This window comes from Salvia hispanica, chromosome 4 (assembly GCF_029641045.1).
Source record: "Salvia hispanica isolate PSC_SH4W2 chromosome 4, Shi_PSC_v1, whole genome shotgun sequence".
Classification (NCBI taxonomy): domain Eukaryota; kingdom Viridiplantae; phylum Streptophyta; class Magnoliopsida; order Lamiales; family Lamiaceae; genus Salvia; species Salvia hispanica.
In genome coordinates this window covers 15999644-16140312 of record NC_142695.1, presented here as the reverse complement: position 1 = coordinate 16140312, position 140669 = coordinate 15999644, and the positions used below count along the sequence as shown (strand labels likewise).

At 37.3% G+C, this 140669-nt stretch overlaps 17 protein-coding genes, 1 long non-coding RNA gene and 4 pseudogenes across 24 annotated transcripts; 11 read left to right on the top strand and 11 right to left on the bottom strand.

Moving 5' to 3' along the window:
- Positions 1–10750: 10750 nt before the first annotated feature.
- Positions 10751–11738, bottom strand: LOC148927353 (uncharacterized; annotated as a pseudogene).
- Positions 11739–18120: 6382 nt separating this feature from the next.
- On the top strand, positions 18121–21340 carry LOC125195806 (elongation factor 1-gamma 2-like). The gene is made up of 8 exons (XM_048094041.2): positions 18121–18250; positions 18387–18417; positions 19185–19334; positions 19414–19474; positions 19555–19607; positions 19742–19843; positions 19963–20452; positions 20785–21340. Exons 2-8 carry the CDS (start codon positions 18409–18411, stop codon positions 21162–21164), a joined length of 1245 nt encoding a protein of 414 aa, XP_047949998.2. The 5' UTR covers positions 18121–18250; positions 18387–18408; the 3' UTR covers positions 21165–21340.
- Positions 21341–22166: 826 nt separating this feature from the next.
- On the bottom strand, positions 22167–23779 carry LOC125193372 (GDSL esterase/lipase At1g33811). The gene is made up of 5 exons (XM_048091145.2): positions 23519–23779; positions 23317–23441; positions 22991–23239; positions 22652–22910; positions 22167–22552 (listed from the first exon to the last, which is right to left on the bottom strand). The coding sequence occupies exons 1-5, from the start codon at positions 23742–23744 to the stop codon at positions 22329–22331; spliced, it is 1083 nt and encodes a 360-aa protein (XP_047947102.1). The 5' UTR covers positions 23745–23779; the 3' UTR covers positions 22167–22328.
- Positions 23780–24242: 463 nt separating this feature from the next.
- On the bottom strand, positions 24243–25396 carry LOC125191634 (glucuronoxylan 4-O-methyltransferase 2 pseudogene; annotated as a pseudogene).
- A 564-nt stretch (positions 25397–25960) lies between these two features.
- On the bottom strand, positions 25961–35875 carry LOC125194411 (dynamin-2A-like). The gene is made up of 22 exons (XM_048092605.2): positions 35507–35875; positions 33084–33134; positions 32874–32994; positions 32633–32722; positions 32450–32511; positions 32233–32347; positions 31757–32099; positions 30876–31023; positions 30499–30600; positions 30299–30418; positions 29953–30036; positions 29731–29858; positions 29339–29423; positions 29052–29199; positions 28556–28632; positions 28055–28111; positions 27815–27965; positions 27579–27727; positions 27216–27329; positions 27069–27136; positions 26786–26955; positions 25961–26514 (listed from the first exon to the last, which is right to left on the bottom strand). Exons 1-22 carry the CDS (start codon positions 35654–35656, stop codon positions 26276–26278), a joined length of 2772 nt encoding a protein of 923 aa, XP_047948562.2. The 5' UTR covers positions 35657–35875; the 3' UTR covers positions 25961–26275.
- A 9160-nt stretch (positions 35876–45035) lies between these two features.
- LOC125193013 (uncharacterized) lies at positions 45036–48082 on the top strand. The gene is made up of 3 exons (XM_048090713.2): positions 45036–45439; positions 46833–46981; positions 47164–48082. The coding sequence occupies exons 1-3, from the start codon at positions 45202–45204 to the stop codon at positions 47827–47829; spliced, it is 1053 nt and encodes a 350-aa protein (XP_047946670.2). The 5' UTR covers positions 45036–45201; the 3' UTR covers positions 47830–48082.
- On the bottom strand, positions 47920–50929 carry LOC125193011 (putative serine/threonine-protein kinase At1g09600). The gene is made up of 9 exons (XM_048090709.2): positions 50643–50929; positions 50161–50542; positions 49783–50067; positions 49375–49692; positions 49059–49286; positions 48870–48970; positions 48673–48712; positions 48459–48596; positions 47920–48387 (listed from the first exon to the last, which is right to left on the bottom strand). The coding sequence occupies exons 2-9, from the start codon at positions 50473–50475 to the stop codon at positions 48208–48210; spliced, it is 1605 nt and encodes a 534-aa protein (XP_047946666.1). The 5' UTR covers positions 50476–50542; positions 50643–50929; the 3' UTR covers positions 47920–48207.
- Positions 50930–51653: 724 nt separating this feature from the next.
- Positions 51654–54239, top strand: LOC125193012 (11-beta-hydroxysteroid dehydrogenase B-like). The gene is made up of 7 exons (XM_048090710.2): positions 51654–51799; positions 51869–52043; positions 52632–52824; positions 53175–53260; positions 53334–53465; positions 53556–53720; positions 53807–54239. The coding sequence occupies exons 1-7, from the start codon at positions 51702–51704 to the stop codon at positions 54077–54079; spliced, it is 1122 nt and encodes a 373-aa protein (XP_047946667.1). The 5' UTR covers positions 51654–51701; the 3' UTR covers positions 54080–54239.
- A 2072-nt stretch (positions 54240–56311) lies between these two features.
- Positions 56312–56954, top strand: LOC125191747 (ethylene-responsive transcription factor ERF022-like). The gene has a single exon (XM_048089158.2). The coding sequence runs from the start codon at positions 56331–56333 to the stop codon at positions 56823–56825; it is 495 nt and encodes a 164-aa protein (XP_047945115.1). The 5' UTR covers positions 56312–56330; the 3' UTR covers positions 56826–56954.
- Positions 56955–61221: 4267 nt separating this feature from the next.
- On the top strand, positions 61222–64144 carry LOC125194459 (uncharacterized). The gene is made up of 2 exons (XM_048092684.2): positions 61222–61988; positions 63605–64144. The coding sequence occupies exons 1-2, from the start codon at positions 61317–61319 to the stop codon at positions 63734–63736; spliced, it is 804 nt and encodes a 267-aa protein (XP_047948641.1). The 5' UTR covers positions 61222–61316; the 3' UTR covers positions 63737–64144.
- An 812-nt stretch (positions 64145–64956) lies between these two features.
- Positions 64957–75401, top strand: LOC125196093 (vacuolar protein sorting-associated protein 52 A-like). Its single transcript, XM_048094462.2, has 20 exons — positions 64957–65246; positions 65326–65408; positions 65513–65570; positions 65657–65752; positions 66009–66110; positions 66392–66475; positions 66630–66710; positions 66943–67086; positions 67961–68052; positions 70545–70626; positions 71259–71441; positions 71756–71871; positions 71958–72016; positions 72106–72206; positions 73160–73210; positions 73893–74072; positions 74167–74301; positions 74462–74536; positions 74755–74812; positions 74911–75401. The coding sequence occupies exons 1-20, from the start codon at positions 65214–65216 to the stop codon at positions 75213–75215; spliced, it is 2118 nt and encodes a 705-aa protein (XP_047950419.1). The 5' UTR covers positions 64957–65213; the 3' UTR covers positions 75216–75401.
- Positions 75402–81288: 5887 nt separating this feature from the next.
- Positions 81289–81923, bottom strand: LOC148927352 (uncharacterized). The gene is made up of 2 exons (XR_016128793.1): positions 81606–81923; positions 81289–81533 (listed from the first exon to the last, which is right to left on the bottom strand). It is a non-coding gene; the product is annotated as an uncharacterized LOC148927352 (long non-coding RNA).
- Positions 81924–83434: 1511 nt separating this feature from the next.
- LOC125196976 (BEL1-like homeodomain protein 2) lies at positions 83435–89488 on the top strand. 4 transcript variants are annotated; one of them, XM_048095653.2, is made up of 6 exons: positions 83436–83622; positions 83751–84070; positions 84137–84679; positions 85646–86031; positions 86098–86158; positions 89052–89488. In XM_048095653.2, the coding sequence occupies exons 2-6, from the start codon at positions 83828–83830 to the stop codon at positions 89301–89303; spliced, it is 1485 nt and encodes a 494-aa protein (XP_047951610.1). In that variant the 5' UTR covers positions 83436–83622; positions 83751–83827; the 3' UTR covers positions 89304–89488. The 4 variants fall into 4 exon arrangements, 3 of the variants coding, with proteins under 3 accessions (XP_047951610.1, XP_047951612.1, XP_047951609.1); XM_048095655.2 differs by having other exon boundaries at positions 83747–84070; positions 84224–84679; XM_048095652.2 differs by having other exon boundaries at positions 83747–84070.
- Positions 89489–91231: 1743 nt separating this feature from the next.
- Positions 91232–93508, top strand: RPS9 (ribosomal protein S9). Of its 2 annotated transcripts, XM_048094160.2 has the most exons (3): positions 91232–91665; positions 92127–92415; positions 93173–93508. In XM_048094160.2, exons 1-2 carry the CDS (start codon positions 91336–91338, stop codon positions 92412–92414), a joined length of 618 nt encoding a protein of 205 aa, XP_047950117.1. In that variant the 5' UTR covers positions 91232–91335; the 3' UTR covers position 92415; positions 93173–93508. The 2 variants fall into 2 exon arrangements, with proteins under 2 accessions (XP_047950117.1, XP_088913774.1); XM_089057648.1 differs by lacking the exon at positions 93173–93508 and having other exon boundaries at positions 91233–91665; positions 92127–92689.
- Positions 93509–94233: 725 nt separating this feature from the next.
- Positions 94234–96022, bottom strand: LOC125194738 (uncharacterized). The gene has a single exon (XM_048092969.2). The coding sequence runs from the start codon at positions 96007–96009 to the stop codon at positions 94234–94236; it is 1776 nt and encodes a 591-aa protein (XP_047948926.2). The 5' UTR covers positions 96010–96022.
- Positions 96023–98887: 2865 nt separating this feature from the next.
- LOC125194736 (uncharacterized) lies at positions 98888–101046 on the bottom strand. The gene has a single exon (XM_048092968.2). It carries the CDS (start codon positions 100961–100963, stop codon positions 99080–99082), a length of 1884 nt encoding a protein of 627 aa, XP_047948925.2. The 5' UTR covers positions 100964–101046; the 3' UTR covers positions 98888–99079.
- Positions 101047–103288: 2242 nt separating this feature from the next.
- On the bottom strand, positions 103289–105254 carry LOC148927351 (uncharacterized). The gene has a single exon (XM_089069610.1). The coding sequence runs from the start codon at positions 105249–105251 to the stop codon at positions 103473–103475; it is 1779 nt and encodes a 592-aa protein (XP_088925736.1). The 5' UTR covers positions 105252–105254; the 3' UTR covers positions 103289–103472.
- Positions 105255–110137: 4883 nt separating this feature from the next.
- On the top strand, positions 110138–113590 carry LOC125197406 (uncharacterized; annotated as a pseudogene). The gene is made up of 2 exons (XR_016128682.1): positions 110138–112857; positions 113112–113590. The product of XR_016128682.1 is annotated as an uncharacterized LOC125197406 (transcript).
- A 973-nt stretch (positions 113591–114563) lies between these two features.
- LOC125194734 (uncharacterized) lies at positions 114564–117066 on the bottom strand (annotated as a pseudogene). The gene is made up of 2 exons (XR_016137562.1): positions 114903–117066; positions 114564–114735 (listed from the first exon to the last, which is right to left on the bottom strand). The product of XR_016137562.1 is annotated as an uncharacterized LOC125194734 (transcript).
- A 2760-nt stretch (positions 117067–119826) lies between these two features.
- On the top strand, positions 119827–121981 carry LOC125194735 (uncharacterized). The gene has a single exon (XM_048092967.2). It carries the CDS (start codon positions 119858–119860, stop codon positions 121850–121852), a length of 1995 nt encoding a protein of 664 aa, XP_047948924.2. The 5' UTR covers positions 119827–119857; the 3' UTR covers positions 121853–121981.
- A 940-nt stretch (positions 121982–122921) lies between these two features.
- LOC125194733 (exocyst complex component SEC3A-like) lies at positions 122922–133867 on the top strand. The gene is made up of 25 exons (XM_089069568.1): positions 122922–123157; positions 123709–123779; positions 124054–124134; positions 124259–124326; positions 124418–124520; positions 124948–125105; positions 126384–126501; positions 126691–126795; positions 127130–127231; positions 127375–127512; positions 127918–128046; positions 128132–128212; positions 128342–128416; positions 129029–129202; positions 129307–129454; positions 129541–129605; positions 129714–129884; positions 130414–130493; positions 131256–131337; positions 131854–131951; positions 132080–132188; positions 132732–132800; positions 133183–133248; positions 133333–133422; positions 133580–133867. The coding sequence occupies exons 1-25, from the start codon at positions 122980–122982 to the stop codon at positions 133688–133690; spliced, it is 2670 nt and encodes an 889-aa protein (XP_088925694.1). The 5' UTR covers positions 122922–122979; the 3' UTR covers positions 133691–133867.
- A 50-nt stretch (positions 133868–133917) lies between these two features.
- Positions 133918–135320, bottom strand: LOC125193167 (uncharacterized). The gene is made up of 5 exons (XM_048090917.2): positions 134936–135320; positions 134781–134858; positions 134617–134707; positions 134376–134479; positions 133918–134242 (listed from the first exon to the last, which is right to left on the bottom strand). The coding sequence occupies exons 1-5, from the start codon at positions 135263–135265 to the stop codon at positions 134027–134029; spliced, it is 819 nt and encodes a 272-aa protein (XP_047946874.1). The 5' UTR covers positions 135266–135320; the 3' UTR covers positions 133918–134026.
- Between the last annotated feature and the right edge of the window lie 5349 nt (positions 135321–140669).

Genomic DNA, 140669 nt, shown 5'->3' with positions numbered 1-140669 from the left:
CACATTATTGATTGAGTGGTCAAGAGTATGGATACAATTAGGTGTACACAAATTAATTAATTTCACTTGCATTAACCAACCCACCGCTTTTAAGAAATTGATTGGATGCCTATGAACATACGTATGGGAGGTCTCCACTATTGGTGGTGAAGTATGATGATGGTGATGGAGCTGGCAGCGGAAGCGGGTGCATAAAACAAATCACATAATTATCAGATCTATTTAGCAGATTATTTAGACAAAAGCTATTCGCGCAAATTTCACATGTATCATGCTCATAACTTGAATCAATCATGTTTTAGAATATAGAAACCTAAAACATGCTTTTCTACGGAGCAGGAAAAATACCTTGTTTAATTCTCCAAAGAATTGAAGATGGCTAGCGACTTCTCCACGTGATGCTTTGAGTACTAGACCACAAATCTTCTCTCTGGTTCCCGAACTGTACTCTAATATCAGTGTGGGCTGATCTTACTAGAATACTAGGACTTAAATAAAGAAGACAGAAGAAATCCTTTTTGAAACAGGAGAGGAATTCGAAAATTCCTACAGCTTGTGAGAGCTGAAATTTTCGAAAATTTTAGCAAATAAAATTGTGTTATTTCTGTCTCCTTTATTCTCCTATTTATATTAAGTTCCTTTTGGGCCCAGACAGGGATCTATGGAAGGCTTTGGATATGGGCTCATCCAATTTACTTTTACTAATTAAATTGAACCCACAATTTAATATAAGTTATAATTGGAATATTACGAGCAGCCACTACAGAAGTAATATTGAACTCTCCCCATCCAAATCCGAAATTACAAGTAATCCGGGTTTCCGTTTATCTTTCATTTCCCGCGCTTAAGATTAAAATGTCCATTAATTAATTAATGTCTGCTATTGACTTAATTAATTAACTTCTTATTAATTCCAAGAGTGGACTCAGCATGAAACACTTATTTATTATTCATAGAGTAATCAAACTCCAACTAGCTAGGTTCCGAATAATAAAACCTTGTTTCGCGCTCCTCTTGAGGACATTATCAAACGAGACTCAGCTCGTGCACGATTCAATATAATAGCAATCCTAGCACCGCTAGATATCGATCACCACTGCCCAATATATCAGGATAATTGGGTTACGAAAAACCCGCACCATTTGATAAGTCAAAGCAATGCATAATCAATACCGTATGCTCAATGCTAACCTACATTGATTAAGAAATAAATATTTATCAAGACCTCGCCTTTCAGTAGATAGCCCAAGGCAAGTCTTGCTGTTAGATCCGTTCAGTGCTATACCACACCAATGTCATCTTATTTCAGTAAGGCTTAGAAATATACGGACTGACATTGCAACCTTTCTCGATGGGTAGTCTAATTCCATCTAGGTTGTGAAATTCATATTTTTCTTTGTTTAGAACTGACCGTATTACCTTAAAGTGGACGACGCCCACAACCGGTCTACTAAAACAAAGACTTAGACTTTGTTAAGTTAACTTATACATTTAAACATGCATTAACATCCATTAAATGTAAAACATAACAACATTATGACAAAAATAATCTGTTTTATTCATTGGAAAATAAAATAAGAGTTTTACAGTATTCAATCACTCGAAACGTGATTTCTAGTATACAAACTCTAACAATCTCCCACTTATACTCAAAACACTTTCGAGTATACAAAAAAATGTGCTAACGTCTAATATTCTCCCACTTATACTGAAAGCGGATTGAGGTCTTGAATTAGTCGAACTCCCATTCCTTCAACATGGCTTTCATACGGCTTTACCGCTAATGCCTTCGTGAAAGGATCTGCCAGGTTGTTCTCTGACTCAATCTTGACCACTTGTATGTCTCCTCTCTGCACTATATCTCGAATGATATGATACTTCCTCTCTATGTGCTTGCTCGCCTTATGAGCCCGTGGTTCCCTCGAATTTGCCACAGCACCGGAATTGTCACAATAAACGGTGATGCTCTTGGGCATATTCGAAACCACACCTAAGTCCAGAAGGAAATTCTTAAGCCAAACAGCCTCTTTTGCAGCCTCCGAAGCGGCCACATATTCGGCTTCCATGGTAGAGTCTGCAATGCATTTCTGCTTTACACTCTTCCAAACTATAGCTCCACCTCCTAAGGTAAACACATATCCGGAAGTTGATTTTCTCGAATCCAGATCAGCCTGAAAGTCTGAATCTGTATATCCTAAAGGACAGAGCTCGGCTGCATTGTAAACTAGAACATAGTCCTTAGTCCGATTAAGGTACTTGAGTATGTTCTTTACGGCAGTCCAATGTCCTTGGCCGGGATTTGATTGATATCTTGCTACCATGCCAACAGCAAAGCAGATATCGGGTCTAGTACAAAGCATAGCATACATGAGACTACCAACTGCCGAGGCATATGGTATTCTTCTCATCTCTGCTATCTCAGATGCTGTCTTAGGACACATCTCTTGAGACAACTGGATGCCATGTCTAAAAGGTAGGAAACCTTTCTTGGCATCTTGCATGCTAAAGCGTCTAAGTACCGTTTCGATGTAAGATTCTTGGGATAAGCACAACATTTTCTTACCTCGGTTCCTAAGAACCTTGATACCGAGAATGTGTCCCGCATCACCCATATCTTTCATCTCGAACTGGCTGGACAACCAAGTTCGCACTGATGACAACATCTTTTTATTGTTTCCAATTAGAAGAATGTCATCTACATACAAAACTAAGAACACAACATTTCCTTTTTCAACCTTCTTATACACGCAGCTTTCATTAGGGCATTTTTCGAATCCAAACTTTTGAACAGTTTGATCGAAACACTGGTTCCATGATCTAGATGCTTGCTTGAGACCATAAATGGCCTTCTTAAGCTTCCAAACCATGTGTTCCTTGCCCTTCACTACATAGCCTTCGGGTTGTTCCATGTAGATGGTCTCCTCAAGACTCCCGTTTAGAAACGCAGTCTTAACGTCCATCTGCCATACTTCCCAATCCATGTAAGCTGCTATAGACAAAAGTATACGGATCGATTTGAGCATGGCCACTGGGGAGAAGGTCTCATCGTAATCGATACCTTCCTTTTGGGTATACCCCTTAGCCACTAGTCTTGCCTTGAAGACTTTAACTCGTCCATCGGGTCCACGTTTACGTTTGTATATCCACTTGCTCCCAATGGCAGTACAGCCTTCGGGTAGGACAGACAAATCGTAGACGTCTTTGTCTAACATAGATTGTAGTTCCGAATCCATTGCTTTCACCCATTCGCAATGATCGACATCAGCCTGCGCCTCTGCAAAATTCCAGGGATCCAGTACATTGCTGTCCGAGGAGTGATCCATACACTCACCCAAACCAATGTATCTATCGGGCTCATGAGAGACCCTCCCACTGCGGCGCGGCACTACAATATCTGGAGTATTAGTTGAAGTTTCTGGAATTGTTGTTACACTTGGTAATTGTTCTTGGTTAATGGAAGTTGAAACTTGAGTTAGCTCTTCTAGAGCAATCTCACTGCTGGACTTATGATTCATTACATAGTCTTCCTCTAAGAATGTGGCATGAGTGCTCACAATCACTTTCTGATCTCTGAGACTATAGAATTCATAAGCTTTCGTTCCTCTAGGGTATCCTATAAACACGCAAACCTCAGTCCTAGATTCCAGCTTAGTTGGATCCTTTTCCAATACATGAGCCGGACACCCCCATACTCTGAGATGTTCTAGATTGGGCTTACGCCCATTCCACAACTCATATGGGGTAGTAGGAACAGATTTAGAAGGTAAGACGTCTAAGAGATAGTTTGCAGAAAGCAAAGCATGACCCCAAAACGAAACAGGTAACCGTGCATAACTCATCATCGATCTGACCATATTTAATAAGGTCCTATTCCTTCTTTCAGCCACGCCATTCTGCTGGGGTGTGCCCGGCGCAGTCGTTTGGGATTCAATCCCAGCTACCGATAAATAGTCCAAAAACTCGGCACTTAGGTATTCGCCTCCGCGATCAGATCGCAGGCATTTGATACTCTTACCATGTTGCGTCTCTACTTTAGCCTTAAACTCCTTGAACTTGTCAAAAGTTTCAGACTTGTAGCGCATCAAATAGATGTATCCGATTTTCGAGTAGTCATCTGTAAAGGTGACGAAATATCGAAAACCGCCCCTTGCCTCGGTTGACATTGGTCCACACACATCAGTATGAATGAGCTCAAGTACTTCTTTGGCCCTATTCCCCTTTGATCTAAAAGATCTCTTAGTCATCTTGCCTTCGAGACAGGACTCACACTTCGAAAACGGTTCCTTCTCAAGACCTTTAATAAGATCTTGATCAACCATCGCATGAATCCTTCTTTCGTTGGCATGACCAAGTCTAAGGTGCCATAAGTACGTTTCATTCATTGAAGTTGAAGGTTCTTTTCTTTTCTTAGAAATTTTCGATGTAGCATTGAGTTCTGGTTTACGTTGATTAAATTGTGTAGAAGTGATCGTGTACAGATTGTTTTCCATGATACCGCGACAGATATAAGAACCATCTTTCTTAATAACGCAATTGTCATTAAAAGAAATCGAATATCCATCATAAGACAATTTAGAAACTGAAATTAAATTTCTTCTAAAAGAGGGTATCAACAAAACATTCTTCAAAATCAAAAATCTATCACTAGAAAAACGTAAATAAACGTCTCCCACTGCAACGGCCGCCACTTTCGTAGCGTCGCCCAGCTGGACTTCGATCTCACGATCATGTAGCCGTCTTGTCACCTGCATTAAGTCAGGATCAAAACATATATGATCAGTTGCTCCAGTATCAATAACCCAAGTATGAGTAGATGTCGAAGCCAAACATGACTCGACTACTAGAGCATGGTGCATACCTGTAGCCTTGCCCTTTTTAGGACAGTCTGGCTTCCAATGACCTTTCTCTCCACATTTGAAACACTTTCCAGTTTGCTTCTTGTCACCCCGCTGTTTCTTCTTTCCCTTAGCATTCTTAGCTGCCACTGGGTTCGGTGCCTTTTTCTTTCCTCTTCTAGCCTTAGAGCCAGAGGAATTAGGCGCGATACTCATCATAGCTACTTTAGCTTGAACCATAAGGTCCTCCGCCGACTGAAGTTCAGTCAGCAACTCTGCTAAAGTATAATTCCGTTTGTTCATCTCAAAGTTGAGCTTGAACTGCTGGAAGCTAGGGGGAAGACTCTGAAGGATTATAGTAACCTGGGACTCGGGATCGATCGTCCCTCCCAATACCTCAATCTGGTTGAGGTGACTCATCATCTCGAGGACGTGTTGCCTCACAGACGAGCCTTCCTTCATAGACTTCGTCATGATACTCCGAAAGGCTTGAGACTTAGCCGTTCGATTCTGAGTACCAAAAAGATTTGCGAGATTTGTCATGATCTCGGCGGCAGTTTCCATGGCAGAATGCTGATGCTTGAGTACTGATGACATAGAAGCCAACATGTAGCACTTAGCCATCTCATTCGCCTTATGCCACCGTCTATGCGCATCTCGCAATGCTTGGCTGGCACTAGCAGCCGGGACAGCTGGGCGTGGAGTAGTGAGTACGAACTTGTACTCTTCTGCTGTGAGAACGATATCCAAGTTTTGTTTCCATTCGATGTAATTTTGGCCTTCGAGTTTGTTTTCTTTGAGAATGGCAGAAAGAGGATTAAAAGACATCTTGACGAATTTTATTGCACTGCAAACAGAAGATTTTACTATTTGTCATAAACTTATGTAAGGAAATTGAGTAGATTAACCATAAAACTTTTCAAAATCTTACAACAGCCAAATTAATAAATTGTACCCTCCTCTGGAGGTAAATACGCATTAAAATTTTGACAATTTTACTGGTCACAGCACCGACGCATCAATATCTTCCTCCTCTGGAGGTCAACACGCCTAATGTTGCCTAAGCATGACCATCAGATTTAGCATTACAGAATTTTATTTCTACAACACACTCCCATAACAATGTTTATGTGCTGATAATAAAACCAAGCTATCTCATAAATTCTGATTGAACCCTGAAACTTGTAATTCCTTAGGATTATTGTCCCTACTCTGTAGGTGGCGATAATATTAGGAATCACTTTCTAGTTCATTCTATTTATTATTTGAGAAGTCCGCCCTTATGAACTTACTGTTTTCGTAGGATTATTGTCCCTACTCTGTAGGTGGCGATAATATTAGAAAATCAGCTTCACAAAATTTGGCAGTCCAACCGATGGAGACCATATATAAACATTTAGTTCATAATTATCGCTTAGATATTTTAGTTATGGTTTTTCATTAATTATCCTTTAGCCTTAAGGCAGATTAAGACTAATTAAATTCTGTTGGCATTTAATTGACTGGATAATTAAATCTTTCATTATCTTTAGTATCTTAGTTTAGGAATTATTATTCTAGAATTTAATTCTTATTCATGTCATACTATAAGATATATCTAAAATAAAGTACATTATTTATAATCTTAATTAGACATGAAAAATTAAATTCATATAATTTCCAAGTTCAAGATTAGGAAGATGATTAATTATATTATTTAATGTAATCTTACATATATCTTATCTTATTATAGATTCAAGATATATTATATATTTAGGAAACTATTAAATTATTCTTATCTATATCATCTAGGATATAAAATATTCATAGATATAGAAAATAATCCAAATATTCCTAAAATCTAGGGAAATCTTCCCAAAATATTTTATTTCATTAAATAATATTATTTTTAATGATATCTATTAATTAATAAATTAAATAATCATTAAAATAATCTTTCGTCGATATCTAGTGATTCGAGGTTCGCACGAATCAACACGACGAAGATTTGAAGACTCCCACCGGAGACGCTCGCCGGAGCGGCAAGTTCGCCGCCCGACCGCCGCCGGCAGGCCGCGCCCGAAGGCGCGCGCTTCCTCCTTCCCTCGCGGCGAGCGTATGCCGCGACTCCCTCCGTCTTGCCGAGCATCCCGCGGCCACTGACCGCCATGCTCCGGCGAGCTCCCACTCAACCGACGGCCTCGCGCGAACCAGCAGCTGCGGCGCTAGGCGCAGCTGCTCTCGGTCGTGCATCGCCGGTGACGGGCGACTAGGGTTAGGGATTCTAGGGTTAGGGTTTATCCGGTAGAGCTTCGGCACCTCGGTGGTTCTCGGACGAGCCACCGTGCCTCATCTCCTCTCCAGCGACGAAGTCGATTCCGGCCTGGGCATGCGGTCGAGACCGGCGGCGCGCACGAGCCCTTGCTCGTCAGCGCGTCGCCGCTTGATCGTATCCCTTCGGCTCCTTTTTCTGTCGCGTCGAGTTCAATCGGGGCCGGCTAGGGTTTGCACGGGTTTCGCCGGCGGCGCGCGCGAGCCCTTGCTCGCCGGCGCGTCGCCCGATGCCCGACTCCCTCGGCTCCCACTCAATTCGACAACCCTACTTCGATTGCACGTAGTGCGATTCGTCCCGGCGCAAGCGCCGACGAATCGCACATCTCGTACGTTCGAATAATTCAAGTTCTATGATTCGAATGTTCTTGAGTTCAACATGCATAAACATAAATAATAAAACAAGAACACGCTTCGTAATCAAATAAGACATGCATACATGAATTTCGCGAAATTTAAATCCAAATAATCAGAGCCAAAGACTGGCTCTGATACCAATTGATGGAGCTGGCAGCGGAAGCGGGTGCATAAAACAAATCACATAATTATCAGATCTATTTAGCAGATTATTTAGACAAAAGCTATTCGCGCAAATTTCACATGTATCATGCTCATAACTTGAATCAATCATGTTTTAGAATATAGAAACCTAAAACATGCTTTTCTACGGAGCAGGAAAAATACCTTGTTTAATTCTCCAAAGAATTGAAGATGGCTAGCGACTTCTCCACGTGATGCTTTGAGTACTAGACCACAAATCTTCTCTCTGGTTCCCGAACTGTACTCTAATATCAGTGTGGGCTGATCTTACTAGAATACTAGGACTTAAATAAAGAAGACAGAAGAAATCCTTTTTGAAACAGGAGAGGAATTCGAAAATTCCTACAGCTTGTGAGAGCTGAAATTTTCGAAAATTTTAGCAAATAAAATTGTGTTATTTCTGTCTCCTTTATTCTCCTATTTATATTAAGTTCCTTTTGGGCCCAGACAGGGATCTATGGAAGGCTTTGGATATGGGCTCATCCAATTTACTTTTACTAATTAAATTGAACCCACAATTTAATATAAGTTATAATTGGAATATTACGAGCAGCCACTACAGAAGTAATATTGAACTCTCCCCATCCAAATCCGAAATTACAAGTAATCCGGGTTTCCGTTTATCTTTCATTTCCCGCGCTTAAGATTAAAATGTCCATTAATTAATTAATGTCTGCTATTGACTTAATTAATTAACTTCTTATTAATTCCAAGAGTGGACTCAGCATGAAACACTTATTTATTATTCATAGAGTAATCAAACTCCAACTAGCTAGGTTCCGAATAATAAAACCTTGTTTCGCGCTCCTCTTGAGGACATTATCAAACGAGACTCAGCTCGTGCACGATTCAATATAATAGCAATCCTAGCACCGCTAGATATCGATCACCACTGCCCAATATATCAGGATAATTGGGTTACGAAAAACCCGCACCATTTGATAAGTCAAAGCAATGCATAATCAATACCGTATGCTCAATGCTAACCTACATTGATTAAGAAATAAATATTTATCAAGACCTCGCCTTTCAGTAGATAGCCCAAGGCAAGTCTTGCTGTTAGATCCGTTCAGTGCTATACCACACCAATGTCATCTTATTTCAGTAAGGCTTAGAAATATACGGACTGACATTGCAACCTTTCTCGATGGGTAGTCTAATTCCATCTAGGTTGTGAAATTCATATTTTTCTTTGTTTAGAACTGACCGTATTACCTTAAAGTGGACGACGCCCACAACCGGTCTACTAAAACAAAGACTTAGACTTTGTTAAGTTAACTTATACATTTAAACATGCATTAACATCCATTAAATGTAAAACATAACAACATTATGACAAAAATAATCTGTTTTATTCATTGGAAAATAAAATAAGAGTTTTACAGTATTCAATCACTCGAAACGTGATTTCTAGTATACAAACTCTAACAGATGGTAGTCTGCAACTCACCTTGTTAGAGGTATTTATTACACACGTTTTTGGCGTTAGATGTTCCATCACCATCACAGCCGGCCAGTTTATTTAAGCCTCTTCGTCCCATATCATACCACACCATATTCGCTTCCTAAACATACACCAACTTCACACCATGAACATCCCTCCACAGTCAATGTTCTTGTACAAAGGGGGTTGGTCTGCAACTTTAGACACCATACTTGTTGACTGTTTGCTCTACTTGAAGAGAGGAACACAATGGTCGCAGCCCGATTTCCTAAGTTGGTTCTTAACTACGGCTTCTGCCGATCTAAAAAACAACGCCGGTGTTGTCTTCTCGGAGAAAGAATTGAAAGTCCGCATTGAGCTCCTTCGAGATCGATACTACACCTTCAAGACTGTGTGTAAGCAGCGCGGCGCGACTTGGGAGATGCCTACCAAGTCTGTCATCGCACCTGGCGATGGTTGGGTGCAGTTATTGAAGGTATGTATGTGCGTAATGTAGTAACGACTAAGTTATGGTTTTAATGTATATAATTTTCTACATATTCGACCTCAAGTTGAGACTCATGTGCTGTTGTGTTACTTTCTGTTTGTTGCCTCAGGTAGTTCCATTAGCAGGGGCGTACTACCATGATGAGGAGCCACTCTACTCTAAGCTGGCCTGCCTCTTTGGGATGGACGACATCAAGATTGAGGAGGCGACCATCATTGTCATCTCTGACAACACTGAAAAAGTCAAAGGGAAAGATCTGAGCTTCTATGATTTTGGCGAGGAAGAAGTGAACTCCCCTGCTGGTCTCCCACCAAGAAGTGTGTGCTGCAAGCTGTTCGATGATGACACGTTGGTGGAGGATAGGGAGTCGACTACAAAGACACAGATTTCTTTCATTGACCTTACATCGGACAATCAAGTGCGTACCATATGTGACAAAGGAAAAGCACTTCAAAAACCACCACCTAAAGTTCAGGACATCGGTGGACCATCGACAAGATCGCCGCTCGGCAGCTCTTGTGGATCTAATTCGCCGAAGGTGTGGTGGCCCCATATATGTAGGCACCCGTGAAGTGCCGATGTCTTTTGGGAGATGAAGTCCTACTAACACAATATAATATGGTTATGGTGTGTCTGAAATATTTGTGGACTTCATTTTTGTGATCTCCCCTAAATTATTGTTATAGTGTGTATGAATATTTTTATCGTTTTGGGGTGCTGGCTGTTTGGATGTTGGTAAGCCTATGTTAATGTGCATCCGATGCAATGCAGTTATTATGTTATATTTTAAGTGACTCAGAATTGTTGTGGTTCTTCCTTTCAGCACAAAGTAAATAAGTATGCAGCCATCATTAAAGAGAGAAACATGAAATGCAAGCTTACATATTTTTGCTACTAATAAAACTGCATCCATAATCAGTTCATATACATAGCCTACTCAGGTTCATATGGCCTTCACAGTTGAGCACGTTAAGCTTAAGCGGACCACCAAAATAGACCATAGCATCAAAAACAACACCCACAAACATACTAGTTATAATACACTACACAAAATAGTTATGAACCTAGTGGGCAAAATACCAAGCATAGTTAGAACAACACTACTAGATGACATCAAGCTTCATTCCAGATGGGTTAAAGGAAGCGCAGAAGATACCCAAGCCTGGCATTAGCAGGCATGCCAATGAAGACCTCAAGACGTTGAGGTTTGTCACTCAAAATATCGCATAAGTCGTAACGCTGACTCAGTGTTAGACCATCGACAGTGCCGAGCTTGTCGAACACCTCCTGTCTCGCTTTCCCCATGTCAAATTTTCATATCCGATTCTAGTTGAGATCATCTCCAGACGGGCATTTGTATCTTTATGTAGGTCGCGCAGGAATTCCATAAGAAGCGCATCAGGTGAATCTTTTTTGCGCTTGGATGGACTTTGGTTGGACATGGACGTCTGTTGACCGGTATTCCCAGAGCTGTTGTCGTTAAACTGGGAGGTGTCAGGCATAGGAGTATTCTCCTCAAAGGGAAAATCCTCAAACGACGGATGGTAGTCGTTTTCATTGCACTGACTAGAACAGACTGGTTGTTGTGCACGCACACGGTTGGCTGCGACTTCGAGCTGCTCTGCTCCACGGCCACAAGCGCGGTCCTTGCCGAATATCAGTTTCCATGTCTCCCACAATGGCCAAGATTTGGTGCGCATAAACTTTGCGTCTTTATTAGCCTACAAAGTTAAGCAATGACATCAAAAATCATTAGATTAATGTATTGGTGGTTGGGGGAAAAGGTGGTGACATTTGAGTATGAAAAACATTAATGTTATACCGCAACGATCTGTTCCCATTGCTCATCAGAGCAATCGATCTTGTAGTCACCGTGTGGATTAAAACCGACCCCAGATCTGGCCAAGATATTACGAAGACACCCGTAGCTCTTTTTTCATGCTTGGATCTGAGATGTTATGTGTGGATTCCCTTTCAGGTCGGTGTGCGGGAACTCTTCACGTAGATTGCCTTCAATCCTGGTTAGGTAACCAGCACGAAACCCGTTGTCAGCTTTCCATCCCCGAGCAACAAGCTCCAACAGTGACGCGGCTAATATCTCCCCCTCCCGCGGCACCCACATCCGCCGTGTCCTGTCTCCCTTGCGGTATTTCTGACGTGGGGAATTGTTGAGCCCTGGGATACAAAAATCTCCGACGAAGTCAGAAAATAATTATAATTATCAGCCACTAAAATTTATTTTTATTGGTATAAATTTATATATATGAAAATATAATTTTACCTAAGATTTAATATTATATAATACTATTAATATAGTTTATTACTCCATATTTACTAAATATTACTCCGAACTTACTAATAATTCCAGTTTAATTTTATGTATTAACTAATACTAATACTATTGTAGTATATATTTATCCAAATTAACTAAAACTTCATGTGCGTTAGTTGAGCTCCAGCCTCTGTGGGATAGTATGTGCTCCTTTCGCATGCTTTATCCAGATTCTCCATGGATGATTGGGGGCGACTTTAATGCCATATGTTGTTTGGACGAGTATTCGGGTAGAAGTACGCCCAATCCAGGTTCAATGGAAGATTTTAATTGTTGCATTGAACAATGTGCCTTAGTTGAGCTCCAAACGGTTGGCGGAGAATTCACTTGGGGAGGTACCAGAAATACATGATGGGTCAGTAAAAAATTGGACAGGCGCCTGTTCTCAACCGAGTGGATGCAATTATTTCCTGTTTCCTCAGTCCACTTGCTCAATAAAACTAGTTCTGATCATTGTCCCTTATTGCACCAATTTGAAAAAATGGTGGAACCCAAGCCTAAAATGTTTAGGTTCCAAAACATGTGGCTGAGAAGGGAGAACTTTATTCCTTTTGTTCATTCAAGTTGGAACAAACCAGTAGACTATGATGGTATGTTTGGTTTTTCTATAAATTAAGGCGTTTGAAGCAAGATTTGAAAAGTTGGAACCGAAATGAGTTTGGGAATGTCCACGATAATCTAAAGTGTGCAGAAGAGTTGGTAAGAGACTTGGAGCTGCAATATGACAACAATTCTTCTGAGGGGACTCGAGAACGATTGCACCTAAGTAGGGCAAAATTGCTTGCAGCCTTAAAGGAAAGAGATGACTTCTACCGTAAAAATTGAAGTTAAAATGGCTAAAAGACGGCGACACTAACACTAGTTTCTTTCATGCGTCTTTGTCCGAAAGAAAAAGCAAACTCAGCATTCACAAAATACAAAATGATGAGAATGAATGGCTATCTCGACCTATTGATATTGAGAATGAAGCGACTGACTTCTTCCGCAATCTGCTAAGCTGTGAAATTGGACAAGAGAACGTTGCAAAACAGAACCTCTTTTTACAGCACATCCCTCGGCTAATTTCTCAAGAAGCCGCAACAAGCCTGACTCGGGAGATTAATTTTGATGAAGTCAAGGAGGCGGTCTTCAACCTTGATGCGGGTAGTGCTCCGGGTCCGGATGGTTTTAGTGGCATTTTTTTCAGGAAGTGTTGGGACATTATTTCATTGGATCTCCTCTCAGCATGTAGAGAATTTATGTGTCTGGGGTCCCAATTCCAAGGGCAGTGGCTAGTATCATTCCTAAGAAGACTTCTTACATTACTTTTTCTGATTTCAGGCCAATTAGCTTATGCAATTTTCTCAACAAAGTCTTCACCAAGATTTTGACAGAACGTCTGAAGGGTGTTCTTCCTATCTTAATTTCTGATGAACAGTCGGCTTTTCTTACATGAAGAGATATCATAGACAACATTCTTTTGACTCAAGACCTCTGTCAATTCTTAAAACATAAGTCTGTTGGGGACAATGTCATTATAAAATTGGATATGATGAAGGCTTTTGACAGAGTCTCCTGGTCCTTCTTGTTTTGCACTATTGTCAGCCTTTGGGTTTCCATCGAGATTTATTGCTCCAATCACGTCAAATTTGCAGAGCAGCTGGTTCTCAATTTTGATTAATGGATCTCCTTCCAGATTTTTTAAGGCATCAAGGGGCTTAAAACAAGGAGACCCACTATCTCCATATCTCTTTATTTTACTCTCTGGAGCATTTTCTCGTCGCTTAAATGCTTTGGTAATGGAAAATAAAATTTGCAGATTTGGCACCCCGACAGGATCATTACCTCCTTTTCATCTGGGTTTTGCTGACGATGTGGTTATTTTTAGTCGCGCGACGGGAAGGTCTTTATCTGCTTTGTCTGAACTTCTCATCGACTACGAGATTTCCACGGGCCAAAAGTTTAGTAGGCGTGCTAGAGAAATTATTAAAATTATGGGAATGCAGCCTGGATCTTTTCCTTTCGTTTATCTTGGTGGCCGAATTTTTTTGGGAAGGAAAACGTGTCCTACTTCCAATTTATCATTGATTCCATGATGAAAAGGTTAAGTAATTGGAAAAATCGCTTATTATCCCAACGTGGTAGATTACTTTTGATCGGCTATTCCGATACATGTTTGGGCTGCAATTGAACCTCCAAAAACTACCATCCGAGCGATAATCTGCCAGGACTTCTTTTGGTCAAACTTTGAAAGAGAAAAAAGGAAGAATTGGATGTCATGGGATCATATCTCCAAACATGTCAAAGAAAATGGTCTGGGAATTAGAAAATTCGAGGATACCTTAAAATCTTTTTCTATGAAGTTGTGGTGGAAGATTAAACTGAATAAGGGTTTGTGATCAAACCTTTTGCTTTCTTTGTCATCAAACTGTCGTAAGAAAACCTCATGGTCTCGCATTTTGAAGGTGGATCTAGAGGCTTCAAGGTTATCTAAGGTTCTTGTCAGACGCGGTGATCGCTCCTTTTGGTTTGACAACTGGTCTTGCCTTGGTGTTTTATGGGATTTACCTTATGACATACATCCTCCTCAATCACATATTTCGATTAGGGATTTTTTCGAGGATAGGGAGGGGTATGCAGAAGTGTTCGAAAATTTTCTCTCGCAAGAGACTATGTGGACTTTGATGCATATGGAGATGAACTTTAGAGACGACCTTGATTTGCTTGTTTGGGCTCCTACCACAACTGGGACTTTGTCAGTTAAATCAGCTTATGAAGCCATCAGGAATTCTCATGAAGAGGTTTCTCTAGTGCCACATTTATGGAATAAGTATGTCCCTTTGCATATTTCAATTTTCAACTGGAGATTGTTTAACTGCCTTTATCCTTTTCCTGAGGTTCTTCAAAGATATGGGTATATTCTACAACCCTCGATTTGTTGCTTCTGCCAAGGTGCTTACGGCAGTATTGGGCATGTTTTTTTCTCTTGTGCAAAATCACGTGGCATTTGCACATATTTTGCAGGAATCTTGGATATCAATTTTCACAACGACATTGGCTTATGGAATTTTGTTCAATCATGGGCCTCCAAAGGGGGTTCATTCTCAACTTGGAAAATCATTATTAAAGTGATTCCTTTGTTTATAACATGAGAGCTTTGGAAGGCTAGAAACAAATACCTCTTTGATTTGGAGAAGTTTTCTCAAGATCGAATAGCAAAAGAAGTACATATGCATGTTTGGAATATGCTTAAAGCTTGGGACTTAGGTGTATCTTCTCGGAGGGAAAGGAACAAAATTGACATAGCGTTTGGGTTGAAGTTGAACATTACCAGGATTAATCAAGTTATTTTGGTTTGTTGGAAGCCTTCAAGCTCTTATACCTTAAACACAGATGGTTCTTGTTTTAGCTCTCCAGGAGCGGCAGGATGTGCATATGTGATCAGGGATCAACATGGTCACTTTATTCTGGCAGAATCAGTGTTCCTGGGGCCTGTTGATAGTTTTACAGCTGAAATTATCGGAATTTTGATGGGGATGAGGAAGCGTGCTAGTATTGGTTTATTGAATGTGAGAATCCAAACGGACAACAAACCACTAGCACAAATGTTGGATAAAGGTGAAGGCTTCCCATGGAGAATTACGATGAGTTGTGTGAAATTTATAAAATCATGGACACATATACATACAAGGTGGAGCATATTTACCGTGAAGTGAATGTCGTCGCAGATTTCTTGGCGAAACAAGCTTCCTCAGGTCTCTCAATCGAATTCAATTGTGCTTCAATGCTTCCCCGTACTGCAAGAGGTTTGCTACGTCTCGATCGTATTTCCTACCCATACTTACGAGAAAAAAAGGGCAATAGCTCCAAGGAGACCTTCCAACTCAGAAGATAATGGTGCGAAAATGCTTGGGTTGGTTTTTATGCAAATAGAGATTGGAGATTGTTAGTTTTAAAGAGGGAAGGCTTGAAGCAAGTTGAAAATTTGTATTGCTATCTTTATATTTGAAGCTATCAATGAAAATGGACTCTTGAGACAAAAAAAAAAAAAAAAAAAACTAAAAATTCATTTTTAGTTTTATATATTGTCTATAATATTATTCCACCACATAAATGTTTTTGAGATAATATGAATTTTATCTATTTATATATGTAAAATATGTACTTTTTTGGCTACACTAATTAAAAATTTATATATTTAATAATTATTTAAATTTTACCATTCACTTATTTTAAATACTCTTAATATTTAAATTACTTAAAATGTTTAATATATGTTTTTGTTATATATTACTATTAATTACTATAATTTATTATTCACTAAATTTAATATATTTTGTAAGAGTATATTTTATTTTATATTTATAAGATAAAACGGTTCGACCAATGATTGAATCGGTCGGACCGGTTGAACCATGAACCAGTAGCCTCGCCGGTTCACTGGCCGGTCCGGTTTTTAAAACATTGATTTGAACTGATTTTCCTCTATTTCTATATAATACTCCCTCCGTCCCACAATAAGAGTCCTGTTTTGCCACTTCGGCCTATCCCAAAATAAAAGTCATATTTCACTTTTATCATAAATGGTAAGTAGGTCTCATATTCCACTAATTTATTTCATTCATTTTGTTATATAATTAATGTATATAAGTGGAACTTATATTCTCATTTTTTTTTATATTTCTTAAAACTCGTGCTACAACTAAATAATTTATGACGGGAAGTATAATTTTACTATGTATAAGGCGAAATGAGTGGGTACATGTTTAAAATCCAAATAATCAGTATAGCCCAAAATTATACTCCTACTATTGGTTAATTTAATTTTCAAATTGTACCCACCTCAATCGGAAGCGATATAAGACTACTTTTATGAATTTTCAAACATTAGCCTTTGTGGTGCAATGGCAGAATATGACATTGTCTCAATTCCAGACCGAGGTTTCTCATTTGCTACGTTTTATTTTAGTTTCTATTTTATAAGTAGTATATTCCTATGTATATAAGAAGTATTTTATCTATAACATATTTATTATATTGGTTCTTTTATATTTTTAAAATAAATTGAAAATTTACTCAAATCATTTATACTAATTGCAGTATTATATTCTTATTTATACAAAATAATCAAGTATTTTATCTAGTATAGTTATTACTATATATTTTTATTTTCTATTTAAAAAAATAACTCAAATTTTGTTCAAATAACTTATACTGCCTACCTCATGTTACTCACATTTTTCTTTTTTGACTTGTCTAAAACTACTTATACTATTTATATTTTAAGTAAGAATTATGGAGTATCTAATTATGGTTTATAATTAATTAACTATTCTCTTATTACACTTAAAATACTAATTATTTGATTCTAAATTTATGACATAAAATGAAAAGGGCAAGTAGTATGAGACAAAGAAAGTACTCCATTAAATAATATTCCTACATTTATGTTTCATCCGCCATCAATAATCGTCCAATTTTTGCTATTTTTGTTAGTTTACCAATTTATGTTCCATTTGCTTTTTTACTGTTTTTTTATAATGGATCTTACATTTATTAGCATTACCTCGTTTACATTTATATTTTATTATAAAATTAATGTATAAAAGTAAGACTAATCTTCAATTATCTTTTTCCATTCACTTTTCATTATATTTCTTAAAATCTGTGTTCTGACCAACCTGGCCTTGTATTGGTGGACAAAAGTAGTAGCCTTTAACATTTTTTTTTATCTATTTCACTATTTGCATAGTTATATTTTTCGTTTTTTGCTTTTAGAATAATTGGAAATTTGACTGAATAGTATATGTTCATAAAGAGTTACTTTCAAAGATTGTGTAACTATTAATAAAATAAAATATTTGTGGACATTCACAAGTAATAAAATGGAAAGACAAAATTATCAGTGAAATATATAAACTCCAAATCAAGAGATATACACCACTGGTGGAGATTGAATGCCACAATGCCGAATCAAAAAAGATGAAGTGGAATAAAAGAGAGAGTAATGATTATACGAGTTTCGATAAATTTAATGTTTGACTTTAATATTGTTGTCTTTGATAGTAATTTTTTTTATTTACCTAATTAATTAATTTAAAATGGATTTATCATGTTTAAATAAATAAATTAAATGTTAAATGCATTATTTATAATCAACTTTTAAATTTTAGACCTAGTGTAACTGTCCCCTAAATCCTAGTAGCACCGACGTCGCAAATTAGCTAACAGTATAAATAGAAGCTTCGAGAGAACCCTAAACCTCTCTTTGCTTATCTACACCTCACTCTCACTCAGAGTCGACCGGTTCCGTTACTCTACAGGTGAATTTTCTGCAATTTTGCGTTTCCGTTTCTTTCTCTTCGCTATTTCAGTGCGCATTATCATTTTCGTCATTTCCAGTTGTTAATTTTTTTGTTGTTTTTAAGTTGTATTTATTATTTGCTGCTGTTTTTGTAGATTCCTTTAATCGCGCGGAGCCATGCCTCTGGTGAGTTTTATTTCTTATTTCTTGTGTCAGATTTAGTTATATGTGTTGTATTGCTGCAGATCTATGAAGTATTGGATCATTGGTTGAAAACTAGATCGATTATTTTGAGTTTGAGTTTGTGATATGTTAGGGATTGTTCTTTTTCCGGAATTTGATTTTGGTGATTGCAAAATTGAATTTGTATGATCGGTTATTGACATTTCTCTTAAGAACTGGTTCTTTGTTTGAGAAATGATTGATAAAATAACCTAAATAAAAAGTTCCAAAAATATCATTGCAAAAATTAGTAATTTGTCCCCAATATTATGCATTTTTTTATGATTATAGAAAATGAATCATTTGTTTACATTTTAGGCATAGTGCTTCTATTTTTCCTACACCACAATTGTCAACCTAAATAATCCAATCATATTTTATCATCTCAAATATCAATATTTTTTATGCCAAATGCCCCCTTAGAATTTTGTGCAACTTCCCATTTTAGTCGATTAATGAAGAATATATCAATGTATCTGTGAGTCGATACTGTTGCATGCATTGCCATCTTGTAGAGACACAGCATTTTTAAAACGTTTCTTTCTTACCTGTGAGTTGTTGGCTTGTATTGAGAGAGTAGCCTTAGTGTCCCACAGGATGTTAATTAGTGTGCTAGAGGAATATACACTAAGTTAAGAATATTTGTTGTCACTCTATACTGCTGAATCTAGGTTGGTGTGTGCTCTTTATGGTTGATTCAACCTGGTGACCTTATACCTTCTTCTGTACAGGTTTTGCATTCCGGGAGTGGGAACAAAAATGCCCTTAAGGCACTTGTTACTGCAGAATACAGCGGTGTGAAGGTTGAACTGGCAAAGAATTTTGAGATGGGTGTGTCAAACAAGACCCCAGAATTTCTCAAGATGAATCCTATTGGAAAGGTATGATATAGTGTAAAGAAGAACCCTACTTATCAAGCTGAACCTATTCTGCTTACTGATTTTCATTTTCTCGGTATAGATTCCTGTGCTTGAAACACCTGATGGCCCGATACATGAAAGCAATGCTATTGCACGTTATGGTACTTGCACTCTTGTTCGTTCTATTTGCTTTAATTGTGGATTTCTGGTCTATGCTGACCTATTTCTTGCTTATGTACAGTGGCTCGATTGAAGTCTGATACCACCTTATATGGCTCTTCGTTGATTGATTACGTAAGTGATTGTTTTTTGGTTGTAGAGTAGAGTCGAAAAGTATATATAATTGGTTTGCACAAATGTGTTCATTTTATAATTGAAGTTGGGGATCTGATTACTATATTTGTGTTTTTGTTTACTTGATCTTTTAGGGGCACATCGAGCAATGGATTGATTTTTCTGCTACTGAAATTGATGCTAATCTAGGGCGTTGGTTGTACCCCCGACTTGGTTACGGTCTCTATCTTCCTCCAGTATGTCATTTTAATGGCTATCTTTCTGTACCTTGTGCATTTATCCACCACGAAAAAAGTTTTCATTTGGATGAATCATGATGGATTATTGACATAATTGTTTCCCCTGTTGTGCACAGGCTGAGGAGGTTGCAGTTTCCACGCTGAAGAGAGCTCTTGAAGCACTGAACATTCATCTTGCCTCCAATACATACTTGGTTGGACATGGAGTGACACTTGCTGATATTGTCATGATATGTAATCTCAGCGTCGGATTTAAGGCAATCATGACTAAGAGCTTTACATCACAATTCCCACACGTGGAAAGATACTTCTGGACCTTGGTTAATCAACCAATTTTCAAGAAGATTTTGGGTGATACTAAACAAGCGGAATCTATTCCCCCAGTTGCATCAAAAAAACCCACTCAGCCAAACGAGCCTGCAAAGCCCAAGCCAAAGGAGGTTAAGAAAGAGGAAGTGAAGCCGCAAGAAGTAGCAGAGGAAGAAGCACCCAAGCCTAAGGCAAAGAATCCATTGGATCTTTTGCCCCCTAGTAAGATGATACTAGATGACTGGAAGAGGCTGTACTCTAACACAAAGACCAATTTCCGTGAGGTTGCCATTAAAGGTAATCACTCTAACCAACCAAGCATATGTTTACTTTGCTTTCTGTGCTTAACTAGTCTTTGGTGATTTGTAATTGTAAAGTATGTTTGAGTAATCTGTGTACCCTAGAATTTCTTTCTTCTGTTTTTTGTGATGTTAGGAGCCTCAGTGTGTTTGTGTCATATTGTCTGTGTGCGCCCATGCATGTTTGTCTAGTTTATCTGTGACTGGACGAGTACAAGCAAGCATATTGTAAATTTGTACCCTCTAAATATTGCGTCTTATATGCGTAATTGCAGTTTGACAATCAGACTGCAATCATTGTTTAATCATGAAAGCTCATTTCTTGCGCAGGGTTCTGGGACATGTATGATCCAGAAGGATACTCACTTTGGTTCTGTGATTACAAATACAATGATGAGAACACTGTCTCTTTTGTTACCATGAACAAGGTCGGTGGTTTTCTGCAGAGAATGGATTTGGCACGCAAGTATGCATTCGGGAAGATGCTGATTATTGGTAACGAGGCACCATTTAAGGTGAAGGGGCTGTGGCTTTTCCGAGGGACGGAAATCCCTAAATTTGTTGTTGATGAATGTTACGATATGGAGCTGTATGATTGGGTCAAGGTAGATATCAATGACGAAGCCCAAAAAGAACGCGTCAGTCAGATGATTGAAGATGCTGAGCCTTTTGAAGGTGAAGCACTCTTGGATGCCAAGTGCTTCAAGTGAAGAAGATAATGCTTGGACTCCTATGGTTCCCTGATTTTGTCGTCCCGATTTCTAGACTATCATCGACTTTATTCTGCAAAATAGGTTATTGAAACAGGATTTTTTGTGATCTAGCCTTTGCTAAATCTTTTTGATCCGGATATTTCATCAACGTACGTACCCTTGTTTTTACTCAATTATCTTTGTCAAAATGGCATTATGATTGTGAGTTGATAAACATTAGTGGGCCATTTGTTTCTCTTATAATCCATGTCTAATATTATGTGAGGATTCATTAATCGTTATTCTAGAAAGAGAGAAGAGAAGCGTAGGAGTGTAGTAAGTGTTTGGCATGCGATGTACTCCATGTTTGAATAAATGATGCCGCCATAACCACCCCTATGACATTATCTCACCTGTACCTCCCAACTTGTTATTCTCATTTGTTGTGTTTGGTTTTTCAGATAAAACAATACTAAAATATATTCTAAGATTGAGTTGTGGTTGGAGGGATTGACTATGACTAATTATCATATGATTATCCTTTGAGTTGTTATAATCCAAATATACTATATTTAATTCCAAGATACAATCTAGTAATCCGAACAGCTCATGGAGTATTTAAGTTGATCTCTCCCTTTCTTGATGTGTGACAACTAACATATGTTTATTCCAACGTAATGATATTCATTATTTTGTGTGTTAAGTGGAGAGAATAAAGTAGTGATAAAAGTGTTTCTTTTTTTAGTAACGAGTCATCTTAGTTGCAACAAACTAAAAATGAAAGTGGATCATCTTTGGAGGAATGTGGGGGGAGTACTTATTGGAAACCTAAGCTTTTGATACATTGAAATTTCGAAATAGTTAATGAACTCATTTACTCACCCCTTACCACTTTCTTCCTGCCCCACCTATAACCAGATTTTGCAAGTACAAATTTTCATGCCAAATTTTGATCTTGTTCTAGTCTTGTAACGTGATTTCTTCTTTGTGTCAGCTCTGGTTGTTTTGTGAGAGCAGGAATATTCTTGAATGAATCATTGGTTGAATTCCAACTCAACAAATGTTGCACATCAGTAGCAAAAGTTACAGAAGATGAAAGATTGGAGTTCAGAGGAGTATGTTTCCTCAATACAAAGACTTGAAATTACAGAAATTCGGAAACAATCAAGTTAGAATCATGGCCTAGAGTGCAGCCAGTTGCTGTATGTTTATGGGATAAGCAAAAGATTTACTCTTTGAACTATAAGCCTTCTTTGCAAGCAAAATGTTGGCAGCTTCAGTTGGATGAAACGCGTCCCAGAATACGTATTTCTGTCTGTTATCACATGGAGTTTGGAGAGGAAGACAAGTTATCTGGCCATTGTTCTTTCCTACTCCACAGCATCCTTTGTCCACCACATCAAATCCTACACTCCCACATTGTAATCTTATCAAAATCTGTTGCTAGTTTTCTCTTTTAAAACTAGTCTCGTATTGCGCCTATGAATGCAAAAAGTGTACCATACCGTATGTTCTGGCCTTCTGGACAAGGTCTTGGCTGCTGAAATACGAATCAAGGTAGACGAATCTCGACCCTGGCAGCTGACCTCTGTTGGCTTGATCCACCAGCTGTTTGAGACCGCTGTTGAAAAGGATGATCGCATTGTTGATCTCTTCGTTGCACCTGCTTCCACTTCCATTGTAACGCGCCAGCTGATAGGGTATGCACCCTATCTGCCCAACTCCAGTCACAATAACTTTCCGTGCTCCCAAGTTGTAGAGCGTCTGCACACAAAATGGGCACGAGCATGATCAAACGAACAAAAAAGACTATCAAGAAAATGGTGTGATGAAAAAAAGATTACTGTCAATTGTCTGGCATAATCCTGGAGGAGGGACTCAGCATAAGCCTTTGGTGTATAGCGGGAACTGGTTGAGTAGTAATCGCGCATGAAGTAGTTGTTGAGGTAGTCGTTGCTTCCCAATCCGCAGTAGAAGATGGCCTTGCTGAGATAGGCCGCCAGCGCGATCCCATTTCCTCTGAAGAATCGCCTTAGCTGCTGCACTGTTCTACCAAAGTTTTCTACTTGCTGGTTCATTGAAATGTGGTCTCCCTGAAAAAAAAGGATTCTTGGATTTATGTTATTTACTTCAAAAAAAAATGTGAAGCTATGAACAACATTGCACATACCAGATTATTTCCAGTTTCATCTCTGATCCCCGAAGCTCCAGATGCATAGTTTGCACCCTGAAGCAGTGCTCGGCCACGAATTGCAGCAAAGGGAGGAATATAGTTGGGGAAGCCCAACAATTTAGCTAGAAAGAGAGCAACAATATCAGTTGATGTTTGACAAGAGTAAGGACTAGTAGTTGAGGAAAAGCATGTCGTTCACCTAAAACATCGACAAAAGTGAGGCCGTTGGTGAAACGGCCTGTGGTTCCCTGAGGAAAATCGAGGCCGTAAGGCATGTAGTTAGCCCTGGCAAGAGTGAGGATTCCATTGTTGTTGCCATTGTCAACTAAAGAATCTCCAAAAATGTAAAAGGCAGGAACTTGGCTATTAGGCTGTGAAAATGCTGCTCTTGCTGACAAGCACAAGAAAGCTAAAACAGCCCACATAATGAAAATTCCAAACTAAAAAACAAGACTTGATTTTGAATACTCCAATGTAATGCATTTGTTTTTATAGTGTGTTTAAAGAAACAACCCGTGAGAGGAAAAGTGAAGCATTTAAGATGACACAGCGGTGAGAAGAGGTTATATCTCGTGATACTATTGCCATAACTGAATAATAATTGCAACCAGATTGATCATGCCTTAAATGGAAAGAATCAAAAGTATAGCTCCATCCATCACCATTAAATCCCCTAGGATTAGTTGGCAGCTTCATGTGAGTGAATGTAAATCAAACCATCAATGGTAAGCTATAATTGATTGTTAATAGCAAGAACGTAAAAATCGATTGCACTAATGATAGAACGGTTCTCACTATAACTATCGCGAACGTAAGAACAATTGCATTACACATATAAAGTGAGATTATTATATATAGTGTTTCCCAAGGTAGAAAAGTTTTTACAATAACCAATAAATCAAAATCAAATTCAAGATCATAAAGGCAACTGAAAACTGATAAAAACTTTTATTAGATAAAATCGTCCAATGTGTGATTATTTATCTGAAACTAGGAAAAGGATGATGTAACTTTAGCAATCAAACTAGGGACAAAATGGGGTTCCTACACTGGTCTTTTTATGACTTGGGATGTTGAAATGCCTCATCAACCCTTTCTCCTCCACCATATAACCCTTGCACAGAAAAGACAAAGAAAATGTATCCTCCACCTGCCTATTAATATCATGCACAAACACATCAGTGTCACCGTCTAATCTGTTCCTGGCCAACAATCCAGCCGTGTAGATGGCGCTCATCCTCCCGGGCATGTAGTCTGTGTATCCTGTGGGTGCATCCACCATGATCAGATCCCACTGTGTCTCATACACAAAACTAGGCAAGCTCTTTAGAGCAAGCCGGCATTTGGAGTGTCTTGGATCACACACTTGTTGGCACTGCTCTTGCATCCCAATCTGGTGGAGTTGTTTAGCTTGAGTCCTCTTGGTGTCATACACAACATGGTAGGATTCAAGAGACGGGTGCTCTACCGTGAAGTTTTTGATCCAGTTCTCGCTTTCCTCGAGGAAGACAGTGCGGCCGCCATGGTTGAGAGAGGTCCACAGTAGGCTGTCGTAGCCTAATCCGAAGACTAGGAAATTGCAGGGTGATTTTCTTTGGAGGACTTTGAGGGAGACTGAGACTTCTAGAACAGTTTGTTGTGGGGTGGTTCTTGAGAGTGCATGTGGACTAATGTATTTGATACAGAAGATGGGATTTTGGTGTATGTGTTTGAAAAATATGAAGTGAGTGAATCAGAGGAATATGGGAATGTTGGTCTCTTTATCAGTAAGAAGAGAGAGGAGGAAAAAGCAGCTCAAGATTAGCTTCCCATTCATGGGCTTTGGCTGCTTGCCTGTCATTGTGTTTGTGTGTGTTGCAGAATCTTCACTCTCTCTCACTCACTCTCTCTGTTTGGATAAGAGAGAAGAGAGATTCTGAGTTTGTGTTTTTCTTGAAATCTAACTTATAGTTGAAGCAAAGAAGGGGTTAGTTAGTGCTGATTTGATTAGAGAATTATCTAGCATTGATGGTTTACCCTCTTTTGTAATGGGAGAGGTTTAATTCACAATTTATTCTCCATTTTGTAGAAGACAATTACCTTAACTTGCTAGGAAATGATCGCACGCTATTATACTTTCTGAAAATTGATACTTTAACTACCCACAGCAATAGTACCTAGCATCTAAATATGGTTTGATATCCATTTAGACATGATTTAATAAATCTTCTGTAAGGACCGCATTTATTGTGTGTTTAATTTATTTCATTCCAAATGTGTTTGTTTTTTTTTTGTAATTTTAATGTATTTTTTAGAGGGGTGGGGCATGACAAGGAAGGAAGTCAACCAGAAAAGAAGAAAATAAATGAAAAACTAGAAAAAGAAAACATATTAAGAAGTGGCGATGAATGAATTGTTTTAATAATGGACTAATAGTGCCAAAAAGGAGTTGAGATGGGGCTTTGGGAAAAATATTGCAGTTGATATCTAGTTCAATTAATTAGATAAGTTTTGGTACGGAAAATGTCACGTATGATGAGTCTTAACTTATAAGAGTTGACATTAAGCTGTGACAAATCTTAATAAATTTATACATACAATTTGAGGATAAGATCTTAGACAACCGAACACAATGGTAGCAAATGTAAATGCAGAATTGAAATAGTTAAAGAATGGTGGTTTCATTTCGTGACGGTTGGTTGGGTGTAAAAATAGAGAAAATGTTAATATTCTCATGAAGAGAACACACATTACATCCGAGTATAGAAACTTCAATATAAGGCAATGGCCGATACAAAAAATGCAACAAGCTGCAACATGAATGACAGACACATCAATCGTGGAGTATTTATCTACAGAACTATACCAATTCTCGATTTCAGATCAATCAGAGTGGCTCGTGACACCTCGGAAATAAAGCACCCACTCGATAAGAATGCATGAACAGATTTTTCGTCAAAATCACCCCCACATAATTCTAAGATCTATAACTAGAGCTGGATGAAGGAGGAGCAGGTGGCAGTCGGTTAGGGGTGCGACGGCTACCAGAGTTTGCCCCTGAGCTCACATCACCATTTTGTGGAGGATCACTGTACCTTCGACTATGACCATTGGATCTAGAATCCCCATACGAATCACTTGGACCGTTGGCAGCAGCATCAAACGCCATTCTCCAGTCGTCGCCTGAGGATGGACCCGTGGCAGTTGGACTATTCTCTGCGCAGGGTCGCATAATAAGTTCACATTGAGGACTGTATTGCAAGATCTTAATTCAGCAACTACATCATTTTTTCCCCTTTCATTTTGTATACTTATTTTGAAATCATTATTATGCATCCACACTTTTTAGAACGACACAAGTTTCCTACTAGAATACTTTTAGATATTTTTCAACTACAAATTTTCAGATTAGACATTAGACGGAACGGGACTAATGAAACCTTAACTGCAAGTAAAGATAGTCATTGCTAATTTCTTCAAAAAATACCTGCTCCGTTGTTGGAGAAGCTGGAGGCTGCTGCTGCCCTATTGTCGTGAATGCTTAAGTTCCTTGTCAGCTTGGAGAGAAGAGCGGATTGTTTCTGGTGGCGTTCTCGCCTGCGCTTTACATTCTGGTCCTCAAGGAGCAACTCTTCTATTCTAGCTGTGCTTTGGGCACTACAGTTCCAATTTAAATCAAGCCATATCATGAATATGAGAACTGAGATTGAAAATCAACACAATATTTCACGACTATTTAGAACAACTCGTAGCATGGAAATGACACTAACCTGACAGAAATGTACAGTTTATTAAGCATGTCTTCTTTTGCCATCTCTACTTGGCAAAGTACAACCGCCTGCAATACAATAATTATACATGAAAAGAAGGAGCTTGACGACTCCAAGCCAAAAGACCATTTCAATATTAAACCCAACCTTTGGAACATTAGCAGCAAGACTGTTCAGAACAGCTTCAACATAACCACGCACTTCCTGAGCCATCCATCGAAGTTCTTCCTCAGGATCTGCAGGTCTTCGGGCCATTGTATCCTAGTCAAAGCAACCACAGTAAGATCAGTAAGCAGGGCTTTGTCGTGCAAATGTAGAAAAGATTTGATACTCCAGTGACAATACAAGGAAATAGATAGACTTGAAAAATCATATTTCTCCCATACAGGACTTCACATAATAAGTGTAACAGCAATACATTAACCTCATATCAATCAGAAAATATCAACCAGTTAAGGAGCATATATGCATCAGACATTTGGAATGTGCAGAAGTAAGCAAATTATTTACAAGAGAACCGTCAGAAAGGCTTTGCCGCATTGGAGGACCAGTTTCACCCTTCACTTGACCTCCTTTAGAACTGATTACATTTCTTAACTTACTCAACCACTCGGTCTTTTCTTGCATACTCTCAGCCTTCAAAACAACAGCACTTTGAGCTGCAGAAATGAGTAAAGTTCTAGTCAGTTTTAATCTTTACTTCTTAACGAAAAGAATGCCTCATGAGAACAAGAACTTAAAAGAACCTTTAAGAACAGTCTTATACTGAACCCTGCTTGTTAGCTTGAATGCAAGACTGGGTCCTTTTCCAGCATCACGACCACTTGCCTTTTTGTCTTTAGAACTCTTTGTAGGAGGAGATTCTTCTTCCTCTGAAACTTCTTCCAAGTTACATTCCTGATAATAAGAACCATAATATACAAGTTGGTTTCCTAAATAATGCATTTGAGGGGCTCACAGACATGCAGTACACTGCCAGTAAGTACCTCCAAAGTGATAACACCACGAAAATGCCGTTCTTCCTGTTTCTTGGTGTATCCAAGCTGCAGAGAGATCCAAGAAAATAATGAATCAGCAGGGTACATCATAAGGTGACCAGAGAACGGAGCATAATTATAAACAAAAGCACACTTTTTTTTCATCAAATAAGAACGTCTTTTACTTGCTGTTAGAAACTCTTCATTGAACTACTGAAAATAATTAAATAAGTTCAATGTCAGAACACAGAAGTAGAAAAACCAACTAAGAATATATGCATAGACCTATTCACCTATTAGAAATTTCAACTGACTACAAGTTTAAGAATATCTGCGATTAAGGAAAGTTCATACATAACAAGCTAAAAGGAGTTGGATCAGAAAATTTTCTTTCTATTCAGCAACCCAGAATTAAAGATGGAAAAAATCAAGCATTGTCTCCCATTGATCTAATCACAACATGGAATAATTGATCTTATTCCAATACATCCAAACCATGAATGGACTCACTTTTCCAGTCTTTTCATTCAGAACAAACCATCTTTTGCTCCACCCGCTGTTTTTGTTACTTTTCTTCAACAAAAAGCCTGAAAAAGGTGGAAATTAATCCCTAATCGAAACTTAAGCCAAAATTTTAAAACGAATTAGAATATGCTAGTTTTCCTTATAGATGATAAATACATTAAACAACACTGGGAAAAATACCATATAAGTGGTCAATTAAAATGACCATCGATTTAAAATTGCACAAACACCAAATTCTTGATCAGTAGTTGCTTTACTAGTCAGAAAATTCTGTGCAAGGACGAGCCAACAAAACAAATTTTAATAGGGCATTCTCAAAATTTTATCAAACATCAAAGTTGCACTAAACCATAACCTGAGTGTTGAGACAATGATAATATCAATAACAAAAACAAAAACCTATCGAATCACCACATCTAGATGACATCCAGCCTTTGGTTTATGAGAAGTGTAAAACTGCAAATAAAAAGTCATCATGAACCTGCAGTTATTTCCCCTTCCGGCCCAGCAACTTTTAGGACTGGTTCATCTTGCACATCCTTTTCTTTATCTTGTTGACTAGATTTATTGTCCTTCATTGACTTTAAGCCACCCCCACTCTGCTGGCCTCCAGTTTGAGGACTTGTTGCCTGAAACAGGAACCAAGACAGTTAAATCAGAACATAAAGTTTAAGAAACTTTCCGCAACCAATATTGAAGGACCATGCAATTTGAGTATCCTCAAAAAGGAGAAAGAAAGGAAAGAGTAACAAAGAAAACATTACATACCCTATTTAACATGGACTGCTCGGCTTCATGAGCCTTTTTGGAAGATCGACCTTTCAGCTCCTCTTCACGCCGCTGTCTATCCATCCTGGAAGAATGATCAAAAGAAACAACTATATGAATATGCAATATGACCATCAAGAAGGGAAAAACCAAATTAATTCTGTATTACAAAAAGGCAACTAAACACAATAAATATAGAAAAGGTAAATTTGATAATCAACTCATTTTCTTCCACTACCTCTGCACAATTAGAAACCAAAAAAAGTAAACAAATAAAAGATCAAACCAAATTTTATTGTCAATATACTTTCTCCTACTATTTCTCAAAAATCTAAAGAAAGCCAGATAAAAGCTGCAAATGGTCCAGAACTCAATCAAATTGCTAAGCATACCGCCTCTGCACCAATCGGATAAAATGTTGGGGAGGAACAAATGCGCGTTCCATGTCAACAAGTGCTACTACCATATTTTTTGCATTAGTTTTGTAGCTTTCAAGAGCAGTTGAGGCAACCGCTATGACCTACACATGAAGCAGAAATACATTCTCTGACTCAGAAGAAACAATTAGCATAATATCAACTGTTGAAATCTATAGCTCCATCTCAATCATGTACCTCTCGCTTAAATGGAGGATATCTTCCAAGGCCTGGTGTGGCATTCGCAGCAGCTGTTACGATATCAACAAGTACCCTGTGCACCTATTCACATGATTGTAAATATTGTAGCTTTGTTGTATGCAGAAGAGAAAGTGACATTGCATGAAAAAAATGGAAAAGGGGGTAGAAACAAAATCATGTGGAGCAAACACCAAGGTGCAAGTTACAAAATTCAGATATAAAGATATAATTTCCATCAAGTTCAATATCCAAGAAAGGTCTGACTTCTGAGAAAGACGGCACTTTAATCTTGGATCATAATTAGGACATCATCCAACAGACAGAGAAATTATTCAAGGCTTACCTCATCAACACAAAGACGTGAAGGTTCTTTAGCAAGCTCCAAAACACCCTTTATTAAAGATCTCAGCCCTTTCTCAGGAGATATAAGATAAGGTTGATAACCGTCAGCTTCAAGAACAATCTGGAGAGATTTACAAGTGTAAATGAGCAAAAAATAAGACTTCAGAACATATCATTGTTGAGATGATGTAGAAAGCATACCCTCTTTACGTTATTGATGTCGAAATGTCTATCTAAAGGCAATTGCTTGATTCTATTGGGGAAATTTCCTTCAAAACTAGCAACAACTTTCCATCCAAAACCCTGCAAAGAATTGTGATTCAAATCTAGGTAGAATACTAATTCTTTTAAAGTGGGTGCCCATGGATGAACCATTGATGCTCCATCTATTGATCTTGTTTTAACTGACCCAGATAGGGTACAGCATATATAACACAGTATAAATATATGATAAGTTAGATGCATTTATGTGTCACAAAGATAAGCCGGAGGAATTTGTCCTTCCAATTCATGTTAAAAATGTTAATCAATACTACAATTGCGAGGCTAATCAGAAAATAGCTTTAATCATATCTCACCTCCCCAGTTGTGATGTGTTGGAGGAATCTGTCCTCAAATTCACGGCAAAGCTCCAAGGCTAAAGCCTTTGTACCCTCAGAGCTGTGAACCATCTGCTCACCAAGTTTGACTAGTTCTTCCTGTACTATTTGGGACTTACCCTGGAGCCTTCAGGAAATGCAGAATAGGTACACGGTCAATATATGTTTTCAATACTCGAACAAACTAATGAAGAAAAAGTAGTTTTTTAGTATCCATAATCAAATTACATAATGAGAAAATCATGTATCAGGGCCAACCAATCTTCTATGGGAGGGGTAAATCATAATAGAACCATTTCACTAAGTGTGCAATCAGATATTTCGCAGATAGAGTCATTTACACCAGTAAAAATGAAAAAAAAAAAACAAGAAAAAGCAACCTAAAACATAGACGTATGAATTGACTCCAAAACAAATGTTGAAAGAAGAAAATGTCTATATGACATCTAATCTTTGTCAAAACAAAATAGCCACATTGTGGATGGCACAATAGCTACATTGTGGATGAAACGGGTTTTAATAAAATGGTTAGTAGTGTATGAGTGGAGTAAGGGTCTCACTAAATGGTGAAAATTGTGAGCTGTGTGGATACTACTACTAAAAAAGGAAACTGGCAAAGTTTTTGCGGACGGAACGAAAAAGAAAGTTGTCACAATTTTTGCATAAACGGAGGGAGTAGATGTCATCATGGGATAGATAAATCATTTTCTAGATGGAGAAAAATATTAGTTATGCTCATCACTTCATCTTAGGAAAAACATTAAGTATTTACTATGTGGCTTACAGAAACAGAACATGTCTTCAAGATATAATAGTACAAGTGGTAAACCAAGGACAAGAAGCTTGAAGCAATATCATACCCAGATAGAAGGTTAGGAAGTCTAACTTTCATACGACTTCGGATCTGTTGAGCCAGGGTCTCTACCAAGGCTACTCGCCCAAGCTTGCTTTGAGGGGCTCCAGTCAGTATAGATTTCAAACTTTCAGTCTCTGCTCGCCATGCAGTTTCTAAGGAATTATCGGCACCAACGCTCCCCGATTGTGAGGATGCTATAGAGACAGATTGACCAATCAAAGCGACCCATGGAATATCAGATGTACTTCGGGGTCCTTGGTTCGATAGAAGAGCCTGCACAGCAGCTAGGACTTTTGGTTCTGAAGATGCTTGATCTATCTTGCTAATGACTCCAACAGTTCTCGTAACTAAGAAATAGAAACATAGGTTGATCACATATAGGTATAAAACTGGACAGAAGACAGAACTCTTTATAGTTCTTCCTAGTTTTTCCTTTTCTGGAATGTTATAAATCATGAAGAAAACACAGAGCAAACCCACATTCTCCGTCAAGCTCCTTCGCAATTCTGATTGCTTTAGCTGAGGCCACTTCTGGGGCCTGGGAAGCAGGTATCACAACCAATAATATTGCATCACTGCGTTCAGCGTATTGACTCTGTAGGGAGGAAAATGGGTTATCAGGATAATTAACTACGAATTTCTGTGTCTAACATAAAATCCTCAAATTCAGTCTAACGGATGTCCTTAATATCCTTACCAGTGGATCATCAAGACTCCCCTTATCCACTCCAGGCAAATCTATCAATTTCAATGGGGGAGCTGGAAGACAATAGATAACTAATATAAACATTCCAGGTACTCTAAGCTCAATAAGTAGAAGCAACAGCATGGAAAAGACCCAGAAACAAATAGGTAAAAATAATAATTTCCATAGACATACCTGTACTGGTTTGAAGTTTTAAATATATCTCATCTCGACTCTTGCCTGAACTTTTGCTCAATCTGTCCTGTAATGAATGCCGTAGAGCACCTATGACAGTTCAAAAGATTCAAAGGATGGACTCCGAGTGATCAGACAACCAAGATAGTATAGAATTCTTTTTTTATGGTCTGTGAATAGAATGCCTACTAGCTCCTACAGAACTCTGCATTACACTTAAAAGTTCAGTAAAAGGCCTCACTTGCAGAAACTTGCTGAGATTTACTATCAATCTGCAGAATGATTGATTTACTGCTCATGGAGGCATCCCTTGTTAAATCAACAACTATGGGAGCACGAGTAGCACCACCTTCACCAGTTGGCTGTAGAATTAAGGTTAATAAGAAGGAATGAGCTTATTCTTATGTTAATATATAATAGATGATTATGAGTAAGAGCTCATGACACTCACCAACGCAGGATGCCCGATTAGACTATTTAATACAGCAGACTTACCTGCGCCCTGATAAAAATGTCTCAGTCAGAAGATATCCCATGACAAAGACAACATAAATACAGGCAAACCAGCTAAGTACTGAAGTGAAAAGGTAACAATTTTATATCAGCCCCTGCATGTTCACCCTAGTAAGAATGTAAGGCCCTTCTTGGTATGATGGAATGGTGATTCCTACTTCCATTCCATTCTTTTGATTGATATAATGGAATGGAATGATCATGTGATATAATGGAGGAGAGAATGGAATGAAAATGCGAAGGAATTGTTATTCCATTCGTACCTTCGTTCCATTCCACCCTCATTCATTCCATCATACCAAGAAGGGCCTAAGGAGCTAGCCTACTTTGAAATTTTAATTTAAACACATTGAGTCATTAAACTCCAAAAATAAATTAGTTGAATAGACCTTGAGTAGATGTGCCACCTGCTAAAGCACCAGACCAAGGATCATCTGATTCGATGGTACGACCTCAATAAGAGAAAGTCCCACTAAAGGTTCCTACTTCTCCACTTCCCAGAATCTAATCATACACAACTGAAGCGCACATACATGGACAAACCAGGGACATAATCATCTGATTACAAACTTTTAGGTCTTCATTGGCATTTTCTGACCTTATATTAAAGTCCTTGTCATAATTAACACAGAGTATGTGCTATCAGTTTAGTTACGTGCTTGCTAAGAAGAAATAAAGAAACATATGTTCATGTTCGTGCTTTTCATATTTAAGTTTCATGGAACATGATCATGCTCATACTTGAGTATTCAAATTTGGAAGAAGCAAAATGAAAATCCATAAACTCAATGGAACAAATTACTTCCATCATCAGTTCAAGAAGCAGTAGCAGCTGTATGTCAGTACCTTTAAGGAGTTACAGAAGGTTCAGAAGTTAAGAGGAAATGTGATATCTTGAGAATTTCAGAAAATTCATCGTAAAAATTTATGGCCATGCAATTCAATCTACTAATATCTCATGCTCCCCCGTCCTACAAGAGTATGCACTCTTTCATTTTTAGTCTGTCCCACAAGAGTATGCACTTTCTGACTTTGGAAAACCTTTTCTCTCTACTGAGATGGGACCCATTCTCCACTAACAAATAACAATACTTTAGTTTTTCTTTCTATCTCTCTTTTACTTTACCAATTGTGCATTAAAACTCGTGCTCAACCAAAAGTGCATATTCTTGTGGGACGGAGAGAGTAATATTTATAAGTCTCTTGGGAGGTTTGAATGTTGACTAATGAGTAATGGAAGCTCCTCAAATTATAAGAATATGGGTTGTAAAGAATGTGGACAAGAAAAAACAATACCAGAAATGGCATAATATGAGAAGTTAATTTATGCTACGATAGAATGACTCCATGACTCCTAAACAAATTCTGAAACTAAAGACATTAAGCTTGACATGAGAGTAAAGATACATGATACATCTGAAAGTTATACTCCCTCTGTCCGACCAAAGCAAGTCACTTTCCTTTTTGGGGTGTCCCACCATAGGTGAGTCATTTCCTTTCTAACATATAATAATACATTTCCGCCCTCAAACTTTATTCTCTTACCTACTTTATTCACTCTTCACAGCTCTACTTTTTCTCTCTTTCCACTTAACTCTTTAAGTATCAATTTCTTAAATCTCGTGCCCAAAAGAAGCGCCTCACTTATGGCTGGATAGAGGGAGTACTATAGATCATTTCAAATTCTAGATTTAGAATTTCAATAGTTTATGAATGCATAAGGAAAAAGGTAGAGATAGTTCAAATTTCAGCCCAATTCAAAATGAATATAAGCATAGCCGAAAATCAATGTGAGACCTCATCATGCTGAGAAATGAACACAGTTATTACCAACTTGGAGTGCCATAACAAGCACCTAACATCTTGCATAGGACTCTTTACATGACTCAAATCATATAGAACACTGGAAATTTCAGATGCGTCAAAATACTTCTCTAAGGTTGTAAACGAGGCAAAAGTTTTATCACTCCCTCCTGCTCATTAGAATTTGGAAACTGAAGTTAACCTACCCATACCTTGGATAAATAAATGCTCATTCTAAAGGCACATCAAGCTCTAACAACATTAGAATTTATTTGTGTAGCTATCCAAATCTATTTTCTTCAACACATGTAACTGGCAAAATTCATGATCTACGCAGTCCAGCTTCCGTATGAGATACAAAAGAAAGTGGAACAGTTGAATGAAACATTCAAACACAAAAGAGCATATAAGCCCCAGCTATGAGATCACAGGTGCACAATCCCGATTCCAAAGTCAAATAACAGACCACATGTCCAGATCCGATGTATTGCATAACAACGAAGGTCTAAGTCACTTTCAAGTATGGAGCGCAACGAAGCTGTGATTAGCCATACTCACAGTGTTTCCGAGAGCAACAACATTGAGGAAAGTGGAGGGGCGTTTGGAAGAAGAAGCAGACGGCGTCTCATCCACGTCCTCGTCAGCAAGCAGCGCCGCCGCCTGCCGCATCGAATCAGAAAGCTGCGACAATTCCTCGATCGCCTCCATGGATGCCAGAAAATCTCCTCCCGAGATATCAACGTTTCGGATGCAATTGAATCAATGAGTGACTGAACCAGCCGGATCGAAGCAGAAATGGCGGCAGATCCAACGGAATGGGAGGAGATCAAGTCAATCCGAGTCCGGTATCGAAGACTGTATCTATATGTGCATGTATAGATTAAGCAGAGATTAGGGTTTGAGCGTTGTTTGATTGTTTGTTTGGATTTGTGGAAATTATTTCTATATGAAGAAAGAAAACGCTGTTAATTATGCAATTATTTTTCAGATTAACGGTTAATTACTCACCTGAGGCTGTGATTTCCAACCGTAGTTTTCCCACCATTTATTTTTGCTAAACGTAACTAATGAATCTAATTTAATTTGATTTGATTATTTACTTGGGTTGGGTATGTTTAAGTTCATGCTAAATATTATAGGTCCTTTATATTAGAAAATATTGTCATAGATCTCTAATTAGATGGAGTATCATTTATTATTTTGTTTATCACCATTTACGGTTGGTAATTTTCATGTCATTGAACCCTAAGGACGTATTATGCACCTTTCAATTTGTGGCAAGATTTGGGGTATTTTCTGAACATTTATAGGTATTTAGTAGGCCTGCTTAATCGGTTCTCCGCTTCTCGGGTACCCGGAATCGAAATCGGAACCGGCCGGGTAATTGAGGAATCTGTAACCGGAGAACCGGTTCCGGTTCCGGTACCGGTTCTAATATTTTTCAAAATTTTCGGTTCCGGTTCTACCCGGAACCGGATAATATATTAATTTCAGATTTTTAATTTTAGTTTTAATAACATTTATTTATTTTTTACTTAAATTACAATTAATCCTAACTTCCTAAGGAGCCAACAACTATGGAGTACATATTTTTCATTTGATGTCTCCTCATTTTTTGTATTCAATTGAGTTAGAAATACATCAAAAGAATGTGCTTCAAATATAAATTCGTTTGATATGCTTTCAATTACTAACATATTGTATAGTTTATCCAATTTTTTTCAATTAACATCTATAGTGTATATTTTGATACACATCTATATCGTTAAGAAATACTCCCTCTGTCCACGAATAAGAGTCCCGTTTTTTCATTTTGGTCCGTTCACAAATAAGAGTTCCGGTTCATAATTACCAATGGTAAAGAGACCCCACATTCCACTAACTCATTCCACTCACATATCGTTTAAAACTAATATATACAAGTGAGACCCCTATTCTACTAACTTTCTTCCACTCACTTTTCTTAACATTTCTTAAAACCCGCGCCATTTAGAAATGGGACTCTTAATCGTGGACGGAGGAAGTATACGACAAAATCAAATACTACTACTTTGAAATTATATTGATTTATAGGCCTTATTGTTTTATTTGATGGAAGGTATTTTGCTGAGTGATAATAATGTAATAAAGATATTAAAGAATTGAAATTCCATAATCTGTGGACTAGGCTTAATTAGTATACCACTTTTGAGACGTAGTTGTGCATAAATCACATGATTAGTGGTCAAGAACTATATTTTTACTCCATGTTAAGATTTTCAATATTTTGATTTGCATTTTTGTGTGTTTATTTAAATTTATAGGTATTAATTGTTATATTTCTAGATGTTGAATTATTTAAATAAATTAAAATTAAAACTATAAATCGGTTCCGGTTCTGAACCGGAACCGACCGGTTCTTACCTGACCGGTTCGGAACCGGATCCGGCCGGTTCCAGTTCCGGTTCCGGTTTTAGGATTCATAAAAATTTGTAACCGAGTATCCGGTCAACCGGACCGGGTAGAACCGGAACCGACCGAATAAGCAGGCCTAGTATTTAGTGTACGAGATACTACAAAATAATTTTTGGCAACGCTAAAGTTACTGTTGGCCCCGCATTGTTCAACACGAGAACTGGCTTATATGAATTCTTCGGAATTTGGTGGTATTTGTAATTGAAGTGATTCTCGAACCCAGAATTGAAGGCAATATTCCATTTGTACCCCTCTCATTTCTATTTCCACCAAATTTTTGGGACATTTTAGTCAGCTGAACAGAATAATAATTACTTAAACCAAAATTGCCCAACAGTGAAAACATGACTTATTCATTCTACACCAAAGAAATTGAATCCTAAAAATTACGTAAAAAATGACATGTGTTCTCTTTTCTCTATTTTTTTCAAATTCTTTACTTGCTTATTTGATCAACTCCCAAAATGGTGAAATAATGTGTAATGGTTGATGATGAAGGGTAAATGTGGTATTGGATGCCACATATTCGAGCCCTGTTAAGTATATTTATAGTGGATTTGGATCCCCTACTGTGTGCATTCGACCATAGCTGGGGGATACAATTACATACATACTTTAATTAAAATATTTATATAATTTTATATAAAATAATGTGGTGCGTGTAACATCCTCTGCTGTAGTGGTGCCCAATGTTTACGGTTCCGACGGTTAATTCGAACCGGAATCTCGAAAATTTACTCGAACCGAAATCGTCGATTTTAGAACCGTGGTTCGGTTCATGTTCGAAAATTTCCAAACCAAAATCGTGCCGAAACTGCAAAAAAACCGCCGGAAAACCGTGAAATCGAGTCGGAACCGTCGACGGTTTTGAACCGTAAAAACTGTTTAAAACCACCGTTTTGGAACCGAAACCGATGGTTTTTGAAATGAACCGTAACCGCAAAACACCCTCACGATTCGATTTTGGTTCAACATTTTCCAAAACCATAACCTTGGGCACCTCTACTCTGTTGTGGCTAAATGCACAACAAATGATCCAAACACATTATAGTTGGCGAGATAGTTGGGTTTTAAGATGTACTAAGAAATATGCTAACAAATATTTTTTTCTAAACAAAATTAACATACCACTAGTCTGGTTGAAATCAACTCAGCGTATTATTAGACATGCTCTAGACTGTGCCTTATTTCAACAGACCACTAGATGTGCTTTGATTTCTCTTGGTTAATCTTGGCACTTATGCAAACTCAGCGGATACTCAACTAATGTAAGCCTGTGATTCCAACTCCAAACTTGATATATCATGATTTTAATTTCTTTTAAGTCATTGTTATTTTCATAGCTCAACAATTTCATTAAGCTGCTAATTGATATGAATATAAACAAAAACATGGTCAGATCACATTAAAAAATCAAAAAGAATTAAATAATCCCAAAATATATGTAAAATTCGTGTTTACTGTAGATGTATGGTGCAACTTGATAGGATTGTACTGTCTCTTTCTGTTCAACCCCACACTTCGCCAATGTTGGAGAAATGTTTGATGTTTCTGCTTCTTAGTGGTTACTCTCGATCACTTGGCACTATTTTGTCGACGAATAACTTCATGTTTCATGCACTAAAGTTCTCACTCTGCTAACAATGAAATTTACATGGACTGAATTGTCTTTCATTACTCGACCCTTGACCTATTAGATGAAGGGAAAACATCTTACCAATCGAGTTTTACTTTATCGTCAAATATCCTCCTTAATTAGAGGCGTTTTAGATATACTTTATATAATGAGAATTATATTAAAGTGTAAATTCATGCATAATCAAGAATAATCAATAACTATTACCCCTTCCGTCTGCGAATAGGAGTTTCAGTTCTTTCCAACACGGATTTAAGAAATGTTAAGAAAAGCGTGTAGAACAAAAAGTTAGTGGTATCGAGTCTCATTTGTATATACTCATTCAATCCCTTAAAAATAGAAACTCTCTATACTTTACCAATTTTACATTAAAATTCGTGTTGTTTAAAAAGTTCATATTTTTAGGTGACGAATGAAGTATTAGTTTTAAATGAAATGTGAGCTGAATGATTAGTGGAATGTGGAGCCTATAACAATTATAGTAAAAGTGAACTGATACTCCTATCGCGAATGAACCGAAATGGATAAACAGAACTCCTATTCGCAGATCGAGGTAGTAGATCTTAAAACTCATGAATATTAATGTATAGTGCGCAAAATATTACTAGTAATAAAGTGGTAAAATCGGTTGGCGTTGTGTTAACATTTTTTATTGACAAGTTTATTGTTATTTGTTGACATTAAATTTTGAAATTTATTGATTTAGATTTTATTTCGTAAGAAATATTTAATTTGCAATTGATTGATTACACCTTATATCATAGATATGCTAATATTAAATTGTTATCAAAATATACGACAATTTCAAATCAAAATTATCAAATGTCTTTGTATGATTATCATCAGAATATATTAATTAAGATATTGTTAGAATTCATATAAAATTACATTTAAATTGATATTTCCTCCGTCTTTCAAAAATACATAAATTTGTAAATGACATGAGTTTTAATGTATAATTGGTAAAATACTATAGATAGAAAAAATAAGAAAGAGAGAAGAAAAAAGTAGTGTTAGTGGATTGTGAGGTTCACATTATTAATGACGTGTAATTGGTTAAGATCTTTACATATTTACACTTGATCTAATTGTGGGGACAATCCAAAATGGTAAATCTATGTATTTTCAACGATGAATGGTGTATAATTTAAATTGAAATCTATACATCTATACAATATATAAAAGGGGAGTTCTGGAGAAATTTACAAGATTGTCATTTAATTTAAAATTATATTAAATTAAAAATATATAATTAAAGTCTAAAAATATGTGATTAAGTGGAGTGAGTGGGAGGTTAGGAGTATATCACTACTGATAAGACTCGTTTCATGCATAGGTTTAGGGTTAAAATTCTGTGCATTTGGGGCGCTGATCTATGTTTATGAGTTCAGGTGCGTAGTAAATCTGCTGGACCTAGGAGTTGCTGTTACCTGACCTGGCAGATGCAAAAGAGATGAAATTGAAGCAAAAATTAGAAGTCGTCGTTCGGACCTAGGAGAATCAAAAGTTGGCGACAGGAGCAGAATGGAGCGAGAGCAGATTATTTTAAAGAGTCTTACTCAAGGGCAAGAGTGTCAAATCACCAGAGGGATACCCTTGGGATCAGAGCCTCACATATATAAAGAGTTCAACCTTGAAGAACAAGACAGCCACTTCTACACTTTCTTAGCTCAAGCTTTCGTTTCATGCTTTAGTTTCACACTTCAAATTTCTCATTTCGTTTGCTGCGCACTTGGAATGGAGGATTCTGGCCACCGTGGTTCTCATCATTGTTATTTTGCTGTGTAACACCGCCTTGTGAAGGCGAAGAAATAATCTTTACTTGCTTTCGTTTAGTACTTGTTGGTTTTAAGTTTCATAACTCTAGTTCTTGCTTTGATCTACTGGATTCAGACCTATTTCTAGTTATTATGGAAGTTTATGTTGGCTTTTGTTGGATCTTGCTGAGTTGATCTTTATTTCTTGCTTTTTACTTTCGTTCTTGTTTATTGTTGGATGTTTGGAGCTGAAATCTGTTGGTTTGTTGATGGAGGTTGGGGATTTGCATATGGAGATGTCTGGATTTGTTGAAACGTGGTGTATTTGAGTTGGAGTTTCGCGTATTTGGTGTTCGTTGTTTACGTTGTGCATGATTATGGCTGTTTACTTTCTGTTCCTGCATCATTTAGGTCCAGTAGCGTAGATCTGTTAGTTTAGGCTTTAATTTCTCGTTTTGAGTCTAGATCTTAAGTTTGCTCTGTTTTCATGGTGTTTAATACTCTGTTTTATCTGCTATTCTCGTTTGATTCCCGAAGAAGATGAAGTTGTTGGTAGTTAGAACCAGATCTGCTTTATGTCAGCACTTTTCAGCATGTACTTTACTTTTCTGCATTGTCCCCTAGACCCTGTCAGTACGATCTGCTTTGTCATTTTACTTTTCTGCATGCTTTTCCAGACCCTGGTAGTTTAAGGAAACTTGTCTCTACCTTTCGCTTTATGCTTGTCTGTCTAAATTAGGAAAGTCTGTCTAGTTAAGTTTACTCCAGTTGTTTTAGAACTTTAAAATATCTCATTTCTCTAAGTCATGCATGTTCTTTACGTTCTCAGTTCTTAGACCCAGTAGGTAGAGTAAAATTTTTACTATCTCTCAGACCCAGTAGTTTTAAGTTCTCGACCCACAAAATTGCGTGGCAGCAGCCAATTCCTTTTCCCAAAACATCCTCAAATGCAGTTTCGTAACACCTTCGTCCTCGTGGGATCGGTCCTTTACTTCCCTGTGCTAAGTTGTAGTATAGTGGGTTGAGGTTTTTGAAGGAATAGAGTGCACCCAACGACCCCTTTCTGATAGTTTCATGATCTTCTAGCCTCTGAAGTCTAGTCGAATCCTCTGGACCTGTTAGATCGAGTGATATATCACACCGCACGCATCACTCTATTAGGCTCTTCAACTACGATGGAAGTTTTTTTAATTTCATCTACCAATTTCACTCTGCATACCAAATTAAACTGCTATAGCCTCTCGATATGGCAGGTCATAGATGAATTCGACCAGCACGTCCATTTGGTCGAGATTGACATCGAGGAAGATCCAGAAATAGCTGAGGCTGCAGGAATCATGGGCACACCTTGTGTACAATTTTTCAAGAACAAGGAAATGATCAGGTTGGTTAAATTTGGAGCGTCGAAGATGGTATTTTTTGTCCCAACCATCAATATTTCGATTCCTTTATGGACTACAACCCGTTGCATTCGTCTCGGATATAGCACCAACCTAATTTTTCATATTATCTAGATAGCTTTGTGATGTTTTTGCTCATGCCGCAAGGATAATGAGTGCCTTAATCTTTCTATAATACATCGTTAGAATCTAAAACGTTGTCGTTGAGAAAAATAAAAAAAGGTAGTACTATGTTTTTGTTGATCATTGTTTTAATTTGAATGTGTAGGACTGTATCGGGTGTGAAGATGAAGAAAGAGTACAGAGAATTCATTGAAGCAAATAAATAAGGTGATGCTCAAGAAGATGTGTGACTCAATTTTTATGTGTTGGAATTGTGCATTTATTTGCTGAAGAAACAGAAAAAGATATACTATTTGTTTTGCCATTTAGATCGTATATTTTGAAATAGTCTTATTTAAATGTACAAACCAGGTTGAAAGTTCTGCAATTTGAGTTTGTTTACTATGTTTTGATGAAGTCTGAAATGCCCTTTTTCAACTACAACCAATGTCATGTGTTGAATTATTTGCCAATTTTTACTAAATTTGTTAGTATCTAATTGTTGTTTACATATATATAATCATTTTTGTTTTACGTAGTGTATATATTATAAAGTAAATTAAGATCTGTGCATCGCACACGTGGTATACTAGTAATTATATAAATTTAAAGTTTTTAGATTCTTAGAAAAAAATAGTTATTTTAACAATAATTTATATTATTATTTTCAATCTATACAATATATAAAAGAAGAGTTTATGAGAAATTTACAAGATTTTCATTTAATTTAAAAAATTATATTAAATTAATATATATAATTTATAATCCATTAAATGCGTGATTTAGTGGAGTGAGTGGGAGGTTGTGATGAAGTGGAGTGAGTGGGTACTATAATTTTAAATGATTCGCTAGGAAAACTGCCTGAGGAAAATGAAAAAAGGTTTTGGGAGTGAAACGGTTTTAAAATAGGATTCTCTCATATTATTACATGGGCTATAAATATGTGATACTGAGTATTTGGTAGCAACAAATTCAATCACACATTCAAATATATTTTTATGCAGAATGGAGATTTAGCGTTTTTATTCTTACTATTGGAAGAAGCTTCATACTATATGAGTATATGACGATTCTTCGTATTAATCGGTGATTTGCATCATTAAATAAATATGCGTTTCAACCTTAATCTCTTCAACAAAGATTAATAAGGGAAGAAGAAGTAAGGAGAAACGAATTATGTGAGGTGAAGGAGTCTGCAACGACAATGGCTAGGTTGGAATTCTAAATAAAAATATTTTTTGTCCTTTCATCGAATGCATGTGGTGTAAATTGTTTGATTATTTAGTCTCATCTTATGCTTTGCTCTACGGATAATTATTTTAATACATATTGATTATTGATTTTGTGCATTGCAAATTGATTTTGTTCCTTATTGTAGTTTTAGGTGAGGTGAGCACAGTGGCAGAGGGGGGTGGTAACACAGGGGTTCGAATGACCCCCCAAAAATTTCAATATTAGTATATTATATGTATTCATAGTTACAATATGTTAACTTAGCACAAGTGGTAAGAGTCCTCGCCTGGCATCTCTCCCAGCCTGAGTCCGAATCTCATCAAGATCTTTTTGACTTTTTACCATTTTCAATTGTATTTTCACTATTTTTTTGATGTTTTTTTATATTTCTTATATCAATTATACACAAAAAGTTCATATTTTAGTACTATTATGTACTCCCTCCGTCTCAAGATAAGTGACTCGTATTCCTTTTTGGGGTATTCCACTATAAGTGACCTATTTCCATTTTTAGCAAAAAGTTATCTCTCTTACTTTATTCTCCACCTACTTTATTCTCTCTTCTCTCCTCTACTTTTCTCTCTCTCATACTTTACTCTCTCCACTTTAACTTATTTAAATACCATTCCTTAAATCCCGTGCCCAAAAGAAGTAGGTCGCTTATCTTGGGACGGAGGGAGTATATATATAGAAAATTTTAATTTTAGTATTATTTTTTATTTTTGGTATATTATTTAATAATTTATCATATGACTCGTACCCCCAAATATAAATTCCTGGATCCGCCACTGGGTGAGCGGCTTTAAAGATGACAAACGAGTTATTTTACCTATGAGTTCTGTTGAAGAGTGACGAATTATAAATGATTGAAGGTTTTAGTTTAGATAAGATTGATTTTAATTTTAAAGTTAGCTTAAAAAGAAGTTTAAAAATAAGTTTTAAAAATGATGAGTAATTATCCATTGTGTTTAATTCTTTACCGTGAATGATTTTTAACTTCCTATTCCACAATTTAATGTTTAAACATTATATTATGCGATTTGTTTTAAATTTGTTATGTTTCAATGTTGATTTGTATAGATTTTTAATTCTCATATAACTAAAATCGTTACTCATATGGTTCATTGTCAATGTTGACTCTAATTTTATTTAATTAATTTAAAATTAAAAATTAATATTTTAAAAATATATTAATCTATGCTATTATACTAGTTTATTTAATACATCACAGTTAAAATATGTAGTATTCATTAGTACTTATTTTAACGATTATTTTGGATATGTCTAGTTATTTTTGAAATATTTTTTGGATAAATCTAGTTATTTGTTGAATACATGAAATGGATGTCTATACTCTATAACCAAATCGAGATCGAATGAATAAAATAAAAAAAGTAATTCGACTTCGATTAAGATTAGATTACTAATCATATGAACAAATCTGTGAAATCATATAAATTGGCAGTTGATTTATTGTCGCATATCCATAAATTTGTGTAATCACATTTTTTGGCATCATTCATTCCCTTAAAATTCTGTAGTATTCAGCAGAGCATATTCTCCTCTCTAACTCTCCCCTTTTCACTTCCCTTTCTATCCTCTTCGTTTTCTTCGTTCTGCATCGTACAGAAGAAAATTTGTTGGTTTTTTCGCGTCTACACTGCTCGAATTATGGATCTATTGTGCTTGCATGTCAAAAACAGCGGCTTTCCGCTAAGGAATTCGTTAATCGAGAAACCCATTTGCTGGAATTCCAGAAACTGTTCAATGGCTGTTGAAATTAGGGTTTCCAGGAAGGAATCTTTGTCGAATTGCTGTGGGTATCGATCGATTACAGTCAGATCCACGGGCAAGAAGAATTCCGGAAGTTCTAATGGCTCCAATTCTAATTCATCGTCTTCCAGTTCTGGTAAAAACATATTATTTTTTATTTTTTTAATTTCTATTGCGTTTATTTTTCCCGAAAGAGGATATGTGTGTGTGTGTGTTTGTGTTAGTGTTCTATTCTGACGAAAGATGAGATTTTGCTTCTAATCATCCCAATTGATTTTAGGCTTGTAAAATCTCTGCTTATTGACTTTGTTTGGTGTGAGTTTGTAGTTGTAAAATCAGACTGCTGTTTGGCTTTGTTCTTTCCTATTGGCGTCATCTATGAGCGTTGTGATTGAGTTATTACTAAGAATGATCAGAAGTGGTCAGTTTGATATGGAATTTGTTGATCACTATAATTGATATATAGCGCTCAGTCTTAAAACAATGATCTTGTGCATATGCAACCAGAGACCAGAGTAAGTTCTTATGCTAGTCTTTGGCTGACTATGGAAGCAATATAGATCTAACCCACAAAGTGAATTGAATTGGTAGATGGAGGTGGAGCATAGTTTAAAACTAAATGATTGATTTCTACTTGGGAAACCGCTGGTCATTTAATGTACTTATATGGTGTATATTCGCCCAACTCTGTGGCGCCAGGTACTAATGTCTCAGTGGATGAAATCATTCTTGAGGCAAATGGTTCCCAAAATGCTTGTAAACATTATAATCTCTTTTCTGGAAAATAAAAAAAGTTGATCTGGATGGACTAATGTAAGTTCATATATGCAGTTGTGAAGCCTAAATTTGATGGATGGAGTAGTGATTTTTTTCCTGTGGTATTCTTCATCTTAATTAATTATTTTTTGGTTTAGCTCGTAGTTTTGTATTAAAACCAAAATCTACAATGATCTATCCTGAGTGCACCGTGCACTGCTGAATTTTCATATATTTATTTGTGATCGAGCAACCAATATTATTCTGCCATTGTGGTAGTAAAGCTTGCTAAGACGACTTCTGCAGTATTGTAGCTTATCCATTAGCAAGTACAAGAGAACAAGTCTATATACGTGAAGCTCGATGATTCTCCACCTGTAACATGATATGCAGATTGGGAAATGTTCATTTTATAGAACATATAGCTTTGTGATGCAATAATACTCTCTTGTAGCGCTGTTGTAACATGAATCGCCTTATAAGTGCTACCGATGTATTCTTAATCTGAATTCTTTGTTTGTATCTTTGTATATTTACCACAAAGCTGTAGGCATGTTGATTTGTGGTTCTCTTCTTTTGTCCTGCTGAAGTTATTCTTGAAGCATTCAAATTGAGTCTACACAAGTTAAAGTTCTTGCTCTTGTTATCTGGTTTTAATTCATGTTCTGTGAAATACCTTGCATTATTTGTCAGAATGGGAATTTCTGCTGCAGATGCTAAATTGGTATTGCTGAATATTTGTATTCATTTGACGTAGAGAGATTTCTCTGCAGGGAATAGTGATCAATCAAAAGCTGGCGATGGTCTAAAAGGCAATAATCCACTTGGTGGCCACAAGTCTGGTGACACCAGCTCACCAAAATCAAAGAATAAACCCTTGGATTGGAGGGAGTTTAGATCAATGCTCTACATCAATGAGAAGGTATGGTTATAGTTCCACGAAACACTGATTATTGTGGTCAGGACCATTCACTTTATATCACATGTCTCAGTTAATGTATGTGAAATAATTATCTTAAGCTGTATACTGTTTAAAAACATGGAAATTGTATTCCAAGATTTTTTGACTTAAAATTAAAATCTTGTGCTGTAATGTTCCTCCAGGCTGCAAATGCAGAATCTGTTCATGACCAAGATAAAATTGCCCCAGCATCAGAATCTCTCCCCCTAAAGTGGGCACACCCTATTTCAGCACCTGAGAATGGTTCTATCCTTGTTGCCACAGGAAAGCTCGATGGAGTTCGCACCTTTGAGAGAACCGTGGTTCTTCTCCTCAGATCTGGAACGAGGAACCCACAGGAGGGACCATTTGGGATCGTCTTAAACCGACCACTTAACAAGAAGATGAAACATATGAATCCCACCAATGCTGAGTTGGCAACTACATTTGCTGATTGTGCTTTGAACTTTGGTGGACCCCTTGATGCAAGTATGTTCCTGCTAAGAGGTATGGAAACCCGTGGACTTGCTGCTTTTGAGGAGGTCATTCCTGGGGTCTACTTTGGCTCCCGTAACAGTTTGGCTGAAGCTGCAGCATTGGTGAAGAATGGGACTATTAAGCCGCAAGAATTGAGATTCTTCATGGGATATGCAGGGTGGCAAATGGACCAATTGATAGAAGAGATTGAATCTGAATACTGGTATGTTGCTGCTTGTAGTACCAACTTGATCTTTGGGGATTCACAATCGCACAGTTTGTGGGAAGAGATTCTGCAACTAATGGGAGGCCACTACTCTGAATTGAGCCGCAAGCCTAAGCATGATATCTAGTTCATCCTACACTCCTTTAACATAAAATTGACTCCAGCATGTATGGAAAGATCGCCCTAAATGTACAGGTATTAAACATATAAGTAGATATTCTTCTTTTTTCCTTGTTCTTTCTATGTGTGCAATGGTTAGAGGTTAATTGTCCCTGAAGCACAATAAGTCGAACAACCTTTGTATTGATGACATTTATTCAAGCTGCTGCATCTTATGTTTCTCTTATATGATATCTATATAAACTTTTCTTTACATATTACTCTGTGCAGACCATGGTTCTTGTTAGAAACATCTTTAATTTTGCTTGTCATTGTTAACATAACATTTACTATGACCTCTTCTACGCACATTTGCTTAAAATTGAATTCTTGGCATTTGAAGGTTCTAGTATTTAGGCATGTTCATTTCTCCCTGCCCAGCTTTGTCTCTCCTTTTGCCTTGGTGTGATTTGCGCAACGCCTCTTGAAGTTGTCTCTCGTGCTCTTTTAGCAATTCGTCCGCGTTGCCTCCTTGAGGTATCAATGGCCCAGACCGAAATATCCTCTTCTTCTTAGCAATGTAATCCTGTTAATATAAACTAGTTAAACTATTGACACCTCATTACCATCAAAGGAATAGAAAAGTTTCCAACTTACCATCGAATCATTATTAGACACGCCCTTTGCACGTAGTTGAGAAGCCTGTCGGGCAATTGAATGGTGAGCATCATCTTTTTCATTCTGAGAGGACGTGTTTGGGTCATGAGAGCATGTCTTCTCCAAAGCCGCTCTTTGCTGCTCACACCTCTTTTCAGTTATGACAGAGATAAGAAATGATAATGATACAGATTAAAGAGAAAAGACAACTTACATGTTCAGCTCCGTCGTCTATTACAATCTCTGCATTTTGCCTGAGATAGTCGTCAAAGTAGGCAGTTTTTGTTCAGTTATAGTATTAGACAAATCACCCTTGGTTTTAGATTTATCAAACCATGAAAATTTCTATACATACTATCAGCAGCTGAGATTATATTACAGTCTGCTAAAGGGCGAGTGAAGACAACTTACCTTCTTGCTTCCTCTTCTCGAAGCTTGGCATCGAGCTCCTTACATGGTGGATATTTGGGTAAGCTAGACGGATCACAGGGAAGAGGGCGTGAAGTGAAGAACTGAAACCATGAAAATTCAAATTTGTGGTATCAAGAAGAAAGAAGACCTGAAAAAGGCTCAACTAGAGCTAATAGAAAGTTAAGGTACCGTGCTTTTGAGTGCAGAAGAAGCCGTGCCTCTGAGTGCTGGGTCAATAGAGAGAAGCGTTTCCACCAGGGCCAAAGCCGACGAAGGGAAGTGTTTGAAAGCTTCTGCAACACGTCGTCTGTATGGCCTCCGTGGCCTAAAGCTAGTAGCCTGAGGTAAATTTGATTTCCCCCAATACTCCTCTGATGGTGAACCACATAGTTTGAATATCTTATGCATTTGTTCCACCTAGAGTATGACATGATGATCATGTTACTAAGACTAGGTGGTCTAAGCCAACCATATTTTGCAAGGAAAAAAAAAAAGCAAAGAGCACCTCGGTACTTCCGGGCATGATAGGCTTCCCTGCAAAGAGTTCAGCAATAATGCAACCGACACTCCACATATCAATCTCTACTCCGTACTCCGTTGCACCCAACAGTAGCTCGGGGGCTCTGTACCACAGAGTTACGACATGGCTAGTCAATGCCTGCTTCCGGTCAGGGCCAAAGGATGTTGCCAGACCAAAATCCCCGATTTTAAGCACTCCATCATCACCAACTAGAAGATTTGAGCCCTTGATATCGCGATGAAGAATGCCTCGACTATGACAGTGTTGTAGTCCTAGCAACATTTGCCTAACATAACATTTGATCTGCACCCATATATCATATCACAGTATGTGTCGCACAATAAGGGGGGAGAATGTCGAAAACGATATGTAAGCCATATTTCTAGTACACACCTGAGCTTCGGTGAATTTGACCTCCAGTGATGCTACAAGTCCAGCAAGATCGTGCTCCATGTACTCGAACACAAGGTACACGCTCCCTGAGATCCTCGATATCACAAGAGCTTCGAGTTTCATCACATTCACATGGTCCAACCTCCGAAGCATGCAAATCTCCCTTGCCATGAACCGGACACTGTCTGGATCCATGTTTGAAAATCTCACTAGCTTCATTGCTACAATCTTATTCGTTGTTAGGTCACGCCCCCGGTAAACAGTACTGTAAGTCCCTTGCCCTATCTGCATAAACATGGGAACATGATTCTGTTGAAGAGTATGATCACACAGCATAATAATCCATAGGCAATCCTAATGAAACAGTAAAGCACATACTCTGTTCAATTTTTGGTACGAACGTGGACTCCTCGGAGTCCAGCCATGAACGGCCTCCCCAGCAACGGAGGCAAGCCACGAGGGCCATCCAGCAGCAACCTGCTCGGCTTTGGCACTGTGTGGTATGCCTCCGACTCTACACATAGCCTGTTGTCTTCCATCTGTTGAACTAATAGTTGCTGAATGCCTGTGAGGGCCACTTTTAGGCCTCTCCTTGTAAATAGCAGTGCTATTATATTTAGGATGATCTCTAATCTTTTCTACTTCAGGAACAAAATCATGTACATTTGACTGTTTTGAACAAATGCATCCCATCCTTAATTCCTCAATAATCTTCTTCTCTGTTATGCAGAATCAGCCATTAATGGAACATGAAGTTCTGCTACAAAATACAACATGAAATAAAAAAATTTCAGAAAAAAACTCCAAAATTCGAACAACATGAAAGATAGATAAAATAAGGAGAGAAACATGGTTGTTACATGTAGGTGAGTCAGAGAGCTGAAGATGACCATTTGCTCCAAGGTTTTGATGCATATTGCTGAAATTGGAATTGGAAAGAGAGAGAATTAGGAGAGAAACATGGTTGTTATTGGTGCCTAAGCATCTTCTTCTCTATTTTCAGAGAAAGACAGATAGATTATTTGGTTTGATTCTGTTGGAGAGGAAGTGGAACTGCCAGACGTGGGCTGCAATAACACTTTGGTATTATCACATTTTATAATCAACCATCATCTACTTTTTATTCCCCTAAATCAGAATTTCAGACGTTGTGGCTGAGTTGGTCGTTTCAATAATTCTTAGACAAATTTGTTAGAATATATAGGTTTCTTAGCACCTAATTTTTTTGCAATTTTGTTAACTTTTTTGTAGTTTTGTTAATTTGCGAAATATAGAAATTTTTCAATATATTTAGAATTATGTAATGAAACGGTGTAGGAGGACCGACTAATTTAACACAAATTCCTTATTTAGTTGGCAGCCATGCCTTTTATTTATTACTCTCCTATTTCTTAAAAATAGAAACTCTTCCTAAAAACAAAAAAAATTCTTTTAAAAAAAAGGAATACCATAATCCACTAATACGGTATTTTCTTTTCCTCTTTTTTTTTTTATTTATATTTTTCTATTACCCTGTTTTATTTGTCCAATTTTACACTTAAAAATCCACGCCATCTCCAAAGTTCCTATTTTAAAAAAATGAATGGAGTATTATTTATTACTCGGGAGTACTTGTTAATGATACACGATTCAGTCAGTTTTGGCAGTACTAACGTTTTTATTGACATCCCCAAGTAATATTTAAAGGTTAATTATTTTTTATATTTTTGTACTCCTAATAAATATTTAAGTGAGAGTAGCTATAATTAATAATAAAATAGTGTAATGCATCCTTGTTCCTTGATTGCATATAATAAGGAATGCAAGACGGAACGACTAATCAACAAACATGTAGAAGTCATGTATTGTAGAGTATAATTAATTGCGATTCATTTTCATAGTAGGAGATTTAGAGGAACAAAAAAAATAGTAGCTAGTACATGCAGAAGGTTGGAAGAAGAGGTCCAGTAAGAGGCGTACAGCGGTGGAAGCGGCGAAGCAACACGTGTAGTGTTAATTGGTGCATGCAGAGAAAGAGGTATTAGTATTTTGTTGTTGTTGTTGGAGAAGAGAGTTTTTGATCGAATCGAATGGATATGTTAAACAGCGTGCTGAATCTGTTTGTGCCGCCGGCGAGCTTGGTGATGCTGGCCTTCGCCTGGCCGGCTCTCACCTTCATCAACACCTGTGAATGGCTCTACAACTCCTACTTCCTCGAATCTCACCAGCTTATGCACAACAAGGTCGTCGTCATCACCGGAGCTTCTTCCGGCATCGGAGAGGTCATTCTTTTTAATTTTATCATTTATGGATATGATCAAAAAGACATATGTGAGATAGAATGAGAGGAAGGACTTAAGCTCTATCAATTTCTTTATACTAAAACTAATTTTACTTCACAACTGTCTAATGCACATCTACACATCAAAATGTGAAAAATTGGAAGATGAGGAATGATTGCAGAATAGTCTAAGGAAGAAGAATTTGTTGAAAGATAATAAGACTGAAAAAAAATCAATAAGTTACTCCACTTTATTAACATAATATTGATTTAGTAGCAAATTGTGATATATAGTAGTACTACTATCCTAAGATTTGTGACGTTTTTTTTCCTTTACAAGATTTACGAAAGTGATCATGTTTAATGATTCAACTGGCCAAAATAAAATAAATAAATAACAAAAAGAGAATACTCCAATACGAGAAAGCATAGAGAGGGATTAGGCCATCCTAATTTGTGACATCCCAAAACGGAACTACAAATCAATTAACTTAGGATGGATGCAGGAATATATAAATTTATTATAAGAAAAATCTAAAATTAGTGGAGCTTCTACTAACATTTTTTCTCTCTCTGTCACTGAATGTAGCAAATTGCGTATGAATATGCGAAGAGGGGGGCCATTCTTGTATTGGTTGCGCGTAGAGAACAAAGGCTTAGAGCAATAAGTGAGAATGCTAGAAGGCTTGGGGCGCCCAATGTAATGATAGTGGCTGCCGATGTTGTCAAAGAGGACGACTGCAGGAGATTTATCAACGAAACCATTAACCAATATGGTCGCGGTAAGATCCATCGTCCTTACTATACATAATTCAACTCAGGGTTATTTGTCCATAACTTCCCAAACTGTCACACAATTTCTCATTCTGCATATCATGTTTAAAATCTAGTGTGTGAATGCTTATATGTTTAGATGCACGTTTCACTTATTTATGCTACTACTACGATATTGTTTTCGCTTCTAATAATAATGCCACTCTAGATGAATGATGATTAGCCTATTAATCAACAAGTATGTAACCACTAATATCCAGAGTCTGGTTGCAAAAATCTAATTAAATCGAAAGTTTTCCGAAAATGAAGAAAATTTACCTACAAATAAAACTTGAATCAATTTCTTGGATTTGTGCAGTGGATCATCTGGTAAATTCTGCAAGTTTAGGCCATACTTTCTACTTTGAGGAGGCCACAGACACCAATGTCTTCCCTATTCTAATGGTATATATATATGGGATTTCGAGTTGTTTTGATCATGTGCATATACATATCTTATATACTATATCTCATCTAGGACATAAACTTCTGGGGTAATGTTTATCCGACCCACGTAGCACTTCCATATCTACGTGAATCCAACGGTCGTGTCATTGTCAATGCATCTGTCGAGAACTGGCTACCTTTGCCTCGGATGAGTTTATATGCTGTAAGTTTATTTTCTTCAAGTATTTATACTTTAATGAACATACGTACGTCAATTAGTTATCAAATATGAACACTCCAATGCTTTATATAGGCGGCAAAATCAGCTCTGATAAACTTTTACGAGACACTACGGTTTGAAGTGAAGGACGAGGTTGGAATTACAGTCGCGACGCATGGTTGGATCGGAACTGAGATGTCGAGAGGAAAATTCATGGTGGAGGAAGGCGCAGAGATGCAATGGAAGGAAGAAAGAGAAGTAATTAGCAAGATTTATAGATGTTATATTTTAATAACTTAACTTGTTGTACCATTTGATTTGAGCTTGATGATTTTCCGATTTAGGTGGAGGCATCGGGTGGTGCGGTGGAGGAGTTTGCGAGGTTGATAGTGGCGGGCGCTTGCAGAGGCGATCCGTACGTGAAGTATCCGAGCTGGTACGACATTTTCTTCTTGTATAGGGTGTTTGCACCCAAGGTCCTCTACTGGACGTTCCAGTTTCTCCTAACTGGTGGCGGAGCACGGCGCACCTCTTTCATCGGAACGGGTAGGCCCCTTATAGAGGCCTCCCCGACGATGACGAGGCGGCGAGTAGTCGACCACCAGAGAGTTGAGTGAATTGTTGATGATGTGAGAAATCAATCTTTGTTAATTATGGTTTGATTTCTGGCTACTTTGCTAATTATGGTTTGATTTCTGGCTACTTTGCTTGTACATACTTGGTCTCTTTTAGAGATTTTTTGGGTTACCAGCTTGAATAAAATCATGGTTTTTATGATGGATGGGTTGCTACTTTAGCTATCACTTAACTTGTATTAGTCAATAATTGGAGCATCGATGTGGAAAAATTGATAAGGCTATGTTTTCTAAACTATTTTTATTACTTCCTCCGTCCGCGAATAAGAGTCCCGTTTTTCCATTTTAGTCCGTCCGCGAATAAGAGTCCCGGTTCACTTTTACCATAAATGGTAATAAGGTCCCACCTTCCACTAACTCATTCCACTCACATTTTATTTAAAACTAATATATACAAGTGAGATCTCTATTCCACTGACTTTTTTCCATCCACTTTTCTTAACATTTCTTAAAATCCGTGTCGCCCATAAATGAGACTCCTAATGACGGACAAAGGGAGTGTTTCATAGGTAGTTTAGAATAATTGACGTGTGTTTTTGAAATTGAAAGATAATAGTTCTACTATATCACTGAGCGCCATATCGTGTAATTTTATGTCTATTTAAGTAATTGTACTTATTATTATAATCACCTCATTGTTTGCACCTACTATTAGTGAGGAAAATTAGCATTCTACTGTAACTTTCTTTTATCCTCTTTGACCAGATTATTATATGGAAAATTGAAGAAATAATCTGTACGGATACAAAGACTAACCACTGACTCCACACGCCTGGTGTTGGAAAAAGAGCACCGACTCTCATTGCGTTCACACTGAATTTTATGAATCTATATTCTTTCTTTTTCTTTATTTATATTTGGCCCTTATTTATTTACCTGTATATTACTGGAGTACCATATCAGAAGTCTAATTTGATTCTCTTTGCAATAAAAATCTCATTTTATATTACTATAAAAAAGTAAGTATTGTATTCAATTAATTTATTTCCCATACATTTCAATATAAAATGATAAAATTTTTATTTTATTTTGCTATATAAAATTAGGTAATACTTCAGGGTTTAGGAATATATTGTATTAATTTGTTTCATCACGTTTCATTATAAAATGAATAGTGTATATTTATATAAAATGTAGATTTATATTTTATTAGTTTTTTCCACCCACATTTCTAATAATTCATAAAATTCATTTTTAAAAAAAAGCAGAACTTTAATTCTGTGGATAAAGAGGATAAATATTTATTGTTTTATGCATGATATTGGAGTATCGATCGAAACAAAATTCTAGCAATATATACGTACGTATCCCATGGACTGTTAAATTTAAATCACTATAATATGTGAAAGAGAGTTGATGTCACATAGCATATAATACTTATACATCTCGTAGAAGTAACTAGTAATACCAGAAAATTACTACTTCACCTAGACAATTCACTAGAGGACCAAAATCATTAGAAATTTAAAATTCCATTATTCCTAGAACGTGTGAACTGAAACATATATGAGCACGTGCGAGAAATAATTAGCTCCTTTTGATCCAACTTGATACTCGACTAAAGTAAACTTAAAACTGAAAAAGTTGTTAATTTGTTCTACTTCTGAAATATTAATTTGTACATATTGTCTCATTATTAATTTCATTCTTATAATAAAAGTTATTATAAAAAAGTATCACTACTAATTAAACTGTCGTTAATTTTCGCCACTATAACAAGTAAACTTTTAAATTTTATTGATTAATATATTATTAATTAAAGATCACAAAACATGTATTATTAGATAATTTAATATTTCAAGCCCCCCATTGCTCCCCCTTTTCCCACTAAAAAATACGTTTATAGATTTTATTTGAAGGGGAGATTTATATAGGAGTGTTTGCTTATTAAATTAACCAGGGATTATTTATGAGTAATCCATCAAATCAAACATTATATTATAATAATGTCTTTGTTTTTGACTGGGGTTGATAAATGAAGAGGACGTGGCAAGCATTCATTGGCCGATTACAAAATGCTACTAATATTAACCGACAGAGTTGCATGCTGTAATACAACTTCAATCCACTTTCATGCATCTACGTCGAACCTCCCCTTCTTCACTTCACCCATCACTCCTCTCCTCTCTCTCTCTCTCTCTCATACACACACATATATTATATATACACACACAACATTCACTCAATCTTCTATTTCCCCTTCAAATCCACACGCACTTCTAAAATAAAATCAATGGAAAATGATCATCATCAAGAAGAAGCGGAGACGTTCATCGGAATCAGGAAGCGCAAATGGGGGAAATGGGTGTCGGAAATCCGCGAGCCCGGCAAGAAAACCCGGGTCTGGCTAGGGAGCTACGAGAAGCCGGAGATGGCCGCCGCCGCCTACGACGCTGCGGCATTCCACCTAAGAGGCCCCGCCGCGCGCCTCAACTTCCCCCGCCTGGCGGGCCTCCTCCCGAAGCCGGCAAGCGACAATGCCACGGATGTTCAGGCCGCGGCGCAGGAGGCCGCCATGCAGATCGCGGGGAGGCGCGCGGCGGAGGCGGGGAGAGTGGGGCTGTCGGCGAGCCAGATTGAGGCTATAAATGAAATGCCACTTGACTCGCCTAAATTGTGGATGCAGGGAATGGAAATGGGAGTGCAAGATTATTTTGTTTATAATCATCATCAACACATGGAGGTTAATCATCATGATCAATTGGATTATTATCCCATTTGGGATTAATTTAATTAATCGTCTAGTCAATAATTTTGAGCTAGGTCATATTATATTTTTTGTATGCGAGCTTCTTGAATTGTCACAAGAATGAAGAATCCCATTTGTTTGGCTTAGGAAAGGAACAATTAAATTTCATTTACTTGTCCTCTTGTTATACAAAAGTTCTATTTCTATACCTTGTTCTTTACTGTCGTTCAGACCGATGTTTTTTTACAAGAACGAAACATTCTATGATCATATTATGCCAAATACATAGTGATAAAGGAATGCAGGGTAATTATAAAATGCAAACTTATATATTGTACAAACTCAAAATTCCTCAACACAGCTTCAACACAATTTCAATACAATATCAACACAATGTAAAATTTCAAGATTTTAATGTCAACACAGTATCAATACAGTATCAACACAATATCAATCATTGACTATCGTTGAAATTTAGTTGACATTTTCCTGTTGATGTTTTTTTTTGACCTGTTGACATTTTTCAATGGTTCAGATCATAGTTTTGAGTTTGTACAATATTTAGAGTTTTCATTTGATCACATCCCAAGGAGTGCGTTATGCATTTCAAATAAATCGATTTTATATGACTTTTTTTATAAAATAACACCAAAAATTGTAAAGTTTAATATTGTCCTTGTGTGGGGTTAATTAATTGCTTTAAAATACATTAATACCACTATAATTTATGTCCTTTTTTGTGTCGCATGCGAACTTTTGATTTATTTCACAAATAGTACAGTTTATTGCAGTATTCTTTGTGATTTCACCATCCTAAATCAAACATAATTATATCAACATGGCGTAATGGAGTAATGTGTATAGTCCAAAACCATGTGGTAGAGGAGTTAAGTGCTAAACAATGTTCGATCAAAGAGATGTGTTACATTGGATTGAGGTCCAAGTTACTAATTGATATTTTAAGCATGACACCATTTTGAGTAGTTACATTTTGTAGTTGTAAATTGGCTATAATTGTAAAATTAGGAGAAAATTGAAATAAATTTAAGTAGTAGTATGACATTTGTGGATAGGTGCATTGGACTGAAGATATGTAGCATGGAAAAAGAGGGATGGGTTAATAATATGGCAGAGTCAAGAGAGGTGCTTTTACAAAAGCTGCACACCCAATTTTCTGCTACTATTATTTGATTTCTGAATTGCATGCAAGTGAAAGAGATGTTTAGATTTGTGCACCCTCCTAGGAATAGCTGTGCAAGCTGCAAATCAATGCAGTATTTGAAAGCCAGATTTAGGCAGCAAACATTAGGCTAGCTGATCAAAGCATGATTAAGCAATTGTCACTGCAAAATTACAAAGGAATAGCTAGCTGATTAAAGCATAAGCTAATTGAATTACATGCATGCCATTTCCTTTCCCATGCCTGCTGCTAAGATATTTTCTTCAATCTCACAAACTGACAAAAAATTAAAGCCAATTCAGTTGTATATACCCATCCTTGCCCAAATGCTACTCAACTCAACTACTTTTAAAGAAGTGATAGAGGAAATGTTTTATTGGTTAAGTGATGGAGCAACCGTAACATTTGGTAGAAATCGAACTAGTGTTAGGGCATCCACAGTGGGACGGACGATAGTCTGCCCGATCCACTGTAGCTATGCGGACGATGGGTTATCCATCGTCCACGCTCGATACATCATCCGCGGACTATACGCGTCGACGTCACATCGTCTGCGCTATCGTCTGCCCCACTGCGGGCGACGCGGACGAAAGCGTGAACTATGCGACACGTTTTTGAATTTTTTAAAAAAAAAATTTGAATTTTTATTCTATTTAAACACTCAATTCCCATAGCAATTTATCCCATCTCCCAATTTATTCTCTCCCATCTCCCAAATTATTCTCTCCCATCTCTCACTTTCCAACTTTCTCACACTAAAAAAATGAACCCCAGCGACGACTGGAGTACACCTGAAGGCATTACTCGGGCCTTGACTCGGGTCTTATTCGATTGCGTTAATGCTTGGCGGAAATGGAGCGCGAGCGTGATGCGGCGGAGCAGGCGACGGCGCAGATCCCTCGACCGATTCGACTTAGGACGTTTGTCCGCCGCGAGCACGACTTAGCTCACCAACGCCTGTTCGCAGACTATTTTGCCGAGCAACCACGGTGGGGCCCGACGGTTTTTCACCACCGTTTTAGAATGCGGCGAGTTCTTTTTATCAGCATTGTCCAGACGTTGGAGGCACGTGATGAGTACTTCCAGTATTGGGTAGATGGCATCGACAGACCCGGACTTACGCCGTTGCAGAAGTGCACGGTTGCGATCTGGCAGTTGGCCTACGGCACCACGGCAGATATGTTCGACGAGTACCTTCACGTCGGGGAGACAACTGGCCGCGATTGCCCGAAGAATTTTTATAGGGGAATTGTGGAGGCTTATAGCGACACATATTTGCGAAGACCGACTGCTAGAATTGCCAGGCCTTGATGAGGATGCACGAGACGGCGCATGGCTTTCCTAGAATGCTAGGGAGCATCGATTGTATGCACTGGGAGTGGAAGAATTGTCCGACGGCGTGGAGAGGCCAATTTACCAATGGATACAAGGGAAGCCACCCGACGATGATCCTCGAAGCTGTCGCTGACCATCGGCTCTAGATCTGGCATGCTTACTTCGGTGTAACGGGGTCGAACAACGACATCAACGTCCTCAACTCGTCCAATCTCTTCGCCGATCAATGTAGGGGTCGCGACCCGGCCATCGAGTTCACTGCTAACGGACGCCAATATCATATGGGGTACTACTTGGCCGATGACATATACCCAAGGTGGCCTGTTTTTATGAAGTCGATCAGCTCCCAATGGGTGACAGGAGAGTGTTATTTGCGGCAAAGCAGGAGGCTGCACGAAAGGATGTGGAACGGACTTTTGGTGTGCTCCAATCGCGGTGGAGTGTGGACAATAGTGAAAGGTCCGACACGTTTCTGGTTCAAGGAAGCCATCTCCGATGTCATGTATGCGTGCATCATCTTGCATAACATGATAGTCGAACAATAAGGTGGAAGTGTCACCAATTGGGGCGATGATGATGGTGGATCTAGCTCCAGCACGGCGAGCGCGCCTCACGTTCGAGGATAACGGATGGGCTTCAATGAGGTTCTAGCTGGACATACCTCAATGCGCAGCCAACGAGACCATGCTCAGCTCATGAATGACATGATTAAAGAAGTTTGGAAGCGTAACGACCATTGGCAATTTGTAGTTTTTTATTTCGTACTGTAATTTGAACTTTCAATGAAATGAAATTATTTTTTCCAAATTTTGTAGTGTTTTAAATATTCAAATAAATAAAATTCTTAGGGCAGACTTTAGGGCGTCCCACTGCAGGTGGAAGGGTAGGAGGATAAAATGCTGATGTGGTGATGCATAGGCCGCCCTATAGGGCAGACTATAGGGCGCCCCATTGTGGATGACCTTAGGTTTTGGGCTCCCAACCATGAGGAAAATAAAAAGCCCACAATAAACTTGGTCCATTTTGAACAATAAAATGAGTCAAGTTGTGTACGAAGCGTGTTATTGTGTGTGTATGAAACGTGTGAATTTTTTATAACTATTTAAAATTTAAAATTTCTTCTTCGGTTATGATGATTGAGATGATTTTGAATTGAAAATTAAATTCAAATCAATTTTAAATCTACACTCTCAATTCCATGGTATAAAACATATCTTGAATTAATTTATCAAAATTGAATCCTATGAATAAATCTTGTTTATTATTAAATCATATGTAACACACTATCCGTTTCTTGTTTTGATCCACCTATAAATACATGTGTCATTTACATTTTACTAATTTTACTAAATGGATTCCAATTTGAAAAAGACTTGTGCAATTGGTATCCGCATTATTGATGAGAATTATGTTATTTTATTTGAATTTTATTTTAAAAAGACTTGTGCAATTAGTCGGCCATGTGTTACTATTTTATTTGAATTTTTGTATTATAAGATCAAATAAATTGATGTTTTATGATGAGAAAGATAGAGTTAACTAATTACGAGGATAATTAAAACTCTGTTTGTCTATGTTATTTTATTTGAATTTTTGTTTATTAATTTAATATGAAATACTGTCTGAACTCTGAATTGATGTTTAATGATGTAAGAGATTATAAAATAAGATAAATTAAATATATTTTTTTTTTATCAGTAAAGATGATTTGTTTTTCTTTGCGGTTTGTAAGTGTAAATATTTTAATAAATCTCTAACCGTCCAAAGAAAGAGGATTATTCGTTGGGACTATAGGGAGTAGAAGTATTATTTTGTTTATAAAAATAAAATGAAACAATTGTATGGGATAAATCAGTTAAAGTAATAAGGGATGGACGAGGAAGTAGTTAAGTAGCTAAAGCTAAATGTTCATTTGCGTGGAATCTTAAATTTCTGACTTTGGAATCTAAAATCTTGACAACTCAACCCTTGGCTTTTGGAACAGCCACTCTCTCTCAGCTCTGATATTATCAACAATGGATGGCGAGCTTCAAGACTGGGAGCTCCTCCACCACAATTCCGATTCCGAACCAATTCCCTTCGACGACATAGACTCCACCGGCTTCATCCACGCCGATTATTTCTCCCTCGACTCTCTCAAACGATACGCCCACAGTTCCGATGACAACAAGTCCGCCGTCTCGGATAATCCTAGCTGGATTGATCCAAGCTCCGACGACAATCCCGCTCGCTATCTCCACAAGGAATCCACCGAATTCTGGTCCGATTCCAGCAGCGACAGGTCTGAAGATCGCAACAGGTTCACCGATTTCTCAGCTAGAAATGAATTAGGTTTTCACGATGGAATTAGGGAAGCTGGTGAAAAGGGGGATCAAGTGGATTCGAATCGAATTGAGGCAAAATCTAGCAGCGGTTCCGAAGAATTAGACAAAGTGGAGGAGAAGATGGAGAGTGGGGATGATCATATGAGAAACGAAGAGATTGATAAGAAAAGTAGTCATGTGGTAGTGTGGTGGAAGATGCCGATGGAGTTTGTAAACTACTTTGTGTTTCGGATGAGTCCGGTTTGGACAGTCTCTGTGGCGGCTGCTTTCATGGGGTTTGTGATTTTGGGGCGCAGGTTGTATAAGATGAAGAAGAAGAACAAGGCTAGGGGACTGCAGATTAAGGTTGCTGTTGATGATAAGGTCAATTTTTCCTTCTTCCTTCCTTGTTTTGTTTGTCTCTTTAACTCATCATATCATATAAGTTTTGCATGTTTCGAGCTTTGTGAATGCCAATTCAATAACTGTATTCTTTATAGAAATGGATATCTCTTCTTGGAACCTTGAAAACAGAAATTATCTGATTATGGAGGGTATTTGGCTGTCTAGAAGATTGATGGCAAAGTGATACAAACGTTGGATGGGGAAAGGTCTGAGTGCTTTCGAACTCGATAAAATGGGAGACAGAGAGTGATGGCTCTGAACAGCGATATAGGGAGAGAGAAACGATAATAAGAGGAGGAAATAGAGTTAGATGACAGATATGGAAGGAAACAAGAGATAGAGAAACACAGTTTTTGTTTAATACTTCTTACTTATTTTCTTATCTAACTGCACGGACATGTTTACACTATCAAAGGATTCAAAAAATTGGGAGGATATATTAAAATCTAATCAAATCACATCTTAAGTACTCAAATTAAATATGGAAGTAAAGCATAAAGATAAGGATGACACTATCACAGAAATATAGAGGATTGATGGCAAAGGTTGGTTTTTGCATCTTGCTTCAAGTGATTCTGAGTGTGATTGTTGATTTGGGATGGATTACACTGCATCAATCTGTTCCTCTTCTCTTTTCTGCACATCACAACAATAGATGATCTTGCCATGATTATATAGTCTCCCAGTTGAAACTAGTGCTGTTACTTTGTTGATTCTTCCTTTGCTATATATCTTCTGCTTTGGGTCTGATGCTCTAGATATATATACTCCTTTCCTTGAACCTATTAGGTGAAGAAATCATGTAAATTCCAATAATTCTGCAGCTCCCCCGTTTAATAAAACTGGATATGCTTTGGTATTACTGTTGAATTTTACTCTATTATACTTTGCTTTGTTTTGAGAGTCTGAGACTGAAATTCAAGGTGTATGTCTCAAACCTTGTCTATGATGAAATTTGTCTGTTAATTCCTACATCATGTGCATGTTGCAATCAGAAAAGGTCTAATGCACCGTATGATTGGGGAGGAGCAGTTTAGATTTGGTATGGACAGAGTTAGGATTCTTTTCCAATGCGCTACGGCGCTACGCAACCATCATAGTTTCCTCTTCTTGAGCTTCTAGTCATTATAAAGAAAGACCTGGTGGTCTTATCCTTGGTAAAATTCTTTAGGGTTCTCTGATATATATTTATGGTATCGTTAGAAGGGATTCATTGTTGATCTCAATAATTATATATAAATTAGCTATCGCATCAATCCATCCTCTTCTCTTTTCTGCATATCTCAACAACATATATATAGACCTTGGGGTGGGGGGGTTACTAAAGATAGCTCTGCTCCATTGGCTATAGCAATCATCTATGCTTTTCAAGAATTTGGTCGCCATAGAATATTCTTGTTGGTATTGTATCAGTGTTGTTTTCATCGGTGTTTTTTACTGATTTCATGAATGATACCTGATTAATGATTATCACATCCAACTTTATGTTCAAAAACGCCTATTCGCATGAATTAATTCACTGCCCATTACTGCATTGTTCATATTGGTAGAGCATACATACATTTTATGTGTTTTGTGTGGTTTGGATTGTGCAGAAGGTTTCTCAGGTGATGAGCCGTGCAGCTCGTCTGAACGAAGCATTCTCAGTTGTGAAACATGTACCTCTAATTCGGCCTTCACTGCCTGCCATTGGCATCACAAGCTGGCCTGCGATGGCGATAAGATAAGCGGGTCACATTGCCTGTGAGACAGCTGATGGGGGTAGTATATATATTATCAAGTTGAAGACTATGTTTAGTGTCCAGTTACTGTGTATAATGCAAGTAATGTATGTTTGAGATATTCACGTGTGAGTTGATTCATATCGAAAATGTGAAGTTAAAATAAGATCAACTTCAATACCTAGTGAGGCACTCCTCTTACCAATTGATTTAGGACGAAACATCACAAAGGTGTTCCTTTGTTCCTTTGATTGATCTCCTTTTACATGTGGTGTTCCTATCCTGGGATGTGTTCTTGTGGCCATATTCTCCAGATTTATACTTGCCATTGTGGCTGCTTTGTTAGCCTTACAAGAGTAATTGTAATTATCATGATGTTATCATAAGCAGATTTATAGGGATTGGTACTTAAAACTTGTGTTTGTATGTATTATTTTGCATATTAATTGACTTGACAACATCTAGATATTTTTCCTTTTAAATTCCTATTATGTAGGTATAGTTTCTAAACTTTTGCTTCTTATATTCATGTTTCACAAGGTTTTCTGTTACAAGTATATTTAATAATGGGAAAATTGGTCAAAAAAATCATGATTTTTCTCAAAAATCTAATATTTCACACAATCCTTAAAAATGGTTTATAAAAACACAAACTTTTCGAATTATGCAGATTTTTCACACTAAAGTTTCCGGTATAAATTTTGTTTACGTTGAATACCAAAAAAATCTACTTGTAATAGTGTCAGCTATCTTCCAATCTTGTGAGGAAGATGAAACTGACATGGTAAGGATGCTCTAGAATTAGTGTCAATAGTCAACATAGACAAAATTTATGTCGAAAATTTTAGTGTGAGAAATCTGCACAATTATAGTACTATTATTTTATAAAAAGTCGTTTTTCTGGTACATATCAAAATTACTTTTTAAAACTTTATTACGAGATTTCATCTGTATAAATATTTAAAACTGTTATGACATATAATCGAACTCAATAAAATTCCTATTCGATTAGCATGCCGATTAACGTGGAATTTGGATATAACTGACCCAAAACTCGAAATCGGTAAGTTGACTCGATTGACATTAGATAGAGAGGGTAATATGCATGGCTTAGTATATATTTTGTATAAATAAATACATATAAAAAAAATAAAAATTTACTGATTTAGTTTAAATCAGTAATGTTTAATTTGCAGACTTTCATGATTAATTTCACAAACAATAGTTTTTGCTATGATTCTCTATTTATAAAAGACTCCTTAAATAAAATACAGATATAGATTTGCAGATTTTGGAATTCGGTTGGATCCGAACACCTCTAATTCGAGAAATCGAAGTATGTGTTTGTGAGAGTTGGGACTGCTCTTAACTTCATTTGAATTTGTTGGTGTGAGAGTTGGACTGCTATTTGACTATTCAGTTGGATGAATTTCTGGTTCAATTGGATCTGATCTGATTGAGTTCGCATCGCACTTTCAGCAGGATGACTGAGGCGCAGCTGGATTCAAATCAACCGGTAAACCCTCTTTTTCATCACTCCTCTTACTCGAATTTCGATCCGCATCCGCTTATATGATTAGAGATGATCTGCGTAGGCCGAGGCTAATGATGGCGCCAGAAATGTGCTGGATTTGGGAGCATTTGTTGGCGAATTGACTGACGAAGACGACGCCGCCAGGTTTCTAATTCTTCACTTGTTCACTGTTAATACTCCTTGTTTCACCCTATTTTCTTAATTTCTCTATTGTGTTGTATTTCCCTGCCCCGTCTTTGCTGTCTCAGTGATGATTTCTCACTCCAAGGACTAGAGCAGGAGCTTGAAGACTGTAAAACTGACGATGTATGTCTTCACCAGTTTTCCGCACTCTGCTACTTGATCATCTTTGAAACTTGCCTCTGATTTTAATCCCCTCATTTGCTCTGAAGGTGGTTTCTATGATACTGTCGAAAGGTTCATCATTGCGGGACTACACTAGGGATGTTGAGAACAATCTAAGGCAGACTGAACTCGAGTCTATTGAGGTTCGGATTCAATAGGAATGCAATCATTTTTAGTTTCTTGCATTAGTACTTAACTGATACTGCAGTTAAAGAGAAATAATTCTACATTTGATATACTATTATGAGGGTCTGCTATGCCTTTAACCATAAAGCATCTAAAGAGAAATAATCCACAATACATCTAAGGATATTTCTACATTTTATATGTATATATTTGGGACTTACATTTGAGATTTGCTAACTCGCGGTACCCCTTTTCCTTTTGGATCAATGCCAGGATTATATTAAAGAAAGTGACAATCTAGTATCACTTCATGACCAAATTCATGAGTGCGACACCATCCTTTCACAAATGGAAAATCTCCTTAGTGGATTTCAGGTACACATATTATTTTTAATTACGGCCCAGTTGCCTCTCAATCTTTGAGAGACTATTCATGCTCAAGAGTAAAATTGCTTCTTTTCTTTGTTGGGGAATGGGGCGATTTGCTTTGGTTTCTTTTCAGAAAAGTTTGGTATACCCCCTTGTCTTTCAGTGTTCCTTCATATTGCTCATGCAGTCATGTGACTCATGTTTTTAGTGAATCACTTATTCAGTATTCTTTTTTTTCCTCTTTAGAATTGCAAGAGAAAGATCTTACTTTCAAATTCATTTAATAGGCAGAGATAGGTTCAATTAGTTCTGACATAAAGATTCTTCAAGAGAAGTCTATGGATATGGGACTCAAGCTAAAGAATCGAAAGGTAATATTATTCATACTGCCTTAGAATTTGTGTTTCATTGTTACATGTATATCACCCTGTAGTTTCTTTGCATGCTTGAGCGAAAAATTGGTATTCCATTTTGTTCCTGGTGCTCATATATGGTTCCCTGATAAGTATTTGTTTTATCTGTCAGGCAGCAGAATCGAAATTGTCTAAATTTGTTGAGGAAATAATTGTTCCGCCAAGGATGATAGACATAATAGTTGACGGAGAGGTACTTGAGGCCCTACTATCCTGTTCTCTTACTTTTATCTTTTATTGTTGAAAATAAAAATAATCTTGACTTTGCTGGCTACATAATGATATATTACTATTATTTTATATGTCTTGAATGACATATCTCTTCCATTTTATCATATGGAGATTTGTTCCCAATGCTTTGGCCTACAAGTTAAGTAACCTACATGGTTAGTGGACATTATGTTGATATGTCGATAACCCCACAGGTAAATGAGGACTATATGAAGACCCTTGAGATTCTTAGCAAAAAGCTCAAGTTTGTTGAAGTTGATAGCATGGTGAAAACATCTAAAGCTTTAAATGATGTTCAACCTGAACTAGAAAAGCTTCGTCAAAAAGCAGTTTCAAAGGTATGTTCATCATCAAGTTCTAGAGAAAAGTTGAGGTATACATATTTATCACGGGCTATATTTTTTAGCTTTGGTTTCTTTTCTCTTTCTTTTTTGGCCTTTCTCACATGGAGTTCTCGATTTTATAGGTGTCTGACCTTGGTAAACAATTGTTTTTATTTTCTGACTTTACACATTTTTGCCTTTGAGTTGATGTTTCTACCATTAACATGCACAGGAACTTAATTTCCCCTGTTTTTTAGGTGCATCTACTAGATATTTTTTTCTTCTAGTAATCTAGTTACTAGAATTGGAATTTGGACATTAGGTTTGCTAATGTCAAACAAAGTCTTCGTGATATAGTTAAGATGACACAAAAGAAGATAAATTGAATTAATGAACAGAAACTCCCTAAACAAGGGTCACATAGTCGAAAGCTAGCATAATCAGCAAAATAGTCTTTGAAAGTGATTACACCCAAACAGTAGCGTAAAACACATTCATACTGCCGTACTAGTCAGTAAGTAGTATGGCCACAAAATGCATGTAGCCCAAAAGAAATAAAACAAATAATAATAATTGTAACAATAACAGTGAAATCAGTTAAAAACTCTAGTCCTCCTTTGCTTGAAACCTGCACCGAGCTCCACCCCCACTCAGTGCTGCTCTATGACTTTACGTATGTCTCAGCCATTCATTTGGATATATTCTCAGGAATATGTGAACAAAATGTAAGCTAATGCCTTGGAATGGTCTCAACAACGACTTTTTAAATGTTCTTCCTCTTACTAGTTTCTGATTATCAATTATACTTAATTCATTTAATTCACAAGTTGGTCTGTGGATATACAGCTGACTGAGACTGATTTTCCTTTTTCTATGTCCCTTCTGAAAGGTGTTCGACTTCATGGTTCAGAAACTAACCGCTTTAAGGAAACCCAAGACAAATGTTCAGATTCTTCAGCAAAGTGTTCTTTTAAAATACAAGTAAGATATTCTCTCTTCTCGTTGGTTGAAACTACAATCTTGACCGATGCAACTTGGAGTTGTACAGCATCAGCGATATTGATTTTCATTAAACATGAGCAGTACTCTGCCTTCTGTTTTAAGCTTTAAGCTTGAATTTAATTTCTCTCTTCTCTTAACAGATAGAATAGAATCAAAACTGATGTTATTAGCTTGTAAAATATTTTTTTTGTGAACAAAAAGCATACTAATATAATTGTGGTGTTTGCTTCAGTAATATGAATATCTTGATTAGGCCTGAAAATTTAATCCGCAGGTTTCGGGTATTCCCGACCCAGTCCCAATACCCGACGGGTTTTGGGTATCCGAAACCCAAAATTATGGGTTTGGGTACGGGTTTGGGTAGTTAATGTTAGGATTCTTCGGGTTTAGGGTACCTGAAACCCCGTATTAGGATACCCAAATAATACCCGATTAAACCCGATTAATTATGTATTTGTGATAAATATTTTGGGTTATAAAGTTCTTAGTTTACTATTTGGATTATGTTTGGTTGCTTTGACATTATTTAGATTATGTTTGGTTGCTTTGACATTTTATTGTTCTATTATCTCGACTTTAATACTTCTTTACATTCGTGTTCGGTTCATGTTGCATTATTTATGTTCTTACTTGTTATCTCTTAAAAATATATAGTTAATTACTTATGCTTTCTCCATTTTATTTACATGTTCATTTAATGTCTTAAAAAATTATTTTAATCTCTTTTATGTTTCAATTTATACCAAAAAATAATTTATTTTAAAATTAAGTAGTGTCTATTTGTCTATTGTCTATTTTATATAATATAGAATTATAATAAATAAATAGTATAAGTATTGTGTTATTTTTAATAATTTCTATTCTCATCACAATTTAATTTATATAAAAGAATAAATTTTAAATATAATAATTTCGGGTTTATGGGTACCCGATTAGTTGGGTTCGGGTACCCGCATCGGGTATTAGGGTACCCGAATTCACATACGGGTCGGGTATTGGGTATGATATTTTTGAGATTTCGGGTTCGGGTACCCGAATTTTCGGGTTTGGGTACCCGCGGGTACCCGAATTTACACCCCTAATCTTGATATTTTGTGTTGGTCATTGACCTATTAAATTGTGACACTCTGTCACTCTGACCATGTGGTTTTGGTAAATTGAATCTCTGCCATGCAATATCTGTTGACTGTACTTATGTTGGTCCTACATGCTGGAAGAATTATCTTTAGTGAATTTTCTGCGTTCTGTCATCTATGCAACTTGATAATATTGAAATCATCAGGAGTTACTGAGAAAAAATCTATAACCCCGAGAATTAATGCAGATGAATATGTTCACCATGTTGATTTTCTTTGTCAAAATCTAGGCATGATTAATATCTATACTCCAGTGCGAAGAGGAGTGTTAGGACTAGAATTAAAATTTAATATATGGTGTAAATTGTAGAGCAACATAGTGATTTCCTAGTTCTGTTTGGACTCTTGTATGTATATAGGTAGAGGTACCCACGGTTCAGGAACCGTCGGTTCCGGTTTTGGAAATTGTTGAACCGGAACCGAACTGCGAGGGTGTTTTGCGGTTCCGGTTCCAAAACCGCCGGTTTCGGTTTCGGTTCCGGTTCAAAAATCGACGGTTTCGGTTCGGATAAATTCTCACGGTTTCGGTTCGGAACCGTAACCACCGGTTACGGTTTCGGTTTTAACCGCCGGTTCGGTAAACCTTGGGCAGGTCTCTATATAGGTGCTCTGATAAGTAGGTGAATATAGTGAACAGATTCCCTTACCTTTGAATTAACACAAAGCAATTATGATTTTTTCCATTGAGTGCCTTAGAGAAGCTGTCTCCCAATTGTTTGAAGTTCTCTTATGTCCTGTAGAAATCAATACCAATATTCCTGGTACGCTCATGAAAGTCTGAATTAGATGCAAAGTGTAACCTGATTGTCATGACACAAGAGTCCTAACAGAACTAGGAAAGCACTAACTTGCTCTGCAATTTATACCATATAACCATATTAATTACTCCCTCCGTCCCCCATTAGCAGTCACAGTTTGACCGGGCACGGGTTTTAAGAAATGTAAAGAAAAGTTGGTTGAAAAAATTAGTGGAATGTGGGACCCACTTTTTTATATTGGTTTTATAATAAAATGTGAGTGAAGTGAGTTAGTGGAATGTGGGACCTACTACCATATATGGTAAAAATGAAGTGTGACTCTTAATTGGGGACGGACCGAAATGGAAAAGTGTGACTCTTAATCGGGGACGGAGGGAGTATTATTCTAACACTTTGGTAATTAAATGCTGCTGACATTGCTGGGTATAGCAGTGGCTATGTTCTTTTGGTAGAAAACTAGGCCATGTACTCATTGCATCTTGTATGGTTAACTTGCTAATGTTGTGATATTGTGAATTTGTGGTTATTCTAAGCAATAGTCAACATATAATGTTTCAGTTTTATGTCAAACATGCAGATATGTGATTTTGTTTATGAAGGAGCATGGGAAGGAGGTGTATCTTGATGTTCGTGCTGCATATATTGACACCATGAATAAGGTATTATTCAGAATGTTGTTGTTTGCAGATGCTTATTTAGTGTATTTGCATCCAAATTGAAGTCATATCTTGAAGTGATTGTAAGTACCTGATCAATCTATTGTGGGGCAAGGGGTTCTCTGACTTGTCCTTTACACTCTTTTATGAACTTGATTGTCATCTTTATTTTTGTCTGTTTAAATATTTAACCATGGACACTTATTGAATTGCCAACATCATTGAGTTGACCACTATGGCTTTTCATATATTTACTGGTTCTGCAACTTTCAGTTATCATGGAATGGAAAAATTCTGTATGTAGCTTGTCTGACTAATTTCTTTCATGACTGCACCACCAGAACATATAAGTGGATTTCGAGGAATGGAAACTCTTCCTTTAGATTTTTGAACTGGCTTTTAGCGGAATTTACCGTTCTCCTCTTGAGGACCTTATTTCAGTGGAAGTTAATTGCCATATAACTACTTGTATTTGCTGATTTTAGAATTTCTTGAATTATTTAGTGTGTGATCTCTTGCTAAGTCATGAAAATCCCATGGCCATTCTTTTTTCCTCTTGTACTAGTTGCACATGCTAGTGAAAGCATTATTCTGAGTCCCTGACATAAACTGATACATATGATTCTATTTTGCAGGTCTTAAGTACAAACATTCGAGCTTATATTCAAGCCTTAGAGAAGCTGCAATTGGATATAGCAACATCAAATGATTTGATTGGTATAGACACAAGAAGCACCAGTCTTTTTTTGAGAGGAAGGGAACCACTGAAAAATCGGTCTGCTGTTTTTGCCTTAGGAGAAAGGATAAATATTCTCAAGGTGTGAACGTGTTATCTATACACCCTTTCAAAACCTGTTATTTCAATGCTCAGTGGTCATACCTTATTAAATTTCATTCTTTCATGCATCAATAATATAAGGTTGACGTCCCACAAAATTGGAATCCACCCTAGTAGTAGTAGTAGTTGTAGATATCTCATGAAATTATCACGCTCTCTAATCTGTATAAAGCTGCACTTGTAGTTATAGATTTTCTATGGTATTGTGCTGTCATAGCAACCCTCTGCTTAATCAGGGAGCTGATATCATACCTTTTCAATGCACATCTTACTTCTTCTCTCGTTTCTTTACAGGAAATTGATGAATCTGCTTTGATTCCACACATAGCTGAAGCCAGTTCTAAAAAGTATCCTTATGAAGTCCTTTTTAGGAGCTTGCAGAAGTTGCTTATGGATACTGCTACTTCTGAGTACGATAAATATTTTCTTGGATCTTATTTGAAATTCACATGTACTCTTCTACCATATGCTTAACTTATCTGGTGTCCTCTTTCAGATATCTATTCTGTGATGAATTCTTTGGAGAAGAATCAATGTTTTATGACATATTTGCTGGTATGTGAATCTTTTTCCTTTCGGTGCCAAGTTTACCTCCTAACCATTATCTGAGACGTTTTTAAGGCACCTCTTTGCTAAACTTTCAGGTCCTTTCTTAGTAATTGACGAACACATGAACATGATTCTCCCTAACTGTTTTGATGCCATTGGTTTGATGCTCATGATTCGTATTATATACCAGCACCAGGTAAACTATGAAGTTATTGGATCTTCTTATTTGAGTTCTGTTCAAGTTCTGCAGTATAACCTTGATGGTGTCATCTTTTCATCCGCACTCTGATTCCTTTAAATTCATGTATTTAAATTTCAGGTTAATAAAAAATTGTATTCTAGTTACTTTTTCCTTTATAGCAGTTGATAAATATTGTACTTCCTTGTGGTGATTTGTTGCATTTAGTGGCGAATCAAGGTAATTTTTTAAGGGTAAATATCAGTTATTGTCCCAATGTTTGCAGCGATAACAGAAGTATCCCAATGTAAGATACTTGCACAAAAGTACCAACATTTCCAAAAATTCACTTGTGTCCCAATTTTTTTATGGTGTCCAGATGATGAGGTGGCATGCTGGAATTCACATGTGGCATTTTTTACGTCTCCACAGTATATGACGTGAAGTTATTTTACAAAAATTTCTGATTTGAAAATGTAATTTACGCTCGATAACCTAGGTAGGAAGTTTTGAGATGCTTGATTGGGGCTACAATGATTGCGGCATTTATTGTGGGTATGTCACCATCCAGGTGTAGAGAATTTTTGTTGGGACACAAACATGATTTTTTCGGAAGCGCTGGGTACTTTTATCCAATTATGCTTGTGTCGGGACATATCTGTTCTACTTATTATTGTTACCATAGCAATTTTTGGTGCACTAATTTAAGCATTTTATTTAGTCTTCTGCTCATTCTGTACAGTCTCTTTCTTGTATTAATTCTCCCTGGAACATGTATCTTGTAACAAATGTAGTCTTACTGCAGTGGGTCTATTTGCATCTGTATAGTTTTTCCTATTCACATCTGCTTTATTCTCGAGTTCTCTCTGGAAAAATCAAGCCACATCTATTCTTCCGTAAATTCTTTTATCTTTTTATTCAGCATTTTTTGAGGTCATATAATCTGAATTATTTATTTGGTTTTTTCTCAGCTTATAATGTCTCGGAGGCGAATACCATGTCTAGATTCATACTTGGATAAGGTACATGTCACCAGTTATGCTAAGTGAACATATGGCATGACCCCTGCATGATGAATCTAATTGTTTTATCTTTCTACATCCGCCTGGTTTTGTGTATGACCTGCTAGCAGATGGGTTTCTGGGGGGGGGGGGGTACATGTGTGTTTTCTTCCTGTTGTCATTTACTATTATTCAACCTAACCCTTTTTTTAGTTGATTTCAGACCAGGTATAGGTCTTGTGTTGAGTGAATACCTTGAACTATTGAAAGAAAACCATAACTCATTTCTGGAAGGTGTGCCCTGTTGAGTCAGATAAGAATGATGATTGAAGTAGGAGAATTAGTTTTAGCTTCACCAGAACAGAGTGTCTAGTTCCACAATTGAGTATGACCTGACCTATGTTTGTCATATGCGGTAGTCTAAAATATGAAATCCAGAGGCCAACAATGGGTTACATTGTAAACTGATGGAGACATTAGTCATGCTTACATTAACCTATAAGCTTATTACTTTTTCTATTTCTAAAGTAGTGTAGGCTATAAATAATCATATTCTGGTGCAAACATTGAATAAGCATTTGGCACAAGTCGACAATTGTAATTTCTTAAACATTTGGTGGTTACTCCGCTGAATGAATCTACCAGAAATTGTTTTGGTTTGTGGCATAAAATATTAAACTCTTTCTGGAATGAATGCATGCAGGTTAATATTTCTCTATGGCCACGGTTTAAGATGGTGTTTGACATGCATGTGAACAGCCTACGAAATGCCAATGTCCGGGGTTTATGGGAAGATGATGTGCATCCACATTATGTTATGAGACGCTATGCAGAATTTACGGCTTCACTAATTCTACTTAATGTGGATTATGGAGATGGTCAGGTTAGAGATACAAGGTTTCTCTTTCAATAATTGCTAATAGGTCAATATTGACCTGTAATGTCATTCTTATGTGGAACTGGCTAAATTATTGCAGCTAGAACTCAACTTGGAAAGATTGCGAATGTCAGTGGATGATTTGCTTGTCAAGCTCGCCAAATTGTTCCAGAAACCAAAGTCAAAAACTATATTTTTGATAAATAACTATGACATGACAATTGCTGTACTGAAGGTACATGCACAATGCATCCCCCTTCCCCCAACCAAACAAGGAAATGATCATACCCTTATATGACACACACACACACACACACACCCGTGTAAGAGAACTCAATATTTTATTGTAGTAATCAGCCTCCTGGCATTTCTAATTCCTACCATGTATATTTCAGGAAGCTGGTCCCGATGGTGGAAAAATTCAAATGCACTTTGAAGAGTTGCTGAAGAGCAATACGGCCATTTATGTGGTAATCTTGACAGTTTCTGCTCATTTAATCTGCTGTTGACTAAATTTTCAAGGAAATTGTTTGTTGCCTTTTCCAATTAAACTTGGCGTGTAAATTGGAGGCAAAAAAGATCTCAAAATCATGTGAAGTAGTAGACTTGTCTATTTGGTGAAGAATCGGTTAAAGCCAGATAGCAAATGTCTTGGGTTGAATGCGTTGCTAATGAACGTACTATGCAGGAGGAACTGCTTGCAGAACACTTCCGTGACCTAATCAAGTTTGTAAAGACAAGAGCTTGTACGTCTCGCAACATATTATTTATTATTATTATTATAATTGTAGTTTGTATTTCTGGGATATTGGTCTATATTTGATTTTTATCCATGAATTTTCAGCTGAGGACCCAAGGTCAGGGTCAGGGCAGCCAATTACTGCGAGTGAAGTTGAAATTATCGTCAAGGATTTCGGCAGCAGATGGAAAGCTGCAATAGAGTTGATGCACAATGATGTTATTACTTCCTTTAGCAACTTCTTATGCGGTATGGAAATTCTGAGAGCTGCTCTGACTCAGTTACTGCTTTACTACACCAGGCTTTCCGATTGCACAAAGAAAATTGCTGGTGGGTCTGCCTTGAACAAGGACTTGGTTTCCATATCTTCAATAATGTATGAAATTAAGAAATATTCTAGAACATTTTAGTGTTTCATTTCATTTTTCTTGAGATCAGTGTACTAAAAAGACAAACTTTACTTGTAAGCTGTTTGTGCACTACTGTTTGTAATCAGCTCTGGATATTCTGTTTGCATGTTTAGGTTTCTTTGTATAAACCACATGATCAAATGTAACATCCTTGGACCTACTCAAGTAACAACGAGGACTTGTACATGTCATGTTTATATCAATTATGATACTGATGTTTGAAAATGTTAATTACAATGATATTGGTTGTTTGTAGTACTATCAATTATGATACTGAAGTTTGAAAATATTAATATAACACTAAATTTATGTTGGTAACAAAAGCTATCCTCAACATTGTAACGCGCATTCTTGATGAGGAAAAATCAAAATTACACAATACAAGTAAAATGGTATAGATAACACCATACCAAAGTGAAAATATGGAAAGGAGGTAGGTAGGCAAGATTTGATACATAAAACTTTCGAGCCAAATAAAATGGTGAGTTAGCAGTATATAGAAGTGGTTCATAATAAAAACAATTATAGAAATAATGAAACCAACGAAAGAAAGCAAAAGATCTAATTCAAAACTAAAAAAAAACTTAGTGAAAAAACAGAAGCAAAAATGAAACACCCATCTTGATGATATCCACCAAGTTCATTAACAAGGAGTGGTCTCACAACAGTTCCAATTCTAAACAACAGTCACATTAACATACATAACACACGACAAAGCACCCACCAGCCAAGCGAACCAAAAGGAAGAAAAGACCATAAGTCAAAAGCCACAAAACACAAAAAAAACAAACAACATAAGAACACAGAAGAAATAGAAAACAACCCATAAACGTAAACAACAACTAAAATATAGCCCTAAATTACAACAATTGGCAGTTTTCCAAAAATTACATGCATCCTATATACTACTATTGCATTAGTCTTACGAGGAAGAATTTAGTAGACTGTGTGGTATGTATATGGTACAAGATTATCATATATATATATATAATATATTTCAATATTTGATACAAGTATTATAATTAGGGTAAGGAGATATTGGTGGCTGTCAATATCTGTAGGCACACAAACAGCTGCTCTTATTAGTTTTGGTAGTCCCCCACTTTTAAGAGCTACCAAAGACCATTTTCCCATATTTCATGCCTCCAAATAAATACCAAATAAACACATTTTTCGTGGTCCCCTTTTCCTATCATCATCGTCTTATTACTATCCATCATCTTGCTTCGCAACTTGTCCCACATATTAATTATTAGATGCTCTCATTTTTTGTGTAAACACAAATTCACCTAATTTTATCGTAATATTGGATTTTCTTACTTGTTAACTAGTCCTTAGAATAAATTAAAGAAAATGGAGTACTCCATCGGATAAAATAATTGATTCCATCTCAACACTTTGTTTGCCAATTCATTTTCGAGTACTTCGAAAAGTATGTAATCTTGTAGTATGAAAATGGAGGGTTTTCACTCTTACTAAAATGAGATTAATGTAGGTCATTCCATGACCGTATTTTAATGCATCAATTATGAGCACTATTGACGTGTACTCGCATTAGTATTTTCTATTTTATTTTATTTTATTTATCCCCTTATACTTCGGAAATCATTATCATAATCATCTGTTTCTTAAGTTAGCAATATGCTAACGTTTTTTATTTTTTTAAATTTTTATCTAGACGATTTGATGATCAATTATATTTACAATTACTGTCCATGAATCGACACACAGATATTATTATTATAGGCATAATTTGTTTAACGTACAAAAACAATGTATTTGTGATTGCAATTTTTATCCAACAATACGTATTTTAATTTATGATAAATTCTGCTATCTCTACCCACGAAATTTATTCAACATTTGTTATATTGGGTGTACATAAAAATCTACATACTACTTCCTCCAGTAATGAGTTTATAGAATGTGAAATCCATTTATAAAAAATAATCAAAGTAAAATGAGATATTTATTGAGGTCTATCCGAATAAAAAAATATGAAATATTTAATAAAGATCGAAGGAGCATGTGTTTTTAAGAGCAATATTTTCTCTTGGACCAATCAACATATCTTAAAGTTTCAACCATGTTGGGCTTTGAAAGGTACCTATATAATCACCACTCATGTTTTACTACATTGTACTGTCCCATTATGAACTTGTAATCATAAAAAAAGACAAAATATTTCCTCTCTGTCCAAAATTTACATATAGCACAGTGCACAGAGGAAACTATAAGGAAGCAAATTATAGCACATGGTTTCATATACTATTTGTGAAGGGAATAATTCTCTTTTTTTCACATGAAGAATTTGATTTAACTCTTTATGGCTTTTAATGCACATATATATATATCTCTGTCTCCTCACCCTTTTGTGGAAATGGCAGAAACTTCATTCATATATCCATTAGTTCATTTTGGACAAACTTCATATTCCACAAAATGTCTATATTTTATCTGTGAAACAATTGTCAATCTGTACTTATTGCTAAAAGGACAACTGTATACTCTTGTAGAGTAGATTATTATCATTCAGATTTAGGTATAAGGTTGTGCTCCTATTAATGTCATCAGTATTTATGACACGGATCAGCCATCTGCAAGCCCAAGCCCAAGCCCGCACACCACATCACCGCCACCAGCTCTGACCACGGCGCAACCTCTGTCTCGGTCACACTGCAAAGTCAACGATCCGAAGCATCTAATAGACTACATTTAATTTGAGACTAAATATTTTTAATTTTGCAATATGCAATTTATTTAATTTGCTGCATCGAGCATAATTATATAACCTCATTTCCGAGTTTTCTTAATCGGTTCGAACCTCATATGGTCCATAATCACTCTATAAGTATGTTGCACTATTGACATGTATTTTTCGATGAGTTCTCCTATTTAATTTGTATCAATTATTTATAGTAGGGCATAGTAGGACGGCAAGTACAACATTATAAAAATCTAAGTCATAGTTGTAAAATTAGTAAAAGTTAATGCATTAATCCTTTTACTGAAAATTACTCACATTGGATCCTGATATTCTCAAATGCAAAATTTAGTTTTAGTAAAATTTAAATCGACTTTGTGTCCCTTACTATGAGTCTATGTCACTGAGTGCAATTTTTAATTTGTCATAATTTCTGTCCTTTTTTAAGGTAATAATTTAGGTTTTCTTTGTCCCCATTATTGAGTAACATCTTTATCATCAATTCATTATGGTACGTCAATTGTGCTTTTTGCAAATTGCTATTTGTACTAATATATCCAAAATTACAATTAATTCCATTATTTTTTGAGGTTCAATAATTCCATTATTGATTTCTATCCACCACATGCTTGTGTTGACAAGAAATTCTCTTCTAAATCTCTCAAATTCTCTACATCTAATTTTTCTCCACTACTTGCTTAAATGTTATTCTTGCGAATTACAGTCTAGTTACTGGATACTTATTTAATTAATTTACTACTACTAAATCAATATGAATTCTTCTTGTTTTAATAGTGGTGACAAGGGTAAATAAATTGTCCAAAATCAAAGTGATATTCGTCGTCAAAAACTACAAGGCCAAGACGCGAAGATATTATAGATGAGATTTCTCGAGAAATCGCTGTACAATTGCAGGTAAAATCTTACTTTTTTTTTTATAAAATTATGTGATTAAGCATTATGCATGATCAGCATGTAAAATCTATTTTTTTTGGTAAAATTATGTGATTAAGCATTATGATTTATGCATGACCATTGAGCACTAACAAATTGAACACCAAAACTTAAACTCTAATTAGGCAAGTAGTAGTGACGTAACAGCCCGCCCTCCTAGAATACAATAAATGCGGCGGCTGCTACTCGAACCGATTCTAAAGAAGTAAACATAGGCTAGGGTTTTATTTAAAGAGTGTTGACCAAAGTATTTAAAGGAAACATCAGAGCATTTAAATCAACAACTTAACCTAGAAGCTTAAATGAGAAAGAGAAAGGGGTATCTTAAGTAACGGTCAAAATCTCAAGAGTACGACATAATATATAAGATAAAAATCACAAGAAAAGGGCTAAGGCCTCAAATCGAAGGCAAGATGCAAATATCCCAAAAATAAATCCTAAAGTGTATCAAAATTCAGCGGAAAGCGACCAAGAGAAAGAATAGCTATGTATGAAGACACAACTACGCTTGAAGTTCGAAATATCCATCTTAATTAGTTATTATGCTCAAAAATCCGCCACCGCTCGTCATCGTTCAACATGCACATAAGGAAAACACATGCAGGGCTGAGTATTTTGAAATACTCAGTGAGCTCATTGCCAAAACATTTTATAAGTTATGCCACCCTTACCAAGTGAACTCGAGTTTTAAGCAGTTATAAGAGAATATCACGAGTATCACAAAATATATTTTCCCATAGACTGGCCAGTCAAAATAACTCCCCATTTTTCCTCAACAAAACAACAATCACAATCATTCCATGGTGTGACGAAAGTGTGGCCACACTTTTCGCCCACGAGACCGACCGACTGGCAAGGACAGCTCCCGATCCCCTCGTGTACACAGCCTGGTAGGGTTTGCGGCCCATACTCAGACCCGAATTCATATAATCACATTCATAGCCCTATAGCCCAATGAAGCGAACTCACAAACTAGGCATCAGGCACACAATATCACCATAAAGCAAACATAGGCATGGCATAACAGTTAAACCACCCTTATAACACCAATCAATAGTTTTGACAAAATAAAAGAGAGTTTTAAGAGTAAAGCCCTCCTCGACTGCTTAGATTTCAAGTAGTTTCGCTTTTCGTTATCCGGCTTCGCAACCAAAGTTTCACATTTTAATCACATAGGCACATATCACAAATTAGGTTCAACACTATTCTTACTCATGCATGTCTCAACATTTTTCCCTTTTCCCATCGATTTATCTTATCATTACTAATTAATCAAGATCATGTTTATCACACAAGAATATTTAGCCATCAAACACACACTACACAACACAACACACACACACATACACGACACACACACACGCCACACACACACGCCACACACACACATGTAACATATTCCCACATCCCTTTTATCCCACTTTCACTCAACCAAGATGCATGAGGGTTCAAGAAGACCGATTAATCGGTTAGAAAGAAGAGGAATCGAGTAGAATCAAGAAGATGAATATAAAATACCTTGTGAGAAAAACGAACGGTGGAAATTAAGTAAAGACTTGGTTTCTTCGAAAATTCTTGGATCAAACTTCAATTTCTTCTCAACGGATGAAGGATTAATGGAGTACAATAGAAGAAAATTGAGAGAGAATGAAAAAGATGAGAGGGGCGAAAATTAGGGTAGGGGGCGAAATTATGATGGCTAGGTTTAGGGGTTTTCTCTCTTATTTATAGAGCTCAAAAAGATCTTTAGAATATTTGGTAAGATTCTATTCTCCACAATTAAATAAATAAATATTGTGAAGTAGGGAAAAAGAATTAACAAAAATAGATCCTAGGGCAAATCCCATAGTTTTCGAAAATTAGGCTTCTAAAATAGCCAAGACTTTGTTTTGGTATATTTTACGGAGTAGAACAAAATATCACGGAGCAAAATAAAAATAAGAATTCTCCCAATTTGGAGTAAAAAGTGGCGTCTCCTATGCCCTTTAAATAAGGCATGGATTTTTAATATTGCCAGAATGAGATAAGGCAAGATCCCTTGAAGTATGAAAAGATTTGGTAGAATATTTAAATTCTAGGTATGGAAGGAAATCAAAGAATGGACTAACTAAAATAAAAATAATACTCCCTTCCTTACATTGGTGATTTTCGAAAATCACTAGGCACAAAAAGGGGGTGTCGATTTTTCCTCTTTAAAATAAGGAATAACTGGGTCTTGGATTTAACTTGGATAAATATCCCAAGAATTAAATTAAATCCGGAAAAATGGAATTTCTTCTTCAAAAATCAAGGGGGTCGAAAATGGCTAGTATTTATGGAAATTATCCCTAATATTCTCACTCACCCTTAAACAAATAATTTACCACATAATCTCATAATTTAATAAATCACATGCCACATCACATAATCAACAAATTTTGACTTTTCAAACTTCCCGGTCAAAGAAACTCATGCAATAAATTCACTTATCAAATAGTTCACATCTTCCACGTCATCAATAATAAATTTTAGGGCTATAAAATTAGGGTTCTAAATTCCGAGATATTACAAGTGATGTACGCTTACACGTTACAACGTGCTCAACGGCCTGCAACGCCATGCTTAGTTTGGCGATAGAGCACACTGCTACTTGTTCAAAAAGTGACTCTTGTTGGCTGTTGCTGCATGCCCTTACTTTTGTCAAATATTTTGATAACGCTAAATCTTTCAAAGCCACTATATAAGGTCAGTACCGGTTAAAGCAACTATAGTTACTAGCAGTGGCGGATCCAGGAGGGGGCGGTCGCCCCTTCCGTCGGCCAAATTTTACTTCCCCCCGCCGGAAAACCGCTATGGTTGCCCCCTCCGTTGCCTCTTGCGTCGCCCCAAAGAAGAAACGACAATCAATTTGTTTTTTATATATTAGAGAGAAATAGAATTAACGGAGAAATGGGTGTGGTTGTAGAATCTTCCATTTCTACAAAGATTGCAAGAGAATGAAACTAAAATTAGTTGCAGACAATGTGTATAGAAGACGAAGAGACGCATAGAGGGAGAGAGAAGAATTAAATGTGTTAGTGTATGGAGTGGGATAGAATATGTCAATATTCAATAACATAGAGACACGTGGAGTGGTGTGTCATATTTGATAATTTCTTTATTACTATTTCACTTTAAGAGATAAAGTATCCAATAAATTTGAAATAAGAGTAATATAGCCATGAGTATTATATATTGGGTGAAGATTATAATTAGATTCAGTCATATTTATGCAATATATTGGATGAAGATTATAATCAGATTCAGTCATATTTATGCAATTACACGAATGGACATAGTGCTAGATATTTAGTTTTATATTTAACTAATAATATACTTATTTGTTTTATTTTCAGAAGAAATATTCTTACAAATTTTAAAAATCTGAATTTTATTAGTTCATTTATAAATTACTAGTACAAAAATATTTCGTAGTTTTTGCAATTGCAAAGGACATTTTTGAAATTTTTAATATGGAAGAAATAGTGGATAAATCGTTTAAGAATTATTATAGATTAATAATCAACTAATAGATGTATGCGAACATTTTAGGAAAATGAGGAATTTTTTCTTTTGGGTTATTATGGAAATAAGCCTTTTAAATTGGTAAGCTTATTTTTTAAAATTTGGTAATTAAGGTTTATCATTTTGTGATTTTGTTAAAGTTTCATCTTCAACTTTCATCTATTTTTTACTGTATCTTCTCTTATTTTTACGGCCAAAATAGACACAAAATACCAGAGGGAGCGAACTCTCATAGGTTGAGGTCATACTATTATTTTATCGTGGAAACCCCTGCAATAATATAAATAGAGGTTATAGTATTTTTGTCATTTTTAAGCATGATATTGTGGTATTAAGGGTGGAACCTTTTACTACTAGTGGTTTTTTAATTGAACATTATCGTATGAGTTCGCCCCCTCCCTCTCGGGATCCTGGATCCGCCACTGGTTACTAGTATTGCTACCATATTAATACTACTATGTTGAGCAAGCAAGTTTATGAAAACACTTTTTTCATGCATGTGATGTGCTTAACTTTCACTACCGCAACTTTAAGTTAGTAAAAAATTCCAGGAAAAAAAAGAAGAAATGTACACATGATACTACTAGTTACGTCCATAAAAAATATACTCTGTATTCATTTTTACCATTTTAGACTGTTCACCAAAGCTAGACCAAATTTAAAAATAGAAAGTTTTAAATGCTACTCCTTCCGTCCCGTTCAAGATGTCTACTTTTCCTTTTTAGTTTATCTCATTCAGATGTTCACTTTTTAATTTGGAAATAAATCTTTGTCCTTCATCCAAATTAAAATATTCAATGTGAACATCTTAAATAGGACGGATGAAGTACTAACTCTACTAATAATATGGATCCATAATCGACTAACACTCTTCTACTACTTTTTTCCTATCCTCTTAATTACTTCATCAATTGTGCATTAAAACTTACTATTTACATCTTTGTTTATTTTTGTGGACGGAGGTAGCAAGTGTTTTGTAGGTATATTAATTAAACATAGTAGAAAGCGAAGCGAGGTAGAAGAGTAGTGTGAGGAAGAAGAGGGTGACCCTTTTTCTTTCTATCCTCTCACTCTCTCTCTCTCTCTACCCTTGTCTCATCAATAACACTGTCCCTTGCTCAAAGATTCCAATTCCCAGCACCAAAATCAATTCACCAGAAAGGGATGTTTCCACGCTTCGATTCAATCATGTCCCAACCTTCAAAGGTACTTGATTAATTTCTACTACCAAAAAATAAAATAAAATAAAATAAATACTCCATAAAAGTGATTCTTGATTTAATTATGTGCTGATTAGTCTTGTCTTTCTCCTTTTGCTTTCTCTTGCTAGGAAGACATTCGGAAATACTAAGAAACATCAACCTTGAAAATTCAAACAAATTAAAAGGGTTGGGTTTTCTCCTACAACTTCATGTCCCAAAGCTTCCAGCAAAGTATCTACGGCTTTCCAAATGCATACGAACGATCCAACGAGTGGGTTATGAGAGAGCAAGGCGGTGGCTTTGAGGCACCACCGCCGCCGGTGTTCGATGCCGGAGGGATGCTGACAGAGATTATGAACCGTCCGTGGCAGAAACCCGGCGGCGGCGGAGCCACGGAAGGTCAGATCCAGCCCAGCCACAAACACCACCTCTCAGCTCTTGCTGATAATCAAGTGAGTGTTGAGAATTTGCAATGTAATTAATCATACAAAATATTAATTAGATCAAATTTGATGCAGCTATCATTCATGAATCCACAAGTTAAACCCTCTAATCTAGAAGGGTTTCACTTAATCAGCCCTATTAATCCAGTTTCCGACATGCAGCCGCCGCCGCCTCAGATGATGAGTTGGATCGGCGGTGGGGGCCATGAGGCGGAGGGACAAGGCCTCTCTTTGTCCCTCTCCTCTTTGCGGAATTTGGAAGCCAACAAATTCGAGAAAATGAATGTGGGAAACGGGGAATTATACTTCAATTCTTATCCATTGGGAGGAGATCCGATGACTCACGAAAATCAGATTCATTTGGGGTATGTGGAATCATCTTCAAGAAGCACGACGTTGCTGAGGAATTCTTTGTATTCGAAGGCTGCGCAAGAATTGCTGATGGAATTCTGCAGTGTGGGGAATGGGATTGTTAAGAAACAAGGCAGAAACCCTAATTTGGCATCGGATGATAACGGCGGCGGTGTATCTTCTTCAAAGAATCACCACTCCTTATCCCCTTCTGAGAGAACTGAGTACCAAAGAAGAAAACTTCAGCTTCTCTCCATGCTCGATGAGGTCGCTCTCTCTCTCTCTCTTTCTCAACAATTATGCAACTGTTAGATACATGAAATTTACTTGGTAATTTGAATAAGATTACATATTTACAGTAGGTATTATGAGTTTTAATTAATTTTTTTTAATAATAAATGGCCTATAATCATATTATTTGAATTTGTTTGGAATCATCCTACGGTGAAAAAGTCCGATCACTTATGTTTTGATATTTTTGAAACAAACAATGTCATTTTATTTATGAATAAACGACATCGTTGAATTTACTGATGGTAACGTCCACATATGATTTTATAGCTGTCATATCAGATATAGTTTCCTTAAAAAATTTCATCATTAAATTATTAGGAACAAATTCATTAGACTAATTTTAAAATTATGAGACGAGCCAAGGTTCGTATAAACTTCGTACATTTTTCAACAACTTTCCCTTATTTTTTACCCTCTCCTTCCCACTTTAGTACTTTCAATTTTTTTTATTTTAATCTGTCCCATATTAAGAGTCTCAGTTAGGATTTTCTATAGATGATAGTAAGTCTCACATTCCACTCAAATTTCATTATAAAACTAATATATAGAAATGAGACTCACATTACACTATCTTTTTTCACCTAACTTTCCTTTATATAGTTGGGGGTACATGTCTAATGAAGATGGATATGCCTCCAAACCAGATTATAAAGTATTTATATAATCACATAACAAAAAATTTTATGGCAGAATTATTAAAATTAATCTATCTTGAAAAAGTGGACCATTTCATCTTTCCTCTATTTATTAACCTTGAATTTGTTAAATACTACACTACTACTAGTGCAGAATTATTGGAAGAAGAAGGTCACGTGTGATCTAATTTGTTTTACATTGTCTTAATTATTTGACACTGAATCCCATTTGTGATAAGACGCAATAACAGCTTTACTTAGCAGACATTCCTTCTGCCTAAATTAAACATGCCTTTGTGGTTAGGTGGAGGAGAGATACATGAAATACAGCGAGCAGATGCAGGCGATGGTGAAGTCATTCGACGCCGCAGCGGGGGAAGGCGCAGCCGAGGCATACACGGGGCTAGCGCGGCGGGCGATGTCGCAGCACTTCCGGACCATGAAGGACGCGGTGGAGCGCGAGGTGAGGGAATGCTTGACGGCGCTGGGCGAGAAGGAGGCGGGGATCACCAAGGGGGAGACGCCGCGGCTGAAGGCGGTGGAGCAGAAGTATCGGCGCCAGAAAGCCCTTCAGCTGCAGCATATGGGGATGGGGGGGACGGACCACGACTCGTGGCGGCCGCAGCGGGGGCTGCCGGACCGCTCCGTCACCGTTTTGAGGGCGTGGCTGTTCGAGCATTTCCTCCATCCGTATGTCTTCTCTCTCTCTGCTTAATTTGGTTTCATTTATGTTTAATTTGAATGTTTTGTTGTAAGGTATCCAAGTGAAGCAGACAAACATTTGCTGTCGAGACAGACAGGTTTATCGAAAAATCAGGTACTCATTTGTGTTTATCAAAATCGATGAAAGGGATATCTCATAATTACTTCGTTTTGTGTGAATGTCATCTACTACTACTATAAGTCTATATGCCATGCCAAGTTCTAACTGCATAATCAATTATTCATGACATTTTTTTTAGGATTTAATAAGTGCAAAAACTTAGTACGTAATTCATCTATCTATCTATTTGCATGCCATCATCATAATTGTCTTTAATTTGTATTCATTCACTTCATATTAGCTTTCTTCGAGATCAACTTTAATTCATCTCAACTTTGATATTCTATTGTCTCAAATTTATTTTTTTCTATCAACTTTGCAAAATTCTTTAATTTTATCCAGCATCAAATATTTCTGTGTGAAACACCAGACACGTTGAGCCTAGTTAAATTGTGTTTTTAGTCATACAACTTAATTATTATTTTTACATGCATTATGGTCATTGAGCCGAGTTAAATATCTGACACCAGAACTTTTGATGCGCAAAATTTTGGATAATGAGAAACTAAATTAAATTTGTGGCATAAATAAAGGCCGAATTAAGTTGTCTTTGGTATTATTAACTTCTATGCGTCTTCATTTTTGTTTGGCACACCACCAATAAGGACGTTTTTTAAAGTGTTGATAAATTAACAACAAAAATTAGTGTCTCTAATATACGAAATACAGTAGTAAAAAATTGTCCTTAGAGCACTCCCAATGGAGTTCCCTAAAAACTCCCTTATTTCTCCCTAACTCCTGCCACATCAGCGCCACATCAGCACCAAAATTTATCCCCAGTTTTTAGCCAAGTGCTACATTGGTTTCTCCCTTATTTCTCCCTTATTTCTCCCTAACTCAACATTTCATTTTTACATCATTATTTTTTATATTATTTAATTTTCCCTACAAATGTATTTAATAAATAGACTAATAATGAACAATTCATCGTTGTATTAATCATTGGAAAATATAATACAACGAGAAAAAAAAAACTACAAATAAAAAACGCAAATAAACAAAGATTTAAAAAAAAAAAATCTAAGACGGAGGGGCCGGAGGGGCGTCGGGATCGAGCCCCAGCGTACTCTGCAGGTGTTGGATGCATTTCCAGAGGGCCGCCTTTTCTTCAGGGGTCCCGCCGCCGGTGAAGTACAGCGTGTACATCTGGGTCAGATTGGCGACATTGCTCGAATAAGTGGCTTTTTCTAAGTCGATGACGGATTCCGACGCGACTTCCGACGTTGCGCCCTTCCCCTTCCGCCTCCCCTTCGCCTTCTTCACTCCCTCCGGGCGCTCGTGCGGACCATCCCCACTCAAGTCGATGTGGGCCGCGCTCCCCTCGCTCTCCGAAACGCTAAGTCGCGAGCGCACCGATTTCCCGTGCAGCGCGTCGTGCATTCCCGTCCGGAATTTGGGGAGATCCTTCAGCTTATCGTAGATGTTCCAATACTTGAAGCCCTTCGTCGACAAGTACTGGCTACTATACATCCGGATGGCCTCATCTCGGACCATGTGCTCGTTCTGGCCACTCGTCATGTGAGTCATCAAGTTAGAATAAATACCGTTGAAGTGCCCGCAGTCCCTCATGAGGCGCTCCCAATGCCGACGGATCGCCTCGCTGCCATGGTCCTTCATTGAGGCAGTCTTGTGGCTCCTGTACTTCGCGGCAATCCGCTCCCAGAATATGATCTCAGTCTGGTAGTTGCTGCGCTCCGCGTCCTGTGACGTGTCCGCCCAGCAGTCGGCTATCAGCTCGGACTCTTGCAGAGTGTAAGTAGTCCTTACCCGCTTCGGCCTCTCATCGGAACCCGTATCAGTCGCAGCCGACGACGCCGGCGCCTTCCCCCTCCCGCTCCTAGAAGGCGGCTCGGTGGGCGTTTCTTCCACCTCGAAGTCCTCCGCGCTCAGTGTCGCGGCCTGAGATTCTTGGTCGCCTGGGGTTGATCCGGGGGTGTCGAACTGGGGCCGATACACATCGTCGGCTGGAAAGGGCATTCTGCCGGCAGAGTTGAAGTACGGAGAAAGTCTCCGCGCCGGAGGAGTCTGCAAAGGAGACGGACCCCCGTATGGAAGTTGGCCGGGAGGAGAACCCATCGCCAACAACGACTGCATCCACTGCTCGTTTGCTTCATCCGTGTTGGGAATTTGTGAACTCGACTCTTTCCCCTTACCCTTATCCTTACCCGATCGGGAACTTTTCTTCCAAAAGCTCATAATTTTGATGAAAATTGAAGATTGGGAGAAGAGATTGAAAATGGAGAGAATGAAGATTGTGGGTGATGAATGGAGGAAGTGGAGGAAATATTTATAGGGGTGGAATGTAAAATAGCCGTTGGGTTCAAAAAAAAAAAAAAAAAATTTTAATTATCGCCGATTATCGCCGAGCGTCGCCACAGTGGCCGGCGATCGCTCGGCGATAATCCGGCGTTAGAACGCCACTCGGCGAAGCAACGGCAACATTATCGCCGAATTATCGCCGACTTCGCCACAATGGCCGGCGATAATTCGGCGATAACCGGCGATTTATCGCCGAGAATTCGCCACCTCCATTGGGAATGCTCTTAGCCATTATTTTTCTGGTCGTGTATTATTAATACTTAATAGTGCTGAATAAATTACCCAACACTCTGAATGTTTATATTACGACGATGGACGATGTGACCAATGTAATTATTAATAGTGCTGATTAAATTTATGTACTACACGTTTTATTTACTGTATTTTGGGGCTGTTAAAATCCATATCCCATGTCAATTCCATATATAGGGAAAAGAAAAAAGACATTGTCAGATATTTATCCCAGTGATCATTTGCATGAGCCAGTTTGTTTTTATGCATTAAATTACGAGCAACCTGAATTCAGTGTTGCAGAAAATTAATTATGTCCTCTCTCTCTCTCTTGCAGGTATCAAATTGGTTTATAAATGCTAGGGTTCGACTGTGGAAGCCAATGGTGGAAGAGATGTACCAACAAGAATTCAAAGAAGCTGCTGCAGAAACCATTGCACCAAAAAGGGACCCTTCAGAATCCACCTCATCCGCCGGTGGAAATGCGGCTGCCGGAGAAGTTTCGCTTACATTGGGACTCCGGCGTTCGGAAAATAATGTGCCAATTATGAGCCATCTCTCAGTTAGGGATTTCGGGGCTTATGAATAACTGCCAATTATTGAGTTATTGAAAAGCGTCGAAATTTAATTAACTATATATGTCACATTGCTGTTTCTATAAAGGTATAAAGTGAGTGTAATAAGGAGTAATTGTATAGATAGAGATGACTGGTGAGATGAAATGATTTTGCACTTATGGTATCTATATAACTTTTTCTATAGTGTGTTTATCTACTTAGCTTCTTATTAAGTACTAGTAGGTCGTTTAAAAAAAATAGTATATTATAATATTTAATTTTATATACTTCCTTCGTCCCACAATAGGAGTCTCTCTTACTGTTGACACACGTTTTAGTAAATGTAAAGGATAATAAATTAGAAAAGTTAATAAAATATGAGACCTATTTTTTTATATTAGTTTATAATACAATGAGTCAAGTGAGAACTACCTACCATTTATGATAAAAATGAAGTGCGACTCTTATTGTGGAATTGACTAAAATAGCAAAGTGTGACTCTTATTGTGGGACAGAGAAAGTATAATATTTTTCGATTTATAAATCTCAATTCTCAAATTCACACAATCATAATAAATCATCACAAAACACAACTCCAAATCCCTAACTATCTCATTTCAAAATTAATATTTTCAACTATACTACTCCAGTAATTTACAAATTTGAATTCACTATCATAATTTTTAAATGTGCAATTTTAAATTGAATACATAAATATAGTGCTGGGGCCTCATCTAACTAAAGTAATTGAAAAAAAAACTAGATTTAACTGAGAATTAACAAATACTAGTATTTAATTAAATTTCACCCTCTCTAAACGATTGATTATCTAATTAATTAAAAAATATGCATATCTAAGCACAAATTAGATTTTAGATTGATAAATAAAAGAATTTTTTTCAATGAAATTAGAAGTAAGTATAGGGAGGGATAGCTGGATATAGTGTATGAGTACCTATTTATAGCTTTTTATCATTTTTCCCTAGCTTATTTTAAAAATTCCTTTCATATCTCCATCTTCTACCTCCACACGTTTCTTTATCAGAGATCCAGATTCAAAGTTTCTGGGGCGGGGCTGGGGCGGTCACGGTGGGGTTGTAGGGTGCGGCCTGCCTATGCTGGTTCCTCCGTTGTTTTTGGTCAAAATTGGAACCACAAAAAAAATTCAATCGTAACCGTGTTAAGAGTTTACCCTGGTTCGATTATGGTTCATTAATTTATGGGTAAACGAACAAAAAACACTAAAGTTTGGTCAAATTCTTATTTACCCCATAATTTTAAAAAATGGCCAATTATATTATAATTTTGACAATTTTTTTAATTATCTCGTATCAAAAAATTTCAGCATGCCACATTTTTTAATCTATCAACATATACATGTAAAAATTAATAACATAATTTACTAAATGTATTAATGATGTTGTTTAAATAGTCGAATGTATTATTCGTATGATATTTTTAATTATTTTTCTAAATTTAAAAAATTAAAGACTGCGGGATATTTATTTCTTTCAAATTTTGATTAAAACGTAACGTATGTTGTTTCACATGCGAAATAGACAACACAATTCGATGACGTTGCCAATACTTAAGATCAGATCACACACTACCATTTGATAATAGTAAGATTTGAATTTTGAGCCCCAAAAGAAAATTAAATTTTAAACATATTCTCTTCACCACATGGATAAACAACATTTTTACTATCAATTTATTATTTTAGATTTTATTTATTACTTTTTGGAGTGATTTTATTTTTTGCACTTATTTTAAAAAAATAATTATAAATAATTATAAAATGAAAAAAAAAAAGTTAAAGAGAGGTATAAGTCGCATATTTGGGCCCGGACGCCTAAAATAACTGTACTAGAATTTAACTGATGAGTATATTTGAGCATAGTAAATCTGGGACTAGTCGATGATGGGCCGAGTTAGAATATGTAGAGTAATGTGTAGAGTTGAGGGCGTGTTGGTCAATTCATCCCCGTTATCCACAACGCTCAACTCCACCCTCATATCCATAGCAGCGAAAGCAATCCTCTCAGCTCTGAATCAGTAACGGCCATGGCAATGGCGACCTCTATCTCCGCTATCACCTCATCCTTATCTTCGCTATCCTTTTCCTCCCAAATATCGCACACTTCTCTTCCGCCAAAGTCTATCTCCTTGAAATTTTCCGCCCCCAAATTCCCCACCTTCATCGTTGCCTCCTCCGCTGCCGTCGCTGAACCCGGAGTGGAGAAGCAGGATTTGGAGAAGCTGGTGAAATCGAGGCTTCCTGGTGGATTCGCCGCTCAGACTATCATCGGCACCGGCCGCAGGAAGAGCGCTATTGCTAGGGTTGTTCTGCAGGAAGGCACCGGCAAAATCATCATCAATTATCGCGACGCTCAGGTGATTAAAACACCAATTTTTAACTTTAATTCAATCAATTTTGATGAATTTCATATTTTTTCCGTTTACCCATATAGTTAATGCAATGTGTTCCGAAATGTGGTTACCAATTGTACTTCAGAGAAAGAAAAGAACTATCATCCAAAAATTAGGTTAATATTGATGATTTAGGGGATAGCAACTCCTATTATAACATGTTCTGTTAGTGGTGTATTAGTATATTTCTTACTCTTAACAATGGAAGAACTGCATCAGTGGTGTGTTAAATATACATATCAGCATACATAATTCACAATGTTCATAGAAAAAACATGAGGTAAAGGTTGGTGTGTAGAATTGTAGATTGCTGAAAGCAGAGCAGACAACTTTCACATCTGCAGTAAGTGTGCTTTAAATGTCATTGTTGATGATTGATATTTCTTGCATAGCGCTGGCTGTAACGAATTAAATGATTTGTGCAGGAATACCTTCAAGGCAATCCTTTGTGGCTGCAGTATGTCAAGACTCCTCTGGTGACATTAGGATATGAGAGTAGCTACGATGTCTTTGTAAAAGCACATGGTGGCGGCCTATCCGGGCAGGCCCAAGCCATATGTCTTGGCGTTGCTCGAGCCTTGCTCAAGGTCAGCGACAGCCATAGATCGCCTCTGAAGCAGGAAGGCCTCCTCACCCGGGACTCCAGAGTAGTTGAGAGGAAGAAGCCTGGGCTAAGGAAAGCTAGAAAGCGCCCACAGTTCTCAAAGCGTTAAGGTCAGGAACATCTTGCACATTCAATATCCACTCTGTTTGTGATGTTATTGCACTATATGTGTGGAGATATTTTCACCTGCGTAATATTGTTTGAAGAATATTTAAGGGTTGGAAGCCAGAAATCTTGGTGTATATCAGCTTTTGTTTAGGTTGTTTTTGTTTCAGTATGCTCGATTCAAGTTCTTGATCATCATTTCTTGTTGCTCTTGATGTGTATCTTCAGCTGTATGAAATGCAAGTTATTTCGGTTGAATAACATTAATTTTTATTGCCATGATATAGCTCAAAGATGCTGCAATTTCTAAGATAGTCTACTTTCTGATGTTATAAAGAGGATATTTTCGGGAATCCAATTCATAAGCAATTATTGCCAAGATTTGTTAGTTTTTTGATCGAACTTATTGAAAGTGTATCTGGTTTGATTAGAATGGATGTGTTAGTGATGCTTTTGTGCACACAAAAGGCTACACCAAATGTTTAACTGTTGGAAAAGACTAGATAGTGAAAATTATCTAATGTTTGATTGTCTTGACAGTACTATCTCAAGGCCCGAGAAAATGTATAAAGCCCGCCTAGGCCGGCATGCTAACTCAAAATCTGGGAAAACACTAACCCACCAATTTTGGTGGGTTTGTGAACTGTTGCATTATGATAGCCAATTTTACCCCTTTTTCTTCTCTCTCTCTCACACCTTCTCTCCACACGCCTCTCTCTCTCTCTCTCCTCTTTCACAAACTTCTTTTTTTGCATCATCTAGGAGGCGCTGGCCATCGGACTGTGTTCGGCTACCTTCTCCGGCGTCGTGTGGAGTTTAGTGACTCCGGGGACTGTGTTCGGCTACCTTCTCCGGCGTCGTGTGGAGTTCAGTGACTCCGGGACCGTTCCTCCCAACGGCCGCGCGTCGGACCTTCTCCCCTGATGGATTTATTGTTCTAAGCCTCTTCTTGTTGATATTCATATCTAAGCTTCTTCGTTCTCCTGGTTCTTACTCAATTTCAGTTTATTTTTTGCTCAAAATAGGTCAAAGGGTGCTCTGCTCTAATTTACTGGAATTTTGGTAGAATTTTGGTAATAGTTCATTCCATTTTTGTGATGGTTGAATGTGTTCATCTTGCTCGAATTGAGACACTGATGATAGAGCTGAGCTTCTTCCCCAACTGGTGTTTTGTCTTAGAGCAAGAAAGTCACTGTTGATTTCTTCAATAATTAATTTAAAATTTGCTATTTAACACAAATTGATTCAGTTAATTTACAAAATTAGAGTACTTAAGGAATTAGCTAATTTTTGGATTAATTAGTGACCTAATTTACACAACCATTACGGCAGTTTTGAGATATGATATCTTAATATGCAATGATAATTAAAGACCAATTAAGTAATGAAGCATGATTTTCGATAAATTATAGTAGTAGTACAAAATATATTTACGAATGTTAACAAGGGTATCTTTGTCCTTTTTCATTCTATCTACACAACAATTAGAGGCTATCCTATCAATTAAACAACTAAAAAAAGACACTATCTTGACAGTATCTTACATTCGGCCCAAAAACATTATCTTATGTTAATGATCTTGTTATATTCTATCTACGAATCAAATGAGCGCTAAGTAAATAGAAAATCTCAATATACTAAGGAGAACATACCCCGTCCCCACCCCAAAAAAATAAAAATAAGAAAGCAAGTAAAGTTTTCGTTCATTGAAGCGTACTGATATGTAAAGTGGAGATCAACCAAACCCTAGTAGATTCTATCCTAAAGAGTGAAAACTAACTAGTGACCACTCACCAGACATTCAGCTCAAGCATGGGGCATGCTCAACAATCCACTGTTACAGCCAACACGTTCATGCTTGACATCGTCAAAGCGTCTTCGTCATGATTGATACACACCCGTCTTTGTCGTCGAACAATTCCAACAACTTCTTCTGTCTTTCCCAAAAGCATAAATGCTTCGCGCACACTCTCGTCTCTCTTTTCAATGCAACTCTGGTGACACATTTTGGTTATAGCATGTGGCAAATCGGTGAGACACGCTGCCAAAACATCTGCGATCATAACACATAATCTCTCCCACATTTCCTCACAGCTTTCCTCTTCACCATAGGACAATAATATGGTCTGACAAATTCTGTACATGGAGTTTGCAGCCACAACTCTTGCTGGGAAGTTTAGAGGATTTCCCATATTGGAATCTTGCGATCCATTCTTCCACTCCATGACGATCTCTTCAGCTTTATCGGAGAGCTCTTGCAAGACTTGCTTGCTGTTTCTACACCATAAAAAACCATTTCTGAGATCGATCTGTACCCACTTGGAGTAAACTAGCAGTTCCACCCAAGTAGAACTTGCAGCATTCCTAATGCTCTTAAGTTCTGCATTTGTGCCCAAAGTTTTTTCGACTGTTGTTGCAAGAGAAAGGCCTTCACTCACACTGCTCAACAACTGCTTGCATTGATGCTGGGAGATTTTGGGAAGGGCAAGGGCAATGCTTGTGAGAGTGACAACTTGTAGAGTCCAACAATCATGAGCTAACTCTAAGGTTGTAATTTGGCTAGTATTTGAGCTATCAGATTTGCTTAGAAGATTTATTAGGTTGGAGGGCTTCTTCTCTCTACCTATCTTAATCATGCCATCAGCCTCGCGGCACATGCTTCTCACCAAGCTTGTCGGCAGCTCCACCTCGCCATCTAGTAACAGAACATAACTGCTTAGGTAGCTCAGATCCATGTCGTCACAACCCGATGATGTACCATGATGCCTTCTCGCAAACTTGTTGATGTGAGAGCAGCACAACACAAGTGGAGCCAACATGAAGCCAGAAAAGAAGATGAGGGTTTTGCTTGCAAGAACAATAAACCTCTGAACTCCAATGCAGAAAGTTAGCACACACCATTTTGCATTGAAAAGACATTTGCCCCATCTGTTTGGCTCAAGTTGTATGCCTGCGGAGCTGTTTCTGCAGTCGTTGAGCGTCTGAATCCAGTAACTTTCAATCATCCAAGTGTTTGTTGATGAGCAACGAAACACAAGGGCGACTAACCATCTCAACATAGCCAGAATCACTGCTATCCCCACTCCATGGGACTGAACTGCTACAATCCTTTTGGTGTAAACTCCATAGGGCGTCTTACCCGGCGCATTCGCGCTTGTCCCGTCAAGAACATGAACCACAGTATATATGATGCCAAAAAATGAGGTGATCATTGATGAAGCTGCGCAAACACAAGAACGCGCTATCACAAACTGAGGGCAGCTGCTCTCTGCCATCACCCAGTATTTCATCATCTGTCTTCTCTGATCAGCCATCTTGAAGCCCTCCACCAGTTCCTCCTCCTTCTCCAAAGCTTCTCTGTGCTTCTCTTCGTACTTTTGTTTCAGACTCTTCTTCATCGCTGACACGCTAAGCGCCAGGCAAACTAGCATCGCAAGAGAAACTAACATCGCAACAGAAGGGATCATTGCTCGTGATAGGAAACGTTGTACCTCTATGGTATGAATGGCGATATTAGCCGTGATGGTGACCACGAGAAGGGCTAGGCCGACGCAACTTGTGAGAAGATCTTTGTCGTCCATGGATCCCAAAGAAGGCATCACAATGTTGAGAGCTGTGAACATGAAGAGCAAGCTTGTGAACTTTGCAGATGTATCTGTCTCGGAGTTGGTCATGACGGTGTTGATATCCATGGGCAGCTTCATTGCCACGGCTAGTAGAGTCAAAGAAGCGCCATTGAGAGAGGCGTATTTGCAGGGAAACCATAGCTTCTTGCGCCGGAAGCTGTTGAAAGCGTCGACTGCCATTGCAAGGATGCACAGTGCAGAAGCCGCGGCGATGTATAAGCCCACCCATGGCATCGCTGCATCGAGCTGCTTCTGCACTGTGGTGTCGGAATCAGAATCCATCAAGAAACTAATGAGTTGAATCAAATATTTGTGTTTGACAATTTATTTTCAAACGTTATATATCTATGTATAGAGAACATATTTTGCTCTTGGGAAAGACTTAAATATGTGTACAGATGATTTTTGGCTAACGGTTTTTTCTTTAAAAGAAGTGTCATTAATATGAAGTTTGAACATTGCATTTTAATACTCAAATAGATAATCGGTGGTCAAGTGTTGGACTGAAAATTTGCCCATTTCAATAAGTCCTATTCAACTACATTTGTGACGGAAACTATAAAAGAGATGGTTTTAATTGGTTTGAGGAGACAAATATAAAAAATTTGAGGACGTTAAAGATGGCAATGGGTAGCTAGTTTTTTTTATATGTAAAAAACATACCACATTATTGACTAAATTGGGCAATTATACTTTTGATTCGTTCAACTAAGGTCTCACTTTTTTTTTCTTGCATGAGTTGAGTTTCCAACTTTGTTTAATTTTATTTTAATTCGTTCAATAAAGGTCTCAAGTTTTGTTTCTTGCTTATCCAACATTATTTTATTTCTATATATCTACCACAGAATAAGAGTATACAAGTAACTCTTTTATTATCTTATTTAAGTTACATAAGTGTTATTATTTTAATATATTATTCCAATTTAATTATCGGCAACAATAGAAGATAGTGAAATTAAATTATAATTTATTTTAAAAAAATAGTATTTAAATATTTTCATTATAGTTATTTTTTCATTATATCTAATCCCATGAATTTTATTGAAGTATTATGGATTCATCACTTGAGCAAGAGATAAAATAGTTTCTATTTGGAGTACCATGACAAAACGCTGTATGGGATAAAATAATCATACTCCATTCTCTTGTGAGATACTTCTCTATCAAGTACTACTACTACTACTACTACTACTACTACTACAACTACAACTACAGTAGAACTATACGAGAGATACGCTATCGGAATCATGATCTATCACCAGCCACAGGAATAGCGCTATTGCAGGATGGCACCGGCAAAATCATCATCAACTATCGCGACGCCCAGGTGATTAAAGCGCTCAATTTTTACCTTAATCATATCAATTTTGATGAATTCCTTCATCCGTATAGTTTATAATGCAATCAGTTTCCAATTGTGCTCCAACAAAAGAACTACTATCATCCAAAATTAGGTTAATATTTTCTACAATTGATGATTGTTAAATTTCTAATATCTTGTCCCACATCGGCTTGGTGATGATCCTATCTCTTCTATATAAGTATGGATAACCCTCCCCCTCATACTATGGATAACCCTCCCCCCTTATGAGCCCTTTTAAGGGGTGAGTGGCCCATTTCTAATAATGATTTAGGGGATAGCAACTCCTATTATAACAAGTTCTGTTGGTGGTCGTATATGTCCAGCAAGTACTCATTTGCTTTTAGAGGCGGAACGTCTCTTATCAAAAAAAAAAAAAAAAAAAAGTTCTGTTGGTGGTGTATCAGTATATTTCTTACTCTTTACAATGTAAGAACTGCACCAGGGGGTATATTGAGTACATATTAGCATACACAATTCACAATGTTGGTAGAAAAACATGAGGTTGGTGTGTAGATTGCTGAAAACAGAGCAGGCAACTTTCACATCTTGTATAGCTCTGGCTTAAACGAATTTAATGATGATTTGTGCAGGAATACCTTCAAGGCAACCCTTTGTGGCTGCAGTATGTCAAGACTCCTCTGGTGACATTAGTCGCTACGATGTCTTTGTAAAAGCACATGGTGGCGGCCTATCTGGGCAGGCCCAAGCCATATGTCTTGACGTTGCTCGGGCCTTGCTCAAGGTCTGCGACAGCCATAAATCGCCTCTGAAGCAGGAAGGTCTCCTCACCTGGGACTCCAGAGTAGTTGAGAGGAAGAAGCCTGGGCTAAGGAAGCTAGAAAGCGCCCACAGTTCTCAAAGCATTAAGGTCAGGAACATCTTGCACACTCGATATCCACTCTGTTTGTGATGTTATTGCACTATATGTGTGGAGATATTTTCACCTGCGTAATATTGTTTGAAGAATATTTGAGAGTTGGAAGCCTGAAATCTTGGTGTGTATCAGCTTTGTTCTTTCCTACACAAGTATTCAGGTTATGCTCAATTCGAGTTCTTCATCTTCCTTTCTTGTTGCTCTTGATGTGTGTCTTCAAATGTATGAAATGCAAGTTATTTCGGTTAAACTACATTATTTTTTTGTTGTCATGGTATATAGCTCAAAGACACTGCAATTTCCAAGATAGTCTACTTTCTGATGTTATAAAGAGGATCTTCTAGGGATCCAATTTATAAGCGATTATTGCCAACATTTGTTATTTTTTAATAGGAATGGAAGTGTAACTGATGCTTTTGTGCACACAAAAGGTTACACCAAATGTATACTATTACTACAATATTTTATTGTTTGTTTTGGTGGGTAAGTAAATAGAATAGTAATTAGAGAATTACAATATACTAAGGCATTCTCTAGGGAGAACAGCCACCCACCCAAAAAAAAGCAATCAAGGGGACCAACTAAGTGTTAGAATTTACAAATGTTAGGTAATTTCATTTCATATTAGTAGAGATCAATCAAACCCTAGATAGATTCCATCCTAAAACAATCAAACAACTAGAGATCACCCACTAGGCAATTAAGTTGATTTTTTTACTTCACATTTTCTACGTGGACAATTCACATTGCAAATATCTCACAATCCTTATTCTAGATGGCACATTTGGCTCGAGCATGAGGCATGCTCAACAATCTACACTTACAACCAAGTCATTCATACTTGACATCGTCAAGCCTTCATTGTCATGATCTATACATAACCGTTTCTGTCGTCGTCGAACAATTCCGAGAACTTCTTCCGTCTTTCCCAAAAGCAGAAATGCTTCGCGTACGGTCTTGTCTTTCTTTTCAATGCAACTCTGGTGACACATTTTGGTTATAGCATGTGGCAAATTGGTGAGACACGCAGAAAAAACATCTGCGATCATAACGCATAATCTCTCCCACATTTCCTCACAGCTTTCCTCTTCACCATAGGACAACAAAATGGTTTGACAAATTCTGTACATGGAGTTTGCAGCCACAGCTCTTGCTGGGAAGTTTAGAGGATTTCCCATATTGGAATCTTGTGATTGACTCTTCCACTCCATGACGATCTCTTCAGCTTTATCGGAGAGCTCTTGCAAGACTTGCTTACTGTTTCTGCACCATAGAAATCCATTTCTTAGATCGATCTCAACCCACTTGAAGTAAACTAGCAGTTCCACCCAAGTAGCACTTGTAGATTTCCTAATGCTTTTAGGTTTAGCATTAGTATCCAAAGTTTTTTCGACTACTTTTGCAAGAGGAAGGCCTTCGCTCACACTGCTCAACAACTGCTTGCGTTGATGCTGGGAGATGTTGGGAAGGGCAAGGGCAATGCTTGTGAGAGTGACAACTTGTAGAGTCCAACAATCATGAGCTAAAACTAAGGTTGTAATTTGGCTAGTATTTGAGCTATCAAATTTTTCAAGAAGATTTATGAGGTTGGAAGGCTTCTTCTCTCTACCTATCTGAATCATGCTGTCAGCCTCTCGGCACATGCTTCTCACGAACCTTGTCGGAAGCTCCACCTCGCCATCTAGTAACAGAACATAACTGCTTAGGTAGTTCAGATCCATGTCATCATCACCCGGTGATGTACCATGATGGCGTCTCGCAAACTTGTTGATGTGAGAGAAGCAAAACACAAATGGAGCCACCATGAATCTCGAAAAGAAGATGAGGGATTTGCTTGTAAGTACAATAAAGCTCTGAACTCCAATGCAGAGAGTTAGCACACACCATTTTGCATCAAGAAGACATTTGCCCCATCTGTTTGGCCCAATTTTGATGCCTGCAGAGCTGTTTCTGCACTCGCTGAGCGTCTGAATCCAGTAGCTTTCAATCATCCACGTGTTGGTTGACGAGCAACGAAACCTAACGGTGACGAACCATCTCAACATAGCCAGAATCACGGCTATCCCCACCCCATAGAACTGAATCTCTATAATCCTTTTGGTGTAAACTCCATAGGGCGACTTTCCTGGCACATACTTGACTATCCCATGAATTACATGTACAAAAGTATACAGGATCACGAAAAAGAAGGTGATCATAGATGAAGCTGCGCAAACACTAGAACGCGCTATCACAAACTGAGGGCAGCTGCTCTCTGCCATCACCCAGTATTTCATCATCTGTCTTCTCTGATCAGCCATGTTGAAGCCCTCCACCAGTTCCTCCTCCTTCTCCAAAGCTTCTCTGTGCTTCTCTTCGTACTTCAGTTTCAGACTCCTCTTCATCGCTGACACGCTAAGCGCCAGGCAAACTAGCATCGCAAGAGAAACTAACATCACAACAGAAGGGATCATTGTTTGTGATAGGAAACGTTGCACCTCAATGGCATGAATGGAAACATTAGCCGTGATGGTGACCACGAGAAGGGCTAGGCCAACGCAATTTGTGAGCAGCTCTTTGTCGTTCATGGATCCCAGAGAAGGCATCAGAGTGTTAAGAGCTGTTGACATGAAGAGCAAGCTGGTGAACTTTGCAGCTGCGTCTGTGACAGTGTTGACCATGACGGTGTTGAGATCCATGGGCAACTTCATTGCCACGGCTAATAGAGTCAAAGAAGCAGCGTTAAGAGAGGTGTATTTGCAGGGAAACCATAGCTTCTTGCGCCGGAAGCTGTTGAAAGCGTCGGCCACCATTGCAAGGATGCACACCGTAGAAGCTGCGGCGATGTATAAGCCAACCCATGGCATCGCTGCATCTAGCTGCTTCTGCACTTTGCTATCGGAATCATGATCCATCAAGAAACCAATGAGTTGAATGAAAATATTTGTGTTTTACAATTTATTTTCAAACGTTAAATGCTGATTTTAGGCTAACGGTTTTCTTTCAAAGAAGCATGTTATCATTTTGAAGTACGAACGTTGCATTTTAATACTCGAATTGATAATTGGTGGTCAAGTTTTGGACTGAAAATTTACCAATTTCAATGAATCCAATTTAATTACGTGTGGAAACCTGTAAAAGAGATGGTTTTAATTGGTTTGAGGAGACAAATATAAAAAAATTAAAGGACGTTAAAGATGGCAGTGGGTAGCTAGTCTTTTTTATGTATATAAAAAGATTACCAGATTATTGACTAAATTAGGCTACTATACTTTTGATTCGTTCAACTATGGCTTCGGACTTGTGATTCGTTCAACTAAGGTCTCAAGTTTGTTTCTTGCATGACTTCAGTCTCCATCTTCGTTTTAAATTAGGCTAATATCTTAAATAAGTTTTGATTATTGACTAAATTAGGCTATATCTTAAGACTTAAATAGTCGTATCCACCACAGCCCAATGAAGTGTATAAAAGTAATTCTAGTAAAATCTTATTTAAATTACATTAATATTTATTATTCTCTTTGTTCCGCAATAAAAGCCTTAATTTGCTATTTTTATCATCTCATAATAAAAGTCTTATTTCACTTTTATGATAAATAATAAGTAGTGTCCGTAATTTCAACAACGTATTCTATTACTAGTATAAAACTAATTCACTGGTTTAAAATTTCGTATTTTATACGTTTTCATTGTATTTGGTAATCTCACGGAGATTCAGGAGAACATAATCATCTCGCTTTCGAGATAAGCAGGACAGAATAATCATATCACCGGCACCGGCACCGGCCACGGCCACAGGAAGAGCGCTATTGCTAGGGTTGTTATGCAGGAAGGCACCGGCAAAATCATCGCGACGCCCAGCGGCCTAGGTGATTAAAACGCTCAACTTTGATGAATTCGTTTAGCCATGTGGAGTAATTAATAATGCAATGCTATTCGAAATACGGTTACCTATTGTGCTCCAGAAACAAAACAAAGAATTATCATCCAAAAATTAGGTTAATATTTGATGATTTAGGGGATAGCAACTCCTATAGTAAGTTCTGTTGGTGGTGCATCAGTATATTGCTTACTCTTTAACAATGGAAGAACTGCATCAGTGTTCACAACTCACAAAGGTGTTTTATATATATATATATATTAGCATGCATAATTCACAATGTACATAGAAAAACATGAGATTGGTGGTAGCAGAGCAGGCAACTTTCACAATTCTGCAGTCAGTGTGCTTTAAATGCCAATGTTGATGATCAATATCTCTTGCATAGCACCGGCTGAAACGAATTGAATAATGATTTGTTCAGGAATACCTTCAAGGCAACCCTTTGTGTCTGGTGACATTAGGGTATTAGAGTAGCTACGATGTCTTTGTAAAAGCACATGGTGGCGGCCTATCTGGGCAGGCCCAAGCCATATGTCTTGACGTTGCTCGGGCCTTGCTCAAGGTCAGCGACAGCCATAGATCGCCTCTGAAGCAGGAAGGCCTCCTCACCCGGGCCTCCTCAAAATCTTGGTGTAAGCTTTGTTCTTTTCTACACAAGTTTTTTTTTTTTGGTTGTTTTTTTTCAGTATGAGTTCTTGATCATCACTTCTTGTTGCTTTTGATGTCTGTATGAAATGCATGTTATTTCGGTTGAACAACATTAATTTTTGTTTTCATGGTACTGCAATTTCTAAGATGGTCTACTCTCTAATGTTATAAAGAGGATATGATTAGGATTCAATTCATAAGTAATTATTGCCAACATTTGTTGGTATTTTTTAATCAACTTATTGAAAGTGTATCTGGTTTGATAAGAATGGATGTGTAACTGATGCTTTTGTGCACACAAAAGGCTATCCTAAATGTATAACTAGTACGGAGTACAATATTTTATTGTTTTGCTTCGGTGGGTACATAAATTGAGAATTACAATATACTCGAGGCATTTTCTCTAGGGAGAACCACCCCCCTCCGCAAAGCAAGCTAGGGGACCAACAAAGTGTTAAATTTTACAAATGTTACGAAAAGTTTCATTTATTGAAGCGTACATAATACGTAAAGTGGAGATCAATAAAACCGTAGTGAGATTCTATCCTAAAACTAACTAGTGATCACTCGCTAGGCATTTAAGTTGATCTCTTTTTACCTCACATTTATTATGTGGACAATTCACATGTGAATACCTCAATACGCCATTTCATTTTGGATGGCACTGTCGGCTCGAGTATGTGGCATGCTCAACACTCTACAGTTACAGCCAAGTCATTCATGCTTGACAGCGTCAAAGCTTCTTCGTCATGATCTATACATAGCCGTCTCTGTTGTCGAACAATTCCAACAACTTCTTCTGACTTCCCCAAAAGCAGAAACGCTTCGCGCACTTTCTCGTCTGTCTTTTCAATGCAAGTCTGGTGACACATTTTGGTTATAGCATGTGGGAAATTGGTGAGACACTCCGAAAAAACATCTGCAATCATAACATATAATCTCTCCCACATTTCCTCACACCTTTCCTCTTTACCAGATGACATCAAAATGGTTTCACAAATTCTGTACATTGAGTTTGCAGCCACAGCTCTTGCTTGGCAATTTAGAGTGTTTCCCATGTTGTAATCTTGCACTTCTTCACTCTTCAACTCCATCAAAATCTCTTCGGCTTTATGGGAGAGCTCTTGCAACACTTGCTCCCACTTTCGGCACCGCTGAAATCCACTTGTGATATCGATCTTTGCCCACCTCGAGTAAACTAGCAGCTCCACCCATGTAGCACTTGCAGCATTCCTAATGCTCTTATGTTTTGCATTTGTGTCGAATGCTTTTTCAACTATCTTTGCAAGAGAAAGGCCTTCGCTCACACTGCTCAACAACTGCTTGCGTTGATGCTGGGAGATGTTGGGAAGGGCGAGTGCAATGCTTGTGAGAGTGACTACTTGTAGAGTCCAACAATCATGAGCTAAAACAGAGGTGGTAATTTGGCTAGTGTTAGAGCTATCAGATTTGTGTAGAAGATTTATAAGGTTGGAGGGCTTCTTCTCTCTACCTATCTGAACCATGCCTTCAGCCTCGCGGCACATGCTTCTCACCAAGCTTGTCGGCAGCTCCACCTCGCCATCTAGTAACAGAACATAACTGCTTAGGTAGTTCAGATCCATGTCACCACCACCCGATGATGTATCATGATGCCTTCTCACAAACTTGTCGATGTGAGAGCAGCACAGTACAAATGGAGCCACCATGAAGCCAGAAAAGAAGATGAGCATTTTGCTTGCAAGAACAATAAAACACTGAACCCCAATGCAGAAAGTTAGCACACTCCATTTTGCATCAAGAACACATTTGCCCCATCTGTTTGGCCCAATTTTGATGCCTGCAGAACTGTTTCTACAGTCCTTGAGCGTCTGAATCCAGTAGCTTTCGATCATCCACGTGTTTCTTGATGAGCAACGAAACATGACGGCGACAAACCATCTCAACATAGCCAGAATTACTGCTATCCCCACCCCATATGACTGAATATCTACAATCTTTTTGGTGTAAACTCCATAGGGTGTCTTACCAGGCACATGCTTGATTATCCCACGAATTACATAAAACAAAGTATACGTGATCACGAAAAAGAAGGTAATCATAGATGAAGCTGCGCAAACACAAGAACGTGCTATCACAAACTGAGGGCAGCTGCTCTCAGCCATCACCCAGTATTTCATCATCTGTCTTTTCTGATCATCCATCTTGAAGTTCTCCACCAATTCTTCTTCCTTCTCCAAAGCCTCTCTGTGCTTCTCTTCGTACTTCAGTTTCAAACTCCTCTTCATTGCTGACACGCTAAGCGCCAGGCAAACTAGCATCGCAAGAGAAACTAACATCACAGCAGAAAGGATAATTGCTAGTGATAGGAAACGTTGCACCTCAATGGTATGAATGGCAACATTAGCCGTGATGGTGACCACGAGAAGGGCTAGGCCAACGCCATTTGTGAGAACCTCTTTCTCGTTCATGGACCCCAGAGAAGGCATCAGAGTGTTGAGAGCGGTTGACATGAAGAGCAAGCTGGTGTACTTTGCAGCTGCATCTGTGATGGAGTTGATCATGACGGTGTTGAGATCCATGGGCAGCTTCATTGCCACGGCTAATAGAGTCAAAGAAGCGGCGTTGAGAGAGGTGTATTTGCAGGGGAACCATAGCTTCTTGCGCCGGAAGCTGTTGAAAGCGTCGGCCACCATTGCAAGGATGCACACTATAGAAGCTGCCGCGATGTATAAGCCAACCCATGGCATCGCTGCATCGAGCTGCTTTTGCACTGTGGTGTCGGAATCAGAATCCATCAAGAAACAAATGTTGCTCGTATAGTTGAATGAAAATATTTGTGTTTGGCAATTTAATTCCAACTTTATACATCTATATATAAATCTTGTGATAAGTCCTTTTCATGAGTAAAAGAAATAAAGACTTGGAAATGTTCAAACGAACAACAACAATTTTGAATTTCTGGAAACTGAACTGCAGAAAGTCTTCAATCTCAGACTCTGATAACTAAGTTGACATCTTTTGTGCACCAAAATTTAAATGTAGGTAGACCACCAGATTTAACAGATAATTTTGTACTTAATGTGAATATTGTGGAAAATGTTATGATTTAAATAGATGTTTGGAACCTATGGACCTTCTACAAAACAATGAAGACAACCCAAGACAATTTTCATCAAAGCAAAAATCTAATGGCTACACAAAACTATCCCCACAAGAACTAGAATTGCATACCTTAACATTTAATCTAAGCCCGGCAATAGATTGATATGCAACCACAAGGGATTTTGTATAATGAAGATGAAGGGGGTGCTCAAATTTGAGTCTTTGTTCTTACAATATCATTCAAAGCTGTCATGGAAAAACCCTAACATGTCTATTTATACTAGGAGTGAAAAAGGAGCAAAATAAAACAATTCTTGGTCAAAAAGTCACATCTCGGAAAAAACGCCCGACTGGGAGTTTTCCATGGCTCATTTCGCCCGCCTGCTCGCGCGAAGTCCCTGAACAAAAACTGATCTCTCGACAACACCGCCCGACTGAGCGTTTTCTGTTTTGGCAAAACGCCCGCCCACGCGTTTCTTTCTACATTGCGCGACTTTCTTAAAGTGGCTATAACTTACTTCCCTCGGACTCCGATTGGGGCGTGCAAGGTACTCAGCGAAGCCCTCTCGAAGAAGAAGACAATGGTGGTTGTAGAGTCTAATTTGGATGTCATCTTGATAAAAAGCTACTATTTGAATCCAACTCCAGTTCCATTTAGTTTCTTGTGATGTGTCTATCTCTTCTCGGACCCCAATCAATCCATGACCCTCGATATCGTTATATTCTATGATTTTGAACACCCGGATTCACATCACACTCCCTCTATCATAAGGTAGTTAAGTCGTATTCTTTTTCGAGCCATCCCAAGGTAGTTGAGTCGCTTTTTTTTTTTTTGCAAAAAAATTGTTTTTCTCTTTTCATTTTAATCTTTAAACATCAATTTTTTAAATCTTATGTCTGAAAAAATAACTCAACTAACTTGGGATAAAGAGAACACGTAGAATGATAAAATGTTTCTCTCCTTAGTGTTGGCATAGAGAGAGTACATAAAATGTTTCTCTCCTTAGTGTCAAAGTATGAAATTTGTTTTAAATTATGCTCGATCGACAATAATTTATCTGCAATTAAGATGAGTATGCTAAATTTATCAAAGTTGGGGATGATCCTAATAGTAACAAATAATAAAAGGAAGGCATCGTGTCTTCAAAATAAATAGCCAGGCAAAACGCAACTACTTTCAATACATGCATTTCATCAGTGTGTTCAAATTATTGGATAGAGAAATATTTTCTTACTCTTTGGAAAGACTTATAAATGCGTACACACTGATTTTTGGCTAACGGTCCTTTAAGTTGCTCTAAATTCAAAGCCACCTAATGAGGAGCAGGTAATGGGGTGCAGGCATATATAGTCAGAATTTATTTATTTTTAATTAATTTACATCTCATAGACACTTCAATTTGGTCCATCTCATATATATAGGTTACTTTTGTTTATAGTAACTTTTTTTTTTCCTAATGTCATTGGTCCATCAAGTATGATTTATATGTGAAGATGTCAAATAGATGTGCAGTGCAGTGTATGTTATCTCTATCTAACAGGTCCAGAGGATTCAATTAGTTCACAAAAGCTAGAAGATCGTGAATCTATCAGACATGGGTCGTTGGGTGCACTCTATTTCTTCAAAAACCTCAACTCACTATACTACAACTAGCAGAGAAGTAAATGATCGATCCCACGAGGACGGACGTGTTACGAAACTGCATTTGAGATGTTTTGATAAAGGGGGGTTGGCTGCTGCCACGCAATGTGTGGGTCGAGTACTAAAACTACTGGGTCTGAGAGACTTAAACTATTTTACTCTACCTACTGGGTCTAAGAAACGAGAACGTACGGAACATGAGAAACGAAATATTTGAAAGTTTTAAAACAACTGGAGTTAACGGACTAAGACAGACTTTCCTAATTTAGACAAACAAAAGCAAAGCAAACAGTGGGGACCAATTTCCTTAAACGACCAGGGTCTGAAAAAACTACAGAAAAGCAAAAGGACATGCAAAAAGTACTGAAAAAAGCATATATGATTCTAACTACCAACAAACTTCATCTTCTTCATGAATCAAACGAGAATATCAGAAAAAACAGAGCATTTAACACCATAAAAATAGAGTAAACTTCAGATCTAAACTTAAAACGAGAAATTAAAGCCGAAACTTAACAGATCTACGCTACTGGACCTAGCAGATGAAGAAACAGAAAGTAAATAGCCATAATCATGCAGAATGTAAACAACAAACACCAGATCTACCAAAATCCAACTCAAATCCACCACGATTCAACAGATCCAAACATCTCCATACGTAAATCCACAGCCTCCAACAACAAACCAACATATTTCAGCTCCAAACATCCAACAATCAACAATAACGAAAGCGAAAAGCAAGAAATAAACATCAACTCAGCGAGATCTAACAAAACCCAACATAAATTTCCATAATAACGAGAAATATGTTCGAATCCAGTAGATCAAAGTCAGAAACCAAAGTTACGAAACTTAAAACCAACAAGTACTTAAAACGAAAGCAAACTACACAAAGCAAGGTAACTATTGTTTCTTCGCCTTCACAAGGCGGTGTTACACGACAGCAAAATGACGAGAACCACGACGGCGTCCAGAAATCACCCCATCTCCAAGTGCGCAGCAAGTGAAATGAGTATTTGAAGTGTGAAAACAGGAATGGAACAAGGAGTCTCCAAATGTGAGCTAAGTGAGTGTGTGTAGAAGTGATATGTAGCTGCTCCTTCTTCCTTAAGGTTGAGCTCTTTATATAGGTGAGGCTTTGATCCCTAGGGCATCCTTTTTGTGATCTGACGCTTGTACCCTTGAATAAGATGCTTTAAATATCTGCTCTTTGCTCCTTTCTGCTCCTGTCGCCAACTTCTGATCCTCCGGGTCTGAACGACGACATTTGAATTTCACTTCAATTTCATTTCTTTTGCATCTTCCAGGTCAGGTAACAACAACTCCTTGGTCCGGCAGATTTATTACGCACATGAACTCAGAAATATAGATCAGCGCCCCAAATACACAGAATTTTAACCCAAAACCAATGCATGAAACGAGCCTTATCAATATGTTTAAAATTCCAAATATGTTGTGTCATGCTGTATTTTTGTTTTGATGATGTGTCTATCTGATCAGCTAGTGGGAGTGAGTCTTTGCTAGATTTAATGAGTTTAATTGAATTAGGGTTTGACTAAAGAGTGAGTCTCTACTCAAGTTAGTGTACATAAAGGGGATCGCGCACCATCTTTCGAGTTGGTTGGTCATGTGATCAAGAATGTGACCACGTTCTCGTTTCACATATGAGGTTATGTACGAGGAAAATGATGATGTTTGACTGCATAGTCACTTTTATGAGAAAAATGTTTTAGTGACTTGGCATTTTAAATTAAAAACCCCGGGCTTAGTAAAAAATGGCTGACATGATTTATTATGAAAATTATTTTCGTGTGTTCATTGAGTATATCAAGTACTCAGCTCTGCATATGTTTTAAAATGTACAGGTTGAGTTATGATAGCGTCGTGGGTGTTGAGCAAGGTCAATGAAGAAATATGTCTCATTTAGTATTCTGAATGTGTCGTGTCTTCATACATGACATCATTCGCTCTTGAACACTTCCGCTAAACAGTACTCCCTTCGTCCCACAAGAATATATACATCTAGTTGGGTACAAGCTTTAATGCACAATTGGTAAAATAAGAGAGAAATAGAAAGAAAAAGTACTTAAAATATTGTTAGTAGGAAATGTGTCTCACCTCAATAAAGAGAAAAGAGTTTTCAAAACTAAAAAGTGCATATTCTTGTTGATGGACTAAAAATAAAAGAGTGCATATTTTTATGGGACGCGTAGAGCATTTCTTTTGAGTTCATATATTGTTGAGAGACTGTTCTTTCGAGATGTTTATTGTTGAGATGATACTCTAATTCTCTCAAATTATTCTCATTTATTTTGAGCAATGGTCAAGTTTTTGTTTAACCCTCCTATAGTTATGATCAACCGTGCTTACTATCCTTAGAAAGTATGGTCGTGACAGCCGCTGCCGCCACCTGCCTTGCTTCGTGCTGGGAGCTGGGCATCATACATCAAACTTGGATGTTGGCAATTTGTCTTTAAAAATGGTTGTTGGTCTTGGTTTGTGACTAACTTAAATCTTTAGGATGTGTTCGCTTACCTATGTAGGGAATTTGAGAGTCACTAGTGCAGAGTTATAAATGCTACAACATATAAAAAAAATTATGTAGGGAATTTGGGAGTTACTAGTGCAGAGTTATAAATGCTTACATATAAAAAAATTCAATCCCCCTATCCGGGCATTTTTGATGAGATTTAAAATGTCTGAATAGCAATGGAGTCACAATGATACACCATGCTATTTCCTTGTTGCATAGTGCAAACTTCTCATGTACTTATGCGATTTGCAATCAGAGAGTAGTAAATTATGAATTTTAGTTCAGGATCTGAATTTCTCTTGCCGCCAAGTTCCATCTCCTATTCTCCTCGACAGACCTCCGTCTTCTCGCAGCAGCACTGGTAACATTCACTTGCTCCATTGTTATGTCCATTCTTACCATCGACGACATCTTTGATTTTCTCTATGGAGGCGTTGGAGGCATTCACTAAGCGGTTGTAGCCGACTGTGTTCTGTATTTCTAATTAGATTTTTTTTTTTGTATTGCAGTATTAAGTTTGACATAATCTCAATCAAAATTTCAGGCTGATCAATCTGTTTGTTCTTCATTGTTGGAGTTTGTTGACTTTTGATTAGGCTTTCCTGCTCTGATTTCAAGGTCTAGGTTAAAGAAAGACGTGGACTTATTGAACAATACAGAAAAAACAAAGACTTATGTTATGATTGTTGTTGATACATTTACAATACATGAGATTCTCTTCTACAAAAAAGAGCTTCTATTCTGTTGGTAACCTCTAAACTAGGAAGGAAGACATCTCACCTTGATAAGTAGTGTAAGCAATTACATAAGCACTAGTAGTTAAATAAGGAATTTTGACTATTCTGGTTGATGAGCTTTGTCTTCACTATTACTAGAAGAAAACTCATAGGGATGGGCTTACCGTCCCAAAGTATAAGGTAGGCTTGCAGAGTTCCAACTTCCAATTCTTCAAACTTCAGCATTCACCACCATATACTATTTTAATAGTCAAATATGTTGGCTAACACATAGTATGGACTGTCTTTATAGTCTTTGATAAAATAAAACCAACCACTTGGGTCATGGGTGCATTTTCATTAACTAATGAATGACAAGGAACTTCTGGCGAATGCCGCCGGCCTATCTATTCTCGTGATTACCATCACGGTTAATATGGTCATTCAAGTCATCGAGCTGCAACGTTCCATAGTACATGTAGTGATCCTTTGTGCTGTGATGTTAGTTTCTCTTGGGATGCTAGTCTCCCAGGCAGTTAGCGTGTCGGAGGAGGAGGCTGAAACGGCTTTATCAAGAGAGGCATGGGGAGTTGGTGCTGCAGGGTTTCGAGATGGAGGATCAGAGAAGAGAGATGATGAAATATTGGGTGATGGCAGAGAGCAACTGCCCTCAGTTTGTGGTAGCACGTTCTTGTGTTTGCGTGGCTTCGTCTGTGATCACCTCGTTTTTTTACATCATTGATACTTTGGTTCATGTTCTTGATGGGACAAGCACGAATGAGCCAGGTAAGTCACCCTATGGAGTTTACACCAAGAGGATTCTAGATATTCAGTCCATCGGGCTGGGGATGGCTGCAATTCTGGCTACGTTCAGATGGTGCACTGTTGTGTTTAGCTGCTCACACTCCGACACTTGGATGGTTGAAACCTACTGGATTCAGATGCTTAACGACTGCAGAAACAGCTCCGCGTGCATCAAAATTTGGCCAAACAGATGGGGCAAATGTCTTCTTGATGCAAAATGGTGTGTGCTAACTCTCTGCATTGGAGTTCAGAGCTTTATTGTACTTGCAAGCAAAGCCCTCATCTTCTTTTCGAGATTCATGGTGGCTCCATTTGTGTTTTGCTTCTCTCACATCAACAAGTTAGCGAGACGCCATCATGATACATCACGGGGTGGTGATGACATGGATCTGAACTACCTAAGCAGCTATGTTCTGTTACTAAATGGCGAGGTGGAGCTTCCGACAAGGTTTGTGAGAAGCATGTGCCAAGAGACTGGCGGCATGATTCAGATAGGTAGAGAGAAGAAGCCCTCCAACCTTATAAATCTTCTACAAAAATCTGATAGCTCAAATACTAGCCAAATTACAACCTTAGTTTTAGCTCATGATTGTTGGACTCTACAAGTGGTCACTCTCACAAGCATTGCACTCGCCCTTCCCAACATCTCCCAGCATCAACGCAAGCAGTTGTTGAGCAGTGTGAGCGAAGGCCTTTCTCTTGCAAAGATAGTCGAAAAAGCATTGGACACAATTGCAAAACTTAAGAGCATTAGGAATGCTGCAAGTGCTACATGGGTGGAGCTGCTAGTTTACTCCAGGTGGGCAAAGATTGATCTCAGAAGTGGATTTCAACGGTGCCGAAACTGGGAGCAAGTGTTGCAAGAGCTCTCCCATAAAGCCGAAGAGATTTTGATGAAGTTGAAGAGTGAAGAAGTGCAAGATTCCAACATGGGAAACACTCTAAAATGCCAAGCAAGAGATGTGGCTGCAAACTCAATGTACAGAATTTGTGAAACCATTTTGCTGTCATCTGGTAAAGTGGTAAAGAGGAAAGGTGTGAGGAAATGTGGGAGAGATTATGTGTGATGATTGCAGATGTTCTGGCAGCGTGTCTCACCAATCTTCCACATGCTATAATCAAAATGTGTCACCAGAGTTGCATTGAGAAGCGAGACAAGACAGTGCGGGAAGCGTTTCTGCTTTTGGGAAAGACGGAAGAAGTTGTTAGAATTGTTCGACGACAGAAACAGCCATGTGTAGATCATGACAACGAATCTATACTTGTGGATTGTTGAGCTCTTACTTGAAGTTAATGTAAGATGATTTTTGTTTATTTTTTTCAAGGTAAGGGAGTGAAAGAAGATGAACAGAGTCAAATTACTCAGACAACCTTGATTAAGCACCATGAAATTGCATATTTCTACAGCACATATTGCAAACAAAACATTTACTGCAAAATTGCAAATAAATATATTTGAATTTGGTTGCCGAAAACTATCTAACTTTATAGTGTATAAGGTAGTTCTAATAATGACTTGGCTGAAACGAATTGAATAATATTTGTGCAGGAATACCTTCAAAGCAACCCTTTGTGGTTGCAGTATGTCAAGACTCCTCTGGTGGCATTAGGATATGAGAGTAGCTAACGATGTCTTTATAAAAGCACATGGTGGCAGCCTATCTCTGGGCAGGCCAAGCCATCTGTCTTGGAGTTGCTCGGGCCTTGCTCAAGGTCAGTGACAGCCATAGATCGCCTCTGAAGCAGGAAGGCCTACCCACCCGGGACTCTGGAGTATTTGAGAGAAAGATGCCTGGGCTAAAGAAAGCTAGAAAGCGCCCACAGTTCTCAAAGCGATAAGGTCAGGAACATACTTGCACACTCCATATACACTCTGTTTATGATGTTTATGCACTATATGTGTGGATATATTTTTTCCTATTTTTTGGAATATTTGAGGGCTCAAAGCTTGAATTCTTGGTGTGTATCAGCTTGGTTCCTTCCTACACAAGTTTCTGTTTAGGTTGTTATGTTTCAGTATTATTGATTTGAGTTCTTGATCATCACATCTTGTTGCTCTTAATGTGTTTCTTCAACTGTATGAGATGCAAGTTATTTCTGTTGAACAACATTTATTTTTGTTGTCATGGAATAATTCAAAGCTACTGCAATTTCTAAGATATATTCTTGAGAATCCAATTCATAAGCAATTAGCCCTCTAAATCATGCCATCAGCCTCTCGGCACAACAGGTTGCACCAAATGTATAAATATTAGTACTACAGTATTTCATTGTTTTGTTTTGGTCGGGTAAGTAAATAAAATAAGTAAACAGAAAATTATAATATACTAAGAGGCATTATCTGTGGAGAACACCTCCTAAACCAAGCAAGGGGACGAACAAAGCGGTAGGTTTTATGAAGGCTAGGTATGGTTTCCTTGAAGTGTACCTGTGAAGTGGAGAACCAAACTTAAATGAGTGGTTCATCCTAAAACGAATTGGTGATCACTCACTAGGTATTAACTTGATCTGTTTTTGAGGTGGGACAATTTACATGTGAATGTCTCACACACCGTACAACGTGTATGTCCTTCGTCTTTTGTTAATATCTGAACTGAAGGGAAATGATTGATGAAGAACACTCCAACACTAATGATCTTAGATGGCATGTTGTAGAGATCATCAGTTTAAAATTTTAAATATAAATCCTAAAGCTAGATGCAAACTTAGCAAACAAAACAAGGATATAAAGAAGATCAGAACATGCCCGATAAGGGCATGTTTTTATAGATGGTATTGAGGAATTATCGACACTACCATGTCTCGCCTCTTGTCACTGTTTTGTATGCATGAGACCTTTTCCCAGGGACCTGAATAAATTCCACTTGGCTAGAGTTTATGCATAATAAAACCTTAATCTTAAACACCTCACATGTTGACAAGTCAAGACAATAGAAAATTAATAACGTATGGTTAATGTTATGTACTACATGATTCAAAAATAATAATTTTGAGATCTCGTCTTCAGGACTTATCTCACTGCTGTCCTTTCAATACTATGCTACACCAAGTGTCATTTGTCATCATCCAAATGTTAGGAGAGTTCAGGCTTGACACTGCAACCTCAACCTCAACCTCAACCTCTTACGATATGCAATCCCGTTCCTATCTGGATTGTGAATATCAATTTGTTTCTGCAAGGACCAAATAAGAGATCCTTTAGTGATGATACGATCACCCTTATCCTACTATGTAAAATACATGTACTCTTTTTTTCTTAAATAAATTAAACAACAAAACACAATGTGATGAAAATAATTCTTCTCAGTTCTCATTCAAACTGGGAAATGAGGTTACATACGAATAAGCAGGTCGAAACATGCTTTTAGTATCCATCCTAACAGTTCACCCATGCTCGTCACCTGTGACGGCCCAAGCATGGGGCCTGCTCAGCAGCCCACAGTTATAGCCAAATCATTCACGCATGACATTGTTGAAGCTTCATCTTCATGATCTATACATGGCCGTTGATGCTGTTGAATATTTGCAAGGACTTGTTCTGTCTTTCCCAAAAGCAGAAACGCTTGGCGCACGGTCTTCTCTCGCTTCTCAATGCAACTCTGGTGACACATTTTGGTTATAGCATATGGCAAATTGGTGAGACACGCAGAAAAAACATCTGCGATCATAACACACAATCTCTCCCACATGTCCTCACAACTTTCCACTTCACCATAGGACAACAAAATGGTTTGACAAATTCTGTACATGGAGTTTGCAGCCACAACTCTTGCTGGGAAGTTTAGAGGATTTCCCATATTGGAATCTAGCGATTCACTCTTCCACCCCATGACGATCTCTTCGGCTTTATCAGAGAGCTCTTGCAAGACTTGCTCACAGTTTCTGCACCACAAAAATCCACTTGTGAGATCGATCTGTACCCACTTTGAGTAAACTAGCAGTTCCACCCAAGTAGAACTTGCAGCATTCCTAATGCTTTTAAGTTTCGCATTTGTATCCAAAGTTTTTTCGACTACTTTTGCAAGAGGAAGGCCTTCGCTCACACTTCTCAACAACTGCTTGCGTTGATGCTGGGAGATGTTGGGAAGGGCGACTGCAATGCTTGTGAGAGTGACTACTTGTAGAGTCCAACAGTCATGAGAAACTAGGCTTGTAATTTGGCTACTATTGGAGTAAACAGACTTGTGTAGAAGATTGATAAGGTTGGAGGGCTTCTTTTCTCTACCTATCTGAATCATGCCATCAGCCTCGCGGCACATGCTTTTTACGAAGCTTGTCAGCAGGTCCACCTCGCCGTCTAGTAACAGAATGTAACTGTTTAGGTTTGGATCCACGTCGTCACCACCCGATGAAGCATCATGGTGCCTTCTTGCAAACTTGTTGATCTGAGAGAAGCAAAACACAAATGGAGCCACCATGAAGCTGGAAAAGAAGATGAGGGTTTTGCTTGCAAGAACAATAAAACACTGAACTCCAATGCAGAAAGTTAGGACACTCCATTTTGCATCAAGAAGACCTTTGCCCCATTTGTTTGGCCCAATTTTGATGCCTGTGGAGCTGTTTCTGCAGTCGTTGAGCGTCTGAATCCAGTAGCTTTCAATCATCCACGTGTTAGTTGATGAGCAACGAAAGCTGACGGTGACGAACCATCTCAACATAGCCAGAATCACGGCTATCCCCGCCCCATAGAACTGAATCTCTATAATCCTTTTGGTGTAAACTCCATAGGGCGTCTTCCCTGGCACAGACTTGATTATCCCATGAATTACATGTACCAAAGTATACATGATCACGAAAAAGAAGGTGATCATAGATGAAGCTGCGCAAACACTAGAACGCGCTATCAGAAATTGAGGGCAGCTGCTCTCTGCCATCACCCAGTATTTCATCATCTGTCTTCTCTGATCAGCCATGTTGAAGCCCTCCACCAGTTCCTCCTCCTTCTCCAAAGCTTCTCTGTGCTTCTCTTCGTACTTCAGTTTCAGACTCCTCTTCATCGCTGACACGCTAAGCGCCAGCAAACTAGCATCGCAAGAGAAACTAACATCACAACAGAAGGGATCATTGCTTGTGATAGTAAACGTTGCACCTCAATGGTATGAATGGAAACATTAGCCGTGATGGTGACCACGAGAAGGGCTAGGCCAACGCAATTTGTGAGCAGCTCTTTGTCGTTTATGGATCCCAGAGAAGGCATCAGAGTGTTGAGAGCTGTTGACATGAAGATCAAGCTGATGAACTTTGCAGATGCATCTGTGATGGTGTTGATCATGACGGTATTGAGATCCATGGGCAGCTTCATTGCCACGGCTAATAGAGTCAAAGATGCAGCGTTGAGAGAGGTGTATTTGCAGGGAAACCATAGCTTCTTGCGGCGGAAGCTGTTGAAAGCATCGGCCACCATTGCAAGGATGCATACTGTAGAAGCTGCGGCGATGTATAAGCCCTCCCATGGCATTGCTGCATCTAGCTTCTTCTGCAATGTGGTGTCGGAATCAGAATCCATCATTGAGTTTATTGAAAATATATGTGTTTGACATTTTGTATCAAACGTTATGTATTTATGTATAAATCTCGTGACAAGTCCCTTTCATGTGTAAAAGAAAATAAAGCCTTGGAAATGTTTAAACGAACAACTGTAAATTTGAATTTTCTGGTAACTAATGAGTTGATTCAAAATATTTGTGTTTGACATATTATATAAAACGTTATACATCTATTTACTTAAATTTAAGTCTTTTCATGAGTAAAACAAAATAAAGACCTGTAACTATTTAAACGAACAACAGCAAATTTGAATTTTCTGGAGACTAGACTGCAGAAAGTCTTCAATCTGATCAGACTCAGATAACTAAGTTGACATCTTTTGTGCTCCAAAATTTATACTCCCTCCGTCCCACCATAAGTGAGACGTTTATTTTTGAGTCATTCCACTAGAAGTGAAGCATTTCATTTTATGGCGAAAAACCAATACTCTATCCCTCTCTTACTTTTTTTCACTCTACTTTTTCTCACCTCTACTTTATTCTCTCTCAATTTAACCACTAAACACCACTACCTAAAAACTTGTGTTCCAAAAGAAATGTGTCACTTATTATGGGACGGAGATAGTACTTTGTAATAAGGCCACCATATTTAAAAGGGTTAATTGGTTAATCATTTGAGTCTTCAATTCGATAGAGATCGAAAGTTGAGCTTTGATGAATCGATGAGCGAATCATTTTTGCTAGCAACAAAGAATTTTGTGAATAGCACAGTTGTACTCGCTTTTGTCCTAAAGTACTTGTGTCGTATTCTTAAATACTCTTATATTTTGTTCTCTTCAGTCTCCACTTGAACCACTATTCAACCTTTAAACATCAATTTTTAAAATTTTGTGTCCAAAAGAAACGAATGAACTAACTTAGGATGGATATAGTAACCAGGAGTTTGCTAAGTTGATCAAAGTTGGGGATTAATGATTATCCTAATTGTAACAAATAATTAAACTATGGCATCGCATTGTCAATAGAAAATATTATTTTTATTGTTATTGTTATTGTTACTATTACTTCATTATTGAAATATGATTTAGGCATGGGCGAAGCCACAAGGATCCTTGGAGGAGCAAATGCCCGTATTATTTTTTTAAAAAAATTATGAATTTGTTTTTAACTCTCCTTTAAAAGCCTGATTTCAATCCTTCAAAATCTGTTTATAAGTAATTTTCCCTCTCGTGTCTTCAAAATAACTAGCCAATTAAAACTTAACAACTTTAAATACATGAACTTCATCAATGTCTTCAGATTATTGGATAGTTAGCTATTTTGCTCGTGGAAAAGACTCATAATAAATGTGTACACACTGACTTTTGGCCACGGTCCCTACAAGTTGCTCTGACATCAAAGTTGGGTATATAAATATTTTCATTTTAATAAGTTTATGATCTTTTGAAAATGATTCAAAAATAAATGACAAAATCGGACAATATCAAACTAATATGCATGATAGGGACCTCGAGACCCAACAGTTGCATGAAGACATGCACGGCCACCAGAGTGATCAACCGCTGGGATCCGAATCGACCGGCGACGACCAACAGGAGGCAGGTCGACCGAAGAGGAAGAAGACGCGCCCAGCCTGTTATAAGGATTGTATAGTCGAATCAAGCACGTAGAAATTCTATAAATTATAGAATTCCCCTTATATGGAGTAATTGATAAATTAAAGAATAAACCCTTTTTCTCATTCTCCATTTTTCTCTTTCGCCAACCTATTCTCCTTGACCGACCTCCGACTGCTCGGTAGCGGCACTGGTAACATTCACTTGCTCCATTGTTTCTCCAAATTTACCATCTTTGATTTTCCGGATGGAGGCGGTGGTTCCGGTTGTAGCCGACTGGGTTCTTGTTGTAGGCGGCTGTATTTCTAATTCGATTTGTTTTTTTACTGCTGTATTAAGTTTGACATAATCTCAATCAAAATTTCAGGCTGATCAATCTGTTTGTTCTCCGATACCAAGGTCTAGGTTAAAGAAAGACATGAACTTATTGAACAATACAGTCAAAACAAAGGCGTATGTTATGACAGTTGTTGATACTTTTAGGTGCAAAGATAAAATAAAATAGTACATAGATATAAATCTAGGATTGAGTTGTTAGATTATTTTAGTCGCAGGGGGTTAGCTATGACTAATTATCCCATAATTATCCATTTAGGATTGAGTTGTGGGATTCAATCTCATGAACCAAACACATTACATATTTAATGTGGGATACAATCTTGCTAACCGAACACCTTACGGTACAAATTCTCTTTCTACATTATGGAGGTTCTATTGGTAACCTCTAAACTAGGATTGATAAGGAGTGTGAGCAATTACATAAGCACTAGCAGTTAAATAAGGAATTTTGACTAATCTTGTTGATGAGCTTTGTCTTCACTCTTCGTAGAAGAAAACTCATAGGGATGGGCTTACTGTCCCAAAGAATAAGGTAGGCTTGCAGAGTTCCAACTTCCAATTCTTCAAACTTCAGCATTCACCACCATATGACTATTTTAATAGTCAAATATGTTGGCTAACACATGGTATGGACTGTCTTTATAGTCTTGGATAAAATAAAACCAACCACTTGGGTCATGGGTGCATGTTAGGTTCAAAGTCCGCGTTTCATTAACTCATGAAAACCACTTGTCCCAACAAACTACAAAGATAAACGGAGTTTACACATTACTACTAGTAATTATTCAACCATACGAGACCTCATGATGGATCATGATTCCGACAGCAAAGTGCAGCAGCAGCTAGATGCAGCGATGCCATGGGTGGGCTTATACATCGCCGCAGCTTCTGCAGTGTACATCCTTGCAATGGCGGCCGACGCTTTCAACGGCTTCCGGCGCAAGAAGCTGTGGTTCCCCTGCAAATACACGGCCCTCAACGCCGCTTCTCTGACTGTATTAGCCGTGGTGATGAAGCTGCCCATGGATCTCAACACAGTCATGATCAACTCCGAGACAGATTCAATTGCAAAGTTCACCAGCTTGCCCTTGATGTCAGCAGCTCTCAATAATCTCATGCCTTCTTTGGGCTCCATGAATGACAAGGAGCTTCTGGCGAATGCGGTTGGCCTATCTATTCTCGTGATCACCATCACGGTTAATATGGCCATTCAAGTCATCGAGCTGCAACGTTCCACAGTACATGTAATGGTCCTTTGTGCAGCGATGTTAGTTTCTCTTGCGATGCTAGTCTCCCTGGCGGTTAGCGTGTCGGAGATGAAGAGGAGGCTGAAACGGCTTTATCAAGAGAGGCATGGGGAGTTGGTGCTGCAGGGTTTCGAGATGGAGGATCAGAGAAGAGAGATGATGAAATATTGGGTGATGGCAGAGAGCAGCTGCCCTCAGTTTGTGGTAGCACGTTCTTGTGTTTGCGTGGCTTCATCTGTGATCACCTCGTTCTTTTACATCATTGATACTTTGGTTCATGTTCTTGATGGGACTAGCACGAATGAGCCGGGTAAGTCGCCCTATGGAGTTTACACCAAGAGGATTCTAGATATTCAGTCCATCGGCCTGGGGATGGCTGCAATTCTGGCTACGTTGAGATGGTTCACTGTTGTGTTTAGCTGCTCATACTCCGACACTTGGATGGTTGAAAGCTACTGGATTCAGACGCTTAACGACTGCAGAAACAGCTCCGCGTGCATCAAAATTTGGCCAAACAGATGGGGCAAATGTCTTCTTGATGCAAAATGGTGTGTGCTAACTCTCTGCATTGGAGTTCAGAGCTTTATTGTATTTGCAAGCAAAGCCCTCATCTTCTTTTCTGGCTTCATGGTGGCTCCATTTGTACTGTGCTGCTCTCACATCGACAAGTTTGTGAGAAGGCATCATGATACATCATCGGGTGGTGGTGACATGGATCTGAACTACCTAAGCAGTTATGTTCTGTTACTAGATGGCGAGGTGGAGCTGCCGACAAGCTTGGTGAGAAGCATGTGCCGCGAGGCTGAAGGCATGGTTCAGATAGGTAGAGAGAAGAAGCCCTCCAACCTTATAAATCTTCTACACAAATCTGATAGCTCTAACACTAGCCAAATTACCACCTCTGTTTTAGCTCATGATTGTTGGACTCTACAAGTAGTCACTCTCACAAGCATTGCACTCGCCCTTCCCAACATCTCCCAGCATCAACGCAAGCAGTTGTTGAGCAGTGTGAGCGAAGGCCTTTCTCTTGCAAAGATAGTTGAAAAAGCATTCGACACAAATGCAAAACATAAGAGCATTAGGAATGCTGCAAGTGCTACATGGGTGGAGCTGCTAGTTTACTCGAGGTGGGCAAAGATCGATATCACAAGTGGATTTCAGCGGTGCCGAAAGTGGGAGCAAGTGTTGCAAGAGCTCTCCCATAAAGCCGAAGAGATTTTGATGGAGTTGAAGAGTGAAGAAGTGCAAGATTACAACATGGGAAACACTCTAAATTGCCAAGCAAGAGCTGTGGCTGCAAACTCAATGTACAGAATTTGTGAAACCATTTTGATGTCATCTGGTAAAGAGGAAAGGTGTGAGGAAATGTGGGAGAGATTATATGTTATGATTGCAGATGTTTTTTCGGAGTGTCTCACCAATTTCCCACATGCTATAACCAAAATGTGTCACCAGAGTTGCATTGAGAAGCGAGACAAGACAGTGCGGGAAGCGTTTCTGCTTTTGGGAAAGACGGAAGAAGTTGTTGGAATTGTTCGACGACAGAAACGGCCATGTGTAGATCTAGATCATGACAATGAAGCTATACTTGTGGATTGTTGAGCTCATACTTGAAGTTAGTGTAAGATGATTTTTGGTTTTTTTTTTCAAGGTAAGGGAGTGAAAGAAGTTGAACATTGTCAATTTACTCACACAACCTTGTTTAGCACCATGAAATTGCATATTTCTACACCACATATTGCAAAAAACATATACTGCAAAATTTCAAATAAATATTTGAATTTGGTTATTGAAAACTATCTAAAGTTGTAGTGTATAAGGTAGTTCTAATAAACGATAGTAATAAAAATTATTATTACTGTTATTATCATCATCATTATATATGCATAAATATGTAATTTTGTATTACTGCTATGTATCTTTGTAATGCTACAAATCTACAAATACAATTATGAAAAAAATTCAAATACTTATAGAGTCCTAATGAAATATTAAAAAAGAATTCAAATATTATCATCTGGATTTGTCACTAATGGATGAATAATATCTAAATCATATATATTGAGAGATAAATTTTCAAACTATGATTTTTTTTAACTGGGACTATTCTTTGACGATTTCAAGATATGACAACAAGGATGAAGCTAGAAATTTATATCGGGAGAGACAAAAATATACATAGGCAAAATTTAAGAGTTTTACGTGGACAATTAGTGAAAAATTAAAACAAATAATTTTTATAGTATGTAATAAATAATTTATGTATGACGATTCGTCGAAAACTAGCAGCTCCGTTCCATGTATGGTGATTTGCCCCTTCTAGCTATATGCTAGCTCCGTCCATGAATAGCGATTCCATCAAAAACTATGTTCATGTTCTTTTAGTTGCTTACCTTGAAAACTACTCATATCATGTCGTAAAAAACTATCTTTCGAGTTCAGAAACCTAAATTATGCAAATATCATTTCCCAAAAACCTAATTTAATGTTCACTCAAAAAATAAAAAAGATAATGTAATAATTCCACGTGATATTTAATTTATAAAATGAAACCGTAACAATATATTACTAAATCCAATTTTTATTTACCTTTCTTACAGTGCCGTAATTTATTTGACTTCATTTGACTTTGATTGCTGTTGGTTTCCTCAATAACCTGCTTTTCACCTTTTCCTCAATAACTGTAAGCCCCAACTTCCAAATCATTCTCTCTCCGGAGCTGAGCTACAATGGCGAAGTCGAGCGCCGACGACGAGGAGCTGCGGAGAGCCTGCGCCGCGGCAATCGAGGACACCAAGCAGGAAATCATCATGTCGATCAGGGTGGCCAAGAGCAGAGGGATCTGGGCCAAATCCGGAAAATTAGGACGCAATCACATGGCCAAGCCCCGAGTTCTCGCCATTTCGAGTATGGTTATTCGATTCAATTCCACATATTCTTCTATCGCTTAATTTTACTCGCTTTTGCTGAGATGATTACCGTTGTACCTTTAAGAAAATTAGAGAAGGACTTGGTTTCATGGTGTTGGACCTAGATGTTGGCTGCTTGAATCAATGATTCTAATCAACTTGAGAATCGGTGGACTACTTAGAACGATTTACTGGAACAGATACTCGATTTACATGTTTGGTGTGCTTGTGTGTTAGTAATCTAAGGCTCGGACTACATTTGACTGTGAGCATCGGTAACGAGGCTCTTAGGCTAAATAGTTGCTACTTGAAGACACTTTACTCTTCTAAACCCGAGTTTGAGCGTGTCTCATGTCTTGATCATCCTTTTAGGTTTCCAGGTTTGGCATAAGTTGTTGTGTTCAGCTTATTTTAGAGGTGATTTTCATAGTCAGTTTTAGTCAGCATCAGAACTTGTATATGGAATATGAATGCCAACTTTGCTAAATATTGATCACTTTAATTTTCATCTATTGATGTTTGGCTAATTGTTTCGTATGTTGCTTGCAGCAAAGGCAAAAGGCCAGAGAGCGTCAGTTTTTCTTCATGTGTTAAAGTATTCCACCGCAGATATTCTTGAAGTAAGTATCAAATTATATTTTAATTTTTTATAATGTAAATTATCTTTGTTTATATTGACTGTTGGTTTCTTCTTGAATACCGAGATAAAATTTTAACAACTCAAGCTTATAATATATGAGCAAATTGTAGATTAACAACTGGGTAGAAATCTGGCTTCGAAAATTGCATATTTAACCTTATTTTGATGCCTTTCCGATTATGTCAGGGATATCACTTTGTTTTGAAAGTTTGAAGTATGTTTTGGCTTACATTTCTATTTCCATTGTTGTATAGCCTGCGAAACTGTACAAGCTGAAGCATCTATCAAAAGTCGAAGTTGTTACAAATGATCCTACCAGTTGTACTTTTATGCTGGTAAATAATTCCTAGCCTCTATATACATCCTTGCTAAAAATATTTTCTTCCATAAATTCATGATCCATGATTCCATGCTAAAAAATTGTTGTGAAAGTGAATAATGCTGATATTGTTCTTCAAGGGATTTGATAACCTCAGAAGCCAGAGTGTTGCCCCACCTCAGTGGACAATGCGCAATGTTGATGACAGGTATACCCCTTCAACCGGTTATTGGTTATGAATTGCCTTACTTCTTCTTCCTCTGCTGATGATTCCCCCTTCAATTCTATCGGTGTTGTAGGAACCGAATACTGCTTTGCATCTTAAATATCTGCAAGGATGTGTTGGGTCGTCTTCCTAAAGTTGTTGGTATAGACGTTGTGGAGATGGCTCTTTGGGCTAAGGTGCAGGGTGATATGATTTGGTTATTAATGTTTCCATCTCTTTGTCAATCATGGTCACAAATTTTATTTAACATAATTGTTTCAATCCGTTATCATTATATTTATTTATTACTACTATTATTTAGACTTCTCTTCCTTCCAGAGCCCATTAAGTGAACTGATTTTTCATTTTGGAATTGCTTATCGTTCTATTTTCTTTCCAAGTTGCTTTATGAATATTATGATACCTATGCATACCTGAACAAACCTCTTTATGAATACTCGGCTGATGTAATTAAAGTATTATTGTACACATAACTACTTTCTATTATAACTGAGACTTGTATATACATCAATTTATTAATTTTCTGCCTAATTGATGTGATCTGTATATTTTACAAAGACTATGGATTCTAATAGTTAAAACATCAATTTTTATCTCTTACAGGAAAATACACCTGCCATTTCTAAGCAACCTGGTATCCTTCAAGATGGGCCTATTGTGGCTGCAGTTGTAGAAAGAGACACAAAAGTGACCGTTGAAAGAGAACTTGTATCGCAAGTGGAGGAAGTGGAGGAAGAGGATATGGAGGCTCTTTTAGGAACGTATGTACTCTATTTGAAACTAAGCATACTTCCTAGCACTGAGCTCTTCAAACTGGTTACAACTACTGTTGCAATGCAGTGTTTGGTATCACAATCAGTGTTAGGAGAAAATCCATTTTTAACCAGATATGATTTGTGAACATATATTTATTCATGCAAAAAAATGCAAGAACTAGACGCATCTGATTGCAGTTTCTGAGGAAAAGAGTCCTTAAAAATTTAGGGAATGCAAATGTGAGTTGAATTGCAGAAAGTTGGTTTGGCTAACTTAAGATAGATCTAGGGCATGGTAGGAGGCCATTGATAATACTCTTCTAGTTCCTTTAGATATACAAACTTGAGTATTCTTCCCACCCAAGATGATCTTGATTGCATGAAACCCAAGTTCCCACCCAAGATGCTATTATTAAAGGAACAAGTTCTTTTTTAGTTAGGGGATTAACTCCACTTCTTATATGGTTCCTCTAATCTTCATTCTTTCCTGGTGAGGGTTAGAGGTTTTATTTTACTTGAATTCGTCATATACGCTATATGTTTAACCTAATTTTAAAATAGCTTTAGATGCATATTAAAATTGGTGGGGCTAATTGACAGCGGTTAAACTGAGATTGTTCAGGTACAATTGATATGCTATCAATATATATAGATTCCTCTATATTTTCACTGAGAGGACGCCTTACATTGCGCTTGTAACCAACGAAAATAGTACTCCCTCCGTCCCACTTAAGATGACACGTTTTCCTTTTTAGTTTGTCCCAACTAAGATGACACATTTCCTTTTTCGGAAACTTTCTCTCTCCAATTAATACACTCTCATTAAAATATTCATCTTTCTTTATCTCTCTACTTTAATACTTACACCCACCTTTTCTCTCTCCAATTAAACACTTTAACCAATAACTCCTAAAACCCCGTGCCGGCTAAGCAATGTGTCATCTTAGCCGGGACGGAGGGAGTAGTATATGTTGCTACTTGCCATTGTTGACATGGTTAACTTTTTTAGTCTACCATGTACACTAATCCAAGCTACCATATGATATGTGTTTTTATATTCAAGGATTATGGGCTAGCATGCAATTAACATTGCTTATCCCGCTGCATTCTTTCAGACACTTTAGTGGGTTGATTCAGTATATGTCTTACAATTTCTGTTATTCTATCAATCTCCATATGCCTTCTTCTCCACTGTCTTAGAGCTAAGTTTAATGTTATGCTTTCTCTCTATTTTTTGTGTTATTTAACCGTGAACTAAGGTTTTCGGAAACCATTTACCTGCAGTTATGTTATGGGAATCGGTGAAGCCGAGGCATTTTCTGAGCGGTTGAAACGAGAGCTTCAAGCATTAGAAGCAGCAAATGTGCATTCAATTTTAGAAAACGAACCTTTAATAAATGAGGTTAGTTATGATCCTATCAGTTATGTGATGCATCTATTCTTTTTGTGGGATTTCCATATACTTAGACTTCTGGAACACTGAAAGTCTGCACAGCAGTGCCCCTTTTCGTCCTGTGTCTGGTTAGATTCGATTATGCTTTTTTTTTTTGCAGTAGCAATATGTATAAAGCCATATTTTCTTTGCCTGCAGGTATTACAAGGGCTTGAGTCAGCTAATAGCTGTGTGGAAGACATGGATGAATGGCTAGGTATTTTCAATTTGAAACTTCGCCACATGAGGGAGGACATAGAGTCGGTAAAGATCTCTACACACCGTAGATAAGGAAAAGTTTGTTAATCTACCTACTTATGTATACCACAGACTCCCATTTTTTCTGCTGATGTTTGCTCCTAATTTTGATAAGAGAGATGTGGTTAGAACAAAATATATGTTGACTATGTATATTGCCACTGCAAGATTTTGCCACTTATACTTGGTTCCAAGCACATGCCGTACATCTAAGCTAGTCTATCCATGTATTTTGATATGTTTATTAACTGTTTTATATTTAAGTCATTTTCCTAATTCATGTAGGAAACAAGGGCATTATTGCTAGTTTGCTAACATATTTATGCTTGGTGGCCTGCAGATTGAAACGCGAAATAATAAGCTGGAAATGCAGTCTGTAAATAATAAATCTCTGATTGAAGAACTTGATAAGCTTCTTGAAAGACTGCGTATCCCATCTGAGGTCATTACTCATTTTTTCCTAGTTTGTGAAATGTGTCTTTTGTTTCATAACTAAGTGTACCATGTTTACTATAGCTCCCCCCATTCAAGTCCGTACATGTGAAAATTTAGCTTTTAATTTGTTGTTTTTCCTTTCAATTGCAGTATGCGACATGCCTTACAGGGGGCTCATTCGATGAGGCTCGCATGCTTCAGAACATAGAAGCTTGTGAGTGGTTAGCAAATGCATTAAGAAACCTTGAAGGTCCCCACTTGGATCGTACCTATGCAAACATGAGATCTGTATGTAAGCTTTATGCCTTGAATCTTTTACTTTTCTGGTCAAGGTTTGCACACTCTAGTTATTCATATCATATAACATTATAATAAGTATTATATGTTAGAATTGGAAGAAGTTTTGAATTGTTATCAGATTTATGAAGTTTCTCTTCTGGCCATAGTTTTTGGAAAATCTGACTTCTCTTGTCAAGTTTGCAGACTGTAGTTATTCATTCAATATAACATTATATATTAAGACTCAGAAGGAGTTTAAGTTATTTGTTATTCTGAGCTTTATGAAGTTTCTCTTCTCGGGACTATACTTGAAGAGAAATAATTAGTTTCTGAATTGAAACTGGTTATCTGATACAGCTTAGTCTTGTTTAAAAATTTTGGGATAATTATCTTACTGGATATGGTGGTGAACAGGTTAGGGAGAAGCGGGCAGAACTTGACAAGTTGAGAAATAATTTTGTCAAAAGAGCATCTGAATTCCTGAGGAACTATTTTACTAGTTTGGTGGATTTCATGATAAGTGATAAGAGTTACTTCTCTCAGGTATGCCGTGTAATGATACTGTTGATTTGTAATTATTGGTCTGCAATAATGATTGTAATTTTGCTGTTGTCTTGGTCATTAACAGCGCGGACAACTGAAGAGGCCAGATCATGCGGATTTAAGATACAAGTGCAGAACATATGCACGCCTCTTGCAACACTTGAAGGTACAGTGAAACAGATGGTTGGTGTTGTTGCTAACAGTCTCGAGCTACACTATTTCTTCATACCATGCTTTAATTTGGAGCTTCTGTTGCTTGCTTCCCCCCCCCCCCCCCCCCCCTTTACATTTGCAGACTCTAGATAAGAATTGCTTGGGTCCACTGAGGAAAGCTTATTGCAGCTCTTTGAATTTGCTTCTACGTCGAGAGGTCAGGATACAGCTAAGCGGTTCTTCATTTTCTTGTCTAATGTATCTTCGTGTTTGCATCTACAGCTGCATGTCGTTTAAAAAGGTTTTGTCAGTTGTTTTGGTCTTTGACCCCACTGTTATGCTGTCTATAATAGAATTATGATTGTCTTATGCATGAATTGCTTTCAGTATTACTGGATATTATCTCATTATCAGGATATGCTTTACGTAAATAATCCCTAAGTCCCAAGTTATGTTCTCTTATGGATATCCAAATAAAAAGGGAAGTTTCCTAGTGAAAATAATTGTCCAAACAGTGTTATGCTTTTGGATGAATTATAACATTAATGATATTTAGCTTGATATTCTTCTGAATGATTCTATGCATATTTGTGTCATGTTTCTGTAATCTGTAGAAACTGATGTGTTATCTTCTAGGGCTAAAGCAGATATTTTATCTGCCATTAACAGTGTGGGAACCATGATTGTCATGCAAATTTCAAAACATGTTACTTGATGTTGATCTTTCCATTTTGTTTTATCTGATTTGTACTTAACATTTTGATCTGTCTTTTCATTCATTTTATACATCAAATTTCACCTTAGACATCAGTTATGATTGCCACTCCAGGCCCGTGAGTTTGCAAATGAACTTCGTGCTAGTACTAAGGCATCAAGGAATCCGACGGTGTGGCTTGATGGTTCCACAGGATCTAATCAAAGTGCCAGTAGTGCAGACACATCTACAGTTTCAGAGGCATATGCAAAAATGCTGACCATTTTTATTCCTCTTCTAGTGGATGAGGTTATAATGAGCTTCCTTTAACTTCAGTATCCTGTTGCTTTTGCTGCTTTCTCTTTTTTGAAAGATTATTACTTCTTACATATTCTATTGTTGCTGAACTCTAGAGCTCTTTCTTCGCGCACTTCATGTGCTTTGAAGTGCCAGCTCTTGTTCCACCTGGAGGCCTTGCCAATGGCAACAAAAGTGTACTCACTGATGATGAAAACGATGATGATTTGGGCATCATGGACATTGATGATAATGACAATGATGGTAATCTCCATCTCTTATTCTCTCTACGTGCCTGTTTCTGCCAACTGGGACACGTTTAACACATTACCCCCCTTGCACTTTTGCAGTTAAAAAGTCTGCAGATCTGCAGGCTTTAAATGAATCACTTCATGATTTGCTTGATGGGATACAGGTATTTTATATTTGTATCTGCAAGTCTTAATTCTCTGATATATAGCTTAAGTTCCTATTTCTTATGGATATTCTTCTTCACCTTTTATTTCTTCCTGTTAAATTCTAGGAAGATTTCTATGCTGTTGTGGACTGGGCATACAAGATCGACCCCCTTCGTTGTATATCTATGCATGGTACAACAGAACGCTATATTTCTGGTCAAAAAGCTGATGCGGCAGGATTCGTGCGTATTTTGCTGGATGACCTCGAAAACAGAATTTCTACGCAGTTCAGTCGTGTAAGTCATTGTGTTTTAGTAGGAGAAACAAATTCCTGAATTAGAACAAAGGGGTATGTACAGAGTGTGGTCTGTATGGTTTTCAAAAATATGTTAGTCTTCTAATTTCTATCAATATCTCAATTAGCTTGAAGTACTATAGCAACGTAAAATAGAAAATTAGCTGCTAAGGGTCACTAAATCCTATCTTTGGGGGAGGGAGTTTTCCCAGGTGATCGGAATAAAAAAGGCTGAATAACGCTATCCAACTTGAAGTGTAATCAAACTCCATGTTTATGCTTTTTGAGCTATGTGCTTAAGATTGTCAAATCCTGACATATCTTGAAGGTCTCATGACAATTTTTAGATCGTATTTTAAAAGCAGCACTGTGAAATATGCTATGAAATATCAATAATTGGTTTTGGCTATAAAATCTGGCATCAACTTAGTTATATATAACGTCAACTACAGGTATATAATAGAGCTATTATAAATTTAATACAATGACTGGAGATTTTCATCCCCTTAAACATGTACACTGTGTTCCAGTTTGTGGATGAAGCTTGCCACCAGATTGAGAGGAATGAGCGAAATGTTCGACAAGTGGGAGTCTTGTCATATATACCAAGGTAAACTCAACCTCAAGGTCTTTGAAGTTTTAGTAATGGTACAAAATCCTTTTGCTATCTTGATGATGGGATTTTGTAATTTGTTAGCTGTAGTGCCTGTTTTGCATCCTCTATCATGTGCATGATTGTTTGACCAAGAGGACCAAGGCCATAATACTTTCTGACGACAAGCTTTAAAACTTTGCTTTGGATTGCTTCTTGCATAGTAATAGATCATATGGATTATTTAGCCACATCAAGCAATAGAGATAGCTTAACCAGTAACCACACAACATTAGACTAGTTCTATAGGTATCAAGCTGCATCTAACTAGATGCTATTTAAGATGCGGTTTCAGGTCAGCACTATGTCTTTGTCATACTCAGATAAGCTACTATTACTAAGCACTATGTGCTTACATTACTTATAACAATGTTGAGTGTGCTCCAGTTTAGCAACTTTGAGAATAATGGATGGATGGTAGGGGTTGACTGATAGTCTCCATAGTTAAAAGAGATGGGCAGAAGTGAAGTTGGCTGGCTTCAAATGAGATTAGTTACCGATGTTAACAAATAGTTGCAACCAACTGCAAGGTTGGATGTATAATTTGCTCAGAAATTGAACTTGAATGTCTTAGTTGACTTTCTTATTTTATTTTCCACAAGTATTTTTGTGATCTTAAAATTTCCTTTTGAGAACTTAGTTCCCTACATGTTTATTAATGTGGCTTTCTTAGGCAGTCAACAATTATCAGCCATGAATTTACTGTTAGTGTTGTCATAGATTTGCTACTCTTGCAACACGTATGGAGCAATACATACAAGGACAATCAAGGGATTTGGTTGATCGCGCTTACACAAAGTTTGTAAGTGCTTCTCTTAGAATCAATTTCTTTAAATATATATTTGATTTTATTGTTACTATTTTAGCTAGATTCTGACATATGATGCATGTTATGGGTTTTACTAGTAGTATTCAGTTACCTCTTTATTCATCATTACTAGTATAATTAAAGATACAATATCACTTATCTGTGATTTGAGAAGGGAATCATTGAAGAGTATGACAAACCATCTGATTTCTTGTTTATATTTTGGAATGTGCCTGTTGTGGCTGTTCTATTTGAATTATGGTGTACACGTAGAAGCTGTCAGTGATTTTGGAGCCAAATTCTTCTAGATTCATGTTTCAGGCTTAATGAAGTAGCTCATCTTAATCTGTTTTAGTTATGACTATTGCTATAATTATTAATTTTCAATTTTTAATCATTATTGTAGATGTAAGCTGATTTGATCATTGATACTTTGAGTACTATATCCAATAAATCAATATTACATTTCCTGAATTGAAATTTTCTGATGTGTAAAACATATTTTCACAGGTAACTGTAATGTTTGTTACATTGGACAAAATTGCTCAATCAGACCCAAAGTATGCAGATATTTTGCTTTTAGAAAATTATGCAGCATTTCAGAACAGGTATTGATATCAGATTGTGGTCATTCTCTGAACCACATTATGTTATTTGTTATTGTTTATACCTAATATTTGTTTTTTGTGGCTGCTACCAAGAACTGTGATATTCACAACCTAATAACACTGTGCAGTCTGTATGACCTGGCCAATGTCGTGCCCACTTTAGCAAAGTTTTATCACCAAGCAAGTGAAGCGTATGAACAAGCCTGCACACGCTTTATAAACACAATTATCTTATATGTAAGTTATTCTCTTTCATGTGAAAAGGTCTTATCTCTGTTCCTCACTCTAATAAATAATAATATTAGCATCCCATAAGATGCCTTGTAGTTCTCTCCTTTTTCCATCTTATTCCTCCATTTTGCTTTTCTTGGTTAGTTAGCCAATAAGACTTCAACTTTCAAACACTGTCTCTAATCTTATGCTGGATGTCCTACATTGAATGGAAATATCTGTGAAAGAGAGAGAAAGAAGCAAACTATATGAGTGATTTCCACAAGCTGCTATCGTCCCATCACCCGTAGTCACTTCTGAATATCCATCATTGGCATCTTAAAGCTCAGGAGTTTGCTTGTGTTGCTCTTTTTTGTTGTTCTGGATGCTCCTCTGTGTTTAGTTTTTAGATGCCATCTGGTCCATTATTAGACAATTATTCCTTTTCTTTTACCAGCGCGCTCTATTTGATCATTTATTGTTATACTGGTTTGAACAGCTTTTCCAGTTTTCTTTTACCAGCACTCTCTATTCTACACATTGAATAATTATTTAATGTTTCCACTGCAGCAATTTGAACGGCTCTTCCAGTTTTCTCGCAGAATAGAGGACTTAATGTACACAATTACACCAGAAGAGGTAACCCTGAAGCAAATTCCTTACAAATCTCGCTGGTTCTAGAATTTAATTTTTTTTCTTTTTTTCTTGTTCATCTTCTTCATATTCTCCACCACCCCAGTTTTTAAGTCTCTCCTAGTAAGTAGCATATTCATGACATATTTCACTTGATATTTCATCATTTCTTGTAATTTCTTGTAGGAAAGTGATTATAATTTTCCATCCAAACTCTTGTCCTTATCATTTTGCTGTGTATGATGACACTATGAGTCATGAAAGATGCATACAAGCTTCAGTTTTTAATTGATGCCATGTCAACTTCAGCATTCTAAGTCTTTTAGTCTCCTGAGCTTTTTCGTACTATATTTTCTGAGAGTAAACATGAGATAGTGCAAAATTTCAGATTCCGTTCCAGCTTGGATTGTCGAAAATGGATTTACGCAAAGTTGTGAAATCAAGTCTATCCGGGGTATGACTGATTACTGACTTTGAGATTTGCATCTGACTAGAACAATCCCCTCTAACAAAAATTATTATAACTTATAACATATAGGTTGACAAATCCATCGGAGCAATGTATAAACGATTACAGAAGAATTTGACCTCAGAGGAGTTGTTGCCTTCACTATGGGACAAGTGCAAGGTATTCTTTACTTATATAGTAATCTCCGGAAAACTCGAAACTGCCGTTGCAATGATAGTGGCCAATTATGTGCTCCATGGTTTTCCTCCTTGTCGTATTCTTTAGTTATATAGTAATCTCTCTACTATCTTACTGATGTATCTAAAACTAATGGCAGAAAGAGTTTCTTGACAAGTACGACAGCTTTGCCCAACTCGTCGTTAAAATTTATCCAACTGAGTCCATCCCTCCTGTTCCAGAAATGAGAGATCTACTGGCATCTATGTAGATGAGCGGCCAGTGACTTTCAGTTTTTGTGTTATGATTGTAAAAAAGTTGCTGGTCATATTCATTTTCCTTCTCTCTCTTCCTTGTATTTTGGCGGATGCTCGCGATCTGTCTGTTGTATTAGAGATTACACGCTTGATTCATGATCGTTATGCTTAGTGTAAATCTATTTCTTCAAGTAGCTGATTTGCGTATTTCCGGTTGTAATCAATGAATTGGCGGAATATATATTCATAAAAATGATAATTTCCCGTTAATGAATTATATAGTACAAATCAAAGAATATACTAGAATCTAATTTGCCTGTTTCGAACTAGTTTGTATGATGATGAAATGTTTAGTGTTTGTGGAGGTGGGCAGGGTCAGAGATTCTAGAGAGGATGAATATTGAAGCCGAGGATAGAAATATAGCCCCAGCAAAGCATGCAAGATCCATGCCACTGCTCACTCCTATGGTCCTGAATTTATCCAGCACTTGCACTTGCAGAATCAGCATTACAGCATGCCCGATTTTCGCCTTTGCTTCCATCGCAGATCCCCTCCCCATCCACTTCTGTAACCACACAAACGAGAGTAATGTTTAAGGATGATGCTCATGACACACGGCATGTGGCATAACAATGGAAAGACATTTAAGAGTGCTATGAAGCTTATTAATTGTGCTTTCCTTCAAGAATGGGGATTACCTTGAGATTGAAATTCTTGGACACTGTAGAATCTGGTGATCCGACGAACATAACGTATAATGCCATTGCGAAAACAAGCATTGCTGTTCCCATGATGAACATATCTGCCATGGAGATTTGAAACAAAGAATCAAACTTTTGTAATCTACATACTTTATTAAACTGCATATGTAATTGCACCACTAATCACATAAAATACTGTGTAAGAGCAAAACAATGAAACAAAATGATTGACTCATACCAATAGCTTCGATTAATTGGTGGACCACTTGCGCTTGCTCCGACATTCGTAAAAGTGCATGAAAATATGACCCTGTTACTAGAAAACACCCCTGCAATCAATCAGATATTAATTATATTCAATTATAATTATCCTGAATTTCATAATTTTAAATTCATCATTACCTCCAAAAAACATAGTAGGGAACAAATCAAAGATCCACCAATCGCCAACAATGCAAAGAATCGGCAGTCGACTATAGCCTGCAGTCAACAAAAACACAATTAGTTCTGCTATCAATAATCCACCAAATTTTAAAAAAACAAAATAAAAATCCTACCTTTTCAAGGAACATCTGTATATGCAATCCCCATGCCCTTTGTTGCAGAACAAACTTCCTCCAATAGGAGAAAGCATCAGCAACATATCTAAACAGGAGCTCCAAATCCATCCTTTTCTCCGTCTTCGGCTCCGAAACGACAGCATAGGTTGAGCTACAGCCGGCTGCCTTCACCGGAGCCGGCTTCCTCTCTCCGGCACCGGCCGGAGAAATATTCAGACACATAAGTGTCTTGGGGCGCCTTGACGAAACATCACTACTCGAGACAAGAGTTTCATGATGAGTAAAGCCTAAAGGCTTAGACAATCTAAGCAGCCTAGTTGAGGCCATGGATAGGTGCCTTGGAAAATGTTGTTTGTTGATGTTCAATTATGGCTGTGATATTTTCACGTTGTATAAATAGATGGTGCATGAATTGAAGGAAGGTTCATTGCATATTAGCTGGAATTGTCATTATGTGGTAATTTTGATGACCTTTTTGCCTTTTGCAATACACTTTTCTTGGGGAGAAATGTGTTTTTGATGACCAATTTGGTTTAGTTCGCCGACAACGTGTGGGACCAGAAGGATTTAGAGCCGGACACAGTAACACACCCATTTTTGTATCTTTATGGAGAATTTTATTGGTCTAATAGTTATGGCCGTTGAGTTAGTCGCAGGGGAAATGGAATTTGGACGACGCAAAATGCTGATTCCCACGTTCTCCTAGCCTTTCTTATATATCACGGTATATACTTCACAAGCTTCATTTGGTTTACAATTATAAATATCCTTTTTATACTTCGTGTCTCATCACTAGGTAGTATTCAATGAGCTATAATATACTACCTACGTCCCAACAAATATAAAATATTTGATTTTTGGCATGAAATTTTATTTAGTGTTCTTTTATGAATTAATGAAGAAGAGTGAAATAAGAAATAAAAAAATAAATTTTTTTTTTTTTTTTAAAAATATTTCACGTTTAATGGAAAAACTTTAAAAAGAAAATGTTTCACTTTTAGTGAAAAAAATAATGTAGTATATACCTATTAGGAGCCATTTCATAGCAATGTTAAAGCAAGTTGCATGATTATCTCTCTAGAATCTAGTAGAAAAGTCTATAGTATTTAATGAATGAATGACCAATCAATTAAATAGAAAGTAAAGCAAGAATCACTAAATCTTCCATATGAGCCAACATAGGAGAAACATAAATAAATTAAACCATAACCCATACTCGGTTCCATCCGACTGGGTGAAGTGTCAAGTAGCAACCTATAACTTCATCATTAAGTTGTCTGGGCCAAATGGTATGAATTGATTGGAAAACTAACAATTATGCTGTAAAACGTAATAGTAAGTACATCAATCAAACACGAATTCCCTACAAACATATCAACTTATAGAAATTTTAATTTTTGTTGTTACTGAACTTACTTTCTTCAGTTTATGCAGGTGTTTGTCAAACATGTTTATAAATTATAATAAGCCATTCTTGGAGCCAATTGATCCTCCTATCGATTATGCATTTTGCATAATCAGGAGTCTTTTAGACACTAGAGTTGGGGGGGTCGTTTTTTAAGAAAGAAGGTCATATCATATAGCAATGAGTATGATTGAAGATCATAGTGATGAATTGAGAGCCATATATATCACAAGGAGAGTAGCAGATATTAGAGACGTTGATGTCATGGATATAGCATGGCCTAACAATTAATTGGTTGCAATGACCATAAATATTGATAATATGCATCAGACGAGAACAGAATTAGTTGCAGAGCCGCAGATGATGATGATGATGATGATGAAAGATGTGAATTATATTCACCATGGGGCCAACAAATTAAATGGTTATCGCCCAATCAGGGAATAATAATAATAATAATAATAATAATAATAATAATAATAATAATAATAATAATAATAATAATAATAATAATAATCGTCGTCGTCGTCGTCATGCTAATCTTTCATATGACAGTAATTAAGACCAGCTAATAGCTTTCATGAGATAAACCAAAACTTTCATGAAAATTCCAGCTCCAAAATTATGTGCATCAGAAAATCAAATTCAAGATATTGCAAATTGTTAACATCGAGTGAGAGAATTTAATTTCGGTCAATTAATTTAAAAAAAAATTAATGAATATAAGCTCACATGCAAAAAAAAAAGCAATAAATCCATCCATAAAAGAAAGGACAAACAAACTGATGCATTCCATAATGAAAATAAATATTACACTTCCATTATCATCAGATGTACACGAAAATCATCACCATCATCACACTTACAAAAATAAGAATAGTGTAATATGTAATTAAGGTGCAGCAAAAGCATCATCAACCCATCTAATCCGAGGAGCTGAACTCTGATTTCCATCAGCAGCAGGAGGAAGAGCAACAACACTTTGCAAAGCGGACTTGAGCTTGTTCACGCGCTTCCGGTGGCGGATGCGGCGAAGCACCACCGCTTTGTCGAGTGTGCCGGCCGGCTTCAGATGCAAGTGGCTGCTGATATCTTCCTCTTGTTCATCTTCCACCTCTTTCTTCTTCTCAGGCTCAGCTAATTGGGAGTTCATATTTGTTTGCTTTTTTAAAAGGGACTTTGATATCTGATAAGGTTCGGATGTCTTCTCTCTTTATATGCCTAAGTGAGGATTAAAATAATTGATGTTGTCGGTGGGAGATTATATTCTTTCTATTTTTGCTACTTTATTATTTCATGCACACTGAAATGTCGGTTCAAGGATTCTTTCTATAGCTCTAGTGACTCACCATGCTTTTTTATTGTTGCACTACATTTCTTTCTCTTTTTTCTTCCAACAAATTATGAGATTTTGGAGATATAATTCCCTACTAATTTGAGGGAGATACTCAATGCAAAAATTGTAACCAGGGAGTATAACTTTTTATTTCTATTTTTTTTTCCTATTTCTTTCAGAGATGCGAAAGCTTGCTTCATTTTTTTTAAGTGAAGGGTAGCTCTGATCTTCTAGAATTATTTTATATGGTGTAGTACATTTTTTTGAAATGAATAATGAAGCCGATCCAATAAATAAGGAAGAAGACAGTGAATTAGGGATAGGTTAACTACTAGGCCCAATAAAGGCTCATTAAACTAAGGTCCATTAGTTGGAAACGGGCCAAATGGCCCAGAACGATAGATTTAAAATTAATTAGACTAGAATTAATAAAAAAATTATTTATAAACTATTGAATTTTATTTTGAATCATTGTAAACAAGCCATATGAATTAATTCGATAAAATAATTAAAGTGTAACTAATTATTATATAAGAAATTCCAAGTTTAGTCATAATTTATTGAATATTTCCTAATTATAGTACATGAAATCGGAGATGTTGATAACTAGGTTCAATTTCTATTAATTTTTCCCTTATCCAGTGTTATCAAATTACACTTTATATAATATTTTAATTTAGAGACTAATATATTATGGAAAAAAAAGCCTAAAACGCTTTATCACTAAAAGGTTTTGTAGTAAGTCGTGGGCTCAAAATATGCCTTTTTATATAGTGTGCAGCTATATAAATGAAGCCCATTATCCAGTCGGCCTTTTCCAATCAATTTAGAGCTTATGAATAAATATTTATTGTGAATAATAATTTTAGAAATCATGTGGACTATTCGAATCAAGTAGTAATACATTTAGTCTCAAGTATTTGAGCCTTCCTCTTTTCCAGATTGTTGGTATGAATTATTTAAAAAAATAAAATAGATTGTATAAAAATGTTAACAATAATAATGAAAAGAGTAAAGGCCAAATGTGGTCCCTAACATATTGGTCGTTTTATCAATTTGGTCCTTAACATTATTTGTTTGATTATTTAGTCCTTCACAAATGAACTCGGACCTGAATCGGTCCCCACTTAACATAACCGTCAAAAAATAGACGATGACCGCAATTTGACTATATTAAATTACTAATGGTAATTAATTATACCTAATTATAATTCTTTTCCTATTAGCAAAATTAGAAAAAAGATAGTATCAGTTGCAAAATGAAATGAATAATTTGTAATTTAATAGGAATTAAGAATTATAATTAGGTATAATTAATTACCATTAGTAATTTAATATAGTCAAATTGCGGTCATCGTCTATTTTTTTACGGTTCTGTTAAGTGGGGATCGATTCGGGTCCGAGTTTATTTGTGAAGAACCAAATAATCAAAAAGATAATGTTAAGGACCAAATTGATAAAACGGCCATATATTAGGGACCATATTTGGCCAATACTCTAATGAAAAATACATAAAATTGAAACATGTTCATGCTCTTTTTAATGTTCCTCATGTTCATGCACATACTCATTAGTGATATGATATGTACCAATTTAGTTACATAAGCAGACGCCGCAAATGTTTCTCCACCGTTGACGCATTTCTATATATAGGGTTGGAAGAATAGAAAAATGTTTTAATGAAAATTATATTCTTGTTAGTACTGTTTCATAATTAGCAAAAGTTTATTTGTTCTAGAACAACAAAAGTTAAAAGTATAATTTACTGTATTTCATGATCGATCCATTGATGTAAATATAATATAGTACTACTAATCATTTCTATCAACATTATTATCAGTACTAATTATAGTAGCATTATAACTAGTAATGAGACTGATGCATGCTTCCATAACGCATAAAGATGATATCGTCTCATTTATTAATTATTATAACTATTATTATTATATAAGTATTCATCAATAACATCTCCAGGTGTCAATATTGAACGATTGGATCACAAATCCTAGCCAAATTTGATACTACATAATTCTAGACGCAAAGGCCCCCATTATTCTAATACTGATTGGTTTAAAGTATTACTAAACTATCGACAATCAAACTCAATAATTCCTTTTTTTTAATCAACACAGTAGTAATAGTCTAGAAGTGAATCAGTAATAGAATATTATCCACAAATGTTCCTACATATTAATTTAAGCTTTTTTTCCTTATGTGACTATTTTCACTATAAACACATTTTAATCATTTTGTTTGTTTGACTGTAAAACCCTTACTTGCTATTTTGGTGTACATTGAATGAACTTCCGTCTTAAAAATAAGTATGGTTACGGTCTTCGTTGGGATATGGGTGTTCAATCCTTTTGTTCTAGCTATACTGATTCGGGATACTATAAAGATGCCCTCGATACAATATTGACGATTTTAAAGATATGACATGTCGTATGTATATTCACTTCATCACTAAATCATCTTCCAAAACATGTAATCAATCTCATTCAACAATAACATGTTCAACGAATGTTTGGGAAACACATGTAAAGCATTGCATTATTCCAAATGTTTATCATTACTAAAAATGCTGAAATATGCAGTTATGTAAATTGGGTGGAGAATTCCCATTGTAGTAGACGAAGTCATAGTTTCCTAAGTTGTGGATTTTGGTAACGTGGCAACCTATGAGAATGTCTAGAGATGTGTGCCTACCTGCCTTTGTCCATTCGTGTCGAGTTGTGATGGGTGGTTAAGGAAACCGTTGATCAAGATATTATTTATTTTTGTGCATTTACTATTTTGGTAGGGAGTTGACAAAAGATTAAATAAAGGGTGCATAATGTGTTTCTTGCTATGGCATCGTGCGTGGGAGAAATTCTGTTTTTGTGGAAATATATTTATACAATGAAATGTTTTGTGGCCGTCAATGTCTTATCGCTTACTATATGCATAAAAAGTGGCAAGATTTTGTGAATCGTCCAAAACAAAATTGTAAA

Coding starts and splice junctions, on each gene's coding strand:
- LOC125195806 (XM_048094041.2), top strand. Junction 19,608..19,741: donor GCTCTTCGTTGATTGATTAC/GTAAGTGATTGT, acceptor TTGATCTTTTAG/GGGCACATCGAGCAATGGAT. Junction 20,453..20,784: donor CCGTGAGGTTGCCATTAAAG/GTAATCACTCTA, acceptor TTTCTTGCGCAG/GGTTCTGGGACATGTATGAT.
- LOC125193372 (XM_048091145.2), bottom strand. CDS start 23,744: ATGTGGGCTGTTTTAGCTTTCTTGTGCTTGTCAGCAAGAGCAGCATTT. Junction 23,442..23,518: donor CACTTTTGTCGATGTTTTAG/GTGAACGACATG, acceptor CTCTCTTTCTAG/CTAAATTGTTGGGCTTCCCC. Junction 22,911..22,990: donor ATTATGCCAGACAATTGACA/GTAATCTTTTTT, acceptor TTTTGTGTGCAG/ACGCTCTACAACTTGGGAGC.
- LOC125194411 (XM_048092605.2), bottom strand. CDS start 35,656: ATGGAGGCGATCGAGGAATTGTCGCAGCTTTCTGATTCGATGCGGCAG. Junction 30,601..30,875: donor AACACATCACAACTGGGGAG/GTGAGATATGAT, acceptor AATTCTTTGCAG/GGTTTTGGATGGAAAGTTGT. Junction 30,419..30,498: donor ACATCAATAACGTAAAGAGG/GTATGCTTTCTA, acceptor AAATCTCTCCAG/ATTGTTCTTGAAGCTGACGG.
- LOC125193013 (XM_048090713.2), top strand. CDS start 45,202: ATGGATCTATTGTGCTTGCATGTCAAAAACAGCGGCTTTCCGCTAAGG. Junction 45,440..46,832: donor TTCATCGTCTTCCAGTTCTG/GTAAAAACATAT, acceptor ATTTCTCTGCAG/GGAATAGTGATCAATCAAAA. Junction 46,982..47,163: donor TGCTCTACATCAATGAGAAG/GTATGGTTATAG, acceptor ATGTTCCTCCAG/GCTGCAAATGCAGAATCTGT.
- LOC125193011 (XM_048090709.2), bottom strand. CDS start 50,475: ATGGGATGCATTTGTTCAAAACAGTCAAATGTACATGATTTTGTTCCT. Junction 50,068..50,160: donor CGTACCAAAAATTGAACAGA/GTATGTGCTTTA, acceptor ATGTTTATGCAG/ATAGGGCAAGGGACTTACAG. Junction 48,597..48,672: donor TAGACGACGGAGCTGAACAT/GTAAGTTGTCTT, acceptor AGGTGTGAGCAG/CAAAGAGCGGCTTTGGAGAA.
- LOC125193012 (XM_048090710.2), top strand. CDS start 51,702: ATGCAGAAGGTTGGAAGAAGAGGTCCAGTAAGAGGCGTACAGCGGTGG. Junction 51,800..51,868: donor TGGTGCATGCAGAGAAAGAG/GTATTAGTATTT, acceptor TATGTTAAACAG/CGTGCTGAATCTGTTTGTGC. Junction 52,044..52,631: donor CTTCTTCCGGCATCGGAGAG/GTCATTCTTTTT, acceptor CACTGAATGTAG/CAAATTGCGTATGAATATGC.
- LOC125191747 (XM_048089158.2), top strand. CDS start 56,331: ATGGAAAATGATCATCATCAAGAAGAAGCGGAGACGTTCATCGGAATC.
- LOC125194459 (XM_048092684.2), top strand. CDS start 61,317: ATGGATGGCGAGCTTCAAGACTGGGAGCTCCTCCACCACAATTCCGAT. Junction 61,989..63,604: donor AGGTTGCTGTTGATGATAAG/GTCAATTTTTCC, acceptor TGGATTGTGCAG/AAGGTTTCTCAGGTGATGAG.
- LOC125196093 (XM_048094462.2), top strand. CDS start 65,214: ATGACTGAGGCGCAGCTGGATTCAAATCAACCG. Junction 65,571..65,656: donor AAGACTGTAAAACTGACGAT/GTATGTCTTCAC, acceptor TTTGCTCTGAAG/GTGGTTTCTATGATACTGTC. Junction 68,053..70,544: donor AGTGTTCTTTTAAAATACAA/GTAAGATATTCT, acceptor TCAAACATGCAG/ATATGTGATTTTGTTTATGA.
- LOC125196976 (XM_048095653.2), top strand. CDS start 83,828: ATGTCCCAAAGCTTCCAGCAAAGTATCTACGGCTTTCCAAATGCATAC. Junction 84,071..84,136: donor CAGCTCTTGCTGATAATCAA/GTGAGTGTTGAG, acceptor AATTTGATGCAG/CTATCATTCATGAATCCACA. Junction 86,159..89,051: donor CAGGTTTATCGAAAAATCAG/GTACTCATTTGT, acceptor TCTCTCTTGCAG/GTATCAAATTGGTTTATAAA.
- RPS9 (XM_048094160.2), top strand. CDS start 91,336: ATGGCAATGGCGACCTCTATCTCCGCTATCACCTCATCCTTATCTTCG. Junction 91,666..92,126: donor TCAATTATCGCGACGCTCAG/GTGATTAAAACA, acceptor TGATTTGTGCAG/GAATACCTTCAAGGCAATCC.
- LOC125194738 (XM_048092969.2), bottom strand. CDS start 96,009: ATGCCTTCTTTGGGATCCATGGACGACAAAGATCTTCTCACAAGTTGC.
- LOC125194736 (XM_048092968.2), bottom strand. CDS start 100,963: ATGAAGTTGCCCATGGATCTCAACACCGTCATGGTCAACACTGTCACA.
- LOC148927351 (XM_089069610.1), bottom strand. CDS start 105,251: ATGCCTTCTCTGGGGTCCATGAACGAGAAAGAGGTTCTCACAAATGGC.
- LOC125194735 (XM_048092967.2), top strand. CDS start 119,858: ATGCCATGGGTGGGCTTATACATCGCCGCAGCTTCTGCAGTGTACATC.
- LOC125194733 (XM_089069568.1), top strand. CDS start 122,980: ATGGCGAAGTCGAGCGCCGACGACGAGGAGCTGCGGAGAGCCTGCGCC. Junction 128,213..128,341: donor GCCTCTTGCAACACTTGAAG/GTACAGTGAAAC, acceptor TTACATTTGCAG/ACTCTAGATAAGAATTGCTT. Junction 130,494..131,255: donor GTCTTGTCATATATACCAAG/GTAAACTCAACC, acceptor GTGTTGTCATAG/ATTTGCTACTCTTGCAACAC.
- LOC125193167 (XM_048090917.2), bottom strand. CDS start 135,265: ATGGCCTCAACTAGGCTGCTTAGATTGTCTAAGCCTTTAGGCTTTACT. Junction 134,480..134,616: donor CCAATTAATCGAAGCTATTG/GTATGAGTCAAT, acceptor TCTCCATGGCAG/ATATGTTCATCATGGGAACA. Junction 134,243..134,375: donor CCAAGAATTTCAATCTCAAG/GTAATCCCCATT, acceptor GTGTGGTTACAG/AAGTGGATGGGGAGGGGATC.